The sequence below is a fragment of the Heloderma suspectum genome, chromosome 3, assembly GCF_057233095.1.
Source record: "Heloderma suspectum isolate Gila_16-S chromosome 3, 16-S_ref, whole genome shotgun sequence".
Lineage (NCBI taxonomy): Eukaryota > Metazoa > Chordata > Lepidosauria > Squamata > Helodermatidae > Heloderma > Heloderma suspectum.
In genome coordinates this window covers 158007325-158151503 of record NC_139460.1, presented here as the reverse complement: position 1 = coordinate 158151503, position 144179 = coordinate 158007325, and the positions used below count along the sequence as shown (strand labels likewise).

Genomic DNA, 144179 nt, shown 5'->3' with positions numbered 1-144179 from the left:
GCTACGTAAATGTTTACGTAGCCTATCACAGCTAATTTAAAAGAAAAAAAACGCACGTACGCAAATGCGTACGCACGTTGTTGTTATTTTTCTTTTAAATCAGCCGTGATAGGCTATGTAAACATTTACGTAGCCTATCATGGTGTTTTTTAAAAATCTAGCCGTGATAGGCTACGTAAATCTTTACGTAGCCTATCACTTTTTTTGTTTTTGTTTTTTTTTAACTGGAAATGGTGGTGATGGCAGCCGGTCGGAAGACCAGCCGCCGCCACCACCGAACCGCCGCCGGAGCCACCGCCGCCGCGAGGAAGATCCGCCCAAGGTAAGTCCCGTCCTGGGAGGGGCGGGGGGGGCAGACCGTTCCGCCACCGATTTTGGGGGGCCGAATGCCAGTGCATTCGGCCCCCCCAAATCGGTGGCGGAACGGTCTGCGCATTCGGCCTCCCCGAGATTCGTGGCGGAATTCTCTGACATCCCTAGTTGAAACAGGGCAGAGGCACAGTTGGTGGTGATGTGAGATAGGGCCTTTTCAGTGGCCAGTTGTTCTTATATTGTAGTAGCACAGCTTGCCCTGTGAGTCTCCGGTGGTCCCTCTCTGATGGTCTTCCACCAGTTAGTGAAGATGTATTGATTCCAGGAGGCTTTTCTCTTCTCTAGGAATTTGCATCATATAACATGGATAGAGTGACCACTTATGAATCACCATAAAAGAAGAAATGCATCACACACACACCCAGGACACATATTTGCATAGAATTTGTATATGCTAATTTATGTGTATAGAAGCAAATTTAAAAATAATAATTACAGTCTAAATAGAAATACAGTACATCTCACTGTTTTGGCCACCTAATGCGAAGAGAAAAGTCACTGGAAAAGACCCTGATGCTGGGAAAGATTGAAGGCAAAAGGAGAAGGGGACAGCAGAGGATGAGATGGCTAGATAGCATCACCGATACAATGAATATGAACTTGAGCACACTCTAGGAGAGAGCGGAGGACAGGAAGGCCTGGCCTGCTATGGTCCATGGGGTCACGAACAGTCGGAGACGACTTAACGACTGAACAACAACAACATCTCACTGTAGCGTAGGAGACAGTGGCCAGGAGCCTGTGTGCCTTTCTTGGTCTGATGTTTTCCTTGAGCCCATTATTAAATTCAAAGGCCTCAAACTAAATTCAGTTACAATCCAAAAAGCAGCAGGAAGAATGGATAATAAGTCTAGCGTTTTCTCTGTAGATTCCAATTCTCTTATAACATTGCATCAATCTGGGTCCAACTGAGACTTCAAGACAGTTTACACTCTCCTCTTTATTGGCTGCTTGCAGGATGCGAAGCTGAAATGCTTCGATGGGCTCGATGAGCTCCACATCTGTTATCCACTCTTTAGGCTGTGATCCTCAGGCCAAGAGCCCTTGAGCTGTTGCCATTTGGGTTGCACCTCTTGTGGGGCAGCTCCCCAGATAAAATATCTGGATCAGAGGGCGAGGGAGAACAAACTCAGTAGCCGGCCTCAGGTGTAAGCAATCTTCCAACTCCATGCTTTCTGTCTTGCTGCGTAGTTGATGGTTTCAAAACACCGTATTTTATCTACTGTGCCTTTTGCTGTTGTATTTCGTGTTAAGTATTGTTTTATTGTGTTGTTAAGTGTTTAGCTGTTGGAAGCCCTGAGTAATAAATATGCATTAAAAAGGCAGAGTAGAAATTACTCTATGGATAGATAGATAGATAGATAGATAGATAGATAGATAGATAGATAGATAGATAGATAGATAATCTTATAAGCCACAACTATATAAAGGGCAGTTCTATGCGTTATTTTGGGAGTGCTTTCTGTTTCATATTCTGATTTTTTTTTCTTTCACTTCTATGCAAGGTGAGGACAAAGTGGCATACCTATCCTCATCTGACAAGCCAAACAAGCCAAAAATGGAAACCCCATGTTCAGTGTACTTCTGAGTACTACGGGCACCCATGAGAAGCTGAAGCCATTATGTATTTGGGCTCTCGGTCTTAGATGCATTACAGACTCACACTTTATGCTCAGAATAAGAGCCTTGGGGTTGTGCCCCCAGTGTAGTTTACTTTTGAGAACCTCAGCTCAACTCAGTAACAGGTTATGCCAGTTCTTGAATATGTCTGCAGAAGCCATATCAGCCATATCATTGGGGAACTTTTAATAACATTTCCTTCAAGAGTGTTGTTAGTTGGCAAAACAAAGGGTTAATTCTGCTTCTTTCTTACAAGACAGCAACTCCTTAGCAAGCTTTTATTATGGTGATTTTCAAATTTACTGCAGTGAACTACAGGTAACCAAAAGGGCTGTTTGGCTGAAATGAACAGCCCTTTTTGATGTGAGCCTAAGGAAATGTGTTTGGAATATTTAGGTCTCAAGTGAGACTCAAAGGTTATTCATTCACAAGTGAGATAAATTCATACCTGTCAAGTCAACTGAATCTTTTGTGTGATCACCAGGCCTTTGAATTATTTATTCCCCTGTCCCTTCCCACAGTCCCATCCCACTGAAAAATACACACACACACACACACTGAGTGTGTCAAGAATATTTATATGTTCCACTTTCGCACTTTCAATTTTTGGAAGGAAATTCATTCATTTCCATTTCTATTCCCTACACTCATTTCCTCTTCCTCCCCTCCCCCATGTTATAGGGGAGCAGACATTAAAAAGATGATTGGCACCCAATTTATAACTGGGAAACCCGTCTGTGTTTCGATATGGATTTTCACTATACAAAACCTAGAACAACCAATATCTTTGGGAAAAGAGTGGGTAACCAAAGCTAAGGTTGCCTCTGGCTAGTCCCTCCCTCTGCCAATCTTAATAAAGGAGATGTGCAGAGTTCCAGGCTCCTGGTTCTGTATCTTAGGCCTAATTCTTATGGAAGTGGTAAAGCTGGGTCTGGGTTGAACCACTTCAGAATGCAGGAATCACATTACCGAATGTTCCTTCATACAAAATAAATAAAATCCTGCACATAGAATGCTGGCAGGTCAATCTTTTCCCTGACTTCTAGGGATGTGCTAGTCAGCAAAACCTAAGCTCATTGAGGTTCTCAAATTCCACCTTGAAGCTGTTAGACAAAGAGACTCCATAAGCGGTTGGTGTCTCAGTTACGTAGAAGCCCGAGTGGCGGGAAAAATGTAGGCGGAGCAAGAAGGGAACCATACTGACGCGCTCATGACTAACAGCTTGGTAAGCTGGTGTACTGGCTGTTTATTGGCTATTGGCTTGGTAAGCTGATGTGCTGACTGTTTCATTGGTTACTGGCAAGAACAATAGAAGTAATAAGGTATAAAAGGTTTTTGCACATGTGCTTCGGGGTCCAGACTGCTCTGCACCCGTTTTGCAAAACGATCAATAAAATAGTGTTGGATCCACTGCTGCCTGCCTGGCATCCTTTCTTTCTTTCAACCAGAAGCAAGAACTTTTTATCTAACAAAGCTTGTTGTGACTCATGCCCTTATCAGATTGTGAACTTGTTTTGTTCTTTTTGCAAGAACGTTCATGTGTGTTTTTGTGCGCAATTTCCAAATGTACACATCAGTTGTTCGCATTTTTAAGTGTACCCATTTCTCCTATTGGACACGAACTTTTCTACACAAAGCTGTTAATCCACTGTCTCTACTTTCAGGTTTGTCACAGAATTGAGATCTGAGGTCTGCACAAAGAGTTTTCCTTTCCTTCTTTCCCACTACGTAAGTTCTCGGTGGCGCTGTGGTATAGCAGAATAATGCAATCACACAAGTGAGGAAATACATTTGGTTTCATTTTCACAAATAATACTGTATTTTCCCTGCTCTAAAAAAAACCCCCTGTGAAAGTGCTCTTAAAAACAGACGGGAAACTGGAGGGTCATGGTGTCTTCTAAAGCTCCCATAAACAACTGTGAGCAAGGAATGACAAAAGCACAATATATCCCTCATGTAGAAAAGCTTTAAAGTGTGTTTGTATGCATTTTCCAAAAGTATATATAGTTTTTAATGCACATTTTGAATGTACTTTTTTGTTTCTTCTGTGAATCGCATCAGAAACTCGGAAATTGTGTTTGATTCTGGGAGATGCAAACTGAGTAAATTCTGGTCAAAAAAGAAATGAAGCAAATTTCTCATGTGTCCCTACTGACATCTAGTTTCCTCTGTGTAGATTTATATATATATGGAGGAGCATTCAATTAGTGGTTCCCACGGGCAGTCTGAAGTGGTACAGTATAGGTACAGGTTTACTACGTCAGTCACAATTAGGTTTAATGTACAAATGGAAGCTCAGGTAATATAGGAAGAATTATTCTTTGTTATGAGTGACCAACTTTGCAGATTTCAACATTTGTCCTGACCCCATATTTCCTTGTCTACAGGGCAGACAACCAAAGAATCAGTGTTATGTCAGCATGAGCACTGTAGAGAGGATAGGTATTTTTATGACTGATAAAAAATAGAAACTTCACATCCAAAGCCTTGCATCTCTTACTGGTTACCTATATGGCATCACCTCTCTCTTTTTCTCTTCCTTCAAATCTTAGCTCACAACCCAGCTTTTCTGGGAAGACTGACTTACAGCACAATCCTATGTCTGTCTACTCAGAAGTAAGCCATATTAACTTCAATGAGACTTACTCCTACTAAGTGTGTATAGGATTGCAGGCTTAATCTCTTAGAACAGGAATGGGCAGAAGGTAGATCTCTAGATGTTTTGGACTTCAACTCCCAGACACCCCTGCCAGCATGGCCAATGGGCAGGAAAGCTGGGACTTGAAGTCAGGAACAACTGGAGATATACTTTATGTCCAGCCCTGTCTTAGACCAGGGGTGGGGAACCTTTGGCCATCCAGATCTTGCTGGACTAGAACTCCCATCATCCCCAGCCATTGGGCATTCTGGTTGGGGCTGATGATAGTTGGACTACAACAACATCTGGAGGGCCACCATTCTCTTCTGTGCCTTTGACCTCATCACCATGACCATATTTTACTCAAATTCATCCTACTGCCTTTCCCTTCCCTCCTCCCTCTGTTGCCTTCCTTCCTGCCCATGCTACCACTTTATAGGAATGTAGACTGCAAGCTCCTTAGAGCAGTGACTTGTCTCTTTCTTACGTTATTTTGTCATCTATGCTGATGACCCTATATAAATAACAGTAGTTTTAAGTAGTGACGATGGCAAAAATCAGAACTGTTTCAAGATTCAAATTTGTCTATCATGTAACATTCAGATGTATTGCAAACTGAGCACAATTTTCTCCAAAGTTATTTTCTGGCTCAGGAATGTTAAATAAGATTCCTCTGCATCCACCATGAGCATTCAGCAGAGTAAGTACCCAAAGCCTGAAGCTTTGTAGGTGCATACTACGTAAGTTCTTTAACATTAACTCCTTACTCTCAATGAAACTCTTATTGATCGTTGTGAAACAACATGACCAAGCAGTCTTTTGTCTAGTACAGGGTGGGAAACCTGTGGTCCTCCAGATGTTGTTGGACCCCAACACCCAGCAGCTAGCATGGCCAGTGGATGATGGGAGCTGGTACCCAACAACACCTGTGGAGGCACGGGTTCCTCACTGCTGGTCTAGTGAGTATCTTCTCTACTATAGTCAATTATCTTGATGGTTGTTGTTCTCAGTCCAAATTGAAAGACCTCTCCTGTTCGTGGGTATATTTCTTTGGGAGATAGGAAACTGAATTTCTAAGCATCATGCCACCACAGCTGGTTTGTTGGGAAGGGCCCCCAAAACAAACTACAGCTCCCAGAGGCAATACAATAATGTGCGTTCACACAGTACCATCAACATGCACACATCAGCATTACAAGTCAAGGGAGAAAACACATGAACTTTTTCTAAAGGTATGCTGAGAAAACCTGCAAATAACTGAACTGATTCAGAATTGAGCTGAGGAGAGTTTGCCCGTCAATCCTTGTAACAACATCGGGGAGACAGAATGCCGGACTAGATGAACCTTTCATCTGATCCAGCTAGAGAATTCTAACTACAAAATGGGATGAATCAGCATCCCAATCCTTCCTCTCGTCATCTCCAAATTCCCACGTGATCTCTTAGTTCAGTAGCCACATTTAAACTGCCAAGGAATTACACATGGTTCATGAGCCACAGTTTGGTCACCCTTGACAGATATCTAAATGACCCTCATGCAAATCAAATTGTTCACAAAAGCATCTGAGAATGACAGCTACTTGAATACTTAGAAGCATCCAGCCCCCTTGGAAATTATAAAATGAAGAATAACAAAAACAAAAATAAAAAAATAAAAATAAAAATAAAATGAAGAATAACAGGCGCAAGTAGGGTAAGAACATTTATCTTGATGGATGTCACCTTAGAGCACATATTATCCTGATCTCTCAAAGTGTTTTTCTCCCTTATTTCATCTCTGACATTCATTGTAAATTTAATGATCCACATACGATTTGCTGGTGTCTCAGCCTAGTGTTTTGAATCATGAAACTTGTACTAAATTTATGGCACTGCAGTACCACTTAGTGAATCATTAAGCAGTACAGTGATTTTAATGATTTGGATCATACCGGACCTCATCACTATATAATGAGGTTCCATTTAGTGTAAATTTTATGTAAAAATTCAATTTGCAAACCAACAACATGAAACTACAACATTTTGTCACACTTGACATTGTATTTATTTATCTTGGCTTCCACCATAAGTCAGGATTACAAAGAAAAGGGAATACTACATTTTTACGACTGCAGCAGTCCTGAACTACTGAAAAACAATGTGCGCTCCCCAGCCCTAATTTCTGTGGAAGATCTTCACACTAAAATGTAAAACCCTACAGGTTCCAGTAAAGGCTCACGACATCCCAACCACTATGCACCCTTGGGTATCTCAGAACACAAACTTGGTGTGCACGGCAACATCTCCCTCTGGCTGTGGGTTGGTTCACAAATTAATAAACTGATGGCTGCAGCACTGAGTGGAGATTTTCACATGTGAATGAGCCATCCCATATCAAACAACACAGGCAAAATGTTCATATCACAGCATGCCGCCTACTTTGTTTTCAGGCCTAGTTCACATCAACAGCAGATAAATAGTAGATCCATTCCTGGATTGTGCCACTTCAGGCTGCAGATGGGAAATGGCATTGCTGAAGCCTTCCCACAGGGAAAAATCCCCACACCTACAAAATTAGCATTTGAGGGAGAAATAAAAAAATTTAAAATAAAAAAAATACATTGAGCCTCCCTTTATTCACAACTTGCCCCAAGAAACCAAGGCAACCATGTCTTACTTATGGGCTTCCCATAGGCAGCTGGTTGGCCACTGTGAGAACAGAATGTTGGACTAGATGGACCTTTGGTCTCATCCAGCAGGGCTCTTCTTGTGTTCTTAAGTAACCACCCTATGTACATTGACTAGGGAGTGATTTCTGTTGTAAATGCTATTCACCCCAATAGAGGATCCCCAAGATGATAATACCTAAATTATTAGGATCAGCTGAAAGAGGTGCCAAGGGTCTGCAAATGCTCCTGGATTTCTCAACGGTCTTCAGTACCAGTGATAATGGCATTCTGAACTAGCTGTAGGAGACTGAGATGGGTGGAACTGTAGTCCAGTGGATTTGTTCCTAGTAGCTGGATAGCCAGATGGTGCTGCTGGAAGATTTTTGGCATTTCTTCTAGGGATGCATGAGTAGGGATGTGCGAAACAGCAAAACCTGAGCTCGCCGAAGTTCTCTGAATGCCATCTCTAAGTCTAAGCTCATTCTGACTTGACTCCATATGAGATTGTGAGTTTTGCTTTTTTGCTTTTTACATGAAAGTTTGTGCATATTTTCATAAGTTTTTTTTTTTTCAAATGTATGCAACAATTGTGTGCATCACTGAAATCTATGCATTCTTCTCCCATTGATTAAAGCGTATTTGTGTGCACTTTCCAAAGTACACTTCATGCTGTCGGACACATTTGGGGCTCCACAAGTCACATTGCAAGCTTGGAAATGTACAGACTTAGACCGCAGTTTGCGTCCACATCCGTGTTCGGCCTGTAACATGCAAACTGGATAAATCCTGATTGAAAACAAACTGAAACAAATTTCTCATGCATCTCTATGTGTGAGAGGTTCATTTCAGTTTGTTTTTGACCAGAATTTACCCCATTCACACCTCCCGGACCTAAATGCGGACCCAAATGCAATCTGCAGACATAATCTATATGTTCCTAACGTGTGATGTGTTTTGCAGAAGCGCAACAAAAATGTGTTTAAAAAATAAATTCATTTGGAAAACATACATGAAAAAATGAGTTCTTTTGAAAAATGGTTAAAAACATGCTTTAATCAATGGGAGGAAATGCATAGATTTGAAAAATGCATACATTTAAAAATGCACACAATTGGTGTGTACATTTTGAGAAATGCATGCAAAGGTACACATGAATTTTTGTACAGAAAAACAACAATGCTCACCATCTGAGGTGGACAAGAATTAGAACAAGCTTCAAGGTGGAGTTCACAGAGCCTGGACCAGCTCAAGTTTTGTTGATTTGCACATCCCTAATTTTCACCATTGTGTTCCACAGGACTCTAGTCTGTCTCTTATGCTGTTCAACATCTCTATGAAAGCTGCTGAGTGAGGTCATCTGGGGATGAGGTGTGAGAAATAGTTCTATTTCTCTTTTTCATCAGACTCAGGTGAGGTTGTGGAAATGTCGAATCACACTCTGAGATCTGTAATGGACTGAATGAGGACCAATAAACTGGAGAACATCCTAGACAAGATGAAAGTGGTGCTGATGGGTGGTTCAAGAGAGATAACATTCAGCCCATTCTGGATGAGATTGCACTCCGTCTAAAGAGCTTGGGGGTGTTGTTAGATCCTGCCTTACCTTAGGATGCTCACAAAGCTTCTGTGGCACAAAGCAGCTTCCACCAGCTAAGGCCGGTATGCCAGCTGTAATTTCTCCGAACACAGGAACCTGCCTTACTCTGAGGTCAAGCCACTAGTCCATCTAGCCCAGTTGTCAACACTCACTGGCGGCAGCAGCTCTCCAAGATTTCAGGAAGGGGTTTTTCCTGTCCTACCTGGATCACGTCTGAGACCTTCTGCATGGAAAGCATGTATTCTGCCACTGAGCTATGTCCCCTCTCTTGGACAGAGACAGGTTTACTATTGTTATCTATGCTCTGGTAACTTCTATACGTAGAAGTTACCAGAGCATGACTGGGAACTTATGCTCATGCTGGAGATCTGAACTGATAGCTTCCAGGGGGCTGGAATTAGGCTGAGGGCCGCAGGTTGCGCACTCTGTCTGGACAACTCTCCAGCCCTAACTGGAGATGCCAGGGACTGAACCTGAGCTTTGGTCCTTGTCATTTCCTATGGCCCATCCCTTCCTCTCAGGTTTGCAAGGTAACCCTTTCCTCCTCATATTCTATGGAAGTGCTTATTAAGAACACAAGGAAGAGAAATGTAGAAACTTTGTTAACTCCTTTGTACCTGATCTGCACAGAGCTCAAGCATATTCCTCAAGTTTTGAAACTTGAGCATCTGTTTACTTGTGTATCCATCTTTCCTTAGACAGCTCCAAGCAGCTCATATGGGGCTTCCACTGGTTTTCCATCGAGACACTGATCAGATCCACACCTGTTAAGTTTCAACAATGCCCAAGCATCAGATGCCTCCAGACTATTCACCTTGTTAGATTTGTTAAACTGCTTTATTAATTGAAGAATAAATCGGTAGCGGATGTTCCAAGAGTTGATCTGAGCCAGAACTTACCAGGACTTAAAGTCTGAGCATGGGAAATGGGAGAGGAACGTATCTCGTATGTGGGCACATCAATCATCTATGAACATTTTTAAACCTTTGTTATGCTTTTTTGCTAGTTCAAATGTTCTGTCAAGGTCTACATTATGGTCAGTCGAGGTTCAGGAATTGGACCAAACTTTCAGGATCAGCCTTCCCTACTAACTCGGTACTCTCTCGATGTTTTGTACTTCGTCTTCCATCAGCCCCAACCAGCATGACCAATGGTCGGGAATGCTAGGAGTTGTTGTCTAAAACATCTGGAGGGCACCAGGCTGAGGAAGGCTGTTCTGGACAATTCCCTTGCACTCGTGAGCTATAGACTGTATCAGGGAACCAGGGGCTTACTCATTTCCTCAGAATGGCCGTATCCTGGATGAGAGGCAGTGTGATGCCGTGGTGCAGGGTCCCCAAATTTTTAGGGCCAATAGGCACATTTGGCATTTTGAAAGAATGCTGTGGATGCTCTTACAAAATGGCTGCCATAGGGAGGCTTGCCCATTCACAAAATGGCTTCCACGGTTGGCATGGCCAATCATAAAGCACCCATTTCCCAGACAGCAAAGTGGTGAGGCTCAAAGAAAAGTAACTTGCCCAAGAACCTATGTTCAAGGCAGAGGTGGGGGCCTGCTCCCCAAAATACAAAGCCACTCTTTTGAACCCACTGTTTTCTGCTCTAACATCCATTTCCAAGAAGGCAAACAGATGGGACTCAGGATAAGTCACTTGATCAAGAAACTGAGTATGAGGCAGAGGTGGGGGCTGAGCCCCAAATGCCAAATCACATATTTATTCCCACAAAGCACAACAAAATACCCACTTCACAGAAGGCAAAGTGGTGATGCTCAAGAGGGGCAGGGAGCCTAGTGGGGCCAAGGGGGGTGTCTGCAAGCACAGTGGTGCCCTTGGGAACTGCAGAGTTAGTGTGCTGGAGTTAAAGACCCAAGATGAAATCCCCACTGGAGCTCATTGGGTGACCATGGGCCAGTTGTTGTCTCTCAGCCTAAACCACCTCCAAGAGTTATTGTGTGGATAAGATCGGTGGGAGAGAGAAGGGCCAGGTATGCTGATCCCATCATGAGGCCATGTGGTCACCTACACGCATTTTTTAAAAACTACATTATTAGGCAATGTATACTCACCTGAGCTCCTTGGGGGAATGGTGGATATAAATGCAAATGCAATCAGGATGATGTCATTGTCCTTAGTGGCGCACTCAGGGAAGGACTTTGGGGCAGATATCCAGGGCCCACTCTGCGGAATGAGGAAGACGGCCCACAAGCACATTTTGAAGTAAGCCAGGTAACACACATTCCCATCTAAAGAGCCCCTCCTTCCACACGCCCATTAGGTCCAGAGTCTAAAGTTACCTCAGTGCACTACTGACTACCCTTATAGTAGTGGAAAGGCCATCAGTGCTGCATGGAGTCTTCCTGATCCAATGGACACACAATACTAGAGGCATCCGCCATGGTACTTTGAAAGGTACATTTCATCCCCTCTCGAAGCACTGCTGTACAAAGCTTGGGAATCACTGTACATGGGTTTGCATGAACAGCGATACTCAGGTGGAGATCAGCAGGTCTTCTTCATGTTCATCTAGGGTGGCCACTTAAAGATTGCCAAAAAAGAAGAATCACATAATCAGAAAAGAGGATGAAAGAGAACACCAACCTGCATAAAATATGCATGTTCTAATTTACATGTATAGATGAAAAATCAGAAATAATTACTATAATTTAAATAGAAGTACATCTCACCCTAGTGTGGCAGACTGTGACCAGGTGACCTGTGTGCCTTGCTCAATCTGCTGTCCAGAGCTGTTGATAGGCAGTTTCAAGGCCCAGCTTTTTCTTCTGATGGGTCTTTAGCTTTCACCTGGAATTGGCCAAGACCACCCTTCAAACAGAGGACTGTCCTCTGTAAAAGAGGGTAGATGGCCAGCCTAAAATTGGCACTATATAGTCAAACAAATCACTTGAATTGTTTCCCACAGGTTGTACTCTTTTTCACAAGGAGACATGTAGCCTCAGCTTCCCTTCAGGTTACTGTCCTGGCCTCTTCCCATGATTTTGGTTTTCTTTCCTCTCCCAATTGCTGCCCTTTAACCAGAAGGAGGCTCCTTCCTCACACCTAGAAAAGAAATCCCAGTCTCTCCTGAGCGAGATAAGTGGATAGCCTAGGGTGGAAAGGAGACTTGCCCATCTCATAAATCATTATAAGATGCCACTTAAAGGCAGCAAAATGCCGTGTGCTTGTAGTGTTTAATGGTCCCAAGACATGGTCTGAAGGCACATGAGGCAGCCACCTTGCAGAAGCTAAGCAGGTCTGGGCCTGGTCAGTGCTTAGAGGGGAGACCACCTGGGAACTGCATGTAGCCACCTTGAGTTCCACAATGGAGGAAAGGTGGGATATAAATGTAATAAATAAATAAATAATAAAGCAGGGGTGGCAATTTGTTGCCCACCAGATGTTTCGGCCTACAGTTCCCCTCATCTCTAGCCAGCATAGCCAACGGTAAGGAATTATGGGAGTTGCAGGGCAAAAATGTTTACTCTCCCTTCTTATGGGTCTTTATCTTTAAACTGGAATTGGCCAAGGCAGCCCTTCATATACAGGAGGCCTTCAAAATCAAGGACAGTCCTCTGACAACCCTTCAAATAGAGGACTGTCCTCCGGCCATCCTGTGTTTATGAGTTGCTGGATCTGGCGTTCCCAATATAAAAAGGATGCACAAACCAATGTGCACCCAAATGCAGATCTCTCTCCTCGTGTCATTAGTTCCAGTGGGATACACATGGGCACAACTAGTCACTTGACAAGAGCTGCATTGGGGTAAGAAGCCCTTGGATAGGCATACCCCATGTGCAGGATCCTCATATCAAAGAAATTAATACATTGGAGAAGGTACAGAAAAGTTGATCTCAGGATCCCTTGCTCTGCTCCCTCACAGCCCAGTCCACCATATTTGAAAGATCTGCGTTAAAGTAAGATGGGGGTTATTTGATTACAGTTTCTAACATAATCTGACCATAACAGAATTTTCCAAACATGAAAATTTCATAGGTGGGCTCTTGTTGATCTTTTCATTAAGGTTTCTTTGTGGGGGAAAAAATCTGATCAGGGATTGTGTGCGCTTCAGTACTTTTAATTTTGCAGGCCACTGGGCCCTAATGTGAAGGAAGGCTATTTGGAGGGGGCGGGGAATGCTATGTGTGGCTTTTTGTTTAAAAGAACAAGTGTGTGAGCATGCAGAAGAACTGCTGACATTTTGCAAAGTTCATAGTGTGTTTCAGTATATTGCAAGAGGTCTCTGTCAGGGCACAAGAAAATGCTTTCAAACTAGGGAGAGAAGTGGATACATTAAGCTGACCCTTGACTTGGCGTCTCCTTCTTACTTGCAAAAGTAGTGCTATTGGTAGGAGGCCTGGAACGAAATTTAACTGGCCATCAGAATTATTAGCCATGATAGCTACATGGTACTTTCAGGATCAGAGGCAACATCTGTCATGTCACCACATCCAATAACAGAAACAACTGAAATGAGGGGAAGTGAAATTGCAGGCTTGGTGGTGGTTGTAAGATATTCTGGTTTTTAAGGATATCCTTATCTTGGACAGTCCTTCTGCAAGTCTTATGTCCTTGTCAGGATGTCACCCTGACAGCTCCCTTTCCTACTGTTATGACTTGTATTTCCTAGAAACAGCTTCCTGGGTAATCCAGTACCCTCCTTGTTCACCTATTCTGGCCATTTATGCATCAGCAAAGAAGAGGAAACACATCACCAAAGGAGGATGACAAAAGATGACACCCAGATTGGATTTACAATGGTTTCACCCCTCACTGTCAGATCTGTTATACTTAGCATTAGCTTCAAACATTTTGGAGATATAAAGCCATTGTGGCTAAAACCACACCCTAAATAAATGCTAGCAAATTCCTACTTCTCTTTGAAACGCACCATATGTCCTCTAATACCTATGCACAATAGGGTGCGCCTTTAATGACTTTCTTGTTGTGCCCATGTTGTAATTAAGCATAAAAGGACATATGGCATGTTGAAGTCTAAGCAGTGAATTTCCTTGTTTGGATTGTTTTCTGTCACATACTTAACATTCTTTTAATTTAGCTTCTACTGAAAGAATAAAATGACATGTCAAACGCACTTGTTCAAAAACATCAGGTGAACATCCTGGCTCCACAGTTTGGAAAAGTAGAAATCCCACTTGACATTGGACTCAGGGTTTTATGTACAGATTCCTTTTAGTGTGAAGAGAGAAACACATTGTATAACAATCAATCAAAAAAGCTCACTTTAACATAAAGGATGATATCAGTGTTAGCCTACAGAAAAAGTAGGAAAAAACATACGGTGCCTCAGTCTGTCTGCCCATAAATATAAAAAGCAGTAAATCACAGCTCAAATGGTTTTATACAAACGTTCTTAAATGGGAAGAGGGGCCGCGGTGGCTTAGTGGGTAAGACGCTGAACTGCAGACTGGAAGGTTGGCAGGACAGCAGTTCGAGACCCGAGTGTCGCGTGACGGAGTGAGCTCCCGTCTTCAGTCCCAGCTTCTGCCAACCTAGCAGTTCGAAAGCAAGAAATTGAAAGTAGATAAATAGGTACTGCTTCGGCGGGAAAGGTAACAGCATTCCGTGCACCTCGGTGTTCAGTCATGCCGGCCACATGACCACGGAAGCATCTTCGGACAGCGCTGGCTCTTCGGCTTAGAAATGGAGATGAGCACCACACCCTAGAGTCGGACACGACTGGTTGGGGACACTTTTTTTTACCTTCTTAAATGGGAAAGCCACAAAATAACATCATTCTGCATCTTAAAAATGTATTGGGTTGGATCCAGATTTAAGCTGGATCAATGGCACTGGTAGAAGTTGACTTCCCCACCCTCTCCTTCCCACAGCAGCTCCCTTGGAGCCCTGAAAATGCTACACGGAAAGTCAGGGGGCCTTGCTCAATGGGGTGAGCTGTGGTGTGAGGAGGGGGGATCCTCCGAAATCCGGCAGAGGGACCTTCCACGAGCAGAAACCTGTGACCTCATTGTAAGTCCCCCTCTCACTCCATTTAGCTAGTTGCTACTTTGGTGGCAGTGAGAAATAGAGAATAATGTTGTCATACATTTTGGTTGACTATACATTATGAGGGAGAGAATGAGGAAAAGGTGAAGTGCTGTCTTGCTTGCACAGTGACCGCACAGTGGCAACCATTAAAGATATAGGACAAATTCATTTTTGATAAGAATTTACCTGGTTTGCACCTCCAGAACCCAACACAGACCTGAATGCAATCTGCAGTCAAACTCTGTAAAATTCTGAGCTTGCACTACAACGCACAGATCAACCCAAAAATGCATTTGAAAAATGCATATATTTCTTAAAATGAGCAAGAAAAAAATGCTTGCTTTTGAAAAATGCACACAAACATGCTTAAATCAATGGGAGAAAGATGCATAGATTTCAAAACTGCACATGAAAATATACACAAATGTTTGTGTGCAAAGAAAAACCAACAATGCTTGCAATCTGATATGGACATGAGTCGGAATGAACTTTGAGGTGAATTGAGAGAACTTCACTGAGTTCGAGTTTTCTGATTCGCGCATCCCTAGCCAAAATGTTTTATTTCGGCCTCAGACAATGGCTGCATTCAGACCTATCACTAAACCAGCCTTTTCCAATCTGGCACCTCCCAGAAGTGTTGGACTACATCTCCCATCACCCCAGCCAACATGACCCTGCTGGGTGGGGATGATGGGTGTTGTAATCCAACATATCTGGAGGGTGTCAGGTTGGGAAAGGCTAAAGCAAACCATGGTTTAGCATTCTGAGAATGATCCACAGTGAGCTTCAGGCACTCCTCCCCCTCGTCCTGCACCATGGCCACAAGGAGTGAGGAAGTTTCTGTTTTTTATTTTTCAACCACAGTTTAGCATCTCACCCAAGTCCTAAATGGTGGTTAATCTTAACAACAGCTAGTTGAAACAAGCCAGCTTCATAAACTATGGTTTGAAGTTGGCTTATTTCAAATATAGAGTGCTCAGTGCAAAATTAGATATGACATGGGTTTTCCCCACCATCTTTTTGTTTGCTTATATCCAACTGGGAGGGGGAAATTTGGATTGTAGTGATGATGCTGGCCAAAGGGGTGTTCAACCCTTTCCCACATGTGGCTTTCCTGATTTAAACCCTCTTCCCCAAAGCTTCACAGAGGGAGAACAACAAAGACAGTTACTCCTATTTCTCCATCCAGATGTTTTTCGATCCTAGCAGTTACTGCTAATTCTTATCAAAGAGGAAAATACCTTGTGCATCTTTTTTGTTTAGATATGCCAATGAATGGATCAAGGAAGATTTGTTGGCAACAGTGGATTCCATCACCATTTTATTCTAGATAGATAAATTTTATTACGATCATTGATCAGCACCTTTCTTTATTCTGAATGTTGATACTAGGGACTGACAGTCTTTGGAGATAATTCATAAAATATTGTTTTTTGTGGGCTTTAAAAAAATCATGAATAATTATAGAAAATACATGGTACTCAAATCTATCCTATTATTTTAAGCAGTTGAAGATCTCTGGGTGTTACAAAGTAGAACCAATACCTAGAAGTTTCAGTAGTACTACATATTATCATGTTAATGTTGTACAGGACTAGTAAGGTCCAGATCTGAAATCTGAACACTTTTGATTACTCCCTGCAAATGTCAGGGAAATTGGACAAAGAGTCCCTATTTGATAGGGAATTTTAAAAAGGTGCATCTTCCTTCTTCCTATGGAATTCTTGACACATTGTTTCAAGATTTTTCAACTGTGGGGCAATGCAAATCATTAGCTCCGAGCAAAATAATTCCAAATGAAATTAAATAGGAAAAAGAAATCCAGCCTAATATATCTATACCTATATCTATCTATATAGAATTCCAGAAGAGGATAGATAGATGATTGATAGATAGATAGATAGATAGATAGATAGATAGATAGATAGATAGATAATTCAGATTTGTTAAATCTGAATTAAATAAAGGCATGGCTCTTTCATATTGTTTCTGGATTAAATAAATTCATATCACTACTGAATATATATCAATTATGGCCCTTTTCCCACACTATTGTGGTAATGCTTGGACTCCACACACACACACCAGCAGGTTTCTGACTGACTGGAAGGACAATTGATCTGCCCACATGGTTGTTTTCTTCATACATTCTCCGTTCACACGATCCCAGGCTTGCAAATGTGACCGTGGTAACATGGGAAGAAGTTCAACATTCGTATTCCATCGCAGGGATTGGCTAGCTCATAAGTAGTTTCAAGAAAGTTGTAGCGTTTGTAATATCTGAACCAAGTCTATAGTTAGTGACGAATGCTAATTGTCTTCCCAACTAGTTTTTATTTCTTGGGGAAGGGTTGTGTTTTGTTTTAGATCTCTGCAAAAGAATTGTGAATCTGAATGTAGTTCTTAGTGTCCATACCACAAAAACTGCAGGGGGTTCTAATTACGCTCCTGGTTGGAAATCTCAGCATGATCAACTGCCACTGTCCTTCCAAAGTCCAGGGAAAACCAGGGCATAACACAGGGAAACTTACATTGCCCTGGAGGAAAAAAAACGAATCGAACCTCCAAGTTGCCAACAATCTGGTGTTTCTCCGCAAGTGATAAATTCACTAAAAATAATGTGGGCAACAAATCAGACCCATCGCAATGTTTTCAGCATGGAGCATTTGTTTCTGTTATATAAAGACACATGAAAGCCAAAGAAACTTCAGTAGCTATGATACAGCAGCAAGTTATAGCTGTCTCTCCTGGTTTGTTTTTATGTCCTGCTGAGGGTTGCATCTGTGCAGAAATTAACAGATCCATGTTAACTAGCTGTGTGTGCAACATTTGAACCATTTGAGTTTACCTGCCGCACAGACAGTAACAAAGGAATTTAGTACAGCCTTAGACCATTATTACAATGATTTTATTAGCTACATCTGCAAAATTAGCATTGTGGTTTAACACCGAACACTTGAAGTTTGCTCACCATAGTCTTGCAAGTCATTCCCAAGTCTTTAGAAATGTCCTGTTTCCTAGGTCTTTCAAGGGGGAAAAAGTTACCATATAATAAAAACAAATCTATCCGGGTCTTGAAATGATTCATTCCAGGGGCACATGATTTAACATTTTTTTCTACCTCCTTTCTACTGGGACTGTGAGCTGGTGATGATATATACGTTAAATTTATGCATCCTGCGATTATTAACATCTAATATGAAAATCTAGGCCATTTACTATATGAACTGTTCGACTCATTATGCAGAAGGAGGTGCTGGCTGAAATGGTAGAATTCTAGGCTGCACCACTTTATAATGCAACTGGGTATGTTATTTTTTAATACTTCTTCACATAAATGCTCCCTGCATGTAGTAAACTAGCACATTAGGGAGGATGCACATGGAGCATCATTTAAACATATGATATAATCCCCTCTCCACAGTCCGAAGTGGTACAGTTCAGAATCCTACCACTTCATTCAGCCACCTCATTCTGCATAATGTATAGATTGACTCCAGGGGCCAAATTGGACATGATGTGAGAGATCAGTGATTGTATCTCCGTTTTTGTTTTAACTTTACAGCAGCTGCAGGGGGCTCCAATTTTGATCAGAGGAGTCATGCTGACTAGCCCTTTGCAACTACCTTATTTTTCAGATCAGAATCCCTGAAGATGCTCTGAGCAGTGCTATGGAAGAGTTGCAAGTGTTTCCCAAATTTATATCCCATGCTTTAGTTGAAACAGAGGAGATGTGGGGAAGCGATGATTGGATCCCACCATTTGTTGTTGTTTTTCTTTTGCTTTAAAGCAGCTGTTTGGGGTAGGGGTGGATAGTGGAGTCAATTCAGATCATTCAGGAAGGGAGGTTAAAAATTCTCCCCATGCCATTTTTCAGATATAAAATTATACCCCCAACATTGCTGTTAGCCCCCAGCTGACAGACACAATAGTGGAACCAGTATATTCCATTTGTTCTTAAAATCTTCCTATATAGTACCAAAATGAAAGATGAACTTCTCAAGTCTGGCATTTGTTTTGTCCCATTTCCTAGTTAAGAAACTACTACAATGTTATTGCATTGCAATTCATTCTTCCTGAGTAAGTGGAAGCTCCCAGGCCATCTTTAATTGAGCCAGTTAGATGAAACATATGGTGGTGTCATTAGGCTGGATCCACTGAGTTAGAGTATACCCATTTCAATCAACGGGACTTAAGTTACTCATGACTAATTTAATTCCCATTGATGTCAATGGATCTGTTCTAAGCATGACCAAGTCTGGACCCAACCCATTACAATATCTGTAGGTAGAGAGATGTCTGAATTGGTATGAGGTGTAGGATTGCTTTGTAGGCCTTAATTAGCTAGACCTCCATTCCACAAGGCAAGCTTCTTTGGAAACTGAAGTGATTTTTAAAAATGTTTGCAACTTCATGGCAGGTAGCTTTTCAAAAGGGGCAGGGGAGCCAAAAATCCTAAGGACCACAAAGCTTTGGGTAAGGCCGTTTGGATCTTAGCTATTTTCATGGAACATAAAATTAGAGCAAGCAGTTACAATGGATATAATAACAGAGACAAGGCTAAAAGAGCAATCCTGTGCTCTCAGAACACTCTATTCTCTCCTATGCCCTGCTAGGGCAGAAATCAAGAGGGAGGTGGGGGTTTGCCTTTTCTTCCATTTGTGGATGGAAGAAAAATCATTACCTCCATGAGACAGCAATGGGAGGGAAACTTGCAAAGGCCCTCTTTTAGCATGTCTAATACTTCCCAGGGACAGGGGCATCATTGGAGGGTGACAGACCATTGGATCCAGCACATCCACAGCCTCTCCCTATGAAAACACTGCCACAACCTTCCTGAGGTTGGAGTTCCCAAGGTGGCTTGGAGGGGTTGGGGCTTGAGAACTGCAGTCGGATCTTCTCTGAAATCAGAGCTCTGTCTCCAGCCTCGGAGAGGGAGATCCACACTATCCACCCTCCCAGGGGCCATAGAATTGCACTCTAGAAGCTAATAAGGAGGTTTTCACAAGGTGTTGAAAAGAAAATGAAGTTGGTACCTGGAAATGATCTCTGGGAAAGGAGTTCCAAACACAGGGTGCCACAACAGAAAGGCCTTGTCTCTGATCACCACTCACCCCACTTCAAATTGTAGTTGTGGGGGGATGTGGAGCAGGACTTCCAAGGCAAGTCCATGGGGGAGCAGATGGTCCTTTAATCTGGAAACCCTGATCCCAAGCCATTTTGTCTTTTTTAGGTCAAAAAGAGCCCTTTGCATTGTTCCCAGAAACAGATCAAAAGCCAATCCTTTCAAAACTGGCATAATATATTCTCCATAAATCCAGTCCCAGGGAGTTGCCATGCAGCTGTATTTTGCGCACTGGGACTTTAGGACACTATTTTTCTCTTGCACAGTTCTCATCCACTTCAGCGGAGCTTGTGAAAATGTACATCCTGGCAGGCGGTAGACTCTTAAAAGTACATTTAAAACCATCTTTGCAAACAGAGCTCTGTAGTGTGTTTTCTGCAAAGAATCACACCGCCTTAGAGTTTGACCCAAGGCACTAACTCCTTTTACACATGTTATAAAGCCATTTAGGCTGCAATCCTATAAGCACTTACTGTAGGACTATGTCCCATTGAACTCAGCAGGACTTGTTTCAAAGTAGAAATGCATAGGACTGCACCGTTAGTTAAACAAAGGGAAATTAAGGACACAGTCCTGTACACACTTACCTGAGAGCAACTCCCATCGAACTCAGTAGGCCTTACATTTGAGTAGACATGTATAGGCCTGCACTGTAAATGATGTCCCATGATAAGGATAGGTTCCTAAATATATATACTTGTTGTTTGCCTTAACAATGTCTTTTGAAACCATTATTTCTACTAAAATGTCTTCTCAGGGTGTATCTTCCATTTAAGAAATGTGAGCCTTTCATCACCTTTTTAAAAACACTATATATATATATATATATATACACACACACACACACACACACACACACACAAGAAAAGGCTGGTATATTCACTATGTCATAGTACAGCTATTAATGATACTCAAAGGACTGCAAATTACCATTTCGGATGTGTCCAGAGCAGCAAACTGGTAAACAAGCCTGCAGTCAGTGCTATGGATGATTTGAATCAACAAGGGTGAAAAGATTTGGTTACTCTGTGTATTAGCGCTAATAGGAATAGATTATAGAGGAATATTTGTGATGTGACCTTCTGTGCACTAATTGAAATAGTATTCAGAGTCAGCAGCGGAGTAATCAAGTTAAACACTGAATCATAAATCATCATGAAAAGTGCTGTCACAACTGAGCCATTAATGCCCCGTATTGCTGGGCAGCCTCACGAAAATATCTGCTATGCCGATCTTTAGGTTAATAGGAACAGAAATGGCATTTAAAGACTATTTGGATCAAATCTGCTCTGAGGTTGAAAGTGTTACTCTGTTAATTTACTGGTAATTTGAAGTGATGTAGTTAGGGTTAGCAGCCACACAGCTGAGCCCCGGAGAGCTAAACAAAAGGCCGTGGGGGTTTCTTCCTATATTTATTTAACTGCTATAGGGTGCAAAAGGGGTTCCATTGAAATGCACATATGGTACTTCCTTTGTTATCTTAATGGGTTAAAAACAAGAATCCCATAAAGATTTAGGCTTCCTAGCAACATTACACACCAAACACCGCCCATGGCTCTGATATGGCTAAGTGTACATGGAGCAGCCGGGAGTGCCCATGCAGAGCCCATTTTGAGAAGTTGAAATCACATCCATCAGGGAAGGAAGAGAGGAGTGAATCCAACCCTCCCCGCTTTTGCCTACCAAACAGGCGGTCGATAGGATTCCAGGGCAGAATCACATGCACAGTACAGTACCCATTCGTGTGAAGGATTCTCAGTCCAGATTGTTGTTGTTGTTCAGTCGTTCAGTCGTGTCCGACTCTTCGTGACCCCATGGACCATAGCACGCCAGGCCTTCCTGTCCTGCGCTCTCTCCCGGAGCGTGCTCAAGTTCATATTCAATGCATCGGTGATGCTATCTAGCCATCTCATCCTCTGCCGTCCCCTTCTCCTTTTGCCTTCAGTCTTTCCTAGCTTCAGGGTCTTTTCCAAGGAGTTTTCTCTTCGCATTGTTATTGTTGTTGTTCAGTCGTTCAGTCGTGTCCGACTCTTCGTGACCCCATGGACCATAGCACGCCAGGCCTTCCTGTCCTGCGCTCTCTCCCGGAGCGTGCTCAAGTTCATATTCAATGCATCGGTGATGCTATCTAGCCATCTCATCCTCTGCCGTCCCCTTCTCCTTTTGCCTTCAGTCTTTCCCAGCATCAGGGTCTTTTCCAGAGAGAACGCAGGCTTGCCCAAACTGGCGTCCTCCAGATGTGGCAGACGACAAGCTTTTCTACACAAGGCTGTTAATCCGCTGCACCTACTTGCGGTTTCATTGCAGAACTGAGCTCCAAACACTACACAAGGAGCATTTCCTTTCTTGTTTCCCTGCTACATACCCTCTAGGTGGCACTGTGGTATAGCAGAATAGCACAAATACACATGAGGAAATCACACTTTCTTTTGCTTTCACAATTAAAGGCTGCATTTCCCCTGCTCTACAAAAGCTCGCCAAAAGTGATGGTTAGACCCAGAAATGAAACTGGAGGGTCACAACAGTGTCTAAAGAACCTGTAAACAACTGTGAGTAGGGAATGGTGAGCATATGATAAATGCCTCATGTAGAAAATCCCTACAACTCCCATCAGCCCCAGACAGCACAGTCATGCCTATGGTAGGTGGTGATAATGGGAATTGTAGTCCACCCCATCTGAAGGATGCCAAGTTGGGGAAGGCTGCATATGGAAACCTTCTTCTGTGGGGGTACCATCCCTATCTCAGGGTAGGCAACCCCTCACCCTCTGCTCTCATAATCCATGATAGTTGCCTATGCTGGCTGGGGCTGATGGGAGTTGTAGGCTAAAACATCTAGAGGACAGTGGATTGCCTACTTCTGCCCTATCTGGATCAATTGCCTATTGCTAAGCATAACTGGCAATGCAGAATTTATACTTTATTCCGAAAAGTGAGAAAGTTTACAAAAATGCACTTGCAACATAATAGTTCAGAAAGTCCTTTAAAAAAGAAAAAGAAAAATGTTTATATGAATGAATTTTATTTCACACACACACACACACACACACACACAAATCAATTCAAATTTCAAGGCAAGCATCATTCTTCATGGCTGGTCAGATCTGATCAAAATAACAAGCATATATAACATCGAAGTTAAAATGATGTACATTTCTGGTAAGAAAGGCTTATTTCTCAGTTTGTTGAGTAAACGTGTGGCAGTTTTAATGCACAAATCACTGGTTTCCCATCCTTAAGTATAATATAATATTATTTGTGATAAAGTTAATTAACAGTCACAGCAATCACAGAATACAGTGAAGAAATAATTTAAGAGCAGTAGCCAAAAAGAGGGCACAAGCGAGAAAATGTTTTCAGTGAACTGCCCCAGTTTCTGTAGATAATCATTTAACCTAGAATGACAGAGACAAATGAAATGTTTCACTAATTTTGTATTCATCAACAGTGTGAAACCACAGACAAACATTTGGCTTTTAAAATAATCATTGTAACCTGGCCAATCAAGAAATGAATTATTTGAAAGTGAAAGCTTTCATTTATTACTAATTGCTAAATGGCTTATCTAGTAGTCTTCTTGAGGCATGTTTCAGTTGGAAAACTGATGACTGTATTACTACAAAGCTAGCTTGATTCCAACATTGAGAGCGTTTCTACACGAAGCTGCTAATTGGCTGTTAATCCGCTGTATCTATTCTTGGTTTTGGCACAGAACTGAGATCCAAGCACTACATGAAGAGCATTTCCTTTCCTGCCAAATAACCTTTTGGTGGCGCTGCGGTATAGCGGAACAGCACAAATACACGAGAGGAAATCGTGCTTTCTTTTTCTTTCACGATTAAATTTTTCCCTGGTCTAAAAAAATAACCGAAAGTGCTGGTTAGGCACAGAAGTGAAGCTGGAGGGTCATGACGTTATTTAAAGAACCCGTAAACAACCATGAGTAGGGAATGTTCAAATCAATTCATTAACTTCATCCCTATTCACAGTCACCACCCCACTGATTCGTGGCCCTTGGATTTGCCAGGTTACAAAACTGCAGTGACAGTGGAAGCCGGCAGAATTTCTACGCTACAGTCAGTCTCTAGACTCTCCGCTGAGCAGCCCTTTGCTCCTTTGGTTCCCTTTCTTGTCTGCCCACTTTTTACTTGTCAATGCCACATTAACCCTCCTTTTTCTGGGCCTTCTGTGTGGTTCTGCTCTGGTCCTACTCTTTTGCTTCGCCTCTCCTTGCTTCAGCTATGTGTCTCAACTACACAGTTGCCTCAGGTTCCTGCTTTTTCATACCACTGCCTCCATTGCTGTACTTTTTGATCAGCCTCCATGATACTTCTCTCTCCCCCTCCCCTTAGCATTTAGCCCCTCTTCAGATTGAAAAGTGTTTTTTTTTAGAGTACATTCTGTGGTTACCCCCTTCTTGTGTCAGTTCCTTTTCCCCTCTGCTTTGATGCTTCATCTGTCATCCTTGTCCACCTACCCTTCTTTCAGCTTCATATTTCTCACTTCATTGCCTACACTCACTGCACCTTTCGTTCAGCCTTCTTGCCTCTGGGCTCTCAGTTCCTCCAATTTCCCTAAACCCCAGATAACGTCTCAGCCCTCACCTTGCTCCTGTAAAAGGATTTAATCCCAGCCAAACTGACAACTTCCCCTTGCCTCACAGAAACTGAATTACAAACTACTTTGTTCACCAAGCAACTAAACATTCGAGAACATCAAACCAGTTCAATAAATCAATGCTGGAAGTTTCACTGCCACAAGGAAAATACAGCACAGATATTTGTAATAAGTAAACAGAAATCTGAATTCTTTTTTTATTGACAAGAGTAAATCATGTACATAATTTAGTCCCAATCTGCTCGTATTAGGAATCTTATAAAAAAAGATATTTGATATTCGTCTGCCATCCAATGCTATTTGTTCAATATCTAATAGTTGATTTCAGTGTTTAATATTTAATAGCATTTGTGAGCAATCATTTTTAGTATTTATCATTCTGACAGGATAAAACATTATTTAACACCTGACATGCAATGGTATTCATTATCTAATGGTATTTGATATGTGACATGCAATGGTATTTAATATTTAACAGCATCTGATAGCTTATAAAATTTCATATTTGGTGCCTTCCAAAATCCAAACAGTCAAGGGATGCCAGCAAGTCTACACATGCCTCTGGCATGCATACCTAGTACATAGGCCCATTTAATTATTTTTAACAGCAATCAGTGTGCAGAACCAGTGAGCTGGCCAGAAAAAAGATAGCCATGGGGCACCTGTGCTTTAATTCCCCACTATTAATGTAACATTGACATAGGACTCATGGATCTCATTTGAAGCCCCTCATTTGAAGCCCCTCTTCAAGTGTTACTTTAATTGCAGGGAATTAGAAGGACTGTGTTTCTGCAAACGGAGCAATTAAAATAATATTAAAAGGCTCTTAGCATGGTTCCCTTGTTTGACAGCATCTTTGACACAATCCTTAAATCAACCTCAGGCTTGCAAAAGGCATAAGGGTATTTTATTTTGTAGAATAGGTGCCCAAGGAAAAGCAGTACATTACCTTTACTAGAAAATAATGCTTATCTCTTATCTGTCATGGGCCAGTTACCACTGGATGACTCCCAAACAGTTTAGAAGGATGTGGTGCCTCACTCATGGTGGCAACATTTGCATGAATTGGCATCTGCACACGGTCAGGCTCTGTGTGCAGCCACTGAATTTCTCAAGGCACTTTGATGATGCAGTGTTGCAGCGGCATATATAGCACCATGTGGAGTTCATATAAAAAGCATGTCCTCTTCCAAGGGAACTATTTATTTATTTATATTTATAGACTGCTTTTCCACTCAAGGCCTTCAAAACAGTTTACAAAAGAAAACACCCCAGATATAAATAAGATACATTAAGCAGCAAAGCATCTCAGATCAAATACAAACAATAAAGGAGCCAGGTTCACAAAATCAAGAAACCCAGCAGAACAATACAGGCTCAGTGAAAAGCATGCAATGTAAGAACCATACATGCCTCTAATGGCAGTGAATTCCACAAATGGGTGCCACTATGTAAAAGGCCCTGCCCTGAGTCACTGCCAACAACATCTAGGATGGAGGCTGATCACAGAATAATGCATCAGTGATAGCCTCAGTAGGTGGGCAGGTTCATACAGGAGATAGCCACCTTTAAGATATCCTTATCTAGTGATAAAGGGAGAAAACAGGACTGGATAAAAGAGTGGTGAAGATGCAGTGAACTGCTTAGATTTTCAGCATATTAAGCAAAGTGAAATCATGCCCTGTGCTTCCATTTCTTGTAGTGAAGAGTGAAGACCCCTACATTGTGAGGATCAGAGGAAATTATTCAAGGGAAAGATGTCCAATAAATAACACGGATGTTGCAGTCAGCTTCAGAAAGACCCCTTGTTTCTTAGCAAATGCATCATTCTAAATCATGAGCAGGGAATCTTTTTCCAGAGCAAGCCGTGATCACTTGCCACCTCAGGAAGAGTGGCAGTGGTGTTATGACCCCTGCCTCCACTCCACGCCCTCCTTCATGCCACCATGCTGCCAGCAGCTACTTACTGCAGGTGCTGCAATGACACAGAGAAGCTGCTCCAAGTCACACTAGGCTTCAACAAGTCTGTGGTGAACTCGTATTCTGTGGTGAACTCTTGGGAAATGTCCCTAAGTCTCCTGAGATGTCTCAAAATACTTCGGCAGGTGAAACCTGGGGGAGGCCTGTATAAGGCCTCTCCCCATGTGATACAGCCTCAGTCTGTGGGCTGCAGCTGCCCAGTCTGGAACTCCAACTGCCAGCCAACCTAGCTAGTTGCTGGTGGCCATGGTAGGCCTGTTCGGGCAGTTCTTACCACTTGCCTCCTCTTTTGTTTTCCCAAACAGTTACATCATAATCAAGGCGCTGAATTTGAAAACCAACTCTTCAAAAAACTACAGCATTATTTCACTGCAGAAGATATAGGACAGATACCTGTGCCTGAACTGATGTTTTCAGCAAGGGACTCTGAGGAACCGAGGCAAATAGTGGTGACAAAAGATGAAGTTCTCAACATTATGGATAAGATAATGGATAAGCAAATAAATCACCAGGCCCAGATGATATCCATCCTAGAGTTCTCAAAGAACTCAAATATGAAATTGCTGGTCTTCTAACCAAAATATGCAACATATTGCTAAGATCAGCCTCTATACCAGAGAACTAGAAGATGGCCAATGTAATGCCAATTTTCAAAAAGGGATCCAGGGGGGATCCAGGAAATTACAGGCTGGTCTGTTCCAGGTAAATTGGTTGAAAGCATTATTAAAGATACAATTAGTAAGCATATAGAAGGACAAGCCCTGCTCAAAAAAGAATCAACACAGCTTCTGCAAAGGTAAGGCCTCACTAACTAGGGATGTACAAAAATTCCGCCACGGATCTCGGGGAGGCTGAATGCCAGCGTATTCGGCCCCCTGAAATCGGTGGCGGAACGGCCTGCCCCCCCCGCCCCCCCTGGGATGAGACTTACCTTGGGCAGATCTTCCTGGCGGCGGCAGCTCTGGCGGCGGCTCTGGCGGCGGCGGCCGGTCTTCCGACCAGCTGCCGCCACCACCATTTCCAGTTAAAAAAAAAAAAAAAAGTGATAGGCTACGTAAAGATTTACGTAGCCTATCACGGCTAGGTTTTTTTAAAAAACCGTGATAGGCTACGTAAATGTTTATGTAGCCTATCACGGCTGACTTAAAAAACAACAACAACACGCATACGCAAATAGCGTTATTTGTGTTCCCCTTATTTTCGCTGTCTTAGTGTACGTAAATGTTTACGTAGACTAAGACGTGCCAAAATAAAGAACGTAAATGGCGGTGGCCATGGCCGCCGCCATTTGCGTACGCATGTTGTTGTAGTTGTTTTTAAGTCAGCCGTGATAGGCTACATAAACTTTTACGTAGCCTATCACGGCTGACTGCAGGGACGCAAACGGCAGCGGCTACGGCCACCGCCATTTACGTCCCTCCTAGCCAGCGGCCGGATGTCTGGCTGCTGGCGGAGCCAGCTGGCAGCTCCGCAGAATGCCTGCGGAGCACAGCCGTCCGGCCAGGATTCCGGGGGGGGGAGGAACGGAGCGCCTTCCCCCCGGTGAGGATTCCGGGAGGAGGGACGGAACGCCTCCCCTCCAACCATAAACATAATCTGCGAAAGGTAAGTGCCTTTCGTACATCCCTATCACTAACCTTTTAGAGTTCTTTGAGAGTGTCAATAAACATGTAGACAGGGATGATCTGGTAGACATTACTTACTTGGACTTCCAAAAGGCTTTTGACAAAGCCCATCACCAAAGACTCCTGAGCAAACTAACTTAGCAGTCATAGAATAAGAGGACAGGTCCTCTTATGGATCACTAACTGGTTAAAGAAAAGAAGGCAGAGAGTGGGAATAAATGGTAAATTCTCCCAATGGAGGGAAGTAAACAGTGGGGTCCCACAGGGATCTGTATTAGAACCAATGCTTTTCAACCTGTTCATAAATTATCTGGAATTAGGAGTGAGCAGTGAAGTGGCCAAGTTTCCTGATGACACCAAATTATTTAGGGTGGCTAAAACAAAATGAGATTGTGAAGAGCTCCAAAAGGATCTCTCCAAACTGGGAGAATGGGCATCCAAATGGCAAATGTGGTTCCATGTAAGCAAGTGTAAAGTGATGCATGTTGGGGCAAAAAATCCCCACTTCAAGTATAGCCTGATGGGATCTGTGCTAGCAGTGACCAACCAGGAAAGCGATCTCAGGGTTGGGGTGGACAGCTCAATGAAGATGTCAACCCAGTGTGCGGCCACTGTAAAAAAGGCAAACCCCATGTTAGGCATAATTAGAAAAGGAAAGGCGAATAAAACTGCCCAGATCATACTGCCCTTATAAAAATCTATGGTGTGACCACACTTGGAATACTGTGTACAGTTCTGGTCGCCACACCTAAAAAAAGATATTGTAGAGCTGGAAAAGGTGCAGAAGAGGGCAACTAAAATGATCGAGGGGCTGGAGCATCTTTCCTATGAGAGAAGGTTGCAACAGCTGGGATTGTTTAGCTTGGAAAAAAGGTAAGGGGAGACATGATAGAGGTCTACAAAATTATGCATGGTGTGAAGAATGTGGATAAGGAGACATTTTTCTCAAGATACTAGAACCTGGGGTCATCCTATGAAGCTGATTGGGGGAGATTTAGGACTGATAAAAGGAAGTACTTCTTCACATAGCACACAGTTAAACTATGGAATTTGCTACCACAGGATGTAGTAATGGCCACCAATTTGGATGGCTTTAAAAGAGGGTTGGACAAATTCCTGGAGGCAAGGGCTATCAATGGCTACTAGTCCTGATGGCTATGTACTATGTCCAGTACCAGCAACAGTGAGCCTATGTACACCCTTTGCTAGGAAACATGGGTGGGAAGGTGCTGTTGCGCTCATGCCCTGCTTGTGGGTTCCCTGTTGACAGCTGGTTGGCCACTGTGTGAACAGAATGCTGGACTAGATGGACCCTTGGTCTGATCCAGCAGGGCTCTTCTTATGTTCTTATGTTCTCCCGTATCACTCCATACCTTCCTCAAGGTAATGGCCAAGTAAAAGAGGATGAATTGGACGTTGCTGGCTATGTTAAGAATTTGCCAGAAAAACATAAGGCCAATTGGAAGGGCTCCCTTATCAAGGTGATCCATGCCTACAATTAAGCAATGGAGTTGTCTCCTTTTTACTTACTGTTTGGTAGATCACCATGCTGACTGATATTGCATTTGGTCTTTCACATAGCACAGCATCTTCATCAGAAGACCATAATGTGTACATAACAAAATGGAAACAGCAGATGAAAAAAGTTGGCATCACAGCATTCTCAAACAGCTACTCTATGGGGAAACCACCACTATGACCAGAGAGTTCGTGGAGTCACCTTGTCCCTGGAGATAAAAGTGTTACTCAGGAACCTTTCAGAGAGGGGTGATCCTGGCAAAATGTGACCTTATTGGGAAGATCGAATACATGTGGTACCTCAGAGGAAAGGAGACAGCCCTGTATATAAAGCACAGGTAGAAAAAGGGTTCTCCATTATAATCTCTTACATCCCTGTGACTTTGTACCATGGGATCAGACATCTATACCCAAAAGGCAACAAAAGCAAATAACCAAACAAGGCTCTCTAGAACTACAAGACATCACAAGAGTGCTGCATGTCCAGGCCCTGATGAGTCTGTCACTGACCTGTTTGAACGATCAAACAACCCATGGTTTGGAAGAATAAACACCCACCATCTATCATTCAGTGGTCTGAAGATCTTACTGCTCTTGCTACATTTGAATGTATGTCCTACAGCTGTCAGTCTTGTATGGAGGCTTATTTAGATATATGGATTGCTTATATTAACATATATATTTGAAATAGAAGTGTCAAATCCTTTCCCCTTGTTCCAGCTTGCTCATTCAAGTTCCCCTTGTCTGTCTGTCTGTCTGTCTGTCTGTCTGTCTGTCTTTCTTTCTTTCTTTCTTTCTTTTATTAAGGGTGGTGTAAATGATCATTGTGTATGGATCTTCCTTTTTTTCTTTTGAGGCTCTCCCCACCACCTGTCTCTTTCTGCTTTCTTTTTTGTTGTTCTTATTGTTATATTTGCAAATAAAAAATTAAAGCAAACAAATGATGGGTTGTTTGTGAACATGCTGAAACAGCAAGCCAGCTGGTTCCCACCTGCTGGCCTGCTTCCCCTTTCAATTAACAACCCAGGAATGGGGCATTCCTGTTTTGTGATATGCGAACCCAGAACTCTGGTTTGTTTAGGGGTTAAACAACCCAGAGTTAACCCATCATGAGCAGACAGGAGGCAGTGCACTCCCATGTGTCCACTCCAATTTCTAGGTTAAACAACCCAGGAATTGGCTGTGACGTGCAAACCAGGTTACAGATGCAAGCACCTGAGAAGATGAACAAGGAGATCACTTATATTATGCCCAGCTACCAGATACAGGACACCTTGTAGACGGTATCCTTGATCAAGATGCACAGGAATTTTCTCCTCCTGATGCAACAGCGATTATTCCTCCCACTCCTCCTGATGTTACCACTAGTGTTGCTAATGGACAAACTTGATCCAGATAAGGACGGTATGGACCTCCCTGGTAAACCCAAATGCAGGGAAACAGTTCCATCTCTGTCCCATCTTGAAAGAAACACGAGCATTATAGCTGCTGACATATGACCAGCTCAGGACACTCTCCTCCCACTGCCTTAATTTAACAGTGGCACAAATTTAGTGGTCCTTGGTGTTATCCACAGTTCTTTACATGTCACTACCCAATTCCAATATTTTATACCATACAACATGCACGGATGCAAAAAAAATAAATAACATTCTGTGTGTGGGGGAAGAGTGTAATACATGATTAGAGACTGTTAGGGTGTGATCCTATGCATGTTTAGACAGAAAAAAGTGCCATAACTCCCAGTATTCTGCAGCTAGCATGGATGGCTGGGGCATGCTGGGAGTTGTAGGACGTTTTCTATCTAAACGTGCATAGGATTGTGCCCTTAATTTTCTGTTAATGTACAGTCTGCCTTAAGTTTAGCCTTTACTGATGTTAATGTGTTCTGCATAGCAGTTTGGCTAGAGTTTTGTGACAGTTATACTCTGTTAGGTCTCTATTTAGCTGTTGGAGTGGCGCTGGATAATTAAAAAAAAGTTGTTTGTTCACATATAGAATTGTGCTATTAGCATATGTTTAAGCTTACATTCTATTATGCATTTATGACTGTATGAATGTAATGATATTACATTATTACATGTATGCTTAAACCAGACTTATATTTAAGCACTCACCTGGTCGCCATAGGCAACAAAGAATCGCATGCATGGAATTCCATGTGGATGAATGAGCAACCTGGAAGAAAAGGAACGGAACTCTCCATGCCCCCTGTGCACCCAGCATAGAAAACAAGTAGGCTCCTGGAGAAGGGATAGAGTACTCTGTCCTTCCTCTGCCAGCACCCAACGTGCTAGTAAAATATTTTGCAGGCTACCAATTTGTGTGGGCTTATTTACAAGGTTTATTTAAACGTATGTCAAGTTGAAATTTTTTTGGTAACCGTGCTGGTCATTAAGATTTGCAATATGAGAAGAAAAGGGTTATGAAAACGTTAACAGGCATAAAGCACAAACCAAAACATAGAGAGGCCAACCTCTCAACAAACCACAATACAACTGAGACTGAAAGATATGGGCAAAGACGAGTTACATTGTGACTATTTCTAGTAATGTATAATGCAACTTATGCTATATATCTTACATTTGGCAATGTCATTAGGTTGCTTGCAACTCAGTATGGGTCTTTGAACGGATAGGTTTTGGTTGAATGTATTATGGAGATGTTTAACTTTGTTTCAAATTGATGGTTCCCTCATTTGTTATATTACAAGACCAGATATGTGAAGATGTAATTATTACAACTCTTGTAATTTCTAATAACCAGGATTATTTTAAAAAGTATATATTCTGCCCATCCTGTCTTGCACACAGCTATTCCTTAAACTTCTAAGTCAGTCAATGATAAGAGGCTGATCTAAATGCTTCCACTGCATTAATCAAATACCAGGTCTAATTAAAACTGCCGCACACAAAGCTTTTTCAAAATGTTGCTCAGGTATTGCAATAATTTCTGATCACCCAAGCCTGGAAGACAAATAATTAGGAGCTGCCAGAGCATTCTGATGAGTGATGTCAGCATCTCCAAGTGACCTTCCCTCCACTAATTAATTTTCATCTTAAGAAAAGAGACCCTGTTGTTGCACATTATTAATTGAGTTCACTAAAAGATGCGCCTGATTAATTTTTGTTGATAATACTTGTCATTCCAGGCAGCGGCTGTAATCATTCTATTGGGTTTTATTTTTTTATTTTTTTTACGTTGATCTAGGTCTTTTGCAATGCGACTGATACAATAACCATGAAACAGAAAATGTGGGGAAGGAGCATAATCCATAAAGGGACTACATAAGTGTCATTATTTTTCCTTGCTTGCTTGGGGCAAATGGAACTCTGATTTCTGATTTGCTAACTTATTCTCAATTGAGCTGAGCAAACTTTGCTCTAAATTTCCACCGTAACTTATCTTCATATTCCTTTCTAAGCCTAAAGAATATTTTCAGTTTACACAAAATAGAGGGGGGGGGGTGTTAATGTTACATATCTCAGAAAATAAGACATCTCTTTTCACAGCTGGAAAAGGTGCAGAAAAGGGCAACCCAAATGCTCAAGGGACTGAAGCAACTCCCCTATGAGGAAAACTTACAACAGTTAGGGCTTTTTAAGTTAGGAAAAAAGGAGAGTAAAAGGGGACATGACATAGGTGTTTGAAATTATGCATGGTGTGAGAAAATGGATAGGGAAAACTTTGTCTTCCTCTCTGATAATACTAGAAGCCAGGGTCATCCAATGAGGTTGAATGGAGGGAGATTCAGGACAGACAAAAGGAAGTACTTCACACAGCACACAGTTAAACTATGGAACTTCTTCATACAGTGGATAGTCACAAACCGTGGAACTTGCTACCACTACGGCTATAGCCACCAACTTGGATGGCTTTAAAAGGGGATCAGACAAATTCATGGAGCAAAAGGCAACCAACGGCTACTAGTCATTATATATTACCTCTAGCATCAGAGGCAGTATGCCTCTCAATACCAGTTGCTGGAGAACACGAGCGGGAGGTTGCTGTTGGACTCGTGTTCTGCTTGTCGGGCTTCGCATAAGCATCTGGTTGGCCACTATGGGAACAGAATGGTGGACTAGACAGGCCTTTCATCTGGTCCAACATGGCTCTTCATATGTCTTACATTCTTTCAAGTAGCAGGCTGAAAGAGGAAGAGAGCCTTTTCTGCTGTGGCACTCCGGCTGTGGAATGAGCTCCCTAGAGAGGTTCGCCTGGTGCCTACATTGTACTCCTTTCAACACCAGGTGAAGACCTTTTTATTTACCCAGCATTTTAGCATTTTAGCTTCCTAGTCTTTTAGCTCTGGTGTTTTAAATCTGTATTTAAATCTCTGCATTTCTGCAAGGTTTTATTGTGGTTGTACTGTTATTTTGTGCTTTAAGCTTTCATGTTTTAAATGGTTTTATGCTGTGCTTTGTGGTTTTAATTTCTGTGATGCACCCAGAGAGCTTTGGCTATTGGGAGGTATAGAAATTAATTAATTAATTAATTAGAAATAAAAATAAGGCTGGCTAATAAGTTGCGGTAACAGAGGGATACATTACCCTTCCAAAATGGCTAAATGACCGTGGGATTGCTGTGTGTCCAAGATAGACAGGCACTTGTAAAAATATTCTATAAACCTGAAACCATGAGATAGAAAGAGCCAGGTAGTATCTTATTCATAGGACAGCTATTAGTAGTACAGGATGGTGGAAAGTGGCGAACACCATTCAGAGGCTGGCTAGAAATGACTTATACCCACTGGGACTGTAGGATGTACCGCCAATCATCATGTCACTCAGGATCCCAGTGCGAGAGTTCCCATGATAGTGGTATCAGTGGTGCTGTGGTACAAACTGTTCACGCATGTACTTTGATTCTAACTGGGGGAGGAGAACCTATAGCAGAATTGTAATTAATGTGCCTGATGTTCAGCAGAACCGCGAAGAAGGGCAGTGGCCTTTGGATCTTACTAAGAAGGAAACTAGTTTCCTCAGCATTTTATTTTAATTGGTTGGATGCTCCATAGGGACTTTTACTCCCTTGGTGTAATGTATTAATATTATTGAATATTGAATAGTTTTAACATATAACTTCTTATTAATAAACCTGTTAAGTGAAAGGGATTGGGGGAATGATTCAGTCTCTCTCTCTCTCTCTCACACACACACACACACATACATACATATATATATATATATTCAGAACCTGCTATATCTTTGGAAAGAATAAAGAATTTAACTTTATCCCAAGTCACTACTAAACTGGCTATAAAAACAAAACTGCTGATATGTAGATGAATTGATACCATTAGACACCAAGTGACAGCAGGGTATTGATAAATCTCTTCTGTTCTCCTGGATCATAATTTAAGGAATCCTTCAAGATGTATGTAAACCTAGTGACATATAGTATTTTACAAGAAGGTATAATTAAGTGTGAAGACAGATGTAATATTTTTTAAGAGTCACAACAGATTCTGAACCCTTGGTGTGAACCCAACTTATTCCTGACTTTGCAATTTGCATGAAAGATGTACACTTTGTTTTCCAAGGGGCTGTCTTCCTGAACAATTTAGTACAAAGTTAGAGCAGTCTGAATTCCTTCAAGACAGATGACGTTGTCACCAATCAGCTGCCAACCAGCCGCTTCCCTCTTGAAAAGCTGAATAATTTTCTGAAACTCCTTTTACTTCAACTTTTTTTTCTGAAAGCGTTTCCCTGGCAGTTTTACCATAGTGTGCCATGTCCCCCCTGCATTAAATCCTGGGCATACCTCTGTGATCTGGCAGTGATGTGATGAAGGGGTGGGATGTCCCATTCCCTCTTGTTTCCCCAATGGAAGTAGTTTTTCCCATTGAGAAAATACCCAGGAGTGCAGCAGGACCACTCACATTACCACAGTAGTAGGGACACTAATTCACCTTAGCTAGCCTGCTTTTAGTCTTTAACATACCCTCCCTTCTGTGCATGTTTACTCAGAAGCAAGTAATAAATCTCGGTCCCCTGCAGTGAAAGGGTTAAAGCCTAACTTTAGTAACTCGCCCTAAAGCGCTCTTAAATTGCTGTTGTGATGTTGTGCTTCTTTGATGTTCTGTAGTTTCTCTGATTTAAAGTGGTGTTTCTCTTTTGTTATGTAAAGTCTCTTCTCATTTTATCACTTTATTGTAGTAACGATCTTTCTGTCTTTCAGGTTTAGGGGAGCTTCTCATTGTGGGCAGGGAGAAGGAGAAAGGGGGGTTGGAAGGGGGGGTTGGAAGCAATAGGCAAAAGTGCACAGATAGGGGAAAAATGGGGTGGGAGCAATAACTTCGCAGCAGATTGCTGGGATGTGGCGAAATTGGAGTGGGGTGGGAGTTCTCAGGAGTCTTCAGATGCTGCACTGGAGAACTGGGGATTTTGCCTTCTTCAGGGAAATCTGCACACATGGGGAAAATTAGTTGCTATGTATTTATGACAGTGTAGCCGCAGGGGGGAGCCTGGGCAGCGGCAGGAAACAAGCGCTACGGGTGGACGAAAGTCCCTTACCTGTCCTCGAAGGACGTTCGCGGTGGGGGGGAGGTGCTTCGCTGCTCCCCCCGTGAAGTTCAGGCCGGGGGGGGGAGGCTTCCCGCCTCGCCCCGGCCGAAATTCAGGCCGGGGAGGAGGCTTCCCGCCTCGCCCGGCCGCGAACGCGAAAGTTTAAAAAAAAAAAAAATGCCCCCTGATAGGCTACGTGACGATTAATGTAGCCTATCACAGCTAGATCTGCAAATAGCGTTGCCCTTATTTTCGCCGTAGTCTACGTAAATCTTTACGTAGACTACAGCGACCAAATAAGGAACGCGAATGGCGGCTCCCTATGGGGGCCGCCATTATCCATACGCGCTTTTTTTTTTTTTAAGTCACCCGTGATAGGCTACGTGACGATTGACGTAGCCTATCATGGCTGACTTTGCAAATCTAGCCGTGATAGGCTACGTTAATCATCACGTAGCCTATCAGGGGGCGTTTTTTTTTTCTTTTATTGCAATGGCGGCGGCGGCAGCTGGTCGAAAGACCGGCTGCCGCTCCCGCACCACTCGAACACCCGACGAACCGCCGGCCGGACCCGCTGCCGGGAGGGACATTCGGCGAAGGTAAGTCCCGTCCCGGGGGGGGGGGTGCAGGGGCGGGGGGGTGGAGGATTTCTCCCTGAAACTTGTTTGGGGGGCCAAACACGTTGGCGCTCGGCCCCCCGAAGTTTCGGGGAGAAATTCTCCGCCATCCCTAAACAAGCCTCTCTCATTGAGCAGCCCCTGCCAGTTTTATGACATTCAGTTCTACTCTGCCCCGCCCTGCCCGGAAGTATGTTCCTTTCAAGTGCTGTGTGACACGTGAAAACTGGATTTTAAAGGTACACTATACTCAGCTTATCTTGCTTCATGTGTTCCTGACAGACCGAAGGTGATTCCATGAAAATCCAGGTAATATTCCAACACACTTCTCATTCTGTTATCATGAAGATCCCCCCAAGTTGAACAGTCTTGTGCCTACAGCTGTCAGTCTTGCACCTTCCGAATTCATCAGGTAGCTACCAGCCTTTTTTTTTTTTTTTTAAGCACTTTTATTTTTCCAGGGGCAACATTCCTGCCCCCAACAATGCCCCTGGAACTATGCTATGGCATCACATAATATCATTCCAAGTGGGGGCAATATTGGTGAACACGGCCACCACTGTGCTGACAATTGCCACTCCACTGATGCTTGCAATGGTAGGAAAATCATATTTAAGAAAGGAGGAAGGGCTGCTGCTGCTTTTTCAGATAACCCACTGAAAAGTATCACCAAAATGCCCCCCCCATCTGAATGGATGGTGAATTGCAGGGGCCAGTAAGAGCTTAACACTGTTTTTTTCCAGAGGTTGAATCTGGAGAGGAAACGGTATATTTGTGTTGATGAAGGCACTTCAGAACTGACCCTACTGCTGTAAAACATTTGCATCTGTGTTCACCTTATGTACATGGAGCTCTGAATCCATAGCCCATCTGCATTAGCTGTAAGACAAGCAACTATTTCAATGTGTTTACATCAAGAACACATATAGCTGAGGAATCTAATCAAGCGTTAATTCTATGCCTTAAATGAAAGGTATACCATGCAATATACAACATTTTTTTGCAATTAAGGTGAAACTAACCGGCCACCCTGTCAGCGATGCCCTGATAAAGATTTTAAGCCACCAAAACATGTGGGCATTTTTTATGCTGAAGTGTATTTAATCACAGTTTAATCAGCATTAACAGTGATTACCTATTTATCAAATATCAATTTCGCTACAAAGCTTATGGAAATTTTCCCTACACTGGTGATTCACAACTGTTCTAGGAGTACAATCATAAAAATTAATCATATATCTTTATTTTTCATGTGCGTTGAGGAACCAACATAAAACAAACGAATATCAGTTTAAGCAGGTGCCTTAAAGATTGTTCAGACATTACTTTATGTTCCATAATGTACAGGAAATTGTTTAGAAACACCATTACAAGATATTTTACTTGATTATTTTATTTATCCACTGGTCTGGCTGACATAGTCACATTAGCTAGCCTACTCCTTGTCCCCACTGGGGATATGCTGAGGGTATGGAGTAATTTTTTATTTCATACTTCCAGAAGTGGCTACAGTAACCCCCTTCATGTCTGCATCATTTGATCATTATGTGTGTTGATGTCCTTCTATTTGAATCAACTGATACTAGTTAGTCACTTTATAGATATTAAGTATCAGCCTTGGCTTGCACAGATCATTTGTGTAGTGAGAAAAATCAATAAAAATGGTACAAGAAAGAGACTAGGTCAGCCTTCCCCAACCTGGTGCCCCCCAGATGTTTTACACTACAACTCCCAGCATGCGTGACCATTGGCTATGCTGGTTAGGGCTGATGGAAGCTGAAGTCCTAAACATCTGGATGTCACCAGGTTGGGAAAGGCTGTTCTAGGTTGGTCTTTGATGATTAACAGAGTAATCCAAAGTGGGGCAGGAGAGAAGTGGAGGGGTGGACCTACTGTCACATCCCAAGCCCTGCTGGCTTGTGTATCGAGGGGAGAAGATTCCCCCCCCCATTTTATTGTGTTATGCAAGCTCCAGGTTTGGGGGAACCATGGGGTTTGGGATCCAAAGCCATCAGTGCTCTGCCCCTGGATCACCAACAAAACATCCTGTTTTGTGGTTTCTGCCTGATACCATCAGTGGAAGAACTGCTGGTGGTGCCTTTCTGCCTATGTGGGTGCAGTATGGCCTCTACTGTGGTGGAGTCCCCCCCACCACCACCGGAAGAGCTTCTCTCTCCAGATGGGGGCTGATGGACAGCTATCTCTGCTATATCCTAACCCCCTCCAGCCATCAACAATGAGGTGGGAGGGAGTTAGGATTATAGTAGGATCTACTATAATTCATTTCATGAAATAACCAAGCAAACATGGCTCCATGTTTGTTTGCATGCTGTAGCATGCATTTACCTTAACTGCATTGCAACAGTGCATGTTCATATAAGTGTTGTAAAGTTGTTGTTGTTGTTGTTTTAAATAGTTGCTAGCTGTGACAGATTTGTCCTTGTCTTAAGGATTTTATGATATGGGATTTTTGTTTTTAGCTTGATCATGAATCAGCAGATAAGATATCCCATCCCATGTCATTTTCCAAGAACAAACTGTCACCACAGAAATTGTAAACTTACAAAATTCCTGGTATTTACACAGAGTTTTCAAATAGAAGACTCTGAGACTCCCATGTTTTTATTATCTTTTACTTTAAAATCTTACACAGTTTTTACATGACTCAAATCTGAAACAAGAGCATGGATCAAATACAAAATACTTTTCTTTTTTACAAACAAAACACATTTAAAAAGCATTCTTAGTTCTAGGAGCATCACCTTTTCTGAAGATCTTAGCCAATGATATTTCTGGGCTTGTAAGTTGTAGCAACACACAGCAGAGAAGTCAATGAGGACCGGTGCTACTGTCCTTCTGAGGACAGATGTTGCATCCTTCAATGAGGGCCTATGTTTGGGCCATGTCCTGGACATTTTGTATTCTGAGTCTTATATTTATATGACTTTTATGAACTTGCTTACTTTTTGCCCACAAAATGGAATTTCTCTAACTATTAGTTATTATTTTTTCCAAAGTTTCCAGCTATGATTTGGAGTGCTATATTTACTTCATAGTTTTGTCAGTAATGCTGAGACATACATTTCTGCAAGTTTCTCAAACAGGCTACCATCTGCTTCTCTTTTGTATTTGAAGATATTAAATTTGAAGGGGTTTTTTTTAGTTCTATTTACTTCTCACAATGTTTTCTGTTAGCTTATTTACATCATAAGCAAAACATGTAAACAATATTCCAAATACGCAGACGTCCTTTTCCCCAGCTTTCCTATCTGAAGCACCTGTCACTCCTTTTCTGAGTTCAAATTGGAATATTTTGTCATTCCTATAGCAGGCTCAGAGGTTAGTGGAAAGTTACAGCATATTAGCAGAACTGCTTCTGTTAGAATTCCTTGCTAGAATCAAACTGATTCAAACTTAACATAGAAATAAATATTCTGTTTACTTTTCTGTGAAAATTATAGCTTAGAAGAGTATAGCAATTTATTAGAGAAATGTAGAAGACCAATATCTTCGTTTAGGAAAAATATTTGCTAGGTATGCCAGTTGGTGCAGGAGTTTTGCAAGATACAAAGGCTTCCAGGGCAAATATTTGTCACATAGCATCGCCCCTCTGCCAAACATCTCAGTGTAACACAGTGTGTAAATTCACACATTGTGTGTTTTATTATCATTATACTGATTTTTACTTGCTCTTGTTTCCTTGTTTGCTTTTACATTTCTATTTCCACTTTATCATTTTATTATTTGGGTGAGTGTGGTTACTTTAGGGGGTGCTTTTAGTTGTAAATAGGGATGTATGAATCCCTTACCTGGCTCCGCTCAGGGGTTTCCGCGGTGCGGCGGAGGCGCTCAGTCCCTCCCCCCGGAATCCTCGATGGGAGGGATGCGCTCCATCCCTCCCCTCGGAACCCTGCCCGGCCGGCTCCGCTCTGCGGCCAAGCCGCAGAGCTGCTGGCCAACTCTGGCCGCCCACAGCCGGACATCTAGCCACTGGGCACCCCTGCAGGGACGCAAATGGTGGCTGTCGTAGCCGCCGCCATTTGCGTCCCTGTATTGAGCCATGAGAGGCTATGTAAATATTTACGTAGCCTATCACGACAGGGGGAAAAACCCCAGCGTACGCAAATGGCGGTAGCCACTGCCGTTTGCGTATGCTGTTTTTTTTTTCCCCCTGCCATGATAGGCTACATAAATACTTATGTAGCCTATCACGGCAGGGGGAAAAAAACCCTCAGCATACACAAATGGTGGTAGCTGCCACCATTTGCGTATGCTGGGGTTTCCCCTCCCCCACCGTGATAGGCTACGTAAATACTTACGTAGCCTATCATGGCCTCCGCAGGGACACAAATGGCGTCCCTGCATTAGCCGTGATAGGCTAAGTAAGTATTTACGTAGCCTATCACGGCTAGGAAGAGGAGGAAGTGAATGGCGGCCAGAACGGCCGCCATTCGCAAAGCAGCGCAGACGGGAGCAGGTAAGTGCTCCGTTTCACGCGCCTTTCGTGCACTGGCATTTGGCCTCACCGAGATCCGTCGCGGAATTCTCTGACATCCCTAGTTGTAAACCAATGCAGAATCTTTCCCCCCTCCTGAAATGTGATCTTAACGTATTTTTGAACAAATAAAATATTTTCTAAGTGATAGCCAACCTGATGCCAGCTTAGTAGCTCCCATATTAACTTCAGTTGTTGCAAAATTGCCTGATGTGATACCAAACAATAATCTGTGACAGCCAATCAACTGATCACTCACGGAGAGTTAGCAGTTTCACACATTCTGGATATCAAGAGATGACTGCTACAAGAATAGTCAAACTGAGGCAGAAAGTTTGTCCTGAGCTAAGAGCTAGTCTAGAAGTCACAGTCATCATGAGGATTGAGTGTTATTATTATTATTACTACTACTACTGTTCTTATTATTAAGGTTGCAATCCTAAACACACTTACTAAGGGAAAAGCCCACTGAACACGGTGGGAGTTACTTTATTTATATTTACCAATTTCCAGTGAACTATCAAACTGGTTAACATAAAAGTACAGTAAAATAATCATGGTCAGCAATAAAACTATAACTATACTGGCTGGGCCACACCTCAGGGAAAGCCTGCATGAAGAGAAGATGGGTCTTAAGGAGAGTTCTAAAGATCAAGACTGAAGAGGCCTGTCTAATGCCAATGACAAACATGTTGCAGAAAGTGGGTACTGCAAGTAAGCCTTATAAGTAAGACTTCCCCAGCCTGGTGCCCAGGTCTGGCGTCAAGGGTAGGCATGGTTGAGCACCTGCTGGGACAGTGGGACCCCACAGGCCAGCAGGAGCCCACTTATAAGAACCCCATGGAGTTGTTCCTTCTCTTCCTCATTGCAACTTGTTTGTTCACCTGCCTCCCACTTTGGCCCAGACAAAAGTAGTGGTGAGAAAGAGGAGCAGTAGATGTCATAGCCTACTTGCGCACTGGCTCTCACCCAGTCAAGCAAGTGGTAGCAATAAAGAGAAACAGGATGAGATAGGGATGTACGAAAGTCACTTACCATTTCACGGATCTGCTTCGCGGTGGGGAGGGAGGTGCTCCGTTTCTCCCCCCCCCCGGAATCCTCGACCGGCCAGCTGTACTCTGTGGCGGCTCTGCAGAGCAGCTGGCCAGGCCCAGGCCAGAGCCATCCGCAGCCGGATTTCTGGCCGCGGAGGGCTCTGGGTAAACCCTCCCCCCAAAAAACCACGTACGCAAATGGCGGTGGCTATGGCCACCACCATTTGCGTTCCTTATTTTTGGCCATCTTAGTCTACATAAATATTTACGTAGACTATTACGGCGAAAATAAAGGGGAACGCAAATAGCGACCGATACGCTATTTGCGTTCCAATTTATTTTGGCCGTAATAGTCCATGTAAATATTTACGTAGACTAAGACGGCCAAAAATAAGGAACGCAAATGGCGGCAGCCGTAGCCACCGCCATTTTTGTATGCGGGTTTTTTTAGCCTGCCATGTTAGGCTACGTAAATACTTACGTAGCCTATCACGGCCTCTGCAGGGACGCAAAAGGCGTCCCTGCATTAGCCGTGATAGGCTACATATGTATTTACATAGCCTATCATGGCATGAAAGAGGAAGAGAATGGCGGCCGCAGGGCGGCCGCCATTCGCAAGTCGGTGCCGACGGGAGCAGGTAAGTGCTCCATTTCGCACTATTTTCGTGGGGTGGGGGCTTCGTGCCGCCTGACTTTCGTGGGTTGGGGGAGGCGGGGGCTTCGTTCCGCAATGGATTTCGGGGGGCCGAATGCACTTGCATTCGGCCTCACCGAGATCCGTCGCGGAATTCTCAGAAGCCAGAACAGCTGGTGACAATGGTGGTGAGAAAATAGACTCCCCGGGGCAGGGAGGCCATTGAGGATGTCTTGCCCCAGGGCCCTCGAAAACCTGGAGCCAGTACTGCTGGTGCCCTCCAGCTGTTTTGGACTTCAGTGCCCATCAGCTTCAGCCAGCATGGCCAATGTTCAGGAATCCAGGAAACTGTAGGGGCAAAACAGACATTATTTTAAATCTTTATCTAGCAGCAACATGGTTTTAATTTTTACTCTAGAGTATGTGCAGGGCCCCAGATCAAGAACTTAAAAGCTTGGAGTGGGGGCCCTGCACTCACTCCAGTAAACATTTAAAAAGATGCAGGTGTTCAATTTAAAGTAATGTCTGTTTTGGCCTGTAGTCCAAAACATCTGGAGAGACACAGATTGGGGAAGGCTCTTATCAGTAAACATGTAGGGTTGTGCTGTTAATAAATGTACATCCCACTCGTCTGCTCATAGGTCACTCAGAGCAGTATACAACAATGAAAATGCAAGACAATCACAAAATAATATATTAAAAGGATACAATTAAAACACAGACACTATCCTATCTACAAAAGCAGTCAGTATAAAATAGTTTAAAAATAGCAGCAGAAATTTCACATTAAAACCGTGTTGACTTAAAACATTAAAACCCCGTTGAGCCAAATTTGTCCAAAAGACAAGAACAAGGGAGCCAGCTGGATCACTACTGGAAGGGTATTCCAGAGGTCCTGTGTCATCCCTGAGAAGACTCTGTCTCTAGCTCACGCATACCTCATGGCCCGAGATGAAGAAGACACAGGAAGCAAAGTCTCCATAACAGATTTTAAGTTTGGGCAAATCTAAATGGCAACACAGAGGGTTGAAGTTTCTCAGCAAGTTGAACAGCATTGGAATTGCAAAGTAATGGATGAGAGGCTTACCCTGCAAGCCCACATGTGCTTCCTCAGAAGTAAGCCCCATTGGGTTCAATGGACTGTCTTCCAGATAAATGAGTATACCATTGCGGCCTTAATGTTGTCATTTCTTCATATTAAAAATTATAAACCTCTTTTCCACCCAAAAAGCCCCTAAAAGTGGCTGGTACACATTTTAAAAAAATATTGCTTCAAAAAAGCATAATCAACAATTAAGAATAAAAGCATCAGTAGCATAAAAACCAGACCAGCAGCACAAACAGACAAAAATCAGCAGAAGAGCTAGTCCCCATCAAATGTGCAATGAAACAGTGCAGTCTTTCCATAATGTTGTAATGCTAACCCCAAAAGACTGGATAACCCTTCCAGATAGGGAGTTCCTTCATCTAGGGGCTGCAATTTTTAACTGATTATGAATCCTCTGAGGCTATAATATATCATATTCCCAAAAAGCAAGTAACAATGAAAATGCTAGATTTTTAGTCCAGTCTAGATTCAGATTCAAGTCCCCCTTGGAGACATCACTGTTTTTACCTTTAAGTGAACTTTAGTCAAACACCTAAACATATAATTGTTTTTGAGCAATGAAATGGCAGGGAGATAAGCCTATAATTATCAAAGGTATTTTCATCAATGACCTCCTATTAGGCTTCAGAGTCATTGGGCTAAATGTCAACGATCCAATATCTATCTAGACTTATTCAAAGAATAACTACCCTTCCGTAGAATACACGTTAGCATGACTGTTCTGCTATTTATGAGATTTATATAGTCATTTGGAGAATTTTTTTTCTTGTAGACCCATTGATAATATCTCCATTTACTAAGCGAATGGTGGAAGTTGGATTACCTCTGTGATAGGCTTAGGTGATGTGGGTCAACAGGAATGTGTTAGACTACACAAGGCTCCATATCAGCATTTATTGCAAAAATAAATAGAACCAGTTCAGTCATCTCCACTGCATGTTGTAGTTAGCAGGAAAAATAGCCCAAAGCAAACACATCTCATATCTGTATCTATATCTATATCTGTGCCTTGATATCCTGGCTTTTTTCCTACACGTTTCAAGGTGTAATGCAACACAAAAACACCAACAAGAAACATAAATAGTTGGGTCCAGGTTTGGGCATGTGCAACTGGATTGGCTGAAGTGAATTTACCTACCCCTTCCTCCCCACAGCAGCTCTTCCAGCCCCTGAAAATGCTACCAAGAGGGTCATGGAACTCTGCTGAATGGGGTGAGTTGTAGTGTAGGAGGGAGAAGGGAACCCCCAGAAGGGCAGAGCCCTTCTGTCCATCAAGGGCAGATCTTGGATCCAACCCAGTATCAATAAGGCAGCGTAGGAGCCAATAAATCTAAACACAAAAACAGGAGGAACAGGCACCCTGAAAGAGAGATCATTGACAGCCTATTGGAACAGGGCAACTTAGCCTGGCACCTGAAAGAGAAAAAAAAGGTGCCAGACACTCTAAAATAGGGAGGGAAATCTATAATTTCAGCAGTACCACGGACAAGGCCCTCTGTCGAGTTGTGCACACATATTTACTCATATATATTTTAGGCCTGCAAATCCTACCAGCTGCAATGGCTCCCAGTATCTCTCAAATCAGTATCCCTGATTATTATAGTGCTTTGTGTCTCTTACCAGCTCAGCTGTCCCCCTGTCCTGCCCAGTGCCAGCTCCAGGTTTTTGAGGGCCCTCCATGGCTCTACTCCCCCAATGACTCTCAGCACCATTAACACCAGCTGCTGCTGCTGCTCCTCATCCTCTCTCTCATCATTGCTACCACCTGCTTTCTTGACAGGCAGAGCACCAGGGAGCAAATAGACAGAGGCATCTACTCCTCCTCCTTCTCCACACGACCACTGTCTCGGCCAGAGCGACAGGTAGGTAAACAAGCAGCTTGTGATGGTGAAGAGGAGGAGCAAGTCCAGGGGCTCCTGTCAGTGGGTCCCTCCAGGGGTGAGGGCCCTTGGACAGTGCCTGCCCAACCATCCCTACCCTTGATACCAGCCCTGCTGCTGCGTATGCACAAGGAACTCTGGGGCTTGTAGTTCTTGACAGAATGTGTCACAAAGGGAAGCACACATCTCTCTGTCTCTCAGACCTTTCCAGTTCATACATGAAACAAAAAATAGCTTCCATTCACCTAGCCCAACATACCTTTAGAGGAACTTCTCATGATGGCAACTCCTGTGATGGGATTCCATGAGAATGGTGTGGGTGTGATAATAAATCTTTCAGAAGAATGTTTGCTGCCGATATTGTCTGATGGTGTACAATCTGCTACATCAGAAAGTCCTAATGTTCAAGCTAATTCCAAAGCACTCATCATTCTCCCCTCATGTTTGTTAATGGGTTCTTTAGATGATGTTGTGACCTTTGCTTCTATGAGTAACCAGCACTTTCAGTGAGTTATTTTAGAGCAAGGAAAATGCAGTGTTCAATTGTGAAAGTGAAAGAAAGCATGGTTTCCTCTTGTGTAATTGCAGTATTCTGCTATACCACAGTGCCACCTAGAGGTTATGTATCAGAAAAGCAGGAAAAGAAATACTCGTGTAGTGCTCGGATCTCAATTCTATGATGAAACTGAAGGTAGATACAGGCATACAGCGGATTAACAGCAGATTAACAGCCTCATGTAGAAAAGCTCTTTATCCTCCCTTTTTCTTGTTGTTTATGGTGCTTAACATATACAATTGGAGTTTACCTTATTGTACAAGAAAATGGTCATATGAAATAGTTTTATATAACTGTTTGGTGCTTTATAGCATTTGTTGCCCTTCTTTTTGTTCAGATCATATATTCTCCACTGAGTTCCATGATGGAAGAAAGGTGGGATATAAGTAATAGTAATATAAGCTCAAACTGTATTTTAGACCAAAACAGCAATACTCCCTCTTTTCATCATGGATAAAATATGTTGGAGACCATTTTTTAAAGGCCATGAAAACCATTTCTGCCAACATTGTGCAAAATACTGAACATCTGCTATATCTGGTATCCTGGGAGTTGTAATTATCATTTTTGAAGTCTGCACACAAGAGTTATAAATATTAGAACTCTAGCCTATGTAGAAAGCCATGAAATATTTAAGTTGTTTGGCAGGCTTAAGGAAAACTCATAAACTTAATTTAAGCAACCAAACATTATGTGTGTGTGTGGTTTTTGTTTTTGTTTTTTTACAGTTTCCATCTTTCCTGTCATTAGTCAGATATATTAAAGCAAACCATGGAGCAGCACAGAAATTGCAGATGGCAAATCCCCTAGATAAAAAAGAGGCCTATTTTGAGTTTTAGAGAGATAATTGTGCCAATATTTCACTTCCCCCCCCTTTTTGATGATTTTATCTCATCTATTTTATATTGTGTATCATATATATTCTGTGTATCACACACACACACACACACACACATAACATGGAGAGAGACATATATATGTTGCGGTTGATTAAATGTTGACTTTCACATGTAAATTCTGACAACCCCAGACAAATTTTGTGCATGGACAGAAACTCAGAGGGTACGCCAGTGAATACTGATCATCACCTGAATATAATGGCAGCATTCAGTGCTATATGTCAGGAAAGTGATGAAGTAATTAAGACATTCACAACATTTATCTGGGCTTGTCTGCATTCACATATAACATTTTGTGACTGTTGACATACACCATTGTATAGAGGTAGGACAAGTATTCGAATTGGGGGTTGGTCTGAAATACTCCTTACCATACACACACACACACACACACACACACACATTATGATCCATTTTGAGTCTATCCAGATGCATGCCTTGATTTTTCCTCAAAATGGGTAACACTCCAATCATTTACCAGTGCTAGCGGAGCTCCACCAAATCTTTCCCCTCTTGTGCATAGTTCAGAACCTAGTTTCTGCTAGCACAACATCATTTGCACCAGTGGCATGCCACCGTTGGATACTGCCCCTTGGGATGGGGGTGCAGGAAAACAAGCATTGGATGGAAGCCCTCCACTAACAGGTATCTTGGCTCTCAGCAGGAAATGACAGTTCTGAGCATGCTGAACAGATCTGATCCAGAATATGCATAATTTCTTCTTCCTTCCAGTTATTCCTTTCATGCCATGTTTATTTCAAAATCTCCAGCCCTTTTTCATGAATTTTGGTTACTCCATGCAAAAATGTTAACATATTCATTTAAATTACCCTTCCTTGCCCTCACGCTCATTTTGCCCTGAATGGTATTACAATTTGGCCAAATCAATTGATTTTATCAACCCATATATTTTCATTTACTAATGTCCAGAGAATGTTATGAACTTTTGACATCATCTGTGTATCACAACATCATCCTGATCACTGACTAGATGGGATCCCCCATGTAACTGATTCAGGAAGAAAGATGCAGTTGTTGGAGGAAACAAACAGGTTTTTACAAGATGCCTATTCACATACCATCAAAGTATTTGGGGAGAAATTTCTACTCCACTCAAATGCTGAGCTTTGATACAAAAATGAAACTGGTGAATAATTCAGCACAGCCCTAAGCTTTGCTAAGAAGCAATGATGAGAAGACTACAGCACTGCTGCTTAGCAAACTGAGCAAGAGAGAAAGATATATGATAGAGAGCATATTACTGATGAGTCGTACAAAACCACTTACTTCGATGAGAATAGCAGGACAGAGAGGTGTTGTTCAGAGAAAGGTTTTATCAGGAGGTTTTTTACTCACTAGCCGCAGACAAAAAGTAATTTCATCAGGACAGAAAACTGTTTGGGAAAAAGAATTTCAAACCAACCTAGCAATTGCATTCAAGGAATATAGCCAAGTTCACAGCACCTTCAGTATAAAATAGGTCCAATAGCAACTTTTCATTTGTGCAAGTATCTATTCAATCTTCCAGGTAACCATATGCTCCTAGGGAAAGAATATGCTCTGCAACTAGGCCACGATGGGATGGCCAAAAGCATATTCTCTGCGAGAGTGGTAGACGAAAGCCTTCAGGGAATGAGAGAAGGTATGCACAGTGCCAGTAAAACCTTATATGAATTAAATCAGTAACATTAATGGCTGGGGAAACTCTTTTCCAACCATTCTTTTCCAATCAGAGTTTGAAATCAAAATGGAGAAGCAACGGTGGAGCCTTTTTGGAATACAAGACCTTGAAGAAAAGGCCAATAATATGTGGGAGCCATCTTTGCAACTCACAGTTGTACTGCTTTTGAAAAATTGTAAAAGAAAAAACAACAACAACCCTGCATAACCTGTTTGACCACAATGGGTCAGAAAAAAAATGAACGCCATAATCATGGGCAAGAATAGCTTTCTCATACTGCATCTTTAAAACTATCTTCTGTACCCAGATTCGATAGCCAAACACTTGGTGATGATTACCTAATAGGCAGCGTTTGTTGAAACACTTTTAATAGACCCTTTTTATCACATGCACAAGGTTTTCAATGCTAGCTCAGTCTCCAGTTTCACCCTGTCATGAATCAATTTGTAGAGACATTTAGAAGTCAATAATCCACTGCAGCTTTGATGACAGGTGATTAATTTCTACATTTTAGAGGCATAATAAGATTTAGCAATAAAAAGGCCTTGAAGTAACCTACCAAACAGCTTTAATCTCAGCCTTGGGACTGTTACTAAATATGAATGCCGGTACACAAACGTAGATGATTTAAGTTAGCAGATTTTATTACAGAACTTCTCATCTTTTCCATATTAATCTTGCTTTATAATCAGGTTCACCACACAATCAGTTTACGTTGAGTGTCCCGTCCCCCCCCCCCCGTGCAAATAACACAATACTTGGTGGAGGAAGGTTATATTATTCACCTAGAGGGCCCATTTTGTCAGCACACTACATACAGGAGAATTTCCCCCACACTCTTACTCAGGGTGAGCTGTCAGCCTCACTCTGCCCCTTGTGTTCACAAGTGTGCTTATCCAGCAGCTGTGACACTATAATGAGCTGGGGATGCCACCACCGAGCAAGCCTGCAAGGACACATTCAAGCCTGAGGGGTACAAGGAGGGGAGCAGCTGCCATCCCATGCCCACTCGACGGTAGGCTTACCCAGTGGTAGCCCTCCTGGCTAGTTATAGTGCCACCTGAGCCCGCTTGAGGGTGGCCATGTGTACTACTTCACAGAGGGCAGTCCTCTGTTTCAACGGCTGTCCAGTGAAGTCTGGTTTAAAGATAAAGAACCCTAACAGAGGGGGAGCAGGATCCTTGCAGTTGCCCATCCGCAACGAGCACCTGGACTGAGTAGACTGAGGAGTACGGTGGCCCCTTTATGAATCCCCAAACAAGAGGACAGAAGAGGGTGTTGATATACATAAAACAGGAACACAAGTAACCTGGTAACAGTCTCTCTCTGCCCTCCTCTCCGTCCCTGAATTCCCTGTTTTCTCTGAGCTTAGCTGCAATTCTCACAGTAGCTGGAGGGGCGGGGGGGGGGGGGAGAGAATTTCCCCTAGAACAATATATTCTTTCCTATTGTAAAGTGTTTTGGGACAGCTTTGTCTTGAATGGGCAGTTGAGACCCAATCACTTTACAAAAGACCTGCTCCTGGTAGAGATGAAAACTGCTAGAACTGGTTTGTTGATATGGAGCAACACAGCCATCTGCATTTTTGGCCTCTCTTTGGGGACATGGCTATGATGAGCGCCTGCACTTCAACATTTACCACTACACCACTTATGGAGAGATGCACTGTATTTCTATTTAAACTCTAGTAATTTTTTCTAAATTTGTGGCTATAATTAGCATATACAAGTGTGTGTCCTTTTTGGCTGAGGAGCAGAATAAAAATACTTTAAATAAATACATAAAGTAAAATAATTTATCACCCCCATTTCCTCTCCAAACAAAGGTGTTCAAAGCAGCTAACAAAGGCATACAAAACAAAACATTAAATCAACATGCCTGTTTTCTGTCTTTGCTTACTGATCTGTGCCATCCACTGATAGCATCCATTTACCTCAACTGTGTTACATAAATAGGCATAATGTATATTCCACTGCTGCAACACCATTCATTCATTCATTCATTCATTCAGATAATATGCATAAATTCATTCATTTATATAATATTTATACACCTTTAAAAATAATAATATTGATCTTAAGATAATAAATGATGAAGTAAAAATACAATACAATCAATAAAACATTAATGGTAATACAGCAACAGTAAAAAATAAAATAACATTCCCAGACAGTAACCCCAGCAACCATCTGACAGAGCTTACCTTCAGTCACCAGCAAAAGCTTTTAAAAAGAAGAAAGTTTGTAGTTGCTGATGGATTGACATCAGGGAAGTAAGTAGATGGAACTCATTTAAGAGGCTGTTCCCGTGTGGATTCAGTTATGTATAAGCTTAATAAATAATGATGGGAAGGATACAGGGAAGACATTTATTTGTTTGTATCCTGCTTTTCTTAAAAACAAAACAAAACACCAAAGCACCCAACAAATGATAGAAATAGAAAAAAATGCATGAAATATTGTTTGTTTAACAACAGGTATATGCCATCCTATAACTAGAGTTCTCTGTGTGGCTTACAATATAATGGCAGCAATATATATATATATATATATATATATATATATATATATACACAGACACACACACACACATATATATATATATATATATATATGTCAGCAAAGTGGAAAAATGAGACCCACACCCCAACAAAGCAGCAGAAAAAATATGATATGTTCAACCTATCCCCAAATCCATCCTGAAAAGCTATGTCAGGCAATATTCCACAGTGTTGGTGCCACGGCTGAGAAGGCCCTGTCCCTTGTACTCACTTCCCAAGTGTCCATTTGATGAAGGAACTTGGAGTAGAATCTCAGATGCTGAGTAGAGTGCATTGCAGGGAATATGTGGAGAAGTAGACAGTCCAAATAATCAGCTTCATCCAAAGATACCTGGAAGCTGGATTACCCCCACACACTCAAACACTTTATCCAAGGAAATAATAGTGTCCTAGCAAAGTCATGTAGATTAAGGCAAACTGAATTAAAGAGCAATTCGTAGTCTTGAATAGAGGAAAATCCTAGGATATATTAAGAGTTTTGAGAAGCCAATGTGGAAATGACTTACAAAACATAAAGCCCAGTTCCACTGAGATCCCCAGCTGAGGGAAATGTAACCCTCCAGATAAGCTTATGGATCTGTTCATGAGGAGAAACAAATTTTGAGACAGGGATTCCTCTCAGAAGTTCACATCCCTCATACTTTTTGAAGACAGTATGTACTGGAACCCAAACTAAATGATAGTGGTCCCACTTTCTACTTCCTGGGGATGGAAACATTCCAGCTCAAAATGCATTCTGGTCATCCAAGGCAGGATCTGTTAAGACCGAATGCCTTCTGCTTCTGTTTTGTCACTGGCTGTCCCTTGCACATACTTAGGCTGCTTCCAGATGAGGCTTTTTTTATTGGGCCATGGTTCTGCTTCTTTCATGGAATTTTATGGGGGTTCAGACAATGACGTCCTCAGTTTGTGACCCTCCCATGTTTCCTCTCTCACTGCTTCATCCATATTTTTTTCTGTCAAGGAGGAAAAGACAGAATAGCTATACAATGCCTCTTGACTGTAGCGCTAGGTTTTTGAGACCCCCCAAACGGGGTAAGGCACCCTCAGTGCGCACCCCTCCCTCCGTGAGTCTACCTTCTCACTGCCGTTGTCACCAGCTGCTCTTGCTGCGCTGCTGCTCCTCTTCCTCCTTGCTACCACTTGCTTGCTTATCAGGCAGGGAGCCCAGGAGCAAGTAGGCTCAGCAAGAAGGAGGAGCAGGATCTCCTGCTCCTCCTTCTCACCACCATCATTGTTTGGGCCAGAGTGAGAGGCAGGTGAAGAAGCAGGCTGCAGTGGCGAAGAGGAGGAGCAAGTCTATGGAGTTCTTGGCAGTGGGCCCTTGCTGAGGTGTGGTCCCTTGGCGGGCGCCCAGCCATGCCTACTCTTGACGCCAGCCCAAGGAGTCCTCCGTCTCAAAGCACTCTTTGAGCCAGGAGCATGTACACTTCTCCCCAAACTGCAAAGATTCATGCACACACCCTACTTTGAGAAAGCCTTGTTCAAGGAAATGAATAAAGGCAGGAGACAGGGCTCTTGAGGTGGAAAAGACGAATTAGGTGACAAAAAGCAGGGTGAAGTACAGCCCCGGAGCTGTCTGGACAATAACAGGGAGATGAGTTACAATACAAGTGCATTTCCATTTCTACAGGAGGGGCTATCAAATTATTCCACTGCCTGAGCTCCAAATACATCTAATCCAGCCGTGCCAAGACACCACAGATATATTTTCAAATTGTCAAAGAGGAGGAGCACAGGGCACCTTTAAATCTATTTGTTGTGCTAACACTCATTTGAAGTTTAGACTGCTTGAGAACTCAACGGTTATTGCAACAGATGAATTGTGTCAAGGTCCCTTACATTTTCCACTGAAAAGAAAGCTTTACCCTTGCAGTTCTGTAAACTACTGGCTCAGACAACCTCTGCTGCCTGAGTGACAACGAGATAGGACCTTTATGATTACAAATATAAACCTCAAAGAGCTGGTTCAAACATAGCGCTCATTGCTGATGTCTTTGGTATAACAGCTCAGTCTAGGGCACAATCCTATGCATGTTCAGACAGAGAAAAGGCCTATAACTCCCAGCATTCCCCATCCAGCCTTGCTGGCTGGGCAATGCTGAGAGTTGTAGGCCTTTTCTCTGCCTGAACATGCATAGGATTGCACCCTTGATAGGTCAGGCTTTCTCTCTAAAGCCCAGAATTCAAGTCTTGCCCACTTCCTTCCTGTTACACCATGCTGCAACTGGAATGCCACCACTGAGCTATTCCTAACATAAATGACTATGGCCTGACCCCCTAAAGCAGCCTCTCCCAATGGTGCCCCCCAGATGCTGGCTGGGAACTATGGGAGTTGCAGTCCCACACTTCTAGAGGGCACCAGGTGGGGGAGGCTGCCCTAAAAGATTGATGTGTCCCAGGAGACTGTAGGGGACATTATTTGAGCATTTTGATTTGATTTGAGCCTGTTTTTCCAATTTTTCAGTTCCTAAACTGAGTGAAATCAATTATTTTGAAAAATTAAAATAAGACAAAACTGCAATAATGAAAGTTAAATGCTATATTCACCATGCATAAAGACTGGAAAATTAAAGTATAACAAATACAGAAACAGCTCCCAAACTCAGTCATAGACAGAAGGCCTTGAGAACGGTCTTTGCAGCTCTCCTAAATAGGCCAAGCAGCTAAATCTGATAAATAAATAGACCCAGCAGCTAAATCTGGTATATATCTAACAGAAGAGTGGCCCACAGGTTTGGAGCCACCACCAAAACAGGCTATGTTACCTAGGAAGGTCAGTACATCTGATGGTGGTGGCATTGGCATGAAGATCTTATGACTAGACCCAGGGAAAGGGGAGGTATATATGGGAGAAGGCACGACCTCAGATATCCCATGAATGTGAGGGCTAGGGGATTATTTGCAGGGGCTTATAGGTAGGTGACAATAGGTCCCTAACCCTTTGTCTATTTGATTCTCCCCTGAGAATGGCCTCCAAGGCTATTTTTAGTAATTTCCCCTAGCCATACTCCAAAACTAGACATCCAGCTGGAGCGGAAACAACCTAGGGGTACATTACCTGGGGGTAATACCATTCCTTCCTGCCCACCAATTCTCCCCTTCCATGCACAAGAGGAAACAAAGTTCATGCATTTGTAATGCAAATGGGCATTCTACTTGCCACAAGTTTAATACTTGTATTAGAAAGCAACTGAAGCAGAAAGTTTTTAAAGTGTCCCATGTAAAAATGCCAGTAGGGAAGTTTGAATTGCACCACACATCAGCAACTGAAATGTAATCTTTAATTCTTTAAGCACAAACGTTTGCCACTATGGTGGCAAAGGCAAGCAGTAGGTAATGAGGAGCAAATCCGGTGTGAATTAGACTTCATGGTATTTTATACTTCTTTTGCCCTACAACATGAAAACCAAAATGAGTGGCATCCATAAGCAAGATCTGGTCTGTAGTACTCTGTACTGAAAATTTCTCCCTGACAGTAAAAATTAGAAATTTTGAAGAGTCTTGTGTCACTTTAAAGTAGAGGTGCAGAGCCTGAGCCCCAGGGGTCAAATCCAGCTCTCCTGGAAACCCAATCCGCCCTCCGGGGTTCTCCAGATGGCCACCTCCCCCTCTCTTCACCCCACCATCTTTCCCCTGACTATGGATTGCTTGGTGTTTCTCAACACTTGTGCAGTTTTGCCCCTTTCTAAAAGGTTGAAATGCCTCTTCTAAGGCTTATGCACTGGCAGGAAGAGATGTAAGCAAAAATATGCTGGCATTTTTGGCCCTGCCTCTTTTGCTTTTGGCCCCGCCCCTTTCTACTGTAGTCCTGCCCATCCACCACTGAAACATGTCTCCCAAAGGCTTCTCCGGAATGGAATTCAGTCCATGGGCTGAAAGAGGTTATGTACCCTTGGCTTAAAGACAGGAAAATATTTTGAAGAGTACTTTATGCAGTTAAGGAGAGCCAGCCAGCCCAAGACACTTTTCCACCTCAGGCAAAGGACAAGATGGCACACATATACCATTCCACATGCAGGGCTTTTTTTATGCAGCATTTGCCATTAAGACAAGATTGGACTTTGCTAAAAGAATTATAGTTGATTGTAGTTGCGGGGGCCAGAGGGGGGTCTTTCTAGAGGAAGTGGAGTGTTTATGTTTATAATATCTTAAATCAGGGATGGCCAACTTTTGTATTCTTGAGGACTGTTCCTTTTCTCCAGATAATGGCTAGTAGGTTGAACTGGCCTCCTCATAGATGGTCAGATCCTATAGTAATGCTGGTGCCACGTAGCAGTGTGGCAGCAGGATGGAGCCTCTTTCAGCCTAAGAGGCAAATTCCATTTCAGGGAAACTCCCAGGGGCTGCATTCCAGTTGCGGGTGGGGCTGAAGGCAAAAGGGGTGTGGCCAAAAATACCAGCACATTTCATCTTAAAGCTCTTACTGTGAGAAACTTTAGGACTGGCCTAAAACTTTAGGATTTCTAGGACTGGCCTAGAAACCTTAGGACTGGCATTTCAACTTTTCAGAATGGGGAAAAATTGCACAAAAGCCAGGAAACCAACAAACAATTGGTGTGCTGTGGAAAAGGGGGTAGGGACAGGGAAAAGGGAAATGGCCATCTGGGGAACCCCAGACAGTCACGTTGGGTCTCCAGGAGATTTGGATTTGGCCCCCAAGCCTGAGGTTCTGCATCCCTGCTGTAAAGACTTCACAGGTATGGAGCACATATGCTCACATAGCCTGAAATATCTCACAGATGAAAATCAGGATAGTAGGCTATCACTATTATCCAGTGGAAGATAATATACAGATTTCAGTGGGGCTGTGAATCCATTCTGGGTTTCAGTCAGAACCAGCCAGAACTCTAAAGGAGCAATCCAAGGTGCCGAACCTATTTGAGGGATAGGGTTCAGCACCTTAGATAGCTCCTTCAGAGTTCTGGCTGGTTCTAACTGAAACCCAGAGTAGATTCACATCCCCCCCTGAAATAATAGTCACCAGCCTCCACTGCTATTATCACAGCACACCAGGGAATATTTAACTTGTGCTAGACAGGGTAACACTCCCTCAGAAGACTTAGGTTCACAGTCTGGGTGTACTCCTGGACTCGCCGCTGAACCTCAAAGCTCAGGTTTTTGGTGGCTCCCAAGAGTGCATTCACACAGCTGAGGTTAGTGCACCAACTGCGCCTATTCCTAGAGACATCTAACCTGGCCATGTTACCTCCCATTTAGACAACTGTAACATGCTCTACATGAAGCTGCCTTTGAAGCTCTTTGGAAACTTCAGCTGATCCAGAATGCTGTGGCCAGGCTGTTGAACAGGGCCAGTTGTAGGGAGCATGTGACTCCCTTGTTACAACAGGGAGAGGTTGTGAATTTGTGATTTATTTTTTACTGTGCCTTGATAAAAATGTGTGGTGCTCATAAAATCACTTTAGGGGTCAGATTTGTCCATCTCTCCTCTGAATGGTATTAGTTATATTCTCCGACTGTTATAATAAGGATAGTTATAATATAATTATAGTAAAAAGAAGTTGACATTTATCTTGGGTTCAGTGCTTGCTGCAGGAAATCCAATGCTAAAACTTGCCATACCTATACTTTCTGATTTGCTCTCCACTCTCCTGCTTGAAAAAAACTTTTTTTAAAAAATCAGTTCATGTCCAACCAGCAGTGAAATTCCTTGTGGGGAAAAATCACGGGGGGGGGGGGGAGACAACAGACAGCAACATGTTGTACATTCATCTCATTAATAAGCAAGAAGCAAACTGTTAAAAACTTTCTCCAAGCTGTATCCCCCTAAGCAGGCACCAAAAGAATGTTAATGTCCAACCCAAACATTAACAGATTGCAGAAGCCTCTGGTTGCTATCACAGAAGATCCTAGATAAGAAATATGCTATATGCTGAACAAATGCTATGTATGAAAGAAAGAAAAAAACATCCACCACCTTAAAATGTACATCTGCTGCTGAAGCCAGACACTATATTCTCCACAGGCCCCGTATGAAAATGCTAATGTGAGCAAGAGGTTCATGACTAAATAAAAATACACCAGGGTCGTGCATCCTATTAAAGTCAGTGTTTTTTAAAACTGCTTGCTTAAAACATTTACCTTGACATTCTAAATTATATTTAATACCAGGGCCACCTCTTGTGAAGTCAACCTCTATTTGAAACAACTGTATCTGATGTATGATTGATTTTTTTTATTTGCACAAAAAATATGAAGCAAAATCAAATTTCAGCCTATTTAAAATTTATGCTTGCCAAGACAACCTTTGGCAAGAGGCAATATTAGATGTGCATTACTGTTAGAGGAGATTCTACAGGTATCTTGTTTAGAGTCCTTCATCAGTTAACCTTAGATCCAGCTTGTACTTTTCATTTAAGTTAGCTGATTTTTTTGATTTTTTTTTAAAAAGCATCCTTGGTTCATCTTTTGAAGTAAATTGATGTTTTCTATGCTGGCCAGATACCAGCTTTATTTCTTGCTGAATTGAGTGTACACTGGGATAAAAATACAGTAATTTGAAATTCATATATATTATGGTGCTTCAAACAGTTCTACAGGAATAAGACTCGTTTATCTCAGTAGGGCTTACTTACTCCCAAGCAAGTTTTGGAAAATTGCACAAATGCCGCCTCATCCTAACATATTTATTCAGCAGTAAGCCCCACTCAGTTCATAAACATAATCTACCAGGACATTTTCCTGCATTATAGCAACAGACCAAGAGCACAGCTTGTACAGGAGAATTTTCTAATGGATTGTGTCCCTTAACCCTCCTGTATGTACGTGCAAGGTTATAGCTTTACACAGCAATCCTATACATGTCTACTTAGAGGTAAGTCCCACTGAGTTCAAAAGGGCTTGCTTGCTTCCACAGAAGTGGGTACAGGATTCTAGCCTTAGAAACATAATCTTACACTTTCTGAATATTCACTATCATCACCATTACCTACTTTTCCCAGACAAATTTTCCTTCCTTCCCTCTTCCGATTTTTTCCTCCACTGTTCATTGGACCGGATTAAATAATGGTTCATACAAAGCAGGAGTTATTTTTTTTATTTTTAAATGCAATTAAGTGACTGAGCAATTAGTTGGAATATTACATGGACATTCTTGCTTACATTTCCATAAATAAGAAGTCTAGATACTTTAGACATGATTGGTTTCCATGTGGGGAGCATTGCACCCATTGGGGGCTGGATCAGCAATGAGGCTCCATGGAGTTTCCTCCCTCCAACTCCTATTGCCCTTGGTTGATCTCCAGGCAGGAGTTACTTGTGGGCCTGGGGCCTTGAGAAAGAAATTAATGGCTGGATGGGTATACATAAAGGACACAACCAGTAGTGCAGTAGCAAATATTGATGTGCAGGTGCTCATCATGGCAGCGCCCACAGCCATGTCTCCAAAGGAGGGTCCAAAATTGCAGGCAGCTGTGTGTTGATACATATCAACAAACCAGTTCTAGGCATTTTCATCTGCTAGGAGCAGGTGTTTCATAAAGTGAATGGGTCTTACTTGCCCATTCAAGACCAAATCACTCCCAAATACTTTACATTACAACAAGGAACAATATATTGTTGCTGGGATAATTAATCCCCCCCCCACCAGCTACAGTGAGGATTGCAGTTAGGCTCAGGGGGAACAGGGAATTCTGAGGGGGTGGCAGATGACATCAGTGTCCCTGCTAATAGAAACAAGTGTAGGCACTGAATCTCTACACCACTAGACACAACACCGTCCTGCTGCAAGAAATGCCCAGCACCCTGCAGTATTTTAATTAAATAATTGATCAAATTAATAGTTATGCTGGCCATGGAAGGAAAAGGGAAGACAGCTTCATTAAGTACTATGCTGACTGGTGGGAGACTCAGGACAAATAAAAGGTTGTCCTTCTTTACATAGATCATAGTTGAAGTATGGAATTCTTTACCACAAGATGTAGTGGTAGCTGCCAACTTAGATGGCATTAAAAGGAGATTAGATAATTTCATGGAGGTTAGGGCTATCAATGACTACTGGTCATCATGGCTATATCACCTGCAATATTAAAGGCAGTATCCTCCAAATGCCAGTTGTTGGAAACATGAAGAGCAGGGTGCTGTTGTACTCATGTCCTGCTTGTGGGCTTCCCATGGTTGGCCACTGTGCAAACAGAATCCTGGACTACATAAGTCAGGGAGACACCAATGTTGTGTTGCTTCCAGCACCTCCTTGAAGGCACTGTTGTTTCGAGAGGCCTTCCTTGAGTGCCAAGCCACATTTTATTGAACTCAGCATTTTAATTGTTTTAACAGGGTGTTTTATTCTTTTATCTCTGTTGTTCACTGGTCTGAAAACTTTTAATGTGGAATGGTATATAAATATTGTAAAGAAAGAAAGAAATAGGCCTTTGGTCTGATCCACAGGACTGTTATTTTCTTATGTTATGCTGATCCTTGCCATAGGATCCTGTGGATCAAGGCCTTCCTCTATTTTAATGAGAGCCAAAAATGTTGAAAAGGGGTCCTGAAATATTTCTAAAGGGGCCAGGTCCCTGAACCCCCACCATGGCTATGCCCCTAAATAAAATGAAGAAAGTTTTTGGAAGAGATGGTCAATGGAAAACTCTGAAGCATGATTAGAACCATTTTGGAATAATTAAGGCAAATTCTGTTGTTGTGCTTTGTACTTTGATACTTTAAAAAGAGAGAGAGAGAGAAAGAGAGAGAGAGAGATATTCCATGAAAATCTATATATGGAGATGCCACATAGGAACTTGTTATTCATGTAACATTTTATCTGTGTAACTTGATAGCTGTGAACAGTACTAGGCAAGAATCTAGGATACTGCCCACATATCCAGTCAACACATATTACAATTCCCATGTAACATCTCTGTTTTCAGCAATCCTGTACATGCCTGCTCAGAAATAGATTCCATCAAGTTTAGTGGGGCTTACGCTTAGGTAAGTGGGTAGAGGATTGGAGTCTAATCAGATCACTTCAAAATGCATGTAGGCAAAAAATCAGGCCTTACAGAAATTTTAGATGAAGTATGTGTCATTAAGCTCTGCTTTCTTATCAAATGAATTGGATTTCATATACGCAGAGACTAAAACATAGTTCCCTATCAGTCCAGTTCCTGGCTTTTGGTTCAGCTGCTGTGATGTCATGTTGTTGTTGTTCAGTCATTAAGTCGTGTCCGACTCTTCGTAACCCCATGGACCATAGCACGCCAGGCCTTCCTGTCCTCCGCTCTCTCCTGGAGTGTGCTCAAGACTCATTGCATTGGTGATGCTATCTAGCCATCTCATCATCTGCCGTCCCCTTCTCCTTTTGCCTTCAATCTTTCCCAGCATGTGATGTCATGGCATGTTCAACAAGGGATTGGTCACATAATTTTAATAATTAGTGCAGCTACTATGAGGGAAGTGGAATGCATTTGCCAGAGAGAAATTTAAAAAAAAACACAACCTAGGCTCCACAGGGACTGTATACTGTTGGTACAAAACAGGCAGGCTGAGAAGGAAAGAGGCTAAGAACAGGATATCAACTTTCAAATATGATTCCGGATAACCAGCTGATTGCATAAATGCCCTGGTCTTCTCTTTTAAAGATGCCAGAATGACTACTGAGAAGAAAACAGTCTACAATACTTCCCAACCCAGTAGAGTAACAGATACTGGATGAAGTTTAGTCTAAGGATGACACCCTTTTACAGGAGAAAATGCAGGCAAACTTGACAGACAGAAAGTCACTGTCTAGAAAGAGTTATTTCATCAGCCTAATTCAGTGTTACTTGTCTAATATTCACAGATTTCTAAGGTTGTTCTGAAATGAATAGCTGTATATATGTCTAAAGTTCTTCACTGACTGAAAGAAAGGGAGATGTGGAATGACCAAAACGTTAGTGTCACAAAACACAAGGAAATGCCAAAGAAAAAGATGACTAAAGGATGTGCTCTTTCTACATGACATCAGGGGTTTTGATTCACCTTTGTAGCTCAGAAATTATTAGGATTATTATTTCAGTGGCTCCTGTGCCATCAAAGTTATCTGAGAAGGGGGTCTTAGAGAGCAATTCTATGGTCCCCAGACAGTGTCTGAATGGCTATAGGATACTGGAGATTTTCTCCTCTAAGACGGTAAACAGAGATATGACCTTGAAGGTGAAATCCTCCCCCCAAACACACACACATACACAACCTTTTCCCATGCCTCCCAGCCACCACAGAAAGCTCTGTAGCACCTCCCCTCCCAAGGCCTGAGCTCCAACCTTGGGATGAGCATGGACAGGAAAGGGAGGTGGGGAGGGGAGGTCATGGAGCTGCCAGATCCAAAGGCCTCCTGGCTGCAGTCCCTGACCCTGGTGCACAACTCAGCTAGATGGAGTCAAAGGTTTGTCTAGCAAAAAAAAGTGGTAGTGGAGGGCAGAGAAGCTAAAGGAGCCTCTGCCGCTCCTCCTTGCTGGCAACAGCCTGGCATGGTGTTGGATTCTCGGAAGCCTCTGAGATCAGAGGCTTCTGTCGCTTGGGCAATCCCATAGGATTGTGCCCTAAGTTGTATAAAACAAGAATTCTCCATCTTCACCTGATAAACCTTGAGTAAAGCAGCACTACAGGTTTCTTCACCAACTATTAGTAATGCCTTCAGGTGACTGAATGATGGCGAAGTAGCAAAATAAATACCCATTACCATAAACTTTGTTTACAACATCTTCAAAGAACCTTGAAAAAGATAACACTGTGGATTAGCTTTTGTGTTGTTTTCCATAGCATACCAGTTATAAAATTTGTCATCAGGACTTTAATTATCTTGTATTGCATTTTTATTGCCTTTTGTCATGCCAGTGTTTTCAAATCATTCACACCCATCAGCTCACTTCAGACTCTGCTGCAGAAATCAGAAATCTGCAACGGGTTTTTTCTTCTCATTTAGTGAAGGAGCTTGTAAAAATGGAATCTACACAGCAGCAGCTCTGTTAACAAAAGAAAGGTGATAAGGAAGTCTGTTATAAAGTTCTCAGGCACTGGCCATCTATTGTACTTTGATAAATTTCTGTTACAGCACAAGGCCGCTTGACTGGAAAACTCCACAACTGTCAAGAGATGAGCCAATATTTCTTAGCACTGTATTCATGATATGACAGAGAATGAGAAAATTGTATGCTATGACAAATGCTTAATGCATCCAGCTTGCCTGTTATTTTCTCAGTAATCCTCCATGTCCAAAATAAGAAATAGTATTGAAGCTGCCTGGGAGGTCGAGATGGAAAATGAGTCATGAATGTCAGAAGAAGCTATCCATGTAAAGCAAAAATAGAGCCTTCACTCACCGATGCAACCTTCATTATTGCCTTCAGGATTCCAAGGGCTCGGCTCACTTATCCAGACAATCAGGAGTGCCCCTGGCTATATTTTAGACTTGCTGAAAATTGTCTTAGTCCCCATTCAAAGTCAGCATCATGCTATCCAGTCCACTTCTAATGGTTGGGGCGGAGAATAACTTTGCTATGAGGAAAAGGCAAAATAGACAAGAATTGTCACTCTATTAAGTTGGCTCCCAGCCCTGAAAGCCCATTTTGGGCTAAAGGGGGTGAGGATGTTAAATAATTAAAGGATTAATGAATCAAATACTGCAAATTCTGAAATATTGACCAGGGTCTAGCAAAGTTGCTCAATTTGAAGTTTATCTGCAGGTTTGGGAAATATGCAAAAAGTCAGGCACTCAGCTGCCTCCTCTGCTCCACCAGGCTTATCCTATTTCTACACACTGGAATGTAACATCTGCTGGGACCAAGTCAAGTCCAGTATGAGTAGGCCTGAGAACAATCTTTATCTTAAAACCAGGGATTAAAGATGCCTATCTTGATGAACTCTACATGCGTCAAGCAGAGATTATCACCAATGCATGGAGACAAAGAGGGCCCAGGAGTTGGTCATGGGTATGATCCTACAGCCCCCATGGGCTTCGATTGTACATTTCCATGCATGGATGGGTCCAGCAGATGATCCAGCTAGTAGAAGAGGGCAAGGCAATTTTCGATTCCCCCTTCCCCTGCAGCCTCCACACACGGTTCTAGAGGGTCTATGAGCCTACCAAAGCAACCGGGGGGGGGGGCACAAGGGATTGCAGAGGCCAGGAGAAATTGGTGAAAGTCACATCCCACCATTCCACTGGCAAGAGCAACCTTTGGGCAGAACTTCATTCTGGGGATGCTCCCACCAGTACAGCAACCTGAGGATCCCAGCCCTGTTCACACGTCTGCCGCTTGGCGAATACAGTACACAAGCTGTTTCCCATTTCAAAGACTACCTACGAACACCCCATTTGTTGCTTGTTGCGTGACGTATGAATCTGGACACTCCAGGTTGCTTATGGGTTAAACAACCCCGAGTTCACCTAACAACTAATCTTAATTAATTAACCTATGATTCGCCACCATGACGTATGAAGTGGACTCTACACCCTTTTCCCAAATGTGTGCATAAACATACAGTACAGATGTTAGCAGAATTATAGAATTAATTAAACAATGGTGCTATAACAGTCAAAGGAAAGCACGTGCATAAAGTAATATATACGCTTTGTCTTGTGCATTTTGGTAGTCTCTTGAGAATTTAAAATCAAACAGAATGCTTCTAATTTTGACTTTAAAAGTGAAGCAAAATCCATTTTCGTTGTATTCTTCCACCAGCATTAGCTTATCAATAAGTCAATTATTCATTAAGGAAATGCTTTATCTTGAGCATTGTGTGTGTCAGTCCGAGGAACAGAGTTTATGAATTATTATTATTATTATTATTATTGTTGTTGTTGTATTTAAAAAGGGGGGTATGTTTGATGCTTTTCACGTTAGTGGGTTGTTGTTAAAGAGTTTGGTTAGGAGCACAAATGAACTGTTAGCCGAAGGAGGGAAATGTTAGAAATGCAGCACAGTGAGGCTTTATGTCCTTGGCACGATGGAATGTGATCCATTCAGAAGGAAACATATCACTCTGAGATTAAAGTCTAAAAGTATGGGAGGATGTTTCCAAAGAACCATGTGTACAGTAACTGCATCCCATTTAGAACTGGTTTTTGAAATTTTTATCTCAGTTTATGCTATTAATTCACCATAAAGTTCTGTTTTTAACCTTTTCTAGAAAGCCTTTAAAAAAATGCAAGTAACCATTTTGGAGTTTAAAATGTGTCACAATGAATGTGGTTCATCATATAACTTTGGTTGATCAATTAGTTGATCATGTTACTGAAGTGTTTTTGTTCAGCTTTTATCTTTCGAAGTAATATACTCTGGGTTTCTTTTCCGACTACCAACAGAAAAAAAATGAAAGGCATGCAGTTGCTGCTATTGTTTTATTTAAGTAAGAGCACAATCCAGCCAAAGTTAAGCACATTTATATCCCAGCAATTCCAGTGGAAGAGAGTTAAGCACTTAAGTTAAGAGAGTTATGCTTAACTTCCCCATTGAAATTAATGGGACTTTTAAAAGCTTAACTTTGGGTTATATCCTCACAGCGTAATCCTGAGCATATCTAATCAAAAGTACATCCCAATAAAATTGACAACATTTACTTGGTGTATTTTATTTATTTACAACTTTTATAAACTGCTCTATATCTAAAAAGATTCCTGAGCAATGAACTTATGAGTAGATACGCAAAGGATTCTGCTGTAAGGCTACACTTTTACTAGAGAGTAAGTTCCATTGGTAGCGGAGGGTCTTATATATCTCAGTGATTGCCTAAATATATAACTCTTAAACCCACCTAGCCTAGAGTTGTTCCACCATACATAGGGTGTGGACCAGGTCTGGCCCATCCCTACTATAAGAAAAGACCATACATCTCATTTAATCCATTACTTCTTTTCCTTTCCTCAGTGGATAAGAACATTTTCCCCCTTAATGGAACAACTGTAGGCTAGGTGGGTTTAAGAATTATAGATTTAGCCAATCAGAGTTCTTACCTTTATTTCTTACTTATAAAGCTAAATGTCGTCTCCACTGAGATCTGAATTATATGCCTGGTTGCCTAAAGAAACCTCTCAAATGAAATAAAAACACCCAGGAAAGCTGATAAGAGTCTCAGCTGGGAATCATTTGTTACACACTGCAGTGACTCTAATCCGCTCTTGTCACATACTTCCCATTCTTTGGGCAATTACTACATATATTTTTCATCCCATTTGACTAACAATAATAGGTAGTACCAGTTGTTAAATGGTGGTACCATTTGTCATACACAGTAGATGTCAAAATGCAGTCCTGGTGGTTAATTGTAGAACCTTCCATTTGAGTTGATTCTATGTACTAATATGTATCTTTTCCTCCAACCCAAGAGAGTGAATTTCAGTCTTAATACACTCTTTGTCTCTTTTTTGACACTTTGAGCATCTTCTTTTTGAATTACAAAAACAAAAATGATACCATCTCTGGGGGGGTAGGAAACAGATTGGAACATCTGTCTTTTGATCTAACTTTGCAACTTGGTAAGCCATCCCTACTTGTTAAATTTGTAGAATTGCTAATAAAAGGCATAATGTACCAAATGGTGGTAATTTAGATGGAACAAGCATATCAATCACTGTGAAATGGGCTCAGAGCTCTAGATTCAGGCAGAATAATTAAACAGAATTATGGGACTAATGCATATACACAGGAAAAACAAGTTTCAAAAAACTTATTCTACAGAGGTAAGAGTTTTCCACCATTTCTAATGCTGGATACTGTGACGTGAGATAGACTTTCAAAACATCTCTTGAAGTTGGTTCAAGTACAGGCTTTCATTAGAAATCAAAATGGGGAGTTACGGAAAGAATAAATATGAATCATAAGACTCAAAGTGTGCGTGTGTAGCCATATACAGTATAGGGTAGCCATGTATGAACTGCTAAAAAGAGTAAATGCATTACCAAAAAAGAGGGCATTGATTTGCATAAAATTTGCAAATGCTAATTTATATGTATAGATGCAGATTTTGAAATTATTATAATACTTTAAATTGAAATACAGCCCATCTCACCATAGTGTGGAAGACTATGACCAGGTGGCCTGTGTCTGCCTTGATCAGTCTGCTGTCCAGGTGCTGTTGATGGAGAATTTCAAGGCCTAGCTCTTCCTTCTGATGGTTCTTTATCTTTCAAACTAGACAGTCCTTCAAACAGAGGATGCCTTTAAAATAGAGGACTGTCCTCTGTAAAAGGAGACATGCGGCCACCCTAGGTGAGCAGAGAAATTTGAAAATACCAGTTCTTATTTTTTCTTACAGTGGTTTTCTTTTTCACATGAAAATATACTACAAGAAAAAAAATAAGAATGGGCAGATATTCCCCAAAGACCACATAACTATACACACGTTCTACCATCTAGTTTCAAATACCAAACAACATGCAAGCAAAAAAGAAAGAAAGAAAGAAAGAAAGAGAGAGAGAGCCCCCTCCACCTGTCCTCAGTCCATCAGATACCTGCCTGTGGCGACAGCCGACAGGAAGCTCTGGCATGGCCTGGTCAATGAAGTCACGAAGAGTTGGAAGCGACTGACCGAATAAACAACAACAAAAAACAGAGTCGGAAAAAGTGCAGAAAAGGGCAATAAAAATGATCAAGAGGACTGGAGCAACTCCCCTAGGAGGGAAGGTTACAACAGCTGGGATTGTTTAGCTTGGAAAAAAGGTGAGTGAAGGCAGACAGGATAGAGGTACACAAAACTATGCATGGTTTTGGGAATGTGGTTGAGGAGACATTTTTCTCCCTCTCTCAAAATACTAGAACCTGAGTTCATCCCATGAAGCTGATTGGTGGGGGATTCAGGACAGATAAAAGGAAGTACTTCTTCACACAGCACATAGCTAAACTATGGAATTCACTACCACAAGAAGTAATGATGGCCACCCATTCAAACAGCTTTAAAAGGGGATTGGACGAATTCATGGAGGATAAGACTATCAATGGCTACCAGTCCTATGGCTATAGTCTACCTCCAGTATCAGAGGCAGTATGCCTCTGTACACTAGTTGCTGGGGAACATGGGTAGGAGAGTGTTGTTCCACTCATGTCTTGCTTGTGGGTTTCCCATGGCAGTTAACTGGCCATTGTGTGAGCAGAATGCTGACTTAGTTTGATCTAGCATGGCTGTTCCTATGTTCCTGTGTTCTTATGTTCAACACCCTTGTCTTAGGTTCTCTCAACGTGTCTTATAGACAGAATTCAGAACAGCCTGCAAACTTGTGGGTGCTCACTTGTAGTTTAATATTGGGGGTGGGGAATGGTGTAGCACATGCATAATACTATTTCTCTTTTTACATTTATATCCCACCTATCCTCCAAGGAAAGCAAGGTGGTATACATGATCTTCCTCCTCTCCATTTTACCCTAACAACAAGCCTATGAGGTAGGCCAGGCTGAGAGTCAGTGACTGGCCCAAAGTCACCCAGTGAGCTTGATGGCAGAGTGGGGACTTGAACCTGGGTCTGCCCAGCCCTAGCCCAATACTCTAACCACTACACCACATTGGCTCTCTTTTGGACTCTAATCCCAAGCAGAGTTTCTGTCTGGTCTGAACCAATTGTGACCTACCAAGTTATCAGCCCAGGAGCCATGGATTGCAGCCTGCCAAGTTTTAGACTCACATACACATATCCCCTGTTTTTTCTGGTCCAGACATACAGAGGGCAAAAGGTAGGTTTTTCTAGCCTTTCCATACCAGTATAGATGTCTAGTGTCACAAGCTGTTTATGTGTATTTTACAACATGACATTGTCACCATATATATGTGTGTGTGTGTGTGTGTGTGTGTGTATTCAAGGAACTGTGTTACACTATGAATAAATATTTTACATTACAAATAGAAATGTTACTTACATTAAATGTTTAATTTAAGTAGCAATGTGACACTCAACATTTTATGTGAATTATATTTAAAGCTTCAAAGACAAACATTTACAATAAAAATGGTCACGTTTAATCTGCAAAATAAGTACATTTGATTTTAATTGCTTGGATAATGACCAAACAAGTACATCAGACTCGTCTCTTTCCTGCAGATAATGAAAGGCAAAAAGGCCCCCAAACAATATCCCAAGAATAGACAAAGAGAGAGCATCTCTGAAGATGGCTCTGGTAATGAAAGTCATTCTTTTGCAAATGATTCTCCTTCTGAAGACTGGCCTGAAGATGCTGAAAACTGAATGATGCATGTGGAAATGGAATTAATCAATATGAAGATGAAGAACAGTGGTCTATCATTGAAGAGCTGTTTGATAATAATGAAATTGAGTAAACAGCCGGCGCTACAGAAACAAATGAAAGCGGATAAAATGTCAATGATAATAATGATTCCAGAATGTGTGTGTGTGTGTGTGAGAGAGAGAGAGAGAGAGAGAGAGTGTACACACACAAGACATAGAGAAGCAAAACAAAAAAACTGATATTGGTAAATAACTTTTTTCAGAAGGGTAGCCATACTATTCAGTTATAGCAAAAATATATCCGTGTAGCCCTTTAAAAATAATAAAAAAATACTTTGTAGCATTTTGGAATTGAAGTTGGAAAATGAGGGTTCTACATTGTGCAGCTTCTGCACTGTGCAGGTAGCCCATATGGACATTGCCGGGGTTCAAATTCTACACCTGGAGTGTCATGAGAATGTGGACAGAGGCAGGCGGCTTTCGCGTGCTCATCTTTGCTTTCCCCCCCACATGTTTTTTAGAGTCAGAAATGGAATGCCTGAAATGGAATCCACCATTGAAGTCTGGGGTGATGAACTGAATTCTGATTCATAAAAACCTTCCCAAATACCCTAGTATTCAGTAGTACAACTGAAACAACACCAAAGCATTTTTTCTTTTTTCTTTTTCCAGAAGCAAAAGTAGGATGAGTGTATGTCCCATTAAGAAAAATCCTTCTTCCAAACCACATTCAACTTTAGATTGGAATAGTGGTGGAGAATTGTCCAGCTCCAGGATTCAGTGAAACTGCTTGTTCCTAATTGTTATTGATTAAAAACCAGCAACAGCATGCAATGTCTCATCCGGTTTCTTTGGTTTTCCATGGGTGCATTTCTCCATATCTGCTTTCCCATTCGCTTTTGCTGTTTCCTACTCTCAGTCCTACAGGAAGTGTGTTCACATGATATAGGAAACTGCCTACTACTGAGTCAGCCCATTGGTCGATCTAGCCCAGTATTGTCGACATGGACTGGCAGCAGCTCTCCAGGGCTTCAGGCGGGATCCTTTCCTAGCTCTACTTGGAGAAGCTGGGAGTTGAACTGGTATCTCCTGCATGCAAAACATGAGCTCCACCACTGAGTTATGGCCCTCTTAACATCACTGGAGAGAACTAACTCTAAAACAGGGATTGCTGAATCAATTTATTTTTGCTGTGTGTTGCTTTGCATGCATCCATTCATTAATTTTTAAGAGAGCTTCAGCTATTGGAAGTATAAAAATGAAATGAAATAAATAAAATCTCATTTCCACATTAATTTTTTTTAAATTCACACAAAATGTTTCATATAAATATGTATTTTAAGTTATTTTCTCTCAAAACACACATTTCTCAACATATTTTCTCTCAAAATATGCATTTCAAACTGTCTTCTCATATGTCTTTTGACTTTGAGTTGAAAACAGCATTGGTACATCCAGAAAGTGCAAAGGCCATTAGCTAAATAAATCCCAACCCATACATTAGTCCAGGATATGTGGATCAAGTCAGTTCATATTGGAATTCGCAAAGATTGAATTCTTCATGCAGCTCTACTCTAAGGTACATGTGTGAGTGTGTATATGCATATATATATATGCATGTGTCAGATAGTATAATGGAAGGCCTTTAATGGCAATGATCTGGAGCAGCAATGCTAAGGTTGTCTCATGCCAATATATACCTTTAAACGCTGCAATGCAGTGGGATAAAAGGCAGCACAGTTTCTCCCACTCATTCTTGCCATTTGCCTCCTGCCTATCAGCTGTAATAAGAAGAATTACAAGTGTGCCACCCAGCAGGTGAGGCAAGGAGGGGCAGGCAACAGGCCCAGGCGGGAAAGTCACAGTTGGTGGATGTGTCCCACTGCGCAGAGGAACTGGAAGGTACATTTGTGTTTTCAGACTGGCATTGGAAGGTACATTTGTGTTGCAGTCTGTCGACCTAGAATAGTACAAAACTGGTCACCATCACCCCAGAAAAACCACCCTAACACATCTGCTATGCAATCAGTTCATTTACATGGCACAATAGTCACCTGAGCAGCACCACAATGTCCCAAACCAGAGCCACTCTGGATTAAGAAAAAGTATGTATTTTTATCTGACTGCAAATACATCCACACATATGCAGAATTCTTGGGGTAGCCAAATCATCATCACCATTTTTTCTTTATATCCTGCTTTCCCCTCCAGAATGAAGCCCAAAGATGTTAACAACATAATCGTACAGAATACAATAGTGTCAAATAAAATATCAAAATACAACAAAATGAAACATTGGGCGGAATCCAACGGAGCACTTACACCTCCGCAGATTCCCTTACATCCTGCCAATTCCCATCTGCAAGCGGGACCCACCACTTCCAGAAGGAAGATTTAACATTTCTGAGGCAACCGGAAACAAGCAAAAATGCTTGTTTCTGGAACAGGGCAGGTTGGTGGAGCTCGCATAAGGGAGCTCTGTTGACCTGCTCCAGTTAAGAAATGGCCATTTCTGCTTGTTTCAAGACTTCTTCTGGGTGGAATTGGCAGGACCCGCCACTTGCGCAACAGTGCCAGGGCTCAAGAGAATCAGCAGAGATATAAGCACCCTGTTGGATTCTGCCCATTATTTGACAATAAAAATACTACAATAAACCTATAAACAAACTTTGAACTCAAAATGTAAATGTCAAATCAGTTAATAAATACAAAATTCATAAATATATTAAACAAAAGGATAATAAAATACAATCCATATTTTAACAAGGAATACACATGTACACCCCACTCCAGCAGCCAATATAGTATACTGTTAAATTAAATTAAATTAACGTTAAATTAAAAGAGGTAACCCCAGCCCCAAGCATGAAAAAACAACACAAAAGCAATTAATATAATAACTGTACACAACGCAAAGAAATACCATACCCTGAAACCAGGGCTGGCCCTAAAATTGGGCAGAGTGACGCGGCCACCTCAAGCAGCAGATTTTGGGTGTCTTGAAAGGGCAACAAATGGGTAGTTGCTTAGGGCGCAATCCTATGTATGTTTACACAGGAAAAAGTCCTCCAACTCCCAGCATGCTCCAACCAGGGCATGGCTGTGGCATGCTGGGAGTTGGAGGACTTTTTTCTATCCAAATGTGCATAGGACTGCACCCTTAATTTGTTCTTATATTTTTACTTCCAGGGAGAAGCACCTGTGGGTTTTTCTGTCTCAAGTGCCAAATAACTTGGTTGGCCTCAAGTACTATGGACCTGGATGGGGAGGAGGGAGCCATTTGCTGCTCTGCCTCAGGCATCAAAATGTCTTGGGCTGGCCCTACCTGAAACACCCAAGCTGTCCAAGCTGTTTGCTCACCAGAGGTTATACAGAGGCAGAAAAAGGGAAGGCAACCAGCACAGTCTCATGCCAAACACAGCAAACTACCAGAGGTGTGCCTCTGCCTGTGGTAGTAGCTTTATAGCCCAGCCTGAAGCAGGATCAGAAGGCAGTGATGTCACTTCCTCCAGTTTGGGGCAGTGGGCAAGCACAACATCTCACCACTCACCAGGTATGATGTTCCAGGCAGGTCTACTTGAGAGTCAGCTGGTCTCTTTAAGAGCAGAGAGAAAGTCAGAGCAGGGGCAGGGGATAGATGGCACAGTCCCTTACCCCACTCCTCTGCTTTCATTGCTGCTGCAATGCAAAGGAAGACAAGGTTCCTGTACCTTCCAGCAAGAGGAACGTTCTACCCTGCACAGTGAGCTGAACATACCAGCACTCCCTGTTCTGCACAGCAATTTATGCAGCAGGAGCTCTGGCTGCCCTAAGCAATAGTTTTGTCTGAGGCAGAAAGATGGTGCTCGAAAGCCAATGTTATTACTATCATGTGTTTGATGTGGAACATTTGCTAAGGCATCTACTACCATTAAGAACCAGGATCCAGCAGAAATGGATTAATTCTTGTTTCCTTATGCCATGTACATGTAAAACCCCAAACATAAAAGCTTCCCTCTCCTCTTTTGAAGCACTAAAATGCCTCTAGGTCTTTGCATTAGGAAACACAACATCCTTACAAGGATCAGAAGGCAATATCCCAGGGGGAAAGCAGATACCTCGTAATGGAATAGCACTTGCCTTTTGAACAAGTTCAGTATAAAAACACGTCAGATAAAAAGATCATTTTACATCTCTCAGAAGAAGGGCAAAGTCAAAAGCAGGGGATCAGTGTTTCATTTCAAAATGGTTCACAATTGTTGTCTAGGGGGCATCTCCACAACAACGGATGGAGAAGTGAATGGAGGATTACCGGAGTTTTTCACAGAATCAGCTTTGGTCCGGCAGGAACACACAAACCAAGAAAAGCTGTGTGCACCGTACCTTTATAATCCGCTTGACAGGAACATACTTCCGGGTGGGGTGGAGGGAGTGGAACTGAATGTCATCAGACTGGCAGGGGCTGCTCAACCAATGAGAGAGGCTTGTCCCCCCAATCCAGGATCCCCTCTGCTATTACTACATTATTGCTTCCCAGCACTTTCTACCCCCTTTCTCCTTCCTCCCGAAGCCCATGTTGTTGAAGGATGGAAGCTGCCAAGGATCTGGAGGCAGGAGGGACCAAGGACGCATGCACAAGCCCTGCCCCCAACATTCTTGTCTTCCCTGACCTTTTCTTGTTGAGCATCAACATTTTTATTCCTGACCTTTTCTTGTTGAGCATCAAGGTCTGAAGGGGGCTTCTATTCACATACAATTGAGTGCAAGTGGAATACTCCATGTGATCAGAATCCCTGCTTTATTGGAGTTCCCAATCATGAGGAGGGTTCTACTTGCATTAAACAAACACAAGTGGGATACCTCCTTCAGATTTTGTTCCTCAACATGCAAGATCGGCAACAAGGAGGGTGTGGCCAGCATGTAGGGATGTTGGGGGTGGGGCTTCTGTGCATGCTCTCGTCCCTACCCACACTTTTAGCCCTCACATGTGCAAGCTGACTGTTTGCAAGGGGCCTTAGTGTGAGCAAGAAACTGAATCCAGGGTGGAGCTGTGCACACAGGATCAGAGTTTTTAATGGCCGAATTTTATGGACAGAGTAAATGGGCATCAATCTGGACTCAATGATATCACCAAATTTATGTGTTTGTTTATTACATTCCTATCCCACTCAAGGCAGTGTACATAGTTCTATATCCTCACAACAACCGTATGAGCAATCCCTTTCCTTTCTGCAATCTGTGTGAATGACTGCCATTCATTGGGCTACTGTTTGGACTATTGAAATGTGCTCTATGTGGGGCTGCCTTTGAAAACTGTTCGGAAAGTTCCACTGGTCCAGAATGCTGCAGCCAGATTCTTGACGAGCCGGTCACAGGGTGTGACTCCCTTGTTACAACAGCTTTACTGGCTTCTGGTCTGTTACCAGGCAACATTCAAAGTGTTGGTTTGACCTTTAAAGCCTTATACGACTTGGGACCAGGCTACCTGAAAGACCACGTTCCCCTGTATGAGCCTGCCTGGGTTTTAAGTTCATTGGGGGAGGCCCTTCTTTCAGTACTACCGCCAGCAACGATGCTTTTGGTGGGGACATGAGAGAGGGCCTTCTCAGTGGCTGCTCCTCGGTTTTGGAACTCCCTGCCAAGGGAATCTAGGTTGGCCCCCTCTCTACTGTCCTTCTGCCCCAGGCAAATACATTTTTATTCAAGCAGGCTTTTGGCATGTAAGTTGGTCTGTTGGGTTGGGTGTTGTTTTTATTCTTTTTGTGTGTGTATGTTTTTTAAATGGTGTGATTAGTATTTGTCATATTATTGTTTTAGTTATGCTTTTATTTTAACTGTAGGCTTCTATGTTGTTAGCTGCTTTGAGTGCCATATCCTTGTAGAAAGGCGGGGTACAAATCATCATCATCACCCAAGGACCCAGTTGTAATAGAGGCAAAACCTCTCATCATGCAAGTTTCCTGGCCTGCCCTCTTTCACTGACCTTGAGGGGTGGGCTGCAATGTGTGATTAAATAAAAAGACAATCACCCCTGTAGCAAAGAATTGCACAGTAGAAAATGGCTTGAGAAGTCAAATTGAGCTAAGTTGGCTTCTTTCATCACATACATGGAAGGGCTTTATGAAAGGAAAAAATTCATTGTCCTTTAGTGCACCTGTTGCAGCATCAAAGAGACTATTATTTCCACTTGCAGTCCATTCAGGCTTATGTAAGAGACAGCTGGGATGTTTCAAAGCACGGCACCAATTTATAGGAAGCACGCACCATAGCTTCATTAAATTCCCTGCTTACTTTGACAAAAAGGGGATGTCTTGTCATCGAGGTGCCCCTACTTGGACAAAAAATCACCACCCATACAACAAAAATAAAGATAATATAAGTTGCAAAAATATATATTTGGAAGTTTATAAAATCAAAATTGGTAGGTTGGAAACCAACACACCACTCTCTGACTTAGTTTTACATCTCCACCATTTCTGCCATTTGTTTAAACTTTCTCTAGGGTGGCAACCCTATTCACACTTTCCTGGGGCAGACATATATAGGATGGCGCTGCACATCAATATGTTTTTGGTTTAATGTCATATGCTATTGTTATTATGTTAGTCAGATAACACAGAGCATGAAATATGCTGAATATCCATTTAAAATCCTGATGATACACACCCACCCACTCTTTTAAAGTGGAGGGTGGAGGGGGAAGCACACACATGCAACAGTAACGTGTAGTTCAGCCCTCAACTTTTAAAGCAAGGGTGAGGTGCCTTTTTCTTAGGAAGATCCATTGATCTTCATAGGAAAGTCAGGGGGGGCGGGGCGGGCTGATGGTGGATGGAGGCGGAGTTAAAGGAGATTGGAGCCAAATGTGGGTGGAGTTTGCAGCATTGCATAACTGTGTGTGTGTGTATGTGTGTGTGTGTGTGTGCGCTACCTTCTCTCTCTTTTTCTCCACCCCACATGAAATTAGGCCAATGGGTACAGGTTCTCCACCCATCCCAGTTTTAAATGAACAGGTAGAAACCTTAAATTCACAGCCTGCTGCAACCATGTTAAACATACATTTGCTCCAGCTATTTTGAATGAAATGTAAAATCAAACCACCATCAAGATACAGATCAAATCAATGAATTCCTGCATCCGCCACCTCAAAAATGAATGTGGGTTTCAACAGACCTTCAAAATTCATTTTCCGTGAATTATTCCTGTACATTAAATATGAGATGAAAAATTCTATAAAATGACATGTACTCCTTTCATTGACATACAGTATATGAATGGTCATCATAAACGTGGAAAGTAAAATGCTGAAAATGTCACAGACAGCTTCCAGGTCAAGAAATTGATCCCCCCAAAGGGGGGGGGGGCAATTTCTAAATTCAAGAAGGCTTCAGGGAGATCCTCCCTAGTCATATCTTTAAAAGTTATGTATTTTATTGTTGTATGCTGCCTTGGGAGGGCTCCTGCATGACAGCCAAGAAATGTTATAATTAAATAATAAAAATAGACTCAAACAGCCATACATGTTACATACTTGGATAATTTGATCCGGTTGATAACTTGCACTTACTATTAAATGCGCAACCATATGAAAGCCTGGCTAATGAACAAAAGCATATTTTGATGTATTTCAAATTGTGCACACTGTTAACGCTGAATGCTCTTTTACGGAAAAATAGTGACCCTCTTCAGTTAATGCTAATTACATATACAGTAGATTGAACTTTTGTTTTAGTTAATTTGGTTGTGTGTTTTTTTTAACTGTTTAGTTATCTTATTGAATGCATTTGCTCTGAATGCATTTGCTGGAAAGTGGTATAGAAATTTCATAGATAATAAATATTATAATAAATGTTATCTTTTGGTCACATAGGAACTGGGGGGGGTTATTACCGAATACAGATTTTTTAAGCCCACAAAATTACTCCTGGATCTGGAAAAACACAACATGCAAACCCATCTGAAGTCACTGACACCAATGACAAGCAGTAGGGTGGCCATGTGTCCTCATTTACAGAGGACAGTCCTCTTTTTGAAGGGCTGCCAGAGGACTCTCCTCTACCTTGAAGGCCTCCTGTATTTGAAGGACTGTTCAGTTCAACCCTTGTTTAAAGGTAAAGACCCATCTGAAGGAAGAGCTGGGCCTGGAAGTTGCCCATCAACAGCCCCCGAAAAGCAGACTGAGCCAGGCACACAGGCCACCTGGTCACAGTCGTCCATACTACGGTGAGTTGTACTGTGTTTCTATTTAAATGAAAATAATTATTTCTAAATTGGCATCTATAAATATAGATCGGCACATGCAATTCTCTTTGCAAACCGGTGTCCTCTTTTGTCTTCTTTTTTGGAGATACATTTCCTCTTATTTGGCGATTCATAAGTGGCCATCTTATTTCCAAGTATTGTCCAGTATAAGAAGTTGCCTGTCCAGTATAAGAAGTAGCTTTGGCTACTGGGCAGTATAGAAATGTAATAAATAAATAATAAGCATGTGTAGAATATGCCTGAGTGTACAATATGCCTGAGCCAACCAATGTTCAAGATTCATAGCAACCAAGACAAATCCTATTGAAATCACAATATATTAGGATCATACAGCATAGCGAAGACACCTCACCCGCTAAACCCACTTAGAAGCCTTTGTGCGATTGGGAACACTAATGTGGAAGCTTCTAAGTGTCTTCAGCTGGTTGCATGTAAAAGCCCCCTTGGAGCTTTGCAAAAGTCTGGCGCTCCCTCCACAGGGACATTTTTGAATGCCAGAGAGGGGCTAGTAAGTTATTATTTTCTGCCACAGCTTCTCTGCATTCACATGCAACAGATGCAAGGCACGTTGAACAAACGTCAGTAGTCACACAATCCTGCACACTAGACATGCACTTAAATATCACTGAAATAAAGGGGGCTTAACTCTGTACTGGATTATAGGCCATAACAGCAGATGAGCAACTACAAGTTTATAGTGGTTTTTTATGCTGGTTTAACTGGCATAGCTTCCCCCTATGGAATCTTGGGGGCTGTCATTTGGCAAGATAATATTGTGTTAGAGATCACTAACTTCCTTCCACTGAACTGGGTTCCTGGGTTTTAAAATGCCTAGATATGCCATCAGGGATTTAGATAACAATACGATGTTCTTAAATGAACACTGCATGATTTAAAAAGGAAAGGTGGGGGGGATGGGAAATTGAAAACAATGACATCAACAATTTAAGACTATTTTTTTCTTTTCTATTTCCATTTCTTTGAAAGAGGGGCTGGGAGATATCCTTAGTTCTTATGAATTGTACTGAAATCTCAGCTCCATTATGTAGTCGGTGGCTTAATAACTTTTGGCTAATGCTGTGTAATTTCATGTCAGAGCAATATGCTTTACTACTCCAGCGACACTGATAATAATTGTGCAGAAACATCAACCTTTCTTAAGTACACATAGCTTTGCTTCATAAATGCCGGGACACATACTATAGAGACACATCTGCCTATTCTCCCTGTATTATGCTAAATGCACACTCAGTATGCAGTATACTGCATATTAAGCAATAATTTGCAGTTGGGAGCATTAGAGAAAAGTTATTATTATATCCTAATGTCCGTATGATTTAGACATGTCCATGGGAGCAATCCAGAGAAAGTTAAGTATGAGTAAATCCCATTGAAATTGGGTTTAAGTCCTTAATTGTGCATGTGTGTTTTCATTTCGTTTCCTAGGCATGCCTATGTTTTTTCTAGGTGAATCCAGTTACCCTGATGCAGCAATGAGCAATTTGCATGTCAAATAGATTTCCACATTCACATTTCCCCAAATGTATGTGTAAGAAGCTGCTTCAGAAATGACCTCTAGTCCACATTCAGCAGCCACACTACATTCATGGCTCTGGACTGGACCTTGTTCAAAGCATTGTAATACAATACATGAGTACTACTGTCCTTATAGAGCTCTAAATTATCACCTCTGATGATGGTGGGGTAAAATAGGCAATCACTTGTCCTCCCATTGATTATGGGCAATATCCAATGCTGACAATTTGCCAGTGCTAAGCATGTTGCACTAGCAGGAATGACCAGTAGTGCAATGGGAAGCTGGTGCTTGCTAGCACAATTTAGAAAACTAACCAAAATGACTGTTTCCACAACAAGGCCAGTCAATGGGGCTCCCTTCCACGAGCTCCGCTGACTTGTCCCATCCTGGAAGCAGTAGTTTCACTAGTTTATGGTTGTGTTAGCCAGACCTAGCTTGCAGCTGTGCTATCGGTCATTCCTGCTAGCACAGCAGCAGCACTGGATACTGCCCAATCTGTTCAGGGAAGGTGATGGGGGCCCCATGAGTGCTACTGGTCTTGTAGATTTGTGGACTGGGGCCATTAACTGCAATGGCATCTGCCATCTTCAAACTTACCATCCTTCTAAAATAGGAGATGGGTTTGAATCCAAGATCTGTCTTTGGTTGATGGAAGCACGCCATTCACAGAAGATGCTTACACCTGATTTTTGGGAATCCCCCCGTTCCAGTACCACAGCTCACCCCATTCAACAGAGTCCCCTGGTCCTCTGTGTAGCATTTTCACTTTCAGGGGGTTGGAGGGGCTGCTGAGGGAGGAGGGTGTGTGTGGCTAAATCTGTATCCAACCCCTGGTATTTTTGCCAGGAGCACCAAAATACAGAATTTCAACAAAGTTTTTTTGTTGTGTTTTTGTTTTTGTAATACATGGCATAGATGGATACTTTTTCAAATATAAAAGGCTTTCTTGCCTTAAAAGAAAAGACCAACCTCATTAAAGCAATCTCTTACCTCGTATAAATATCTCCATAAAAAAAGAATACTTCATTGAATTTCCAGTTGCACTAATATGATCTTGCTGAATATGGAAGGCAGATAAAAACTGGTCTTGTAACTCAGACTACATACAGGTTTAACTAGGAAGAGACTAGCTTCTTTCCTTAATTATCTCTTCAAATAGGATATATGCTGTCAGGTTCTGAATGCACATGTTTAAAGGAGAAAAGAAATAAACAGGATCAAAGCACAGTCAAGAATTAGGAGCATACCATTTTAATCTCCGAAAATTGCACTACATATCAAAGGCAAAACACATTAAAATGAATAATACATAAGTTTGATATGTAAAGTTTGAACACCATCTAGAGGGCCAAGATGACATCATAAAAAAAATCTTTGGTAAAGTCTTGAAAATCAGGTGTAGGCTCTTTTATATTTAACTTGAAATGGCAATGTGTTTTAGGGATCACCTTGACATTTGGAGCCCTTTTCAGTTAATGATAGTCAGTTCTACATCCTGCTGAAACCGATAGAACTAGTTGGTTAAGACAAACATACATCCCACTGTTTGCAATGGGGGTTAGTCACAAAAAACTTTAACTGAAGAGTGTGCAAAACATCTGGCTATTTAAGGGCTAATATTTAAGAGAAGTAATCAAGTGGTGTCTAGAAAGTAGCATCTGTTGGAATGTGATAAGATGGCTACTGTGTTTCAGTGCCCCAAACCTTCTAGTTTGGTTGTATGCTATGCACTAACAATGACGACAACGAAAGTCCTGTTCTTAAGGTAATCAAGACATCAAACAGAAGGGGCAGATTTTATGTATATTCAGTAGAATCACACAGAAATAAGAAGATATTGGCAAGATATTGCTAAGAGTATCAAAGAAACAATTGGTTGTGAAATTCCAATTAGTCATCAAATAATTCTTTTGGGGAATTAGTGTTATGGGAAATCCAGTGTTATGAATAAAAATGGGGGACTTGTTGGAAATGTACCAATTGCAGCTAGTTCATTCCATGCAAAAAAAAAAAAAACCTAGGGTAACAAACTGATGCTAGTAAATTTATACTAATAAATAAGCTTACACATGCACACGATAGAACGAGTTTAATATGTCTTTTTCTGGGGGAAACCCCACCTTCTATTGTATTTTGAAATAGAATCAAACCAGACAATAAAACATATGACGTTTGATCAGTTTTATAAGACTAAAATACGCGATGGCGTTTGTATTTGTCTGTTTTCTACATTGTTTAGCAAGTAGATGTTAGGCATTGTATTCAGAATATACTGCTCATATACAGTAAATCAAAATTTTAATGACAACACATTTCAGCTCCAATCCTACACCGACCTGTCTGATGGCTGGTCTGTGATGTGTGTTAGAATTTTGCAGAAGTGCTGCTCCGTTGAAGTAGTCCTGCCCCTGCTATTAGGGTAGCCACTTACGCATTGTCAAAAAACAGGATGTGCATCGCCAAAACACAGGACAGTGATCTGTATATTTCTTTTATGTGTTAATTTATGTGTATAGATGAAAATTTAGAAATTATTACTATAACTTAAATAGAAATGCAATAAATGTCGCCAAGACCAGGTGTCTCGTGTGTCTGCTCAGTGTGTTGTCCAGGTGTTCTCTGTTGATGGGCAGCTTTAAGGCCTCCGCTTACTCTCACAACTTGTGGTTCTTTCTCTTTAAACCAGATTTGGACTGGACAGCCCTTCAGATAGAGGATGCTTTCAAATAGGGGACTGTCCTCTGGCAGCCTTTCAAATAGGGGACGGTCCTCTGTAAAACAAGGCGCATGGCAACCCTACGGCCAATGGAAAGTGCCACTATGACACTGCTAGCAGTGTTTCTGCAGGAGTACGATGTAAGAAGTGGTGTGTCTGGGATGCATTGAAGGAGATCTTCTTTCTTCTAGTTGCAAAGCCTTCTCATACCCAACACACCCTGAGAAAGGGTGAAAAACGATGTCAGCCCTGGAGCTGGTGTAATTATTTTCCCTCCAATTAGTGTCAATGGGAGCAAGAGAAAAATTAATTAAAGGCCAAACAGGTAAAATAACAAACAGCAAATCCAGGCCCACCTTCTGCCTTGGCCAGCATGGCTTAGGAATTTTTATTTTTATTTTAAAAGAGTTTTAGTCAGCCTTTAAAGGTAGAACCCTCTCAAGGTGGTGTACAAGATAAAAACGATTCAAAACTATGTAAAACAAATCCAAGGAAGTGGTGTTTCTTCTGCCATGGACTTTCTCTCCCCACCACCACTTCTCTTTATGATTGCTCAGTTCCTGTTCTTTTTTCTTTTTTTCTGTCAGAGATAGGAACACAAGAAGCTGAGTGCCTCCAAATGCCTCCTCTGAGGGAGGTTTAGAGGATGGCAGCAAGGAAGAGGGCCTTTTCGGTCGTGGCCTGTTGATCGTAGAATGCTCCCCACAGCGAGGCTCACCTGGTGCTGACATTGTCATCTTTTTGGCGTCAGGTTAGATTTCCTTTACTCCCAGGCATTTGATGGGCCTTTTTAATGCTAGTTATTTTATCGGGCCTTGGTCTTGTATTGTTAATTGTTTTTAGCTGTTTGAAACTGTTTTAAGTTGTTGTATATTGAATTATATTATGTTTTATCATGTTGTATTTTTGGGTTTTCATTTTTGTGAACCACCCAGAGAGCTTTGGTTATCGGGTGGTACAGAAATGTAAGACATGAAATGAAGAAGCTGCCTTATACCAAGTCTGTCCATCTAGCCCAGTATTGTTGACACTGACTGGCAGCGACTCTCCAGGGTTTCAGTGAGGAGTCTTCCCAGCCCTGCCTGGAGTGCCAAGGATTAAATATGGGAATTTTTGCATACGAAGTATGTGCTCTATCACTGAGCTACAGCCCTTCCTTTTATCCAGACATTTCCTAGATAGATGGATGACTCCCTAGAAGCACATTATAACAATTTTCAGCAGATTTTTGCTTTTAATTTTCTTTGCATTTGACCTTCTTAGCACGGGTAGAATTCAGAGTGGGCCTGGCTTACCTAGTCATTTTAAAGGATAAGCTTGGCCTCCTTAGCTATTGTTATTTTGGAATCTCAATTTTTAACTTCTTATTTGTGTTAGCTTCCCGTATGTAATCTTTTATTTGTCTTAAGTTAACAGAAAACAATAGACATACTCAGCAAATTAAATTTCACTAGTGTACTCCATTAGTTTTCTAAGGAACAGGCTAGGGGGAGAGGAAAAAAAAACATTTTACAAATTCTTAATTCCTTGATAATATGCTGCATATACGCATACTGTATGCCTTGTGACTTAATGTGCAGCCTGTAGATGAGATTGTGTGCTTGTGTTATCGGCTCTGCACATATTTTTAGCTCTAGTGTTGTCTTCGCAGCACACTGTACTAGTCTGGATTGTGGTAGAATGAGTTGGTATCAGGGGTGTAGTGCTCTGGGGTCACACCTGCACTTCGCTCCTACACTTTTATTTGAGCCGGCTCCTAGCAGGGTTGCAGTCTGCTGCTGCTGCGGGGCACACGCAGCGGGAGGAGGAGGAAGCAGAGGAAGGGAGTGCGAGCGACTGGTGGCTGCCTCTCACCTACCACACAGAGCTGGCCAGACAAAGGGGGCGAGAGAGGGAGCCTGAGGGAGCTCTGCAGCCTCCTCTCGGTGCCCCTTATTCTCCTCCTCGGCTCTCGGCTTCTCCGCCTTCCACCCCTTGAACAGCCGCCATGCCTCGCAACTCGACCGTCCCCAGCCAGCCCCTCAGCTTCCTGACCCTTTTCCCACCCTGCTGCCCATCCCCGCCCCATGCCTGTGCAACTGGCGCCGCCCTCATCATCCTGCAGCACCAGCCACCCATTCAGGGCTTCTGCTGCTGGCCATGGCAGGAACAAGCGGGGGGGGGGGGGGCTGCCACCACCATTGTCTGTTGCTCATGTTAATGCATGGGGCTTGCTGTGTGGGAGAGGGATTCTAGTGGGCTTGATGTGCAGACGTTAGCAGGGGAACTTGAAGGGTTAATATGTACCAGGTGGGAGGGAATGAGAACCCTCTTCTGTCTTTCCTTGTCTCCTCCCTCTACTTTCCTATCTTCTTCCTTCTTCCTCCTGCAAGTGATGCTGACCTCAGCCAGCTTATCTTGAGATGTAAGTTTGTTATATCTCCAGTAAAAGTCTGTTCCTAACCCACCACTCAGTGTGTTTTGTCTGCATCCGTGTCTACTGACAGGGGGCTGATTTGGACTTCAGTTTAGCCCCCTAGTGAGTGTAATTATGCTTGTAGCCTTGTAGGGCAATCCTACTTATCTGTTCAGAAGTACCATTATGTTCAATGGAATTTACTCCCAAATAAGTGTGCATAGGATTGCAGCCTTAACGGAGTTGTGCGTCACCTCGGACTAAGCTCCATTTATTTTAATAGGGCATTGCTTCACACCTGGTTGCAATGGCTCTTCATAATAATAATTAATAATAAATATACTATGATTATATTATTATGAATGTTTCTTGAATTAAAAAGGGCTAACCTTTTTAGTCCACACTGGAGGCATTCAAGATGAAGCCAGACAGCCATCTGTCAGGGATGCTTTGACTTGGATTCCTGCATTGAGCAGGGGGTTGGACTCGATGGCTTTATAGGCCCCTTCCAACCCTACTATTCTATGATTCACCAAATGATATTTTCTAGCAAGTTGCTGGACATGACTGTGTGTGTGTGTTGTTGTGTTTTCTTTTCAAATGGACCGTTTAATAATTCTGAGTTAGGGTGACCAGATACTCCAAACAAAGCGACTGAAAGCTCATTTGTATAATCTTTCAAGGTTGTATAACTTTAGAAGGGGATGTGGCTGTGAGAGGGTGTGGCTGTGACTATCATGAAGGGACTGCACTTCTGAATTTGCTACTATACTACTGGTTTTGGAGCTCAAAACAGAATGCTTTGAAAATTCCATTTTAGAACTCTGCTCCTGCCATATTTCCAGGACAAAATGCATGTGGTGTGTGCATAGAAAAGATCCCATTTCAAAAATTATGTCAGTGAAAAGATGCCATTCCAAATCTAAGCAAACAGCAGGTCACCTGCTGAGTCCAATGTTAGTCTAAAGTTTTCTGTCATTTAAAAGCAACCTTCTGACTTGAAACATCAAATCAGCAGCTTACTTAGTGAATCACAAATCTCCTTCAAGCTTTTAAATCCATCAGTCAAGCTTAGAGTACAATGATTTGGAGACTCTTTGTTCGGAAGCTTGAGGGCTTTCTGTGTAACAGTAACAAATGTAGATGATTGTGTACAGGGCTGGCTCTGGAATTTTTGGGCCCTCAAGTCCCAGAAAAACAGTGAGCCGCCCAGGACTGGCATAAAAGGTAGCCATGCTGAGGGCCCACACCCTGAAAGGGGCCCCACTGACAAGAGTTACTTGGACTTGCTTGTCTTCTTCATGATTGCAGCCAGCTTGTTCACCTGCCTTTCACTCTGCCCCAGGCAATGGTAGTGGTGAGAAGGAGGAGCAATAGATGCCACTGCCTACTTGCTCACTGGCTCTCTACCTGTCAAGGAAGCAAGTGGTCTTGATGACGAGAAAGAGGATGAGGAGCAATTCCAGCTGGTGACAATGGTGGTGAGAAGGTTGACCACCTGAGGGAGGGGGTCCCATTGAGGCTGTCTTGCCCAAGGGCCCTCAAACTCCCAAGGGCCCTCAAACTCCTGGAACTGGCACTGGAGCCACCTTTTCTCCTGCCCAGGTAGTACCTTCAGTAGTGGCTTTTACTGCTGCTGCTCACTGCTGCTGTTTCCATCTCCATGGTGGGGATTGGGTTGGGACTGAACCCAGAGTGAGAGGGCAGGTGAGAGAAGCCTGCTGGTAGTGGCTCCTCCTCTTCTTCACTGTTGCTGCTTCCACCTTCTACCACCGCTGCCATTGCATGGTGGGGAGCGGGAATGGTGGGCATCTGGTTGGCCACTGTGTGAGCAGAATGCTGGACGAGATGGAGCCTTGGTCTGATCCAGCATGGCTCTTCTTATGTTCTTAAGAAGCAAGCACCAGATATGAGGGTGGCCATTTCTGCATCACCGCAAAAGAGGAAATTTATTTATTTATTAGATTTATTTACTAGATTTATTAATTGCCCATCTGGCTGGTCACCCAGCCACTCTGGGCGATGCATCACCAAAAAAGAGGACAACCCTGATTTGCATAACATTTGCATATGCTAATTCATGTGTATAGATTCAAATTTAGATATTATTATTATTATTAATTTACATAGAAATACAGTGCATCTCCCCATAATGTGGGTGACTGTAACCAGGTGGCCTGTGTGCCTGACTGTTCAGTCTGCTGCCTGGATGGGCAACAGGTCTTCCGGTTCTATATCTTTAAACTGGAACTGGATAGGGCAGGCCTGCAACTAGAGGACAGTCTTCTGGTAGCCCTTCAAACAGAGGACTAAATGAGAACACCTGACCACCCTAACAGCCATTTCAGAAATGTTGCTGAGGGCAACACAGCTTTGGGCTCACGTGTCGTCCCTCATTGCACAGAGAAGCTTTGGACATGATGCAGGGCCTACACGCGTAAATGCCTCCACAGGTGCATCCCCCGCACAGGATCTGTCCATTCCCTTTTCACAGCAGACAGATCCCTTGCGTAGATCTAATCACAGAGGCATTTACTCATGTCAGTTTGAGTTGACATTAAAGGTTTTGCACTCAGCGCAGAAAGCGCACGTGCCTGCGACTTCTTCTAGCACCGCACCATTGGGTTGTACGTGAATTGGCCTGAATCAATCTCAATTATTTTTACTGGGCCTGCTAAACAATGACTGAATGGTGGCGTTCTCTTCTTTAAATCTGTTGGCACTTGGGAACCTTAAATATCCACATGTCAATGCCCAAACTGCCATTGGTTTTAATGAAACTGGATTGCAGGCTGAATCGTATATACAAGCTCAGGCGCTGAATTATAATGACGATGTAGCTAAAACAGGGCTATTGAGAAACAAGGGGAAGGAATCTGCATGCCCACGAGAACCCTAAGGTTTGCAGAAGTAAAAGAAATGATTTTATTTAGAGAAACCACTAAGGAAATACCCCAGTGAGGACTGAGCAGGCCCCATGGCCACAGAATGCTACATATCTGTTGGTTGGGAGGTGGAACGCAGGGTACTTCTTTCAGTCCCCTGAAAGAAGGCATGACTTACTGGCTGGAACCTTGAACAGGAGAACTCCAAACTGCGACATTTTGTCCCACTTGGAACTCCAGAACATCAAAATTATGCTCTTAACGTCCTGCTGAAAATCCCTGCCTGAAACCTAGGAGAGCCACTCTCAGCCAGTATCAACAATACTGGGCTAGATGGACCAAAGGTCTGACAGGCAGCTTCCTATGGTCCTATGTACAATAATTTACAGCTCTCATATGAAATTTATTTTAAGTTTTAGGATCCCTAAATCCTCATGCCTAGCATTCGATAAATAGCTATGCTGGTGCCTGACTCTATTTTTCCTTCATGGTAAATTAAAAAATTGAGTTCACACTAAACCAGATTCTCAAGAACTAAACTAAATTAGGTATCACATCACAAGAGCTGGCATTTCAATAGAAACACAGATCAGGTAATAAATAGCTCTCTTTGATCATTGTTTTTCTTTAAAAACCTCTCAAATCGTATTTTGATTAGTTCTATTTAATATTTAACATCTGGCGAGTCATTCGGTAAGGCATACCACTGGAAAAAAAACAAGTGTGTGCTGACTAATTAGATTTATAATGCTACAAAGCTGACATGTAATTGATTTTAGTTTCCATAAAAGGATGATGTTAACTTTCCTTAATCCATATATTAGTATTTTGTGAAGTCCAGCACATTCGCAACAGGGAGGCTGTATTTCTTCCTTATCAATATTTTATGTGAAAATTACAAGATTATCTCTTAGACTAAGTACCAGTTACTGAGGGAAAGTATCAACATGAATAATCCACTGAAAGATTATCATTCGGCATTTTTTTTTTTTACCCTGGACTAGATAACTTGAAGCGGGGTACATTTTATTGCGTTTCAGTTTTCATGCCACCTTCACCGAAATATCAGGGCTAAGCTAGACATTGGGTGGGATCCAAACCGACACTCAGGGGAGTTCTACTGGCTCTGGAGCAGGCACATGGCTGATTTGGGGCCCAATCCTTCCATTGGTATCAATGAAATTTTCTTTCTAAGCTTAATTGCCATGTGGAGGGATCTGGGTGGGGGGAAGCCATGCACAGGGAAGGGAAGTTAACCCTTCCCTCTCCAGCTGTGATCCCCCTGGAAATCCCCTCCACACACACATGACACCTAAGCCTAGGAAAAATGACCCATTGACACCAATGGGAATATTTTTCTAAGCTTAATTGCCATGCTTAAGGAAGGCAAAAGAAGGGCGGATTAAACCATTCCCTCCCCAGCTGCAGTCACCCCTGAAGATTGCTTCCTGCATGGCAATTAAGCTAAACAAAATCCATTCTGCTGACACTAATGAACTCTGTAGAATAGATCTGGGACAGCATACTGGGGGCAGCAAGGGGAATTGGTGAAAATCACCACCCCAGCCCTTTCCTACAGCAGGAAGCTTCTGTTGGGTCCCACTTTGTCATGCCTGACCTAGCCCTAGGCCAAGAGGTCTCGTCTGATGAAGAATCCCAGGCCGAAAACCCCATAAGACTCTCCAGCCAAGCACTCCCATAGGCACCCCTCACATCCCTGGAGAGGGTACACCAGGCCCTTGAGGGACCTGCAGATGGAGCCCCTGATGAACTACTTCACCTGTGCAGTCAGAGGAGGAGTGGCTGCCCAGCCCTAGAGATCACTGGTGCCAGAAGGTCCCCCAGCACCCACCTCCCTTCCCGTGGTTAGCCCAGCTCTAAGATTGTAGATAACAGTGGGGATTCCTCCATGGGAGACTCCTCCAGGGGGCAGGACTTGTGGACCAAGCCCTGCCCTCTGGAGGAACCCAAGGATGCTTCGTAGGCCCGATGCTGAACTTCTGTGGGCCGGAAGTTCAGCTTCCCTGGTTTAAGGAAACAGGCCAACTTCAAACCATGGTTTATGACCCTTGCTTGTTTCCTTAAATCATAGTTAAGATTAACCATGGTTCCAGAATTGCACATAATAATACACCCCAGTTAACTGAAAAGGAAAGCTTCTAATCTCCTCCTCACAGGTGCACCAGAGAAGGAAAGGCTCGTGCACATAATCCTAAAGCATAACTACAGCTGAACCAGAACAGTGTGTGAAACCTGAGTTGTAGCCAAAGATATATGTGCTCCTTTTGAAGAATCACACATGGCCTGAAACACTGGGACTGGGGAACAACTTACATGGCACCTCTAATTACATGGCCAAAGTGTAAGTCGCAATTTTACATGATGAGAAAATTCCAGTGGTCATAAACTCTAGTAGTGGGTTTTGTTTTGTTTTGTTTTTAAGTGTTGAGCCTTCCTCCAAGTAGTTGGAAAAATTGACCCTGAAATGACAGCAGAACCTTGGGTGGAAGATTACGTCTTAAGTGAGTGGTCAGTTAAATGCCTGTGGAGGTAAAAAGGACAGAAAGCATATTTTGTATGCTAATATAAACCTATTTACTGGAGAAAGTGACAAAAGCATCAATCATATCAGAAGAGGCTATTAAGGATTGTTAACTCCCCTTCAGATGAGCAATGATTTCTGTTGGGATGTAAATAAATATTCATGACAGAGACCAGCAACAGAAAATTCCACCAAAGTTACGTGGCAGTCATATTCCTAGAACAAATCTTAGTTAAGAAATCTTTTCAGGAAATACAGTTTTATGGACCTCTAGAAATTGGACCTGTTCTTATCGCATATTGCAAAGATCATGTTCCACCTTGCAAGCTACTGGTAACATACTTACAATCAAAAATGTACCATATGAACTGATGCCCATGGAGCCTTTGAACCGTTCACTCTTTTGCCACTTGCTTCTGTAAAGATAAATACATTGTAGTGGACAGCAAAGTAGTTGTAGGTGTCTGTAAAAAGGAGGTGAGTACTGGGACATTCAACCTATATTTATTCTTACAGAAGAGCAGTGATGACAACTTAAACTTCTCAGAGTTGCCAGCTGTTGCAACTGGTGTGAGGGTATAAATAACAAGTCAATTCCTATTTGACATGTATTCTTCCCAGGTACTATATTTACATACAGAAAGAGTTTTACCCTGATCCAGCTAGGGGCCATATGTGCAGGCTTTCACATATGTATCCCGAGGGCCAAAATAGCATGATGTAGGAGATGGATGGATGGATTTCCTGGCACTTTTCTCTATTGTTAAAAGGAGCTGTGAAGAGGCAAGTTGGATCAGGAAGGGGGAAGGATCTAACTCTTTCACCCTGCACCTCAGATCCTTAGCCCAGAGCAGCCTAAGACATTTTACTGCCTGAGGTAAAGCTGCAACTGGCACCCATCCCCAGTCAAGGTACCTTGTACTCAAGGCCAGTCCTAGTTAGGGCTGTCTGTTGCTGGGAAATCTGGTTCTTTTTTTATTCAACAGAGTTCTGTGATGTGTATGACTCGATTTGCATTTGTGAGCCAAGCTGCAGGCTTTTCCCCACAGTTTCCACAAGTTGCGCACATTTCTGAGTAATCTGCAGAAATTTCTGAGTAATCTGCAGAAATTTGAGTAATTTGTGCAAATTTGGCCATAATTTGCACACATTCAGCTATAATCTGCACAAGTTGCTCAGAAATTTGCACAAATGGCTCAGAAATTTGTGCAAAATGTGGAACCTGCAAAAAAAATGCACGAATTGTCCTGAAAATCTGCAAACTGGCCTGACTTGCTGCAGACCGAGTCAGGCGCTGCAGCAGGAACTGGAACAAAGTCCGGGGGGCTGAACCTAGAAAAAGTCATTGAACTCGACCCCCAAACAGATTTCTCCGACAACCCTAGTCCTAGTTCAGGGAAAGGGCTGTAGCTTGGTGGTAGAGCAAATGCATTACGTGCAGAAGGTTCCAGGTTCAATCCCTGGCATCAGTGGTGTAATAGTACATTTTGAAATACAGGTGTTCATCATGACAGTCTCCATAGCCATGTCCCCAATGAGAGTCCAAAAACTCATGCAGCTGTGTTGAGCCATATCAACAAACCAGTTAGAGCAGTTTTCATCTCCTCCATTAGCAGATCTTTTTGTAATAATAATGGCTCTTAACTGCCCATTCAAGACCAAGACACCCTAAAATACTTTGCATTACAACAGGGAAGTATATGGTTGCTGGTAAAATTCATTTCCTCCCAGCTACTGTGAGGTTTGCAGAGGGAACAGGAAAGTCTGAGGTGGGTGGCAGATGACACCAGCATACCTGGTAATTTAAAAAGAAGTGGTGCTGCATCTCTTCAAGCCACAACACCCTGCACTGCACCACTGCCTGGCATCTCCAGGTGGGATGGGGAAAAACTCCTGTCTGAATTCCTGAAGAGTCTCTGCCAGTCAATGACAATACTGAGCTAGAAGGACCAATAATCTAACTTGGTATAAGACTGCTTCTTACGTTCTTATTTTGGCATCTGAGTAAAAAATCCACAAGCACCTCTTTCCCCTGCCCCCTGGCAGTAAAAATGCAGTACTAATAAATTAAGGATGCAATCCTATGCATGTTTAGACAGAAAAAAAGCCCTAGAACAACATGGCTGGAGCATGCTGGGAGTTGTAGGACTTTTTCAGTCTAAACATGCATAGGATTGCATCCTAAATAATTAACCATTTGCTGCCCTTTGGTGACATCCAAAATCACACTACCTTATTTGAAGGTAATGTACAACACTTTGAACTCTTGAAATGCATTATGTAAGTACCAAGCTGTATTATGAAAAGTGTTCCCCCTCTGGGGGTAAGGCTAGGGATGCTTCAGGAATTTGTGCTTTCTGAATTCCAATATGAACAAACCTGATCCGTGCCTCCCAGGCAAACGTGCAGATTGGAACTTAGCTATCCACCAACCTCACACTTCTCCAAACTTTGTGACCAGTTCTCTCAGCACAAAAAAAATGTGCCCCAAACTGTATCAAAATGCTATTTTAGGATAAATGTGTACTTTGAGCAGTGCCAGCTCCAGGTTTTTGAGGGCCCATAGGCAGGTCACCCTCAACGGTCCCCTCTCTCTTGCAGTGAGGCCACCTTCTCACTGCCATTGTTGACAGCTGCTATTGCTTCTTATCCTCTTTCTCATCATTTCCACCACTTGCTTGCTTGACAGGCAGAGAGCCAGGGAGCAAGCAGGCAGGGGCATCTCCTGCTCCTCCTTCTCACCACCACAGTTGCCTGGGCCAGAGCAAGAGGCAAGTGAACAAGGTGGTTGCAATGGTGAGAAGGAGCAACTCACGGGCTCTTACCATTGGCAATGGGACAGAAAGGACTTGTGAATGAACACCTGCAAACTGACATGAAGCAGAAATAGACTGATCCATCCATCCCTATGTAAGACACAGGTCTCGGTCTTATACATCCAGCAGAATGAGGTGGTACAGTCCTGAGCTGGGAGCATGGAGTGTATCAGTTTGAACCTAATGGTTCAGGTAGAGTTTCCCATATTTGATGTTCCCCAACTTTTTAAAAAGAACTTGAAGCGACTTCTAAAAAAGCAAACAATGAGCATATCAAGGAGAACAGTTCTAGCTTGGCATTCTCCTTGTTGTGCTACTTTTCCATTTGAAGGGAAGTTGTCACATATGGGAGCATTCAGAAATGTGATTCTCTGCCTGCTAGAGTGACCACATACAAATCACCAAAAAAGAGAGGAAATGCATCACCAAAAAAGAGGAAATGCATCAACAAAAGAGGACAAAAAGGGACACTGATTTGCATAAAATGTGCATATATTACTGTAGTTTAAATAGAAATAGAATACATCTCACCATAGTGGAGAAGACTGTGACCGGGTAACCTGTGTGCCTGCTTAGTGCTAACTGAATCCAAGTGTTAACTGGTGATGGGCACCTTGAAAACCCCTGTTCTCCCTTGGACCAGACAGACCTTCCAACGATGGACACCTTCAAATAGAGGATTGTCTGCTGTAAAGTAGGTCACATGGCCACTCTACTGCTTGCAGACTGAAATGATATTCCTCCTCCTCAAATTCCCCTTATATCTTATGGAAGTGAACCATTTGCTTTTGGCTCACAAATTCAGTGCTAAACATAGTGTGTGCATGCAGGTTTAGGTCCAGCTTCTTATGTTTAGAAACGTAGATGAAATTCTTCTCACTGCTCAATTATCTAATATTTGAGCTCAGGCTAGGATAGGTTATTGAAATCAGGCAGGAAACAACTAAAGAAGAAAGAACTGTTTTACATTAATCGCATTTGTTGCTTTAGTGATTTTAAAGCAAGCTTTTATGTTACTACTAGGGGTGGGTGGATGCCTTACCTCCGGGTCCAGGGGGCATCTGCGGGGGGGGGGGGAGGCAATCTGTCCCTCCCCCTAGAGTCCGTCCAGGCTGGCTCCGTAAATGGCTGCATTTAGGCTAATCCACCAGCTTTACAGCTGCAAATGGTGCCCAATACACCATTTGCATCCGGATACTTAACACAGTGATACGGCATGGCAATGGCAGCCAGCCATATCGCCAGCATTGCGGAGCCGGTGGCCAGCTCCGCAGGATTGCCACAGAGAGGGAGCAGATTCTGAGGGGATCTAGAGGTGAGTGCTCCGTTCTGCCACGGGCCCCAGTGGGGCCGGATTCCAAGAATCCGTGGGTTCCATGACGGAATTCTCAGACATCCCTAGTTGCTACATTTATAAGTGGTACATATTCCAGTTTGTAAAACAGGCACCTTTTCTGTTTATGTTTTTGTCATATCAATGAAATCAGCCTTTCTGAACATTCTTTCTTCAAGAAATAAGGATCAAAGCATGTTTATAGTATGACAATCTCAAAGTGAGTAATAACCAGATATTAATGATTAAGGACATGATCCAGCCAAAGTTAAGCACATTCGTACATTTCACTTGTTTATTGAAATCATTGAACTGAGAGAGTTGTTTGTTTTCCTTTTTTCTTTTCCTTTTTGCAGGGGGCGGTAGAATTAATCAACTCCTACAGTCACCTAGAGGCTTCTCATCACATGGAGCCACATTCACAGCTTCCTGTGTGACTGGGGCTCAGTTTATTCGGTTACACTCTGAGTCTAACTACACATTATGAAAGATATGTGGCTGCCACTAACTTGCTTTCCTCCCCACACCTTCCCCAGTTAACATTTGGTAAAATAAATGTGTGATGTGACATCTTTACATTTAGCGTAAACCCTCACCCATCCTTCAGGAAAGTCAGAGCCTGCCTTTTCTGCTTGTTCCAAGGTATACAAGAGTGGGGCCTACAGTCAGCATGTGCCTCAGTGTGGCGCTAAGGGTGCGCTTAGCATTGCACTTGGAAGCAACGGAAGCCCTTTCCTTTGCTGCTTATAATGTAGTGACACTTGAGGAGGTGGAATTGTCCAGCTGCGTGTGGAAGGATTGAATAGCTGTTTAACATGGTCAGAACAAGAAAGCAATGTTTATTGCGGAAATATAGCCCTGAAAATGTGTCTGTGCGCCAGCAAAAATCAATACGGAATGTTTTTTCCGTCAATGGACACTGGTGACTTTTCTAAAGAAGAAATTGATCGGGATGGAGTCTGGGTAGGAGACGGAAGGTCCAGTTCTGGACAGCAACAGTCTTGAGTGTCCTGAGTATGAGGACATCCAGGAAAAAGTGAGTCAACCTCCGGACGTTTCTTTCTCTGAACCTAAGGTAGACAAGAGTTATTTACCTTTGTTTGCGTTTGTCTCACCCAATCTAGTGGAGGACACTGCTGATGGTTTGACTAACCACTTTATAATGATAGACTTGACTATAACGAATGGTTCTGAGTATAACATAGCATCCTGTGAGGCATTAGGGAAACAATGCTTTTTTACTAGTGCCTTGCCTTGGTTGAAAAAATATTTGCTAAGATAAATTGGTTAGAACAATTGGCATAGGCTTCCAGGCTATACTTACAGTTATATGTTCTCTGATAGAATTTGGAATACTAACTCGTGCTCCTTCCCTACCGTCCAGACCAAGCTAGGGGGGCAGATGACATGGGGGGCAGGGCCTCACACCCTAAGTCCCTCCCCTCCTCTATCCCATCTACTTTAAAAAAATCTCTCTATGTATAGAGAGACATGGAGCTCCATGCCTCCTCGTTCTGTGTGGAGTAAGGGATTCAGCCAGGGCTTTCAGGAGCCAGCTCCTGCCTCCTGCAAGTCCCAGCCAAGTCAGGCTGCTCCTTCCCTTGCCGCTTGCACCTCGATTGGGACGTGTGAGCAGTGCAGGGAGGGACTCATCTGGGGCTTGCGGGAGTCGTTGGCCTCCTTCTTCCCGTGCTGCTCATGTCTCAGTCGGGGCACAAGCAGCACAGATAGTGGTGCAGGGGACTCCCCAGCTTATCTCTGATTGGAGGTGAGAAAGGGATTCCTCTTTGTGCCGCTCCCCCTCAGAAGGTGGGGCTTGAGGAGGGGGAGGGGCTTGGAGAGGGCAGGAGGAGGAGCCAGGAAGGGTGCTCAACCCTCCTCAGGCTAGATTGGGCCCACGGGGTGGAGTTTGCCCCTCCCCTGCAGTAAAGGATAGATATTTAGAGTTCACCCATCCCCTTTCCCATTATTTGGCTACTGCTTCCAGGGTTTGAGGAAACACCAAACACACGGACACCTCTCATCTGTTTCTTTCACTCAAAACAAAAGTTACAGGGAAAAAGCATATGGACAATGCTAGTTATCAGCAGTAATATGTCCTCTCTAACATATAGTTACGTCCTGGCTCATGTCTATGGAATCTGACCGCTCAGTATCAGTAATTGTGCCTTTTTATGTACACACACACACACACACACACACACACAGGGGGAGAGGTCTTGCATCTTACAGGATAATGACATCATAAACTATGTGATTTAGGACCATCCTGGTCTTCGGGAAATACTGACCTGGTGATTATTTTGAATTAACATCTGGGACCACTTCCACCTGGCATTTGAAGGGTGCTTCCAGGTGAGGCTTTTATTGTGCAATTGCTCTGCCTCGTTCATGGTACTTTATGGGGAGGGTCCAGATGATGTTACCTTCCACTTGTAACCATCAGGTGTTTTCCTACCACTTCTTCCATCTTGTTCCTTTCCACAAAAAATTTGCTAAGGAGGAAGAGATAGAGTAGCTGCACAATATCGTTTTGACTGGGAGCACAAGGAAGTAAGCTTACGCTGTGTACACTCATGGCTGTGAACAAGAGGAGGTGTGTGTTTTCTCCTGCGAGTTAATCCTTTGCTCCTTCAGTGACAGATACACAGCTTCTAAAGCAAATGCCAAATACATCTTCCTCTTTGTTTTCCCTCATACTTCAGCTGGGCTGTCAGGTTATTTACACCTGGAGAAAAACCTTTCCAAGAAGGGGTGGGTTGGGGTTGTCATTGACACAAAGTCCAGCCAATCAGCGCTGGACACAGCCCTTTCGGCTGCAAAGCAATTGAAGAAATTTCCTCTGTACTTCAACAGGGGGAAAAAACTGGATGTCTGCCCCAGGTGTGGTGAGGATGCTTCCCCAGAAGTTATGTTGCTAAAATTATGTTCTTGTGTATACACCTTTAACGTCTAGAGTTTGCATCCAAGGTGGATACCTTATATTCAGAATGAATACAGTCTGCTAATATGACAGCATATTTCTGAATAATCAATACAAGCATATATCATATATGACAAGGCTGCATTATTCACTTATATGAATTCCCTGGCTTTTTTTTCCTGAAACATATTCCACTTCTTACAAATAGCTCATCCTGCTACAGTTTATAATCAGTATGATATAGGGCAGTCTTCCCCAGTCTTGCACCCTCCAGATGTTTTGGACTATAACTTCCAGCATTTCTGACCATTGGGCATGCTTGCTGGAGCTGATGGGAGTTGGTCCAAAACACCTGGAGGGCACCAGGTTGAGGAAGGCTGAGCAGTGGTGTAATAGAAACCTGGAACAGTGGTGTAGTGGTAAATGTTGAAGTGCAACATCGTAGACCTGGCGTAGGGGTGAAAGACCAATGGAATAATCTAGTAGCTGGTTCCCTCTGAAGTGACCCTCAGGGTAGCTGGCACTCATAACATGATAAATATTAAGAAAAAAAGGGGGTGGAGTAAATGTGGAAGTGCAGGCACTCATTATGAGGCACACTCTCAAGGAAGGTCTAGAAAATCAGGTTGCTGTGTTGATCCATATCAAGGAACCAGCTCTAGCAGCTTTTATCTCCACCAGGAGGAGGTCTTTTGTAAAGCTAATGGGCCTTAATTGCCCATTGAAGACCAAGCCACCCAAAAAATACTTTGCATTACAACTGGGAAACAACAGATTGGAAAAGATCAACTTATATCCCCATACCAAAAAAGGGAAGCACCAAAGAATGTTCAAACTATTGAACAGTGGCACTTATTTCACATGCCAGTAAGGTAATGCTCAAGATCTTGCAAGGTAGACTCCAGCAATTCATGGAACGAGAATTCCAAGATGTACAAGCTGGGTTTAGAAAAGGCAGAGGAACTAGAGACCAAATTGCCAATATCCGCTGGATAATGGAGAAAGCCAGGGAGTTTCAGAAAAACGCCTATTTCTGTTTTATTGACTATTCTAAAGCCTTTGACTTTGTGGATCATCACAAATTGTGGCAAGTTCTTGGTGGTATGGGGATACCAAGTCATCTTGTCTGCCTCCTGAGGAATCTGTATAACGACCAAGTAACAATGGTAAGAACAGACCATGGAACAACGGACTGGTTTAAGATTGGGAAAGGAGTACGGCAGGGTTGTATACTCTCACCCTATCTATTCAACCTGTACGCAGATCACATCACGCAACGTGCTGGGCTCAATGAAGCCAAGGCTGGAGTTAAAATCACTGGAAGAAACATTAACAATCTCAGATATGCAGATGATACCACTTCAGTGGCTGAAAGTGAGGAGGAGATGAGGAACCTCATGATGAAGGTGAAAGAAGAAAGTGCAAAAGCTGGGTTGCAGTTAAACCTCAAAAAAACCAAGATTATGGCAACCAGCTTGATTGATAACTGGCAAATAGAGGGAGAAAACGTGGAAGCAGTGACAGACTTCGTATTTGTAGGCACAAAGATTACTGCAGATGCTGACTGCAGCCAGGAAATCAGAAGACATTTACTTCTTGGGAGGAGAACAATGACAAATCTTGATAAAATAGTGAAGAGCAGAGACATCACACTGACAACAAAGGTCCGCATAGTGAAAGCAATGGTATTCCCTGTAGTAACCTATGGCTGCGAGAGATGGACCATAAGGAAGGCTGAGCGAAGGAAGATAGATGCTTTTGAACTGTGGTGCTGGAGGAAAATTCTGAGAGTGCCTTGGACTGCAAGAAGATCAAACCAGTCCATCCTCCAGGAAGTAAAGCCAGACTGCTCACTTAAGGGCACAACTGAAGTATTAAAGGCAAAACTGAAGTACTTTGGCCACATCATGAGAAGACAGGATACCCTGGAGAAGATGCTGATGCTAGGGAAAGTGGAAGGCAAAAGGAAGAGGGGCTGACCAAGGGCAAGATGGATGGATGATGTTCTGGAGGTGACGGACTCGACCTTGGGGGAGCTGGGGGTGGCGACGGCTGACAGGAAGCTCTGGTACGGGCTGGTCCATGAAGTCATGAAGAGTCGGAAGCGACTGACCAACAACAAATTACAACAACAAATTACAACTGGGGACAATATATTGTTTCCAGAAATATTTATCTCCCCACCCCTCAGCTACTGTGAGAATTGCAACTAAACTTCGAGGCAGCGGAGGCTGGTGGCTCTGATTTCAGTGGGGCTGTGAATCTATTCTGGGTTTCAGTCAGAACCAGCCAGAATTCTAAAGGAGCTATCCAAGGTGCTGAAACCTGTCCCCCAAATAGGCTGGTTTTTTACTGAAACCCAGAATGGATTCACAGCCCAACTGAAATCAGAGCCACCAGCCCCCACTGCTTAGAAGGGACAGGGAATTCTGAGGAGGGCCGGTAGCAGATGACATCAGCATCTCTGCTAATAAAAAATTGCTGGGCCTCGTACCTGTGAGCCCTGGCTCCACCACACCACTGATCTTGGAGGAATGACTGGGATGCAACCAAATGCTGTTTTGTGGTGGAGCTGGACTGGACATCTAACACCACAGTACATTTGTTAGCTGTCAACCATGCCACAGGACTCTTTGCTGAATGTCTTGTGGTCTGCTCCAGTTGGAACTCTGTGCCTGAAATTCTGGTTCCACAAGTGACATTTCCCAAACACAGCATTGTTACCACAGTGAATATTCAATAAGCACTGAGCAGCAATATTTGCATAGATTAATGCCACAGATTCTTGATTATACAAATCCCACCATTGTTGCAAAATTAGCTCTCGGTTCATTTTTAATTGGCTTCATGATATTCAGAAGCATATTTTGTTGTAGCAGTTTTGTATATATCTTATCTCTGTCATTACACGGAAATGCCTGTGATCAGAGAATTCCGGCATCGCAGGCTGCTCTGTGGATACTGAACATGCTTACCAAAGAGAAGAGCTTTTATTGGACAGAAATAAACAAAGAGTCATGTCTAGCATCTTGATTTAAAAACAAGTCCCATTGACTACAAGCATTTCTACATTAGGCTTTTATTGCACAGTCGTGATTGGCTACTCACAGAAATTTGGAAGCTTTGGCTATTGGTGGTATAGAAATGAATGAATGAATGAATGAATAAATAAATAAATAAATAACGTTTGCGGGTCCTTTACATGACGTCGTTCACCTCCAGGATGTCTCCCATGCTTTCCCCCCTTTATCCTGCTTTCAAAAACATAGGAGATAAACTGTAATAAACCTTAATGGCACCATATCGGCTCTGTAAAATGCCATCATTGCATTATAATTTAGCCACTAGATGGTACTGTTTCATTGAACATATAGGGCATTGCCAAGAAGGGAAGTTTTCAATTCCAAATCATGTGTTTGTTGTCTAAAGGAGCCCATCACAAACCCAGAAAGACTCCAGAAGAAGAAATCCCCGGTAAGGATGCAGGATTTTTGCTTAATGTAGAGAAGCTCTACAATCCTGGGATTTTCTTCCAGATGTGTCACAACCAAGCTGCAAGACTGAAATCCTGAGCCAAGTACTGTATGTTTATATCCCATTGCTTAAAATGTCTTTTAAAAAAAGACATGTGCTGATTTGGTGAGAAAATTAGATTTTCTACCAATGGATTTCTGAAGAAACCCAAATGCTTGTCTTACGTAATTATGCATGAAGTGTTCCACAGAAAGGGAGTGAATTATATACAAGTTTACAAGGTCTAGTTCACACATGCATGATTATCCCTTGAAGACTCTATTGTGAATGGGCCATCATATATAAATATCAGAAATAGAACTGTCACATCCTGTCACATGCAAAGATTTGCAATGGACTAAAGCTGCTTCCAGATGAGGCTTTTGTTGTGCCATCACTTTGCCTCATTCACAAAAGTCCAGACAATGATGTCTTCCACTCGTAACCTTCCTGTGTTTCCCCACTGCTTCTTCCTTCTTTTTCCGCACTTCTGAAAATCCATTAAAAAAAAGAAGAAAACAGAAGAGCTCCACAAAGCCTTCTGATTGCTAGTGCTCAGAAGCACCCTCAGTTCACACATTCCACTGCCATTCACCAAGGCCTGGTTCACACATGCAAGTTCTTCACATGATGAGTGCAACATTTAGAGATGACATATGTGAATGGGCCATGACAGATACAACGCTGTAGAACTTCCATTCACTTCACAGCTCCTCAAGGGGAATACTTTCCAAGAGAATCAGTTCACACATTCAGATGCCAAACACAGAGAAATCAACTAAGACACATGCATGTGTGAATCAGTTATTTACCACATCAGAATGGAAAATATCCATGTTATACAACCTGTTTAGCATGTGAAATGTAGATTGAGCTAATATGGTTTGAGGGGATTTCCCTGTAAGCATATGTCGAAGTGGTCACGGGATTCCAATTTCCCCTCAATTCCCGTCTTCTAATCCACACCACTGCTAAGCTCATTTTCCAGTGATTAAGGTCCAAGAGATGGCGAGTCAGTAAAATGATTTCTAAATGTCCAGAAGGTCAGAAACGCATGCTACGTTCGGTCCACAAGATCTTGCTTCTTGTGTCTCCTGTGACAGAGGTTAGATTGCTGGACACACAGAGGAGGAGATTTTCAGTGGTAGCACCATGATTATGGAACTCCTTCCTCAAACATGTATATACTGCCAAGTCTTTTGGGGCTGAAGTGAGTGGATTGTGTTGATGGTTTTAAATTTAAACTTTTATTCTTGTGTTATTATAAGCTGCCCTATGAGCCCCTCAAGACCACTGAGGGCAGCTTGCAATGAAGCAAGAGTAAATGTGCTGTGTATATGTGTATACTGGCCTGCCAGGTGCTTCTCGTGATCTCACAATCCCCATCGAGAGCACCTGGATCAAAATAAATGGAGCAAAGAATAAAAGGAACCTGGTGGTCAGAGTCTACTACCGGCCACCCAACCAAGGAGAGGACGAGGATGAAACTTTTGAAAAGCAAATAGCCAATGTTTCAAGGAAGCATGATGCAGTAGTAATGGGGGACTTCAATTTCCCTGATATTTGTTGGGAGACAAATTCTGCAAAACATGGCCCCTCCAGGGAATTCCTGACTTCTGTGTTGGATAATGTCCTCCTACAGAAAGTAGAGGAAGGAACTAGAGGATCGGCTATCCTTGACTTGATCCTAACCAATAGAGATGACTTAGTGGGTAAAGTAGCAGTTACAGGAACTCTGGGGGAAAGCGACCATGTTATACTTGACTTCTTGGTTCTAAGGGAAGCAAAAGCCGAGGGTAGTCAAACGCGTGCCCTGGATTTTAGGAAAGCTGATTTTAATAAACTCAGAACAATGATAAGTAAGGTCCCATGGCAAGCGACTCTAATGAGAAAAGGAGTCCAAGATGGATGGGAGCTTTTAAAAAAGGAAATTCTCAAGGCACAATTACAAACAATTCCAACAGGAAGAAAAGGTGGAAGACAACAGAAGAAGCCAGTGTGGCTTCACAAAAAACTTAGAGATGACCTGAAAACAAAAAAGGACACATATAGGAAGTAGAAAGAAGGCCAAGTAACAAAGGAAGAGTACAGGCAGCTAGCACAGAATTGCAGGGATGGCGTCAGGAAGGCTAAAGCTGAGAACGAGCTGAGGTTAGCGAGGGATGCTAAAAACAACAAAAAGGCTTTCTTCAGCTACGTCCATAATAAAAGACAGAGGAAAGAAATGGCTATTCAGCTATTAAATAAGGATGGCAAAATGATAACAGATGACAAAGAAAAGGCAGAGGTGCTCAATTCCTACTTTGGCTCAGTCTTCTCCCAAAAGAGGGTCTATGACCCCCTGGCAAAGGCGGGAGTACAGGCTGAAGGGGCAGGATTGCAGGTTGAGATTGATAGCCATATGGTCTAGGGATGTACGAAAGTCACTTACCTTTTCGAAGGGTGACATTCGCGGTGGGGGGAGGCGCTCTGTCCCTCCCCCTGAAATTCTGGCTGGGGGGGGAGGCGCTCCATCCCTCCCCCCCGAAATTCTGGCTGGGGGGGGAGGCACTCCATCCCTCCCCCCCCGAATCCTGGCCAGCCGGCTCCGCAAATGGCGGTGGCCGTAGCTGCCACCGTTTGCGTCCCTGCAGTCAGCCGTGATAGGCTACATAAATGTTTACATAGCCTATCACGGCTGATTTAAAAGAAAAAAAAAACACGCGCGTACACAAATGGCGGCGCCCATGGGCGCCTCCATTTGCGTTCCTTATTTTGACACATCTTAGTCTACGTAAACATTTACGTAGACTAAGACGGCGAAAATAAGGGGAACGCAAATAGCGTAGACGCTACGCTATTTGCGTTCCCCTTATTTTCGCCGTCTTAGTCTACGTAAATGTTTACGTAGACTAAGATGTGTCAAAATAAGGAAAGCAAATGGCGGCGCCCATGGGCGCCGCCATTTGCGTATGCATGGTGGTTTGTTTGTTTTTAATCAGCCGTGATGGGCTACGTAAACATTTACGTAGCCTATCACGGTGTTTTTTAAAAATCTAGCCATGATAGGCTACGTATATCTTTACGTAGCCTATCACGGTTTTTTTGGTTTTTTGGTTTGTTTTTTTTTTTTACTGGAAATGGCGGTGGCGGCAGCCGGTCAGAAGACCGGCCACTGGCGCCGCCATGCCGCCACTGCACCGCTGCCGGAGCCGCCGCCAGGAAGATTCACCCAAGGTAAGTCCCATCCCGGGGGGCGGGGCGGGGGGGCAGACCGTTCCGCCACCGATTTCGGGGGGCCGAATGCGCTGGCATTCAGCCTCCCCGAGATTTGTGGCAAAATTCTCTGACATCCCTAATATGGTCAAGGAACACCTAATTACTTTGAATGAGTTCAAATCTCCAGGGCCAGATGAACTGCATCCTAGAGTAATAAAGGAACTGGCAGAAGAACTCTCAGAACCACTGTCTATTCTCTTTTAGGGGTGTACGAAACCCCACTTACCTGGCTCCGCCGGGTTCCACTGGGGGGGGGAGGCGCTCTGTCCCTCCCCCCGGAATCCTCGCCGGGGGGGGAGACGATCCAGTCCTCCCCCCAGGAATCCTCGAAAGCCGGCTGTGCTCCACGGCAGCTCCGCAGAGCAGCCGGCCAGGCCCAGGCCAGTGCCTTCCACAGCCGGATTTCCGGCCGCGGAGGGCTCTGGATAAGGGGGGAAAAAAATGTGTATGCAAATGTCGGCAGCTGTAGCCGCCACCATTTGCGTACGCCTTTTTTTTTTTTTACCCAGACATTTTAGGCTACATAAAAACTTATGTAGCCTATCACGTCTGGGTAAAAAAAAAATGCGTACGCAAATGGCGGCGGCTACGGCCGCCACCATTTGCGTTCCTTATTTTTCTTCATCTTTTTTTTTTTTTTACAGAGACGTGATAGGCTACGTAAAAACTTATGTAGCCTATCACGTCTCTGTAAAAAAAAAAAAAAGACAAGATAAGACTGCAAATGGCGGCGGCAGCGGCGGCCGGTTGGAAGACCAGCCACCGCCGGAGCCGCCGCCGGAGCCACGTCCGCCCGGAACATCCGCCCCAGGTAAGTCTCGTCCCGGGGGGGATCCGTGGGGGGGTGGCAGGCCGTTCCGCCACGGAGTTCACCGAGATCCGTGGCGGAATTCTCTGACATCCCTATTCTCTTTGAGAAATCATGGAGAACAGGTGAAGTGCCAGATGACTGGAGGAGGGCTAATGTTGTCCCTATCTTCAAAAAGGGTAAAAAGCAGGAACCTGGGAACTACACACCTGTCAGTCTGACAATCCCTGGGAAAATTCTGGAGCATATTATAAAGCAATCCATCTGTAAGGACCTTGAAACCAATGCAGTGACTACTCAAAGTCAACATGGATTTGTCAAGAACAAATCCTGCCAGACGAATCTAATCTCATTTTTTGATCAAGTAACCTCCCTTGTGACTGTGGGAATGCTGTGGACATAATATACGTCGACTTCAGCAAAAATTTCGACGAAGTGCCCTGTGATATCCTGATGAGCAAACTAGCTCAAAGTGAAACAATGAAACAATGATCCGGTGGATCCACAGTTGGCTACAGAATCGGACTCAAAGTGTGCTTATCAATGGGATCTTCTCAAACTGGGGAGAGGTAACGAGCAGGGTAGCACAGGGCTCAGTCCTGGGCCCAGTGCTCTTCAACATTTTTCTTAATGACTTGGAGGAGGAGATGCAGGGAATGTGGATAAAATTTGCAGATGACACAAAATTGGGCGAGATAGCTAATACTTTGGAAGACAGAAAAAAATTCAAAGTGATCTTGATAGACTGGAGCACTGGGCATAAAACAACAGAATGAAATTTAGTAGGGATAAATGCCAAATTCTGCACCTAGGAAAAAGAAACCAAATGCACAGTTACACGACGGGGGATACGTGGCTCAACAACGCTACAAGCGAGAAAGATCTTGGAATTGTTGTAGATCACAAGCTGAATATGAGCCAACAATGTGATGCGGCTGCAAAAAAGGCAATGCTCTTTTGGGCTGCATTCATAGAAGCATAACTTCCAAATCCTGGGAAGTACTAGTTCCCCTCTACTCAGCACTGGTTAGGCCTCATCTGGAGTACTGTCTCCAGTTCTGGGCACCACATTTTAAGAAGGATGCAGACAAGCTGGAGAGGGTTCAGAGGAGAGCAACAAAGATGATTAGGGGACTGGAAACAAAGGCCTGTGAAGAGAGACTGAAAGAACTGGGCATGTTTAGCCTTGAGAAGAGAGGTCTGAGGGGAGATATGACAGTGCTCTTCAAGTACTTGAAAGGTTGTCACAGAGAGGAAGGCCAGGATCTCTTCTCAGTCATCCCAGAGTGCAGGACAAGGGATAATGGGCTCAAGTTATAGGAAGCCAGATTCCAGCTGAACATCAGGAAAAACTTCCTGACTGTCAGAGCAATACGACAATGGAACCAATGACCTAGGGAGGTGGTGGGCTCTCCCACACTGGAGGCCTTCAAGACGAGGCTGGACAGCCATTTGTCAGGGATGCTCTGACTTGGATTCCTGCATTGAGCAGGGGGTTGGACTCGATGGCCTTGTAGGCCCCTTCCAACCATACTATTCTATGATTCTATGATTCTAAGTATCAGAATCATATGTGCCAGCAAACCACACTGCTCTCTGAGGCCAGCCAGGCATACATGGCAGGCAAGCAGTGTTCAGTTTGGTGTGTCACAATTAGTGGTAAATTTTGAAGTGCAGGCAATCACCATGTCAATCCTCATAGCCACGCTGCCAAGGACAGTCCAAAAAAGAAGGCAGGTTTGTTGCTCCATACCAACAAATTAGTTCTAGAAGTTATCATGTCTACCAGGATCAGGTCTTTGGTAAAGCCGATAGGTCTTAATTGCCCATTTGAGACCAAGCCACACCTTTGCAATAGCTAACATAGCTCACAACATGACAACAATGGCTCACAACAATGGGATAGCCCATAACAACGGGCCAGTTCACACATCACGCTAAGCCACCGTGGGTCACTTAACCTGAGGGGCTTACTGGCATGTGTGGATGGCCATTTTGATTACTCAAGTCATGACTGCAGCTTGTCATATCATGCAAACCCATGTGGTCAGTGTGGGTTGTTGGTATGGTCTTAGGGTTGTGGGTGGTTTGTTAACCACAGCAACAACCACCCCCGTGGATTCGCACGACACAACAAGCCGCAGTTGCGACTTGAATATTCCAAGGCTGCCCAGCAAGGTGGGCTGCGGTGATCATGCAAACCAGGTTGATGTAGAGTTTCTGGGAAAATCTATTTTCCTCCCAGCTACTGTGAGGATTGTAGCTAAGCTCAGAGGGAATCGGTAAGCTTGAGGCAATAGCACATGACATTATCAAACCTGCTAATCATAAGGGCCCAGCACGTGGACCCTGTGTGAGGCCTGGCTTCACTGCACCACTGCCTGTGTTATAAGAAGGCCTGTTGCCACCATGGCTAGGTGAAAACAGTCAGTTGAACTGCAAGGCAGCTGCTCTCTGATTTTGATGTACATCAGTTACCTGCTATACATTCTTTGCTGTTGGAGGCGAGACAGGGTCTCAAATGCACACATATATGCTTTAGCTATTAGAAAGTGTAAACCAAGCAGTGATAAACAGTGACTATTTGTTGCTTGGATATATTTTGTAATGCAGCTGGAGGGGCAGCATTGGAAGATGTATCATTTTTAATCTCGGTGCTGTGGCGACTGCCAACGCCAGATACAGCGTCATATTGCAATAATTCAAAGACCTCTCTATTAGTTTCTCTCTGCTTTCAAAAGTAAATGAAGCTGTTACAACAGTACACATTAGAAGTGTTCTCTAATTGTCCTCCAGGCTGAGACCTAAACATATTTCATGAAAGAATGGGAAATGAACTGTTTATTCACTTAATGGCATTAGTCTTTAAAAAAAGAAAAATCTATTGCTGCCCAGTACAACATCTAGCTATTTCCTAGCAGTAAATAAACTGGGGCGTTTGTTTCCACCATTTGAAAAGGACAAGCAGCTGTTCGCCATGGTAGCTAATGTAACTTCCATGTTCAAAAGCAGTGTGCAGTTGGGAGAAACAACTAGCCGTGGTAATCCCCTCCAGTCTAGGGTGGCCATGTGTCCTCTTTTACGTAGGACTGACCTCTGTTTGAAGAGCTGCCCTGTCCAATTCCATTTTTAAAGAGAAAGAACCTGAAGGACAGCTGCCTATCCACAGTTAGCCCCTGAATAGGAGACTGAAGAGGCAGGCACACAGCTCACCTAGTCACTGCCTTCCACACTATGATGAGATGTCTTGTATTTCTATTCAAATCATAATAATTATTTCTAAATTTGCATCTCTACATATAAATCAGGATATGCAAATTGATGTCCTCTTTTGTGTCCTATTTTTGGGTGATGCATTTCCTCTTTTTTGGTGATTCATGAACGGCCACTGTATGCCCTGCCCATGTGCATCCCAGGGGCTGGCCACTGGCGCAAACAGAATTAACATAATAATAACAGGAATAAATGGACATTTGGTCCAATCCAGCAGGGCTCTTCTTAAGTTATTCCTATTAAAGATCTTTGGGGTGCGACTAGAAAAAATGGCAAGAAAACCAGGGTTGGATCTCCCACTTTTTAAAAGTGGGAAATGCAACAGGGAGGGTGGAGGGATTTTGGTTGTGGCCATAGGGAACAGCTGTAGCTCAGTGGTAAAGCATCTGCTTTGCATGCAATGCCTGGCATCTCCAGGTAGAATTAGGGCAGATCCCTCTCCAAAACCCTGCAGAGCTGCTGCCAATCAATATAGACAATGCAGAGCTATATGAAGCAATGGTATGAGTCAGTATAAGGCACCTGCGATGTTCCTATGTACACTGAAGGCAGGGGTTTTAAACTTCATTCCTCCATGTCACTTTCCCAGCTGAATCCCCCCCCCCCCCGCTGCTATTTGCCACACAGGCCAAAAACCTACAAGCACCAGTGCTCTTCGGTAATTTTAGACAAGGGGTGGGTGACTTGTGGCCCTCCAGATGTTTTGACCTACAACTCCCGTGATCCGTCACCATTGGCTATGCTGGCTAGGGCTGATGGGAGTGTCAGACCAAAAAAAATCTGGCGGGCCACAAGTTGCCCACCTCTGTTTTAGACTCTAGACTCAGTGGCCTTTCAGGGAAGGGAGATCATTAGATGGTACTATGTATTGTGTCACGTACTTCAAAATGTGGTGAGCCAGCCCCACTGTGTTTGAGGGCCTCCCCACTGCTCATTTTGCCCCAAAGTGCTCCCTGACTGCACCACTGCATACAGGGAGCAATGTGGATGCATTTGTCATTTAAAAACAAATAAACATGGGAGATCCAATCACAGATCTCCCACTCTATCTGCTTTGGCCCTAAGTCAAACTGTGTGCTATGAAATAATATCAAAGCAGGGTGCTGCGTGAAGTAAATGAATGAAAGTGTTGAACACTCCTGGGAGCCCAACACAGCCATGCCTGGAGGAGGGTGCCCGCTGCCTCTTTGCATGATTCAGGGCTCTGGCTTTGCCTCCCTTCAATCAGCATCTGCTGGGGGGGGGGGGAGTCAGTTTGCCATATCTCTGCATGAGGTATGATTACAGAGTCTGCAGAATGACCTGCCACCAAAGGAAGCTGCCTGTAGCATCTCTGCATCAGTTGGTGCTCTGGGCTTGGTTTCTTCCAGTCAGGAGGCACATCCAGATCAGTGACTCATGCAGAAAACCCAGGGGATGTGCTCCTCCAAGGGCAGGGCAGGGCTGGCATCAGGGGTTGGCCTTGTCAGGCACCTGCCAATGCCCCCCACCGCCGCCATCCAGAGCCTCCTGCCCCTGCTTTTCCTTGCTAACGCTACCTGTTCACCTGCCCTCTCTAAGCATGGGATTGACTGATTACATTCTGCCCCATAATATAAATTTTCCTGGGCAGCTTTACATTAATGAAAGGAGAACAAGAAGCAGCTTCCACTTGCTTTGCCCTTTCTGGCAGTGGTGAGGATTGGGCCTAGAGGAAGAGGGCAAGCAAAAAGGCTGCAGTGACAGTGATGAGGGACAAGTGGGCCCAGTCAGGGAAGGGAGCTGACTAAGGGTAGCTTGCCCAATGACCCCTACAACCTGGAACTGGGTTACTGACTTCTTACTCTTTCAGTCTTTAAAGCAGGGGTGTTGAACCTCTTTCAGCCAGAGAGCCAAATTCAATGTTGGAGAAGCTTGCGGGGGCTGCACTCCAGGGGTAGGCAGGGCCAAAGGCAAAAGGGGTGGAGCCAAAAATGCCAGTATATTTTAGTTTAAGACTCTTCCTGCCAGTCACTAAGCCTTAGGGGAGGCATTCACCTTTTTAGAACGGGGAAAACTGGACAAAAGCCAGGAAAACACCAAACGATTGGTGGTTGGGAGAAAGGGGCGGGTCCAGGGGAAGGGGTGTGGTCATCTGGGAACCCTGGAAAGCCAGATTGTGACCTTGAGGTGCTGCACCCCTGTTTAAATGCAGACCTTCTTGGTTCTAAGAGTGAATTCATGTCTCCAGTTCTGATTTGGTAGAGGAAAGAAGCCTGCTCTGTCCTCCAAAGTTCAGAAACACTCATTCAAGAACTAAAAGACTCCACCATAAGGAACTTGGGGAAACAGGAGCCCCATTTGCATCCACTGTTTTTAAAGTCATTTGCTGCTCCAGAGCATTAAGTAATCAGCTGCAGTGAGAGAACCTTTCTGAAGAACCATACGGAGAGGGCGGTGGGGAGGAATCATTAAGTGTGTTAAGTGAAACAATGCTCTCCTTCTCTTTCTCTGTTGTTTGGCCTTCTGTCCGCATTACAAATCTCTCTGTGTAGTTCTTATCTTTGACCTTGGGAGGACTACAGTGTTATCGGCGTTTCCTTTTAGATCAGAGATGACCTTCAGCTGATAACACTGGGCCCTGACCTGCCTCGGCGTGATCCACTCACATAGGGTACGGATGCCGAACGGAGCTTGTGCCAGAGAGAGAGAGAAAGAGAGCTGGAGGGGTAAGTGAATTATTTACAAAAATTTGAGTTGACACCTTTTATCAAATGTGGAAAGATGAAGACAAAACAGCTGCTATTGCTGTCGTAAGCAATCTGCTGGTGATTGAATAAAAGTGTCAAGAAAATGGCTGCTTGATAGCCTTTTGTTCTCTCTCATCCAGCTTGATGTTAGTTTGAGCTGTCAGTTAGGAATCACGGCAGCGTGATTTATCAATACGCCGAAATGACCTTCTGTGTCAGCTGGCAATACAATATGGAGAGAGCACCCTCTAGTGAAGGCACATTGCTCTTCTACAAACAAACTCACACAGCTTATGCACTCTGACCTAGCTACTGTTTAACAATTTCCTGGTCGTGACGGGGTAGTTCTTTTCTTTCTGTCTGTCATATTCGATCCTGCCTTGAGCTCAAGGCAGCATACATTGGTTTCTCGAGGGGCCCTATCTCAGTGGTAGAACACATGCCTGGCATGCAGGGAGTCCCAGGTTCAGTGCCCGGCCTTTCCCTGTAGGGCAGGAAAAACTCCCACCTAAAACCCTGGAGAGCCGCTGCCAGTCAGTGTTGACAATACTGGGCTAGATGGACCCATGGTCTGACTCAGTATAGTGCACAGGCAGGCAGACCTCAGGCTTGTGGGATCTACTTGGATTTTTTTAATAGAACCCTGAGAGTCACCAACAGTAACCAAGTGCAAAATAGAGACTTGGGATCTCACTAAAATTAAGGAACAGCTTCAGCCTACAGATTTGTTTCCAGTTCCAGATCTGAGCTAAAGTCCTTTGTCACAAACATCTGCTCCTGGTTGCCCCCTGAGGTTTCTTCATTTCAGCAGCCTAATTTGGAAAAGGGAAGTCCTTTTTGTGATTGCTGCTGTGAAACAGTTAGGAGACAGAAACCCTTGTGGATCTACTGCAAATCACTAGTGAATCCAGGTTTACTTTCTGCCCGTCCCTGATCTAGTGAACCAGCTGGCAGCCCTATGATGTTCATATCCATCTTTTTTGTCAAAAAACAAATAGGGTGACAATGTGTGGTCTTTAATGGTCCCCTCTTTTACAGAGGCCCGTCCTCTATTTGAAAGGCTGTCCTGTCCAATTCCAGTTTAAAGATAATGGACCATGAGAACCCCTGACCATCAACCCATCATTAGTTAATACCTGAACAGCAGACTGAACAGGCCAGTGCACGGTTGGCCGCCCTATAGCGAGATGGACGGCATTTCTATTTAAATTATAACAACTGTTTCTAATTTTGCACCTATACGTATAAATTAGCATATGCAAATTTTCTATAAATCACTGTCCTCTTTTGCTCTCTTTAGGGGGAATGAATTTCTTCTTTTTGGGTGATTCATAAATGGCCACTCTACTCTCAAAACATTTCACAAAAACAATAAAATATGTCAAAACACATTTAAAAGATAAATTTGCACTAAAGTGCATTTCTAAATTGAGCATTGGAAAAAACTGGGGACCTTTTGCTGATGGTTGTAAAAGAACTTGGTGCAATACTGTAACGTTTTCGTTTTTCTTTCTTTCTCCTTATTCTTTGAATTTTACTGAAACTATTTCTGAGGATCAGCAGAATAAGGCATGAATTCTGTGTACAACATAATTAACTGGAGTTATTAACAAAAAACAAGACAGGAAAAATGAAACAATAAGGGCGCAATCCTATCAGGATAGGCGGCCGCCTCCGAACTCGGAGGCAACCGCCTATCCAATGCCGGGCAGGAGAAGTGCGGAGCGGATTGTCCCCTCTGTGCTTCAGCTGCCCTGCCTTTTTGGCTAGACAGCCGATTTCAGCTGTCTAGCTGCAGGAAGGTGGAGCGGGGGAAACGGCAGCCGGACAACACATAGGATGTACCAGCATACCAGCATTTCCACCCTCCCTGACCTGGCACGTCCCCAGGAACACCAGACAACACATAGGATGTACCAGCATACCAGTATTTCCGCCCTCCCCACCCTGGCACGTCCCCAGGAACATCCCATTTTCGCTGCACACAGTTCTTCCGAGCACAGAGCATGGGGACGATCCATGTTGCCTATGAGGCAGTGTGGGAGGGGGTGGAGGTTGGTTCTCAGGGAACTGACCTATCCTATGGCCGTCTAGCTGCTGACTAGCGGCCATAGGATTGCACCCTAAATTAATTAAAGCATTATTGGGTAATGACTTCAAGAAAGTTTATTCATGTTTTGAAATGTTACAAACAGGTATATGAAACTGAAGTTATTCAGTTCTGTTTCTGTCACTACTTGGAAATCTTGTAAGGCAGAGAGCAGAAGTCAAGAACAATGTGAATGTGGTAGCAGGGATGACAGGTGAGTCTATTTCTGGTTCATTTCAATTTTGCATGAGTTCACTCATAAGTCCATTCCATCCCCGTTTCCACATTAATCCGCAGTTTTATTTCATCTTTAAATACACATGAAATGTGCATTTAAATACTTGCTTCAATAAAAAATTCTGAATGCATTTTTTTCTTACAACTTGCATTTCTAAAGGTATTGTACGTATCTCAAAATATGTATTTCTAAACATTTTTTCCTCAGAGTCACCGTACGCAGTCCAGAACCCTTTCTTTCCCCTTCAGCAAGATTGACAGGTCCTGGTGAAAGAGTTCTTGGAATAAGCTTCAATTTCATGGGGTATAAGATCATTATCCGCATCTTGCATATTGCGGACCAGAGGTACAGAGACAGCCACTTGTGGTTTGCCACTGAAATTAGGCAGTAAACCATTGATTATTTGCCCCTGTCACATCACAGAAATTTGGTGGTGGGGCAGTGGTGGGTGTGCAGCCCGAGGAACTCACTACTTCTACAGGGATTGGAAATACCATATTACACCCAGCCATAAAATTCAACCCTTTGTTTACATTTCTGCTGTTGTAATTGGTCTTTTCCCATCATTAAAGTTTTGTATTAGACTAGTAAATGTCAATGTGCTCACATGGGCTTGAAAACAAACCCTAAGAGGAACCAATCATTTCAAAACACTTTCCATGGTTATTATTGAAGAGAGCATGGAGCCTTAAAGCTCTTATTCCACAAAGGTAGATAGTTTCACCAAAAAAATGTCTAACTTCCTTGAGGAAATGGTTCTCCACATTCACATTTATCCCCGTATTCTTCTGTATTTATCCTAGAGCAGGGGTGGGCAACTGGTAGCCTTCCAGATGTTTTGGCCTACAACTCCCATCAGCCCTAGCCAGCATAGCCAATGGTGAGGGATGATGGGAACTGTAAGCCAAAGCATCTGGAGGGCCACCAGTTACCTACCCATGCCCTAGAGTATTTAAAAGGATTCTGCCAACTTTGATCTTGAAAGACTTTTAATCTTTAATCAAACTTTAAATTGACAATCCAGTCAAAGTTAAGCACTTCTAAAACTTAGCAGTTTAAATGCGGGAGACTTAAGCCAGGCTTTAAGGCTGCTAACCTACTAAGACAGCCTTCCCCAACCTGATATATTGGACTAAAACTTCCATCACTTCCAGCCAGCATGGGTGTGATGGGACTTGTAGTTCAACACATCTGGAGAGCAATAGGTTGGGGAAGGCTGCCCTGGGGAATAAGCCCTGTTGAACACAGTGGAAGTTACTTCTAACTAAGTAAACATATGTAGGATTGCACTGCAGCTTTCCTGCTGAAATCAATGAGCCTCTTGCTTATTTTTGGCAGGATCACGCCCAGATCGCACTAAATGAAATTGTTCCAGAGTAAGTGCCAAAAATAAGTGAACAAGCTTCTGCAGGCTACAAAGCTGAGATTCCTCCATCAGAAGGGAGGCAGATGTCCATCAGAGAAAGGGCTTGTTTGACTCTGGTGCCCCAGTTCTGGGAATGCACTCCCAAGAAGGCTCTCCTGGTGCCAACAGAGCTGTCCTTTCAGCACCAGTCAAAAATATTTTTATTTACTGAGTCATTTTAAGTACTTTTGGCTTTTTTATCTGCTATTTTTTATTTATTTATTGTTGGTCTGTTTTGGTTGGTGTTGCATTTTAACTTTGTGCTTGTTCTAAACTGGCCCAGAATCAATTTTGATGAAGGGTGATATATAAATATTTTGTAAAATAAACAAATAAATAAAATAAAACCCTTACAACTGCTATGGTGATAACAAGTGGAAGAGGTTGGGAGTGGAGTTGGCTTGGAGCGAACATTTGCCACTGAACAATACTTAACAAGCTGTGAGCCATAGCACGCTAAGAAGACCTGTTGATGAGTTCCTTGTTATTGACGTTCACTTGCATTAACGTCAAGATAGGGATTCCCACCTGCCAGGCTAGCAAGCCCTGAGATGAATTGGTTCCCAAGTCTCTGGTGGCGTAACTCAAGACTACCCACACCAGGCTGGGGGCAGTGGGGGGACAGGTAATCCTGAATCTGACCTGTCATCCATCTGCCTGAGAAATACCTCACTGATACCCATCCTGCACTCAGGGTGGCCACTTTGAATTGCCAAAAAAAAGGGGAAATACACCAAAAAATTGCATATGCTAATTTATATGTATAGATGCACATTTAGAAATAATGATTATCCTTAAATAGAAATACGATAAATCTCACCTTAGTGTAGAAGACTGTGACTAGGTGATCTGTGTTGTACCTGCTCAGTCTGCTGTCCAGGTGCCGTTGATGGACAACTTCAAGGCTCCTGGGCTGTTCCTTCTGATGGTGTTTTATCTTTAAACTGGACTTGGATTGGACAGGCCTTCAAATAGTCCTTCAAATAGAGGACTGCCCTCTGTAAAGGACCCATGGAAGAGCCTTTTCTCATCCTTCAGTTGGAGACTTAAAGGCAGTGTGTGAGATCTAGAATAAGAAATAGCAAGTAGCATCCCTCTCCAAACAGATCAACAGAAATGCATCCATTGCCAAGAGAATTTCAGCTGATGGGTGGTACAGAAATGTAACAAATAAATGAATAAAGTTAGCAAAAGGAGTGGGGTGAAGGAGAACTGGACTTGAAAGGAAATCAGTCAGATAAACTGGACACTAATCCTTGGCCCAGCACTAGCATTCTGAAATCTCTGCCATAACGTCTATAGGCTTTTAAGTTAAACAACAAAATGCTTATCTCCTTCTCTGATGGCCTGAGATCAAAACAGCATAGCCAGCTTGGGGTGGGGATGAGTTTGCTCATAGTAACATAATACCAATTTGTAGCAATAAAATTAATGTAATTAATACAAGAGCAGAAGCAGAGGTTGCTTGAAACTCACATGAGATTTTCCTTCTTCATCTGCTACTTATTTTTTAGGAGATTTCTGGAGACAGGGATGCAAACTTTATTCCTGAGAGTAAAGATTTCAAGGGGTTAAAAGGTGTTTCCCCCTCCCTCCCTCCTCTAAGCCTAGTATTTCATGCAGTTTTCATTCTTCATATGCAGGCCTACTCGTTCTGTCTTAAATCTCATGTACGTCCGCACCACAATTTCTTCATAAAAGGTCTGCAGGAATGTTGAATAATATGTAAATTTTATGTTGTAATGAATTGGGTCCTAAGATCTTTAAAGGTCAGACACCTGATATAATACATCATGTTCTTTAATATCAAACTACAAAATAACTGTAATAAATTTTGTGGCTGCCGCCACCACACATCCTCACACACTGTTACCCACAAGGAAGCACCAGAGGGAATATCTCATTTGTCAAAACATGCAGGGAAAACTGGCATGTGTACAAGAAACTCTGAAAGTTTGGCTAAGGTTAAGGCTGGCTCAGTTAATGCATAATGGCTGTGACTAATCTGTAAATATTATGAGGTTAGCCTTCAAGATATGCATGGCACTATGGTGGATCCAAGCTACCCATCAACAGGTATGGAGCTATAACTCTGCAAGTAGCAAATGCAAACTGTTTTTATCTATGTGAGGGATGCACAAAAAGGAAAAGAAAGGAAGGGTGAGAGAAAGGTAAGTGGGCAGGATCAGAGGTGGCAGAGGAAGCAGTGGGCCTAGAAAAGGAATAGAAAAAGAACAATGGGTGCTAGTGAGGCAGATCGCTAGGCAGAACCGCCACCATGTGGCAACCCACCAGAGAGCCTTCAGCGTAGTGGCCCCCTTCCTGTGGAACTCCCTGCCTTTGGAGGTCAGGCAGGCGCCAACGTTGTGTTGCTTTCAGCGCCTCCTGAAGACATTGTTATTTCGAGAGGCCTTTACACATTACAGGGGAAGACCAGTTGCGCATGGCATATGTTCTTTCTCAGAAGCTTTTGTGCCATTTCTGGAGAAAATCTGTGTGTGAATAGTGTCATTATATAGTTTAACCACTAGGTGGCACTGGACTTCATTGTATGGGTGTGGAGTCAGCAGTTTCCTGTGGCTCTTATCTAGCTTCCTGACTGATATGACCTCTAAGAATATTTCATCGTATGCTTGATAACCTTCTGGGGAACCTCAGGGTTTTCTAGAACAGAATTTCCAACCATGGGTAGAAAGTAATTGCCTTTCCAGTGTCATTCTAGGGCAATGCCACAGTAAGCCCCTGTCTGTCAGGATAATATATTCCCCCAAAGCACCTAAAAATATGATAGGCAGCAGGGACATTTCTGCCTCTTCCCTCTCTCTCTCTCAGAGCAAGAAGCCTTCCCACCCACTGTTCATAAGCTATTTACAATTGTAAATATGATTTAGAAGCAACCTGTGGCAGAACTATTTCTGATAGCTGAAAACAGTTCGAAACCAGGATACCAGAAGGGTTGCATCTCCAAATGCCACCCTTGTATTGGGCTGTATGATTTGGGGCAAAGGCTGGCTCTTGATGGCACCAATTTTGGAGGTAAGATGGTGGTAAGCCTTTTGTGTCCGAGGGCTCCTTCACACCGGGCTTTTATCCTGTGATTGAGATTTTCCTTCACGGAAGTTAGTGGGCTCTTTACATGACGCAGTAACACTGCCAGAACCCTCCTGCACTAAATGCCCTTTGTTCCTTTTTTAAATAGATCACAGATAATGAGCTATCAAATTACCCCGTTGTGTTCTGCTTCAGTTTCCTTCATCAAAAGAGTTAAAGTGGGAAGAGTTAAAGCAGGAAGAAGAGGAGTGAGATCAATGAAAGATAATGGAAGACTCAGATATGGGGAGAAGGAGGGGGAAGGGGAGGGGGGAAAGGGAGCGCGTGAAAAGGGAGTCAGTTGTGATCCTGCATTTAAAATGGAAGCAGAAAGCCCCGTTTTAAATGCAGGATTTTAGGCTGGTATAGAAATGTCCAGAATACGAGTGTTACAAATCTGGCCACCCATGGTTTCTTAGGTGGCCCTTTCCCTGGACCCACCCCCTTTTCCCCAACTGCCGATCATTTGTCAGTTTCCCAGCTTTTTTGAAGTTTTTTCCCATTCTGAAAGATTGAAATGCTTCTCCCAAGGCTGAATTACGGGCAGGAAGATTTGTAAACTACAATATGCTGGTATTTTTGGTTATTTTAGCCCGACCCCTTTTACCTTCAGCCTTGCCCACACCTACAATGTGGGCCCTGAGAGCTTTTCTGAAATTGGATTTGGCCCTCAGAATGCAAGAAGTTCCCCTTCTCTGTTTCAGAGGGTAAAAATGCATTTGTCAAAAGCAACAACTAATGCCATGGCTTATACTAGCCACCTCTTAATATGCCACCTCAGAAAGAATTTGCACCAGTATTTGCATCAGGATCAGAAATGATCCCTCAGTCTAAAAGGATAGCTATGTTCACCTACCTTGCAAAAGCCCTATTGCAGTAAATTAATTAGTTTAACATTGGAAGAGCACTCACTACAGATGAGATATATTTGGCTTTATTTTTATACTTCTCCCTCTGAAACCAGCAATGTTACTAATCTGCATAAAAGGAAAGATGAGCTCTCCATTAGTGCAAAACAGATGTATAATATAGGGTTTGTAGTGGAAGATGATCATTTAATTTTGCCATTTTATAAAGAAGTCATAATTCATAAATGTTAATGACACAGGGGAGTAACACGGTTTCCTCCTGAGAAGGATTAGACTTTATGCCAGACTGTATATTTGTTGGACATACTTAGCTTCTGGTTTTATTATCACATGTATTTAATGAGTTTTTAAAGGTGATTTAACTCCTTTTGTGACAAACGTTTACCTTTACAGAGGAAATTTGGATTTGCAATGAGTTGTTGCCAGACTTTATATATTTCTTAATACCGCATTAGTATAATCCAAAGAAGCAGATCATATTTGGGTATTGCAAAAAATCTTAAGGAGATCTGTTGTTCTGCTATTTGAACTCAGGGTATAGCAAACTTAGATAATGTTACTTGAAAATTGTTCCCAATTTGGAACCCATTACATATCCTTATAAAAAATTATTAAGTTTACCTACTCAGATTCCCCCGTTTTTACACATTCATTCCCATTTAGAAGAGAGTTTAGCAGTTTTGTAGTTTACAGAAGTTTCTAACCATGCAACTGTTAAGATAATTCATAACCAATTTTGACTCATGCATGTCTACTAAATCTTTAACATAGCCCCCAAACACCAGTGGCTCCATAGGCAAAATAATCCTGATTATATCCTAAATTAGATTAAATACTTGTTTGCAAAAGATTAATATTTTTTAACCACAATGGCTGTTCACAAACACATTATTTCAGAAGGATCCCAATGAAGTTAAACTGGAGTAAATGGCTTGATAGCCATTGCCTATGGTTGCATTGGATTAACCAGTTGAGTAAGAATATTTGGATTTAATCCACTTTAGTTCCATTAAATGTCAATGGAGCTCCAGTAATTTATAGAATTAACAATTGTACCTTAATTTGTGGATAACACTATTGGGCTACAGTCCTATACCCATTTACTTAGGAGTAAGCCCCACTGAACTCAATGGGACTTACTTCTGAGCAGACATGAATACGATTGTGTATAAGTGTCTTACCAGTAAGGATGCTGTGAAGTTTTGCTGTGCTCAAAATTCACAATGAAACCCGTTGGCCATGTTAGGTCGAAGCCTGGAATAAGAAATGGCTATCTTACTTGTTTAATTATTTATAAGTATTTGTACCCCACTCTTCAACTCTAAAGGGGCGTCCAGTAGCGCTAACAATTTTAACAACAATCATCACATTAAACAATAACATAATAGAAAATTAGCAACAGTATCGATATTAAACAACTTATAAACCCATACCAATAAGATAAAACAAAACCAGAACATCTAAAAGTCCAAGGCAAATGAAAAGGTCTTCACCTGACTCCAAAAAGATGCCAGAGTGAGCACCTGGCCAGAGTGAGCCTCTCTATGTTGGGAAATCTAAAGATGGGGTCCACCACTGAAGATCAAAACCAGCACTTTTAATTGTATCTGGAAGTGGACTGGAGGCCAGCACGGTTGCTTCAAGACTGGAGCAATACGGTCTAAATAGCCAGTCCCGGTTGGTAATCTAGCTGCAATATTTTACACCAACTGAACCTTCTAAGACAATTTTCAAAGACAGGCCCATGTACAACATATTACAGTAATCCAAATGGGATGTTACTTATGGATAAGTAATGGTCCACTGGTAACATAGTACAGCAGATACACTCTGGTTACAACATGCATGCATGCAGAAATGCAATATGGCAGTGCTATTTGAAAGTGGTGTGCCATTCATGCGCCCTGCCCTTTTGAAACATGACAACTAATATGCCACCTCAGAAAGAATTTGCAGGCCTGGTTTTGGAACGGAAACTGCCTTGGTCGCCCTGTGGGATGACCTCTGCCGGGAGAGGGACAGGGGGAGTGCAACCCTGTTGATTCTCCTGGACCTCTCAGCGGCTTTCGATACCATCGACCATGGTATCCTTCTGGATAGGTTGTCTGGGTTAGGAGTTGGAGGCACTGCACTACAGTGGTTCCGCTCCTACTTGGATGGCTGATTCCAGAAGGTGGTGCTGGGGGATTATTGCTCTGTGCCATGGCAATTGTGCCATGGGGTTCCACAGGGCTCTATTTTATCCCCCATGCTGTTTAACATCTACATGAAACTGCTGGGGGAGGTTATCCGGAGGTGTGGGCTGAGGTGCCATCAATATGCAGATGACACCCAGCTCTACCTCTCTTTCTCATCAAAACCAGGTGAGGCAGTGGCTGTTCTGAATCAGTGCCTGGGCATGGTAATGGACTGGATGAGGGCTAATAAACTGAAACTCAATCCAGACAAGATGGAGGTACTGTTAGTGGGTGGTTCGTCTGCCTGGCTAGGTGATATTCAACCTGTTCTGGAGGGGGTTGCACTCCCCCTAAAGGATCAGGTTCGTAGTTTGGGGGTGCTCTTTGATCCAGAACTGTCACTTGAGGCACAGGTGAACTCAGTGGCACGGAGCACTTTTATCAGCTTAGGCTGGTATACCAACTACGCCCTTATCTGGACAGAGATAGCCTAGCTACAGTTATCCACGCTCTGATAACTTCTCGTCTGGATTACTGCAATGCGTTATACGTGGGGCTGCCTTTGAAAACGGTCCAGAAACTTCAGCTGGTCGAAAGTAGGGCAGCAAGATTGTTAACAGGGACTGGCCTGTGAGCTCATATTACGCCAGTACTTTTCCAGCTGCACTGGCTGCCAATCCATTTCCGGGCCCGATTCAAAGTGCTGGTGTTAATATTCAAAGCCCTTAACGGCTTGGGGCCAGGTTACCTGAAGGATCGCCTCCTCCCATATGTGCCTGCCCGGACCTTAAGATCATCATCAGCGGCCCTTCTCCGTGAGCCCCTGCCAAAGGAAGTGAGGCGGGTGGCTACTAGGAGGAGGGCTTTTTCTGCTGTGGCACCCCGGCTCTGGAATGAGCTCCCTAGTGAGGTTCGCCTGGTGCCTACATTGTATTCCTTTCGGCGTCAGGTGAAGACCTTTTTATCTTCCCAGGCATTTTAGCATTTTAGCTTTCTAAATTTTTATCTTTGCTGTTTTAAATCTGTATTTTAAACTCCTGCACTGCTGCTAGGTTTTATTGTGGTTGTATTGTTATATTGTGGTTTTAATGTTCTATATATTTTAAATAGTTTTATTGTGTATTGTTTGGTTTTAATTTTTGTGAACCGCCCAGAGAGCTTCGGCTATTGGGCGGTATAGAAATGAAATAAATAAACAAACAAACAAACTAATGGAAATACACTTTGGATTCCACCCACTAAAGCCGCAGGCCATGCATGATGGTGGCCCCCACTGCTGTGGAAGAAAGCCCCCAGATTTAGCTGAGAACCCAGGAAGCCTCAAAAAAACACTGGAAACCATCAGTGGGTAGCAGGAATTCTCTGGGTAAGTATCCAGTCTGGCTGTGGATGGCTGAAACAACAGAATGCAAATGGTGAAGGTCAGGAGGTGGAACAGATGGACCATAAACAAGAACAAACCTCACTTAATGGGAATGACTGTTCTAATATACTCTTTTACCACTGTCAAAAATCTCTATATGGCAAATGCTTTCACTCCTACGTTGCTCCAACATGCAACGTATATACTCCTAAAATATTTTTGCAACATTTAGAATTAATTTCAGTTATAGGTTTATCAGTTCCTTGTTATGGTCCACAACCTGTATTAAATTCTGTGATCCATAAAACTTTTTTTTCTTTTTGAATGACACATAGTTTAGTTTTTCATTTAGAGGCTATTAAAGTGTTCACCAAAGTTATGTTGGGGGGGGAAAATGATTGAAAGCGCTAAAACACTGTACAGAATATAAAATCCTTTCATAGGCTTTTTATGACACATGAAACAAGTCTTAAAGGTTTAATGTTACTGACTTTTATACAGGGGCTTTTTAATTCTTGATTCCAGTTATGGTTCTGCAAATGAACTGTGACATTAAAAAAGAACCAGGCTGGAACTGCCAGCTCCAATTCTTGATGGGCCTGAACTGGTTATAAAGGACTCACACCACCTGCCCTCCAGGCTGTCCATCTCTAGCAGCGCTGTGCAACTTTGGGCCCTCCAGATGTTTGGGCCGACAGCTCCCATCATGCCTCACCACTGGTTATGCTGGCTAGGGCTGATGGAGGTTGTAGGCCAAAAGATCTGAATGGCCACAAGTTATCCACCCCTGGACTATATGCTGTGCCATGGATTTGGGGTTTGCTTTTTCAGTCAGGCTGACCCAAAAGTCTACCAAGGCTGCAATCTTGTGCACACTTACATGGGAGTAAGCCCCGCTGAATGCAGTGAGACTTACTGCTGAGTAAACATGCGTAGGGTTGCACTGTTATAGGAGTAATGATCTCGGAATGGCTGCGTGTATGTGTAGCTTCGCATTTAGTCCAGAGTTAAAATACTCAAATTGCCTATCTAGCTCCCAGTGGTTGATCCTTCATCCCTCCCTCAACTGCCACCAGAAGGGCTTCTGAGGAAACATCTTGCCCTTAGGGGATGGGAGAAGAAACCGATTAAGCATGAACTCAAGAGAAGAGGAACTGCAGGTGAGACGAAAGAAAAGAGGAACAGGCCAGCAAACAGCAGGCCAGCTGGGAAGGACACTATATGCAGTGCAAACTTGAGTCCAATTGATATGTTCCCATCCATCTGAATGAAGCATCACCACCGTGCTTTCCCTCCCAATCCTTTTCCTTGTGCCTCATGTCCTTTTAGATTATGATCTTGAGGACAGGGACTGTCTGGTAGTTGATTCTTATAAGCTGCTCTGGGACTCTTGACTGAAGAGTTGGATAGAAACGCTTTGAATTAAAATGGTGGTGGTGGTGGTGATAATAAACAATAATAAACATGCATATATCTCCAGTTTTGCCAGATGGACAACAAAAGTGGAAATCGAGAGCCCTTACACTTGCAAAGAGACTTATACTTCAAGGTTGGAAGGATAAACACCCACCACCTATCATTCAGTGGACTGAAGATCACACTGACCTTGCTACATTTGCACATATCTCCTACAGCCGTCCATCTTGTATGGAGATTATTTAGATATACAGACTGCTTCTATTAATGTACATATTTTAAATGGAAGTGTCAATCTTTCCTTTTCCCTCTTTTTCTTTACTTTTTATTATTTAGAGTGATGTAAATGATTATTGTGTATAGATAAGTTTTGTGATTCGTTCTTTTTTCTTTATTCATCCTTCTTTCTTTCGGGCTTACCCCCCTTTCTATTTTTTGCTTTTGTTTGTTATAGTTATATTTGCAAATAAAATTAAAATTTCACAAATGTCTCCATTTGTGCTTCACTGTGTTGATGATTGTGAATAACAGATGCAAGTACAGCAGGATGAGGAGCAATCATTCATAAGACTCCCCCTCTCCTGCTCAGTCTCTCTGTCCTCTGTGTGCCACTGTTGTGCCTAGCACGCTCAGCAGTCCTATCTTTCTAAAGATAAGCTCTTCCATGTGTCAAAGTAAGATGTTGACTAGCCCATTCTTTACCCAGGCCCACAGTGCATGACTTTTCCCACACACAGAGGTGGGGTGAGTCAGCAAGAGCAGGCTTTTGGATGCCTATCCCTTGAAGCATAGAGAGGACTTCCATTTAGAACCGAGCATGACAGCACACTGAGTACAGATGCTAGTCCAAGAGCTCATGTCAAAATGCTTACGTCATAAAGTACAAAAGGTTTGACTATCTGTCACGGACCAAGACCCTGAACCCCCGTCCTCAGAGGATGCTGACTCTTTGTCCTCAGAGGAAGAGGCTCCAGAGTCAATTGTTCAGGGAGAAGACTTGGCTATGGAAAGGTGTCATGATGTTTCTACCTCCCTGGGACCCAGTTCTCCAGAAAAACCTCTGAGCCCAGCTCACCTGCATCTAGAGGAGATTGTATTGCCATCAGACTTTGGGGACTCAAGCCATGAGGAAACTAGCATGCCATAGCCAGTTCTACGTCACAGCCTGAGATTACTAAAACAGGCCAGCCCCCTTTCAGCGACAAAGCCGGTCAGCATGGAGGTGGGGCCAACCAGCCTAACTCCAAAAGCACTTCTATTTAAACCTCAGTCTTGCTCTGCTCTTTGTTGGAGCAACATACAGACAACCCCGTCTAGCTTCCAGACACACTTGGAGCTTTCTGTGGTGCTTATCTGCTATCATCTTGCTTCCTGAGAAATCTGACCCCTGCTCCAAATCTGACCCATGGCAGAACCCTACAACCCAGGCCACATCACAGAGTACTGTCAGAACCCCTTGCCTCAAATGGTACACAATCTGGACATCTTACAAAAGTTGTGGCATCTCCAAAACCTCCAGTCTTATGCACAACAGGTGGGGTGTTAAAGGGCTGGAAGCCCTTCCAAACCCCTTCCTGGGGCCAATAATTACATCATAAGGTATATGGATAAAACAAGCAGTATCTGTTGGGGAATACATAATTCCAGATGGTCCAATATGACTGTCTTTGTTGCCACATACCCCCTTTCTGACCCCTCCAAAAAGGGGTAATGGACTCCAGAGATTCCTCAACAAACTTTCCTACAGTCTTCAAATGTGCCAGGCAGATGTGAAATCTATCAAGCATTAGGAACAACTTGTCAAGCTTAAGACTATTGTCTACTTTTATGGTAAGTGCAAGTTTCATAATAGCCAAATCATATGTCACGATAATGTGCCTTTGCTGACTTTTATAAGATGTGCAGATAGTCAAACCTTTTGTACCTTATGACATAAGTATTTTGACATGGGCTCTTCGACTATGTGCCCTGGCTGGGGCGGTGTGTGTGTGTGTGTGACAGTGACACCAGCTACATATATATGGTCATGCCACACCTGGCCCTGTGTGCAACAGGGTGCAGGTTTCCAGCCAAAATCAATCAGGTTGGGGAAGTGAGTGAATATATGAAGAGGCTGGCTTTAGAAAAAAAAACACATTCTTTGCTACTTCAAAATTCCAGTTCTTCCGCAAGCATCTTAAGATTTTGGAGGATTTTCTATCAACCTTTCCATATTTCATTACTCTGCCCTGAAATCTAATATGTTGAAGGGCAGTACATGAAAAATGACTTCTTAGATTGTGAGCCTGGGGGGACAGGACAATTCACATTTAGAGAAACTACTGTAAGTTGCTTTGAACCCATAGGATAGAGGGGGACATAAATATGTGAAGAGTGCAATCCTATGCATGTTTAGACAGCAAAAAAGTCTTACAACTCCCAGCATCCCCCAGCCAGGATGACTGGCTGGGAAATGCTGGATGTTGTAGGAATTTTTTCTGTCTAACCATGCATAGGATTGCACCCTAAATGTGGTATTTTTCACATTGTAACTTCACACTTGTCAATTGCTGGGAATGTTTGTGAACTGTCCAGAGAGCTTTGGCTATTGGGTGGTATAGAAATTAAATAAATAAATAAATAAATAAATAAATTTGATCAGAGGTAAATTCCAGGCAAAAATGGGTATGATCAAAAACAAAGATGGCAAGGACCTAACAGAAGCAGAAGAGATCAAGAAAAGGTGGCAAGAATATACAGAAGATCTGTATAGGAAGAATAATAATATCGGGGATAGATTTGATGGTGTGGTCAGTGAGTTAGAGCCAGACATCCTGAAGAGTGAGGTTGAATGGGCCTTAAGAAGCATTGCTAATAACAAGGCAGCAGGAGATGACGGTATCCCAGCTGAACTGTTTAAAATTTTGCAAGATGATGCTGTCAAGGTGATGCATGCCATATGCCAACAAATTTGGAAAACACAAGAATGGCCATCAGATTGGAAAAAATCAACTTATATCCCCATACCAAAAAAGGGAAACACTAAAGAATGTTCAAACTATCGAACAGTGGCACTTATTTCACATGCCAGTAAGGTAATGCTCAAGATCTTGCAAGGTAGACTCCAGCAATTCATGGAACAAGAATTCCAAGATGTACAAGCTGGGTTTAGAAAAGGCAGAGGAACTAGAGACCAAATTGCCAATATCCGCTGGATAATGGAGAAAGCCAGGGAGTTTCAGAAAAACGCCTATTTCTGTTTTATTGACTATTCTAAAGCCTTTGACTTGTGGATCATAACAAATTGTGGCATGTTCTTGGTGGTATGGGGATACCAAGTCATCTTGTCTGCCTCCTGAGGAATCTGTATAACAACCAAGTAGCAATGGTAAGAACAGACCATGGAACAACGGACTGGTTTAAGATTGGGCAAGGAGTACGGCAGGGTTGTATACTCTCACCCTACCTATTCAACCTGTATGCAGAACACATCATGCAACGTGCTGGGCTTGATGAAGCCAAGGCTGGAGTTAAAATCACTGGAAGAAACATTAACAATCTCAGATATGCAGATGATACCACTTCAGTGGCTGAAAGCGAGGAGGAGCTGAGGAACCTTATGATGAAGGTGAAAGAAGAAAGTGCAAAAGCTGCGTTGCAGTTAAACCTAAAAAAAACCAAGATTATGGTAACCAGCTTGATTGATAACTGGCAAATAGAGGGAGAAAACGTGGAGGCAGTGACAGACTTTGTCTTTCTAGGTGCAAAGATTACTGCAGACGCTGACTGCAGCCAGGAAATCAGAAGATGTTTACTTCTTGGAAGGAGATCAATGACAACTCTTGATAAAATAGTGAAGAGCAGAGACATCACACTGATAACAAAGGTCCGCATAGTTAAAGCAATGGCATTCTCCGTAGTAAGCAATGGCTGCGAGAGCTGGACCATAAGGAAGGCTGAGCAAAGGAAGATAGATGCTTTTGAACTGTGGGTTGGAGGAAAATTCTGAGAGTGCCTTGGACTGCAAGAAGATCAAACCAGTTCATCCTCCAGGAAATAAAGCTAGACTTCTCACTTGAGGGTACAACTGAAGTATTAAAGGCAAAACTGAAGTACTTTGGCCACATCATGAGAAGACAGGATACCCTGGAGAAGATGCTGATGCTAGGGAGAGTGGAAGGCAAAAGGAAGAGGGGCCGACCAAGGGCAAGATGGATGGATGATATTCTGGAAGTGACAGACTCGACCTTGGGGGAGCTGGTGGTGGCGAGTGCTGACAGGAAGCTCTGGCGTGGCCTGGTCCATGAAGTCACGGAGAGTCGGAAGCAACTGAACGAATAAACAACAAAAGTGATGATTACTTGAAGCCAACATTGATTTGTCAAGAACAATTCCTGCCAGACTAATCTGATCTCATTTTTTGATCAGGAAACCTCCCTTGTGGACTGTGGGCATGCTGTGGACATAATATACTTTGACTTGAGGAAAGCCTTCGACAAAGTGCCCCATGATATCCTGATTAGTAAACTAGGTAAAAGTGGGCTAGATGAAACAACTATCAGATGGATCCACAGTTGGCTACAGAATTGGACTCAAAGAGTGCTTATCAATGGGATCTTCTAACTGGGGAGAGGTAATGAGTGGGGTGCCACAGGGCTCAGTCCTGGGCCCAGTGCTCTTCAACATTTTTCTTAATGACTTGGAGGAGGAGGTGCAGGGAATGCTGATCAAATTTGCAGATGACACAAAATTGGGGGGATAGCTAATACTTTGGAAGACAGAAACAAAATTCAAAGTGATCTTGATAGGCTGGAGTGCTGGGCAGAAAACAACAGAATGAAATTTAATAGGGATAAATGCCAAGTTCTGCACCTAGGAAAAAGAAACCAAATGCACAGTTACAAGATGAGTGATAATTGGCGCAACAATACTACAAGCGAAATGGATCTTGGAATTGTTGTCAATCACAAGCCAAATATGAGCCAACAATGTGATGTGGCTGCAAAAAAGGCAAATGCTATTTTGGGCTGTGTTGATAGAAGTTAATAGAAGCTGCGGTGGCTTAGTGGTTAAGACGCTGAACTGCAGACCTAAGGTCGGCAGGACAGCAGTTCGAGACCCGAGTGCCGCGTGACGGAGTGAGCTCCCGTCTTCAGTCCCAGCTCCTGCCAACCTAGCAGTTTGAAAGCAAGAAATTGCAAGTAGATAAATAGGCACTGCTTTGGCGGGAAAGGTAACAGCATTCTGTGCACCTCGGTGTTCAGTCATGCCGGCCACATGACCACAGAAGCGTCTTCGGACAGTGCTGGCTCTTCGGCTTAGAAATGGAGATGAGCACCACACCCTAGAGTCGGACATGACTGGTTGGGGACACCTTTACCTTTTTTTTTTAATAGAAGTATAACTTCCAAATCCTGTGAAGTACTAGTTCCCCTCTACTCAGCACTGGTTAGGCCTCATCTTGAGTACTGTGTCCAGTTCTGGGTGCCACACTTTACGGAGGATGCAGACAAACTGGAGAGGGTTCAGAGGAGGGCAACAAAGATGATCAGGGGACTGGAAACAAAGCTATATGAGGAGAGACTGAAAGAACTGGGCATATTTAGCCTTGAGAAGAGAAGACTGAGGGGAGATATGATAGCGCTGTTCAAGTACTTGAAAGGTTGTCACTGAGAGGAAGGCCAGGATCTCTTCTCGATCATCCCAGAGTACAGGACACGGAATAATGGGCTCAAGTTACAGGAAGCCAGATTCCGGCTGAACATCAGGAAAAACTTCCTGACTGTTAGAGCAATACGACAATGGAACCAATTCCCTAGGGAGGTGGTGGGCTCTCCCACACTGGAGGCATTCAAGACGAGGCTGAACAGCTATCTGTCAGGGATGCTCTGACTTGGATTCCTGCATTGAGCAGGGGGTTGGACTCGATAGCCTTGTAGGCCCCGTCCATCCCTACTATCTATGATTCTATGATTCTAGCTCTCTGAAAAAAAGTATCATCCTTCTCCAGCCTAAGGATGAAAGTGCCAGTCCCAGTGCTAATGCTAATGACATTGCACTAGCATAAACCAACACTTGTGCAACATAACTAGCGCTTGCTAGTGCAATGAGGAAAAGTGGCAATTTGCCACCAAAATTCAACAGCGCAGCTCCAAAAAAGGGACTATTTTGGCAGCCTGTCGTCACTTTTCCCTGCTGCACTCACCCTTGCTACTTATGTTGAACAAGTGTTGGTTTATGCTAGCCTAACATTATTAGCACTAGTTCTGGGACACTGTTGAATACTACCCAACGTATTTAAGGCATCTTCTCACTAGTTTCTCATCTCTGCTTTAGTGATATGTGGAATAAATGAAGTTATGATATATGATGGGGCTGATTGAAAAGAGAACCTTGCCCTGCCATTAAACTTGCAGAATTGAACGGAGGTATTGCCAGAGACCCTATATTTAATTTTAGTGCCTTGACAAGCTATCCTAATGGCCTAATGGCTGGATGCTGCTGTTGCTAATGCTGTTCAAGTATCTTGGCTTCAAAGTGTATCAATGACTCCTCTTAAGTATCCACTAAAACCATAAGGTTTCCGATTACAGCCTTTAAACTCAATGTGATCTCTAATGGGGAAGAATGGTTAAAGCAAGCCAAGCCACTGAAGTCAGCAGAAATGACATAGTCGTCCCTTACCTTCTCATTGTAAAAGGGTCTGTAAATTAAATTTAGTCCATAAATAACACACCTGGGATGGTAAGCAACAATGCAAATAACAATCCTTTTTTTTTTTTTGTAATTATAACTAAGCTAAGCCATAATTTGGCCACAATGAGAATTAAAACAACAACACATAAATACAATCATGGGATTTGTATAGAAAATTGCCTCATAGCATTTTTTTTTTTGCAAAAAATGAATGCATAACCAATATTGATCTTGATTTCTGCATGTTAAACTGTGGTTCCTTGGGTAAAAAATATTCTTGAAGAAGTCAATAATAGGCTGTAATTTCATATGACGCTAATAAAATAACACAAATGAAAATTCATTTTGCTTACTTGTCTCCTTCTTAAAAGATTGATACATTTTGTTTGCAAAAGCAACTCCGCCCCCCCAAGAAAACAGCACATACAAGAAGTATTTGTAAACCAATTCCAATTGATTTTGGTGTTGTTTTAAAAAGAAAGACTTGATTGCTGGGATTCTTTCCCAAAATGCACTTCTGTAGTCAGTTGATAATTGCTGTGAATCTCTGGAGAGGAATAATGTCTGGTCTTTGCATGGCACGTTTGCTAGAGAGCTCCAGATGAACAAACATACTCACAAGATGATCTTGTAAACCTTCTACAACCAAAAGATTGTCTTGTCTTGGCGTTTTTCTCCTGGCTGTTGGCTCAGGATTACATGTTATCTATTTTCCCCACAGCCAGTCGATACTTAGTCCATGAATCCTGGCTTTTGGAAATGTGTGTCAAGAGTTCGCTGACTTCACAAGAACCCAACACGGCTCACAGTGGATTTTTACCTTACTGTCCCAGGGGGCTGCAGGAAACGATAAGTGCCAGAAGGGGTCAAAAGAGGGGAGGAAGCCAAGCAATCATTTCCTGGCCTCTGACATGTTTCACTTGGGAATCGCTCTCCAAACAGACTGGGGGAGCAAGATGTGGAGGCTTTGCTATTTGGACTCTGTGCCTCAACTTCCTAAGGCAGGGTGTCAGGAGCGCCCTTGCTGCCTTCTGAAATCCTCAAGTAGCCAGAATCAACACGCAGAGATAGGGCTCTTTTCCAAGGCTTTATTTCCATTCAACCTAATGATGCTTACAGATGCTAATTGCATGAGCCTCATGAGGGAAACTTAAGAGAGCTGCCTACTTGAGGTTCTAGCCTTAGTGAATCAGTTGATCTCTGTTTGGAGGGTAAAGGTGGGAAGCCTCTGAACTTAAGGGCTAGGAGGCGAAAGTCCACCCCTTTCCCATGGGGCATCGGGGCGCAGCTGTTGACGTCACGCCAAGCAGGCTGAGCACCTCCTCTTAGCGCCCTCCATTTCCCGCTTGTCCCTATGTGGCTAGCATCCCAAAGCTCCAGTTGTCCCTCCCCCTGCCTGCCAGGATCGCTACCACTCTCAGGAATGTGATCAGGGAGGGGCTCTCCCTCCGACGGCACCTCTGAACAGCACACGGGTTCCTCTCCGACGGTCTGTATCTCTTCCTCAGAATCAGAACTGCTTTGGGGCTCTATGGGCTCTGATTCAACCCTGACACAGGGATGGTCAACTTAACAGAGATAATATAAGCATATTGTAATGAACTTGGACAGCAGGGATGAAAGGAGGCACACGCTGGCCTCGGCTTTTGGCCAGGAGACCATGGGCCATTAGGAGGCTGCACTCCCTGCCTCCCAGGGAGAATATCATGCCAAGGGGAAGACCAACCTTGCCAGCCAGCCTTGCCAACCATCAGCCAGAGAAGGAGAAGCTCTAGGGAGCCTGCCCCACCTTTCACTGCCAGAAAGGACACTTGACTCCAACTGACTGTTGCCCTGGAACTGCAGAACTGTTGTGCACACACTCTGGTCTCTGCCACTGGCCAGGAGACCAAGGGCCACTGGGAGGCTGCACCTCCTGTCACCTAGGAAGAACTTAATGGTGGGGGGGGGAACAACCTGACCCCATCTTTTGGCCAGAGAACGAGCTGCTTCTGTCATGCTTGCTTTTTCTCTTCTCTTCCCTTCCCTTCCCTTCCCTTCCCCTTCCTTTTTCCTTTGGTATCGTGTCTATTAGGTGGTGAGCCTGCAGGCAGGGAGTCTTATTGTTCAATATCTGTGCAGCCCTTAGAAAATTTTACGTGTGATGTACGTGAATAATCATAACAGCAACAGGCCCTGGAACTCTCTGCCAAGGGTAGCTGGACTGGCTCCCTCTCTGTCATCCTTCCACTGGCAGGCAAAGGTGTTTTTATTCAGGCAGGCCTTTGACATGTAAGGCAGTCTGCTGCTGCAGGGGTTTTTAACTCAGGGGCCGCACACATGCCTGTGCACACACGCGCACATACTCACATACATATAGATGCACATGCACACACAGCAGCAATCCTAATACAGACCTTCTTTTCCTCGCTGCTAATAGCAGTGGTGAAAGAGCAGTTTGTATCAGGGTCACTGTGGGTAAGAGAGTGGAGACCCTTCTTTCTTAACAGCCGCTACCAGTGACGAAAAAGTAATCTGTGTCAGGATCACTGGGGGAAGTGGTGGGGACAGAAGGCTAGCAATCTGTGGTGGCAGAAGTGGTGGCAGCTGCAGCTACAATGGTAAAGCCACTGGAAAATATGTGGGGGTAGAATTTGGCAGCAGGGAGGTCAGGACCCCTCGGGGGGCTGCATTTAAGGCCTTCCAGGACTGCAGGTTGTGCACTCCTAGTTTAGGGAAACAAGCCAACTTAGAATCCTGGCATATGAAATTGGTTTGTTTCCTTACGTGATAGCTGAGATTAACCATAGTTTGAGGTTTGGGTTTCAAGATAACAATAACCCCTGGTTAACTGAAAATGGGAGTGAATGCTTCTGATCACCTCACAGCCCCACTGGAGGAGAGGGAACACACACTAAACCATAGTTTAATATTACATTCAAACTAGATATTTGGCTTTCCAGTTTTATCACTAACTGCTCTTTTTCTGTGTTACTTGAAATAACCACTTAACAGATTATAAACTTTTGTGCATTGACCCTGCTAAATCTGCTACAATGAGGCCCTCATAATATATACGTTGGTGCCATCGCAAACACTACCCATCTGTCTAGTTCCGTTATCCCTTCATGGCTACAATAACTTACCCTGTGTCCTGACATAATTATGATATGTGTTCTCCCACCAGTAGCATCCAATGAAATTGAGGCAGTGGTACTGCCAGGGTTGAGGGGCCCTTGGACAAGAGGGCCGCACACACATACACCATTGGGCACTCGTCCTCAGTTTCTCTCTCCCTCCAGTGCTCTCTTTCTCTTTCCAGCTCCTTGACATGTGCTCTGTCTCTCTCCTTGCTCATTTCACCTCCCCTCTCATTGCACTCTCTCTCTCTCCTCACTCTTTCCAACCCATCCCTTCCCTAGTGCACACATGCTCTCTTTCTACTCACTCATACCTGCCCCTTCCCCCCCTCCGGTGCTTGCTTTCTGCCCCTTACCAGGTAGTAGCAGAACTAGTAGCACCTTCTTTTTCTTCTTTAACCCCCCCCCCCCACCACCATGCAACTAAGAGTTTAGGCAGGCTGCTGAGAGAGGGCCTCTGGAGAAAATGAAGATGCCAGGTTCAACTGCCATTTCACACCACAGCGTGACCAACCTCTTCTATACGTTTTTGAAAGAACAAAATGGCATGGTGGTGGCAAGAGTTCTCTGGGCTGTGAAGCCCTGTGGTCCAGCAGTCCAGCCCTAACGGCACCTCAGAGGTGTGTGTGTGTGGGGGGGAATGCACAACATCACGATGTCAGGACTACAGTAAATTGTACTCGATGTAATGGAAGGCGAGCTGGAACCTAGACACACAGCTGTCATTTTCAGTGGCTGCTGTATGGATGTCTAGTTCTGGCTCAAAACTGGGTTGGATCCAAGGTCCCCTTCTGTGAACAGAGAGGCCTTGGATCCAGCAGAAGCTTCCACAAACAAAATTAAGGGGGAGACAATTTTCACCGATTCCCCCTTCCCTCTATGTCACCTCCTGTGCTGTTCCAGAGGATCTGCCAACCTTCTGAAGCAGATTTTCAGAGGGCACAGGGGCTGCAAAGGAAAGGGGGAGCTGAGATCCTAGGGTGCCCAACTCCACTCAAGGAACTCTGGATCCAACGCATTGTATTTATTTCAAGTTTGACAAAAAAAAAACCCTTACATTGAGAAATGATATCAATTTAACACATTTGGATCAGATCACAAACTAGTGCCGTGAATCCTCCATGTGTGCCTTTGGCACTGCTGAACGTGAAAGGCACATTTCTGTTGTTTCCTTCAAGTTAGTCTGTGGGCAGAATCAGACATGAGACTAAACATAGGCTTCCAACCCCAAAGGGCCAATCCTCCAGTTCTCATTCTTCCCTCCATAATGTTTTGGTATAGAAATGTGTCGCGTGATATCATCACATTGTGCTTTTCTCCGCCCCCTCCCAGTGACAGCCAATCATACGGAAGGAAGGAGGAAACACACATGATGACATCACATCACTCATGTCAGAAACTAAACTTTTGGGGGAGCACAGAGGGAACAAGATGCAGAACTGCCCTCTTTCTGCAGCCTTCCCGAGTTTGGCATCGCACCTAGCTCTGTGCTGCATTCCAAGATCACATTTGTCCTACGCCAGCCTTCCCCAACCTGAAGCCCTCCAGAAGTTATGGACTTCAACTCCAATCACCCCTGTCCACCATGGTCAGGAATGCTGGGAGTTGTAGTCCAAAACAGCTGGATGGCACCAGGTTGGGGAAGGCCACCCTATACCTTTTAAAGAATGGTCAGAAATGCCCTCCTGAGGGAGACGCAGAGGTCTTTCAATCTGGCACCACTTAAGAAATCTGATCACCCAAATTAACATTCCACCTGATGGGATTCTTCACGTTCCTTCTTTGCCTTAACATCTCTACTTGTCTTGGGATTCTACAAATTCCAGTCTGGATCAGTCACATTCATTAAAATCCCCCCACTGTCTATTTCATTATTTGTGCTTCTGACATCTTTCCCCTGAAACAAAGGGGCAGATTGTCTGCTCCGAGGGACACCTGGAGGAAGGTGCAGCGCTTACAAAGGCCGGGATTGAACAGAGTCCCCGGTGCAGGCAGCAAGCAATTACTTTTGCTTGCGATAGCAGACTGTCAGCTTTAAGCCCGAGACATTCCTCAGGAAGATTAGTCCAAATTATATTTTATTGCGGTGGCCTGCTTGGCCGGCCTAAACTTCATCTGGTTCTTAGCCTAATGGAATTCAATCAAGGCTATTAATACATTGTTTACGACATGTTTGGAGTTCTTGCACTATCAGCATAGATTCAAGAGAGGGGGCTTCAAACGGTATCAGATAACAGCAAGCTGGATGCTGGATGTTGTACAGCAAATGGAGGGATTTGATCGCCTTGTCGAACCAGTGGCGGTGCTTAAATTAAATTGTCTGAACAAAGCTTTTGCATGTCAGCCAGCTGAATGGCAAAATGAAAGAGTGACACACTTCAAAGATCAGAAAGAGAGAGCCAGAGGGGACCCTGAGGTTATGTTAGCTCCCACCAACTCTGGGCCATTGAAGCCATAGTAAGTTTTGTTTAAGTTTTTCCGTTTGTGTGGCACCAGTTTAACGCACTAACTCAGACTTCCCTAACCTGGTGCCCTCCAGATGTGTTGGACTGCAACTCCCATTATTCTCAGCCAGCATGGCCATTGGCTGGGAATGATGGGAGTTGCATTCCAAGACATCTAGAGGACACCAGCTTAGGAAGGCATCTCTAACCTGTACCTTTCAGCTGTGTCTATTTAATGCAGACAGGGCCTATTTCTGTCTTGCTTTGTATTGACCCTTCTGTCAACTGTACTATTTAGTGCAGAATCTGTCCAGCATCAGTTCCAGGAGAACTTTTCTGTGAAGAGAGAATACTGGAGATCTGTGATTTTTTTTAATAATATCCTTTTACAAAGATACACTTTGAGTCAGAGGGTTGTGGAGAAGAGGCTGACACATAAGCTGCCAATGCTGGCCTGAATGTCGCAACAGTCCCCCAAAAGCAACTGCACATCTTTGCATCTACCCAAAACCACTTCTGGCCAGCCAGCTCCAGAAACTCAAAGGGATTTTCTCTCTTCTCTGGCCAGATTCATACTGCCTGCTTTTTTGTCTCTTCCCAAACTTCTTCTCTTCACACTGGTCTTAACCAGCCACCCTGGCAGGTTCTGGGACTGGGATAGGAAACTTGTGGCCCTCCAAATTTTGTTGGATCCTCTTCAACCCTAGCCAGCATGAGCAATGGACAAGGGTGATGGGAGTTGTTGTCCAGCAACATCTGGAGAGCCAGAGGTTTCCACCACTGCTCTAGAACAGCAATTGACCATCAGTATCCACTAGCAAACTATAGAAATCCTTAGAAAAGTGGCAGGTTCTTCAATTTGCATGACAGAATACTATATATATATACAGAATACTGTATCTCTTGCTTAGAAACTAAATTGCACAATTTTACTAAGATGCATGTGTGCTCTGACTGAATTTTGAAATTCCAAACTAGAAATACTTTAGAAATCTGACAATGGCCAAATTCATACTATCGTATCTCAGCGTAAGAAGCTAAGATACAAACGAGCCTTTTGCCCACACACATGGCCCCTTTACTCCTCCCTTCATGCCATGCATCAATTAGCTTGGAAGTCTCTAATTGACCATAGTTTCCTGCTTGATCTGAACTGGGAAACTATGGCTACCACCCGCTTTGGAACAAGCCAGGATCTTGAACCAGCTACAAACCATGGTTTAAGATTCCGGTTTGTTCCAGAACTGGTAACCATAATTTTCTGGTTCAGATAAAACAGGAAACTATATTTAATTAGTTACCTTCCTGGCTGATCGCAGTGTGCCATGAAGGGAGGGGCGAAGGGGCTGTCTATGCAGAATAAAAAGGTTGGTCATATCTCAGATTATTATGCTGAGTACAATTGTCCAAACTGAGGGCAGGAGCTTCCATTCATGGAAGGGGAGTTGTGCTCATGGAAGGACCCCCTTCTGTTCACTGAGCAAAAACTTATAAGATCCAAATTAAGAGAAGATGTATGCTCTGATAATCGCATGGAGATGGTTTGCTCACTTGGCATCTTATTGCCATGTTACCAACTCCTGATTCACTTCACTTAAAACAAGCACAACTGCTTTCCCCTTTCAAACGATGGAGAATATGCATCCTTGTATCACACACCTAGGTCTTCAAAATTTTCTTTCCTGTGTGCTCACTTGAACTGTAGGATTCCCCAAAACCTTTCTCCCCAAAGCAGCAGCTGAAAGGCCTGAAGGCTGACTAGTATTGCAAAATTCCTAGAACTAATCCAGCTGTTCAGTCCCCAGCTAGAGTTGCCAACCATCAGGCATTTTACTCACCAATTTGATATTTTTACCTCAGGTTTGGTATAAGATATTTTGGTTTGGTATCTGATAGTTTGTTGAATGAATGAAGTATTGGTTCCATCAGGGGTTTGTCAGGCCCAGGAATACTCTGAAGACCCACTTGTTTCCACTGGCCTTCTCATAATCTGTGGCCTGCAGGTTTTATTGGTGTGATTTGTGCTCATAGTGTTTTATAGTATTTTATTGTATATGCATTGCCTATTTGTATTGTCTTGTATGTTTTTTTTTAAAATCCTGTAAACCATCTTGAGAGGATTTCATCCTTAAAAGTGGCCTAAAAATAATATGTATATATAAACGGAAGTGTTTGTCCGTATGTCCTTGATAGACTTGAAAACCGTACATCTGATGGTTAGGAAACTTTCAGGATTTTTTGTACCTTTATCTGGGATGGTTTTAGGCATAGTGAAAATTTTGTCCTCCATCAGATACTCAACCTACAAATTTGCAAGGGCAAAATCATACCCCTTCTTCAAAATCTGCAGGTACATCACAGGTGTACACACCACAGCAGGTACATTGGTCTCCAAAATGGTTGCAAGATTATTCTGTTTAGGGTACCAACGAATGCAAGAGCACATCCCATTAAGAAGGGCAGCAATACAGAAGGAGCTGAAAGTATCATATAGATACAGCAGGGGGTGGAGGAAGGGAGCAAGTTGCCCAGGTAATGGAAGAAGAGGAACGTTGGCAGTTGATGTGGTGGGAGAAGGAAGAGCGGAGAAGAAGGGAGTCATGGCTGACAGACAAGGAAGCTCAAGACAGTCTTCAGGAGACAAAGAACAAGACGCATTAATTATAATTACTTTAAATGTGTCTGTGGGGTTGGAGCTTGCAGTACCATACGCAGTCACTACACGGCAAACTTTCTTAACCAGGAGACAGTTTTGCAGTTCATACAGTTTGAAGCCAGGAGGAAGTTGTCGGAGGGAAAGTGTTCTGCGGCTGCCCCCTCCCGTCTTCTGCTGGGCAGCCCCCCCCCCGCCCCTCAGGGGAATGAAGTGGACAGACCACTCCCTCGAGGGGCTAGGGGGTCACCACGCAGGGGCTGTGCCAGGGGCCAAGGCAGGCATCATGTGTCCAACTCTGGCAGCAGCATAAGTTTGCCTGAAGGCTTCGCTATTTCAAAATAAGGCCCTGCAAAGCCAGGTCCATGTGCTAGTTTTAAATACATACATACATACATACGTACATACTTTTGAACTGGGAGGTTTTATATATTTGCTTCTCTGTCAACCCAACCCTAATCCACAAGACCCCATTACTGATGTGCCAAAAGTGGCCAGGCTGCACCTGCCAAAAATGTATTAGGCTCTACCCCCTAAGCAGTCAAGACCTAACACTGGCTCCACCCACAGAGCTACCATCAGCATTGCCCAATGACCAAGTATTTTTTAATTCACAACTTAGCTTGATTTATATTTTAATTTTAGCTTGATTTATATTTCAATTTATATTATCTTTATTCCCTCCAGCAGAATATTGTATTTCCTCCCTCCACATCCATGGACTTTTGTTAGGCAACATCTCGTGACTTGGTGCCAGTCCTTCAACCAAGCTAAGGCTCCTTCACATGGGGCTTTAATCCTGCTATGGAGATTGCTTACTCACAGAAGTTTGCCAGTCCTGTACATGATGCAGCCCTCCCACAGGGAACCTCCCGCCCTTTGTGAGCTCTATTGTGTTGTTTTCCATGATGACGTAAGTAGGGCATTTTCCCTCCTCCCACCATGGAGTAGATATAAATGAGGGTATACTGTTTAAAGTCACTTTTATTGCAAATAAAACAACAGCACCACCTAGTGGCTTTGTGGTGAAACACACAAAAGTTTAGTTTTCTAAAAAAAAGCCACGTGGAATGGCGTATAATGTCACGTCAATTACAGTTTAATCCATTTTCCATGCTAAATTGACTTTATGGGGAAATCCAGATTTAAGAATGGCAAGAAAATGTTTTTATGGTGGACCTGGACAGATAAAATGATTTTTACTCTAGATCAATTAGTGGGGGTTGATGATGAGTTCTTGTTATTTATTTTCAACTTTGCAAGATCAGTTTGATTTGCCTGCTAGAGAGAAATGGCAGTACTTGAAATTGAAACATTCGTTGGTATCTAGATTCGGTCCTGCTGTTTTTACTGCCTCGGAGCCTCCTTCACCATTGGAAATACTTATTGAAGCTGATCAGGTATATCGACCTACGATTCATTTTTACAAACATTTATTATCAATGCAGGAAGGAGCCTGGGGAAGGAGGACCAGCCAGCAGCTGCACCAGGTGGATCCTGAGCCTGAGCCTGCTTCTGCCCCCGCCCACAGGTACTTAAGGCGGGGCTGCCAGAGGCTGCTCGGGAAGGAGCACTTAGCGTCGCACTTGGAGTCGCGTAGGATCTGAAGACCTACCCACCTGCCTCTCCAGAGACACCAGCAGCCACAATACCAGCAGCAAATAGCAGCAGCAGAGGGCAGCAGCTTTAAAGACAAGGGGAAAGGGGCAAACGTGGACTTTATATGCTCCTTCTTAGCTGCTGTTCTCTTTTATCTCTTTTATCTTTTATCTTCTTTTAAACTGTTGTGCATTTTATATCCTAACATTTTAATATGTGCCTGGGAGGACTATTGGGCAACTCAGGGGGTCGGGGAGGTGCCACCATAACTGTGGTCACGGGCAGGGGGAGGTATGGCGTTGGGGGATTAGCAAGCCAGCTGAGGAGAAGAGGGGCTAGACACCTTACAGCTATCCCCTCTTCTGGTTCTTCCCCCAATCTGATGGCTCCTGGCAGCCTTACCAGTCTGCCCTCGGGTTTGGTGGTGCTGCTACTGAATGCCAGGTCGGCCCAAAATAAAATCTCCCTCATCCATGATTTGATTGTGGATGAAGGGGCTGACCTGGCATGTATTACTGAGACCTGGCTGGGGGAACTGGGAGGGGTCACTCTCTCCCATCTGTGCCCTCCTGGGTACTCGGTGCAGCACCAACACCGACTTGAGGGTCGGGGAGGGGGGGTTGCCGTGGTCAATAGGAATTCAATCTCCCTCTCCAGGCTTCCTGCTCATTCGAGTGCAGATCTTGAGTGTTTGTACCTTGTGTTGGGTACCCGGGACAGATTAGGGATTCTGTTGGTGTACCGCCAACCCCGCTGCCCATCAGACTCCCTGCCTGAGCTGACGGAGGTGGTCTCGGACTTGGTGTTGAGGACCCCCAGGATGATGGTCCTGGGGGATCTCAACTTCCATGCCGAGGCCGCTGTATCCGGGGCGGCTCAGGACTTCATGGCCGCCATGACAACCATGGGGCTGTCCCAACATGTCATCGGCCGAATGCATATAAAAGGACACACGCTTGATCTGGTTTTCTCGACTGGGCAGGAGGATGGTGATCTGAAAGTGGAGGAATTAACATCTGTCCCTTTGTCATGGTCAGATAACTTCCTGCTGAGGTTTAGACTCCTGGCGGCCTTTCCCCTCTGCAAGGGTGGGGGACCTATTAAAATGGTCCGCCCCTGGAGATTAATGGATTCCGATGGATTCCAGAGGGCTCTAGGGGATTTTCCTGCTGGTATGGCTGGTGCTCCTGTCGAAGCCCAGGTCGCTCTGTGGAACGCAGAGATGACTCGGGTGGTTGACACGATCGCGCCCAAGCGCCCTCTCCTTCTGAGCAGAGCCCGGCCAGCTCCTTGGTATACACCTGAGCTGAGGGCAATGAAGCAAGAGGGGAGACGGCTAGAACGCAGGTGGAGGAAAACTCGTGCTGAGTCTGACTGCACACAGGTAAGAGCCCACTATCGAGCCTACTCTGTGGTGGTGAGGGTGGCAAAGAGACAGTTCTTTTCCACCAGCATTGCATCTTCTCAGTGTCGTCCAGCGGAGCTTTTCCGAGTGGTTCGCGGCCTGTTACATTCTGGGCCAGGGAGAGAGACAGTGGAACCCTTGGTAGCACGCTGTGACAAGTTTGCATGGCACTTTGAGGATAAAGTCGCTCAGATTCGTCATGAATTGGACACCACCATTAATGCAGTTCCATTGGTAGAGGCGTTCAGAGCACCGTCTGGTCCAGTTTTATTGGATGAGTTTCAGTTACTGAGGCCTGAGGATGCGGACAAGGTGTTTGGCCAAGTCCGATCAACCACTTGTGTGCTTGACCCTTGCCCTTCATTGCTTATTAAATCAAACAAGGAGGGGTTGTCCGGATGGGTCCAGGAGGTTGTAAATTCCTCCTTGAGAGAGGGAGTGGTGCCTGCCGCTTTAAAAGAGGCAGTAATTAGACCATTCCTGAAAAAGCCTAACCTGGACCCAGAGGATGTTAACAATTACAGGCCAGTGGCCAACATCCCCTTCCTGGGCAAGGTGCTTGAGCGGGTGGTTGTAGGACAGCCTTGAATGAAATGGATTATCTAGATCCATTTCGATCGGGCTTCAGGTCTGGTTTTGGAACGGAAACTGCCTTGGTCGCCCTGTGGGATGACCTCTGCCAGGAGAGGGACAGGGGGAGTGCGACCCTGTTGATTCTCCTGGACCTCTCAGCGGCTTTCGATACCATCGACCATGGTATCCTTCTGGATAGGTTGTCTGGGTTAGGAGTTGGAGGCACTGCACTACAGTGGTTCCGCTCCTACTTGGATGGCTGATTCCAGAAGGTGGTGCTGGGGGATTATTGCTCTGTGCCATGGCAATTATGCCATGGGGTTCCACAGGGCTCTATTTTATCCCCCATGCTGTTTAACATCTACATGAAACCGCTGGGGGAGGTTATCTGGAGGTGTGGGCTGAGGTGCCATCAATATGCAGATGACACCCAGCTCTACCTCCCTTTCTCATCAAAACCAGGTGAGGCAGTGGCTGTTCTGAATCAGTGCCTGGGCACGGTAATGGACTGGATGAGGGCTAATAAACTGAAACTCAATCCAGACAAGACGGAGGTACTGTTAGTGGGTGGTTCGTCTGCCCGGCTAGGTGATATTCAACCTGTTCTGGAGGGGGGTGCACTCCCCCTAAAGGATCACTTTCATAGTTGGGGGTGCTCTTGGATCCAGAACTGTCACTTGAGGCACAGGTGAACTCAGTGGCACGGAGCACTTTTATCAGCTTAGGCTGGTATACCAACTACGCCCTTATCTGGACAGAGATAGCCTAGCTACAGTTATCCATGCTCTGATAACTTCTCGTCTGGATTACTGCAATGCGTTATACGTGGGGCTGCCTTTGAAAACGGTCCGGAAACTTCAGCTGGTCCAAAATAGGGCAGCAAGATTGTTAACAGGGACTGGCCTGCGAGCTCATATGACGCCAGTACTTTTCCAGCTGCACTGGCTGCCAGTCCATTTCCGGGCCCAATTCAAAGTGCTGGTGTTAACATTCAAAGCCCTTAATGGCTTGGGGCCAGGTTATCTGAAGGATCGCCTCCTCCCATATGTGCCTGCCCGGACCTTAAGATCATCATCAGCGGCCCTTCTCCGTGAGCCCCTGCCAAAGGAAGTGAGGCGGGTGGCTACTAGGAGGAGGGCTTTTTCTGTTGTGGCACCCCGGCTCTGGAATGAGCTCCCTAGTGAGGTTCGCCTGGCGCCTACATTGTATTCCTTTCGGCGCCAGGTGAAGACTTTTTTATTTTCCCAGGCATTTTAGCTTTCTAAATTTTTATCTTTGCTGTTTTAAATCTGTATTTTAAACTCCTGCACTGCTGCTAGGTTTTATTGTGGTTGTATTGTTATATTATGGTTTTAATGTTCTATATATTTTAAATGGTTTTATTGTGTGTGGTTTGGTTTTAATTTTTGTGAACCACCCAGAGAGCTTCGGGTATTGGGCGGTATAGAAATGAAATACATACATACATACATACATACATAAATACATAAATATGATACAAGTGGTTTACAGCAGGAATGGAACAGGGAATTGGAATGTCCTATTTTGCTTAATCAATGGACTGCCATTTTGGCGTCTGTTTTGGACATTTCAATGGATCTTTGGTCACGCCTTATTCAGCAAAAACTTTTGTTTCAGGTCTATTGGACGCCACAACGTCTTTTTAATAAAGGCTTGTCAAATTCGGCTAATTGTTGGAGTGTAATGCAGTCAATGCTTCTTTTAGTCATACAGTCAGGGCCAGAAATATTGGAGCAAGGATAACTGTTTCGGCAGTTGGCCTCTGTACACCACCACATTGAAGTTCAAAGGAAACACACCCAGATGGGAGTGAAGTCAGGACTTTCAGCTGTAATTCAAGGGGTTTGACAAAAGTGGGGCACTACCCATTCAGGAAGTACAGCCAGTGGCAGACACACACACCCATAAGTAATGGAATGAATGACTGACAAGCAGCTGCATGGCCAGGTGTGGCCTGTTTCCTGGGAACCCCATGACCAATCAAGCAGATAAAAGGCCTGGAGGTGGTTCTGACGGTTACATATGCATTTGGTAGCTGTTCACTGGAACCCCCAACATGAGGTCCAAGGATGTCCATGCGAGTGAAGGAGGCCATCATTAGGCTGAGGAAACAGAACAAACCCATCAGAGAGATAGCAAAAACAGTGGGAGTGGCCAATACAACAGTTTGGAACATCCTGAAAAAGAAGGAATTAACTGGCAAGCTCAGCAACAGCAAAAAGCCTGGAAGACCATGGAAGGCAACTAAAGTGGATGACCGCAGAATTCTGCTCACGGTGAAGAGGAACGCTTTCACAACATCTAGCCAGGTCAAGAACGCTCTTGAGGAGGTAGGCATGTCATTGTCAACATCTACAGTCAAGAAACAGCTGTATGAATGTAAATACAGAGGCTTCACAACAAAGTGCAAACTACTGGTAACCCTCAAGAACTGAAAGGCCAGATTAGCCTTTGCCAGCAAACACCTAAAAAAGCCTGCCCAGTTCTGGAATAAGATTCTTTGGACTGATGAAACCAAGATTAACTTGTACCAGAATGATGGGAAGAGAAAAGTATGGAGAAGGAAAGGAAGAGCTCATGATCCAAAGGAGACCGCATCATCTGTCAAACATGGTGGAGGAAGTGTTAGGGCATGGGCATGTATGGCTGCCAATGGAACCTGGTCACTGGTGTTTATTGATGACCTGACTGCTGATAAAAGCAGCAAGATGAATTCTGAGTGTATAGGGCTATACTTTCTGCTCAGATTCAGCCAAATGCTGCCAAACTGATAGGACACCGCTTCATATTGCAGATGGATAATGACCCAAAACATACAGCAAAAGGTACCCAAGAGTTTCTCAAGGCAAAGAAGTGGGATGTTCTTCACTGGCCAAGTCAGTCACCTGATCTCAACCCAATAGAGCATGCTTTTCACTTACTGAAGACAAGGCTGAAGGCAGAAAGACCCACAAACAAGCAGCAGCCGAAGGCAGCTGCAGTAAAGGCCTGGCAAAGCATCTCGAGGGAGGAAACTCAGCATTTGGTCATGTCCATGGGTTCCAGACTTCAGGCAGTCATTGACTGCAAAGGATTTTCATCCAGATATTAAAGGTGATCCTTAAGTTTGAAATGATGTTGGTTTGTTCCATTACTTATGAGCCACCAACAATGGGGGGGGGGGTATGCCACTGGCTGTCCTTCCTGAATGGTTAGTGCCCCACTTTTGTCAAAC

General features: G+C 43.4%; 1 long non-coding RNA gene across 3 annotated transcripts; it reads left to right on the top strand.

Moving 5' to 3' along the window:
• Positions 1-81960: 81960 nt before the first annotated feature.
• LOC146350375 (uncharacterized) lies at positions 81961-122970 on the top strand. 3 transcript variants are annotated; one of them, XR_014788839.1, is made up of 6 exons: positions 81961-82126; positions 109687-109808; positions 112025-112132; positions 120942-121063; positions 122094-122220; positions 122541-122967. It is a non-coding gene; the product is annotated as an uncharacterized LOC146350375 (long non-coding RNA). The 3 variants fall into 3 exon arrangements; XR_014788840.1 differs by lacking the exon at positions 122094-122220 and adding an exon at positions 112364-112501; XR_014788838.1 differs by lacking the exon at positions 81961-82126 and adding an exon at positions 112364-112501 and having other exon boundaries at positions 109742-109808; positions 122541-122970.
• Positions 122971-144179: the final 21209 nt, after the last annotated feature.